Source organism: Herpailurus yagouaroundi, unplaced genomic scaffold (genome assembly GCF_014898765.1).
Source record: "Herpailurus yagouaroundi ecotype Mexico unplaced genomic scaffold, PumYag 187, whole genome shotgun sequence".
Classification (NCBI taxonomy): Eukaryota; Metazoa; Chordata; class Mammalia; order Carnivora; family Felidae; genus Herpailurus; species Herpailurus yagouaroundi.
Genome location: NW_024412418.1, coordinates 27,427,980 through 27,557,352, shown reverse-complemented (window position 1 = coordinate 27,557,352; position 129,373 = coordinate 27,427,980). Strand labels below are relative to the sequence as shown.

At 37.2% G+C, this 129,373-nt stretch overlaps 1 pseudogene; it reads right to left on the bottom strand.

Annotated features, from left to right (window-relative positions):
- Window positions 1-31,009: 31,009 nt before the first annotated feature.
- On the bottom strand, window positions 31,010-64,760 carry LOC121043746 (transcription initiation factor TFIID subunit 10-like; annotated as a pseudogene).
- Between the last annotated feature and the right edge of the window lie 64,613 nt (window positions 64,761-129,373).

The following is a 129,373-nucleotide window of genomic DNA, read 5'->3' as shown; positions in this document are numbered from 1 at the left end:
GTATATAGTATATAGTATATAGTATATAGTATATAGTATATAGTATAGTATATAGTGTGTATTCACATTTTGCTGATATAGATTATTCTAATTTTGATTAAATAATTAATTGGCTTAATATACCATGTCTCTTGCTAGAATATAAGTTAGATTAGTGACCTTTCTTTTTTAATTAACATAAACCCAGAAACCAGAATAGTTTCTTGCACAAGGCACTCAATAAATATTTGTTGAATGAAATAGCTTACTGTAGTATTGCAAATATTATTCCAAACTAGGAAAATCCAGTGTCTGAGATTTATTTAATGCAGGTTAAGGTGACACAAATTAGAAAGAATATGTGTTTATTATGTTATTTATTGGAGAACCAGTAGCTTGTTTCAAAGCTAGCAGATTATTTACATAATTCTATAGTAGTTTTTTATTGTATAACTTTATTTTCTATGAAGAATTACCACTAATGCCAAATACAAAAGGCAAAAATGTAGTCTACACTTAATGTGTATGTTTTGCTTTATCATGTTCCTCCAGCTCAAATAAATTGCTTTCAAAAAACCTATTTATAAATGTATTAACATATTAGATGGCATGAAGTTAATTGCTGAGACACAATAGGTATTCAATTTAGAAATGTAAAAAGAAGTGGGACCAGAAATAATGTGTGTTATATTTTTGAGGATTACTCACCTTGTTTAATTGTTGCAAGCAAGACACTGGAGCCAATGATTAATGATCAGCAGTCTGCCGGGCAATTTCTTGGGCAGCATTTCAATGGACAATCAGTAATGAGAATGTTGAACTAAGAATGGACATAGATGAAAACTTGGAGTTACTTTTAATGCATTATTGTCCTTCCCTTTGATGTTTACAAGTTATATTTCAACGTCAATATCTTACATATTTCTGAGTGGCAGTAGTATGATTTCCAGAAATGTGCAAAAGTTGAACTTAGTAGATAGATTTTCCTAAATTAACAGTCAAAATCTAAAAAGATCAGTTGATATAGAAGGGTTAAGATTCTGTGATATGTACCATCATGCTTAAGGAAAACAAAGTACAAATAATTTGAATTTTCAAACGGACCATTTATCACTTTCCTATTGGTTTAAGTCCTAGCCTCAAAACCTTGGAATTTATTATTATTATTATTATTTACTGAACATTACAGGAAAACAAGCTGATGACAGTGCATTAATACATAATTCAACTATGTTTATTGACTGCCTACACTTTGCCAAATAGAAGCCTGGGCATTGGGGATATTACAATGGATAAGATATGGCGTTTTCCTTGAAAGAATTCACTGTCTAATGCAGGAAGACAAATAAGTATATTAAGTCATATTTCAGTATGATAAGCCTGATAGGAACTCAAGACAGCACTGAGGAGAAAGTTAACTCTCTCTGAGACCTTCACAGCAGTCCTAATGTTAGACTAAGGATTCAAACTGAGTCATGTATGGTATGCTTAAGGCTACCAGGTATATAAAGCATAAGGCAACACTATCATAGAATAAATCACAGAAGAGACACGAATCTAGCTTCTTCATTTTAATGATTATAAAACTGAAGGCCAGAGATGGTGTAGGATTTAGCCAATGTCATGCAGGGATCTTGAAATGAAGTCTGGACTTAGAACTCATAACTGCCAGTTTATTCACATTTCTATTGTATAACAAAACTTCTCTGCAAATGAAGAAAGATGCTGTTAGTTTTGTTCACTTGTAGTAGCCACTACCTGCTTCCCTAAATTTAGATATGTACTTGTTTAATAACAAAGCCTGTATTTGTTTGTGTCACACATCTTTTATAAAATACTGATTAGTTCAAGCAAATATGGCAATCCACACCCCCCCCCCTTTTTTTTGGCCCCCCTGTGGTGTAGCAGAAAGGCTGCTGGAAGGGACCTTTGGGGAATGTTTTCTCACCAATTAAAGAGAAGCAATAAAGGAAAATGTTTTCTCTTACTGAAAGAAGTTGTTGTGTGGGCTTGTAATGCCCAGTATTTAGTCAATAGGTTATGACCCAGAGAAGAAGTGAACTGACACACTGAAGATAGGAGAGAACAAAGCCGAAAAGTACTGTGTCCTTGATGACACTAATAGGCCATTGACTTAAGCAACCCTGGAGTTGTCCTTTCTAAGGGACTTTGTTAGTGACATGATTAATATTCCCTATGGTTTAAACCAAATGAATCAAAACGCAGCGTTGCTTCAAATAGCTCATTCGGAGATACCCATCACTCCAGTCACTAGCAATTCAGAAAATGCATTAGAATAGAAACAGTTTTTTAAATTGTCAGTTGTTTGTGCTAACTTTTCTTGTTGAAGTTAGAATATATATTTTTAAATTATTTAAAAAATTTTGAGGTCATTGTTCATAAGTATGTATTTGTAACAAACAATGCAGATAGATCACTTGTACTCTTTACCCAGATTTCCCCATTGTGCAAAGCTATAGTGCACTATTGAACCAAGATATTGACATTAATACAGTTAAGATACAATTTCCACCATATGTTCTTCTGTTTATAACCACACCTGCCACCAGCCTCCTACTTTTGGTGACCACTAACATATTCTCCATTTCTATACTTTTGTTATTACAAGAATATTACAGAAAGGGATCATACAGCATGTAACCTTTTGGGATTGGCATTTTTTATGCAGCATGATTCTTTGGAGATTAATGCCAGTTGTCTGTATCAATAGTTTGTTCCTTTTTTGATGAATAACATTTCATAGTGGTTTGTACTCCAGCTTGTTTAACCACTCATTGAAGGGTATCTGAGTTGTTTCTATTTTGTGCTATTACAAATATAGTTACTATAAACACCCATATACAAGTTTTGTGTGGACATATGTTTTAATTTCCATGGGTAAATATCAGAGGTTGATTTCTGGTTATATTGAAGTCATATGTTTAACTTAAAACAAAACAAAACAAAAAACTGCCCCTTTTCCAGAGAGACTCTACTATTTTATATACCCACTAACAATGTATGAATAATCTAGATTCTCCATATCCTCACCAGCATTTGATTTTGTCATTATTTTATATTTTAGACCTTCTGATAGGAGTGTAGTGATATCTTCCTGTGGTTTTAATTTGCATTTCCCTAATGGATAATTAAGTTGAATGTCTTTTCATGTTTTCATTGGCCATCTGTATATCTTTTTTGAAGATATGCCTGTTCAAATATTTTCTTATTCATTTTTAATTAGATCGTTTGTTTTCTACTGTTGAGTTTTTAGAGTTCTTTATATATTCTAGATACTGGTTCTTTGTCAGAAATGTGGTTTCAAATATTTTCTTGCAGTTAATAGCTTGTCGTTTTAATAATTTCCTATGGGATTTAGAACCAATGTATGTAATTCGATGTTATAATTTATCACCTTTCTCCTTTTATAAGTTGTGCTTCTGGTGTCAAATCTAAAAACATTTGGCCTAACCTCAGATTCAGAAGAACTCTTATGAATTTTTTGTTCTAAAATGTCCATATTTTTACAGTTTACACTTGAGTCCATAATGTGTTTTGGTTTATTATGTAAGATGTGAGGTAGTCAAGGTCCCTTACCCACCACCTCAAGGGTATCCAGATGCTCCAGCGCCTTTTGATGAAAAAAAAAAAAAAATCAAACCCTTCCATTGAATTGCTTTTGTACTTGTGTCAAGTCACATTTTATGGATATATTTCCTATGGAAATGCAAAAACTCTGGAGCAGCTAAAACAAATTAAAAAAAAAAAGAATAAAATGGAGAAATCACTCTATAATTTCAAGACTGATTTTGCAGCCAAAGCAATTAAGAATGGAGCAGAATAGAGAACACAGGAAAACACAAGCTTTCAAATTTTTCTTCCCTTATCTTTAATTGTTAAAAGCTTAATTGTGAAGTTTCTTGACATGGATTAATCTGAGTTTATGTTATTTGAGATATGCTTTGGGTTTGCGCCTTTCTTTTTTTGTTGTTTTAAGATTTTATTTTTAAGTAATCTCTGCACCCAACATGGGGCTTGAACTTATAACCCCAGGATCAAGAGTTGTATACTCCACTGAGCCAGCCAAGTGACCCTGAGTTTATGCCTTTCACCAAATTTGAGAATTTTCACTTTTTATCCTAATACTCTTTCTGCTTAACATTCTTCAATTCCTCTGAGACTTGAAATATATAACTTTTTGATCTTTTTTTAATGTTCTGCTGATTCCTTGAGGCTCTGCTTATTTGATTTTTAAGTCTATTTCCTCTCAGTTATTCAGATTGGATAAATTGTATTGATCTGTCCTCAAGTTCACAAGTTCTCCTGTCATCTCTACTCTACTACAGAGTCCACCAGGAGAGATTTTGATTTCTTGTACTATATTTTTTCAGTTCTGCAATTTCCATGTGATTTTTTAAATGATTTTTGTTTCTTTGATGAGATTTTCTAATTTTTCCGTCTGTCTTACTGGTTCAGTTTGGTGTTATCACAGAGACATTTGTCCAAACCCAATAGAACTGAACCTCTTCTGAACCTGTTTTAATGCTAATTTGGGGATCAGGAGACATTGGATCTGGATTACCTTCTTCTTTAGGATGGGATTTGTAGATGCTATATATTGCTGTGTGATTTCTCTAGTCCTGAAGACTTCAACCAATTTGAATTACTTTTTTTTTTCTCTCTCAGAATTGCCTTGTGTCTATTTCTTGCTACATATTTCTGGTTTATAGTTATACTTTGGGGGAAAGGGGTAAGGAAAGATGAATCTGTGCTATCTTGTTTGGACTAGAAGTGTCTATTTAGTTTCATATCTGAATTTTAGCTACAACTATACCAGGGCATTGAGTGTAGCTTATGGTTGATTTAAAATGTTTATTCAACATTCTGGTCTCAAATGGTTTAATTGTAAAATATCCATGTGCTCTGAAGAAAGCTCTTTGATTAGTGAATAATGATTTTAGTCCCCGTTAGAATACTACACTATTTAATTAGCTAATCTAGTGGCCACCTATAAATTTGTGGGCCGCTTGTTAGGTTAAAAGTTAAAGGAAGAGATATGGAGGAGGGAAGATGGCGGCGTAGGAGGACGCTGGGCTCACCGCGTGTCCTGCTGATCACCTAGATTCCACCTACACCTGCCTAAATAACCCAGAAAACCGCAGAGGATTAGCAGAACGGAGTTGCCGGAGCCAAGCGCAGACGAGAGGCCCACGGAAGAGGGTAGGAAGGGCGGCGAGGCGGTGCGCGCTCCACGGACTGGCGGGAGGGAGCTGTGGCGGAGGGGCGGCTCGCTGGCCAAGCAGAGCCCCCGAGTCTGGCTTGCAAAAAGCGGAGGGGCCTGACGGATTGTGTTCCCACAGCAAGCGCGACTTAGCATCTGGGAGGTCATAAGTTAACAGCTCTGCTCAGAAATCGGGAAGGCTGGAGGACAAAGGGAAGGAGAGCTGCTGAGCCCCCTGACGACAGAGCTCAGTTTGGTGGGGAACAAAGGCGCTCGCCAGCGCCATCTCCCCCGCCCATCCCCCAGCCAAAATCCCAAAGAGAACCAGTTCCTGCCAGGGAACTTGCTCGCTCCGCGCAAACACCCAACTCTGCGCTTCTGCAGAGCCAAACCTCCGGCAGCAGATCTGACTCCCTCCTGCTGCCACAAGGCCCCTCCTGAAGTGGATCACCTAAGGAGAAGCAAGCTAAGCCTGACCCTCCTGCCCCTGTGCACCTTGCCTACCCACCCCAGCTAAGACGCCAGATCCCCAGCATCACAAGCCTGGCAGTGTGCAAGTAGCCCAGACAGGCCACCCCACCCCACAGTGAATCCTGCCCCTAGGAGAGGGGAAGAGAAGGCACACACCAGTCTGACTGTGGACACAGCGGTGGGCTGGGGGCAGACATCAGGTCTGACTGCGGCTCCGCCCACCAACTCCAGTTATACACCACAGCACAGGGGAAGTGCCCTGCAGGTCCTCACCACGCCAGAGACTATCCAAAATGACCAAGCGGAAGAATTCCCCTCAGAAGAATCTCCAGGAAATAACAACAGCTAATGAGCTGATCAAAAAGGATTTAAATAATAGAAAAGAAAGTGAATTTAGAATAATAGTCATAAAATTAATCGCTGGGCTTGAAAACAGCATAGCTGACAGCAGAGAATCTCTTGCTACAGAGATCAAGGGACTAAGGAACAGTCACGAGGAGCTGAAAAACGCTTTAAACGAAATGCATAACAAAATGGAAACCACCACAGCTCGGATTGAAGAGGCAGAGGAGAGAATAGGTGAACTAGAAGATAAAGTTATGGAAAAAGAGGAAGCTGAGAGAAAGAGAGATAAAAAAATCCAGGAGTATGAGGGGAAAATTAGAGAACTAAGTGATACACTAAAAAGAAACAATATATGCATAATTGGTATCCCAGAGGAGGAAGAGAGAGGGAAAGGTGCCGAAGGGGTACTTGAAGAAATAATGGCTGAGAACTTCCCTGAAGTGGGGAAGGAAAAAGGCATTGAAATCCAAGAGGCACAGAGAACTCCCTTCAGACGTAACTTGAATCGATCTTCTGCACGACATATCATAGTGAAACTGGCAAAATACAAGGATAAAGAGAAAATTCTGAAAGCAGCAAGGGGTAAACGTGCCCTCACATATAAAGGGAGACCTATAAGACTCGTGACTGATCTCTCTTTTGAAACTTGGCAGGCCAGAAAGAATTGGCACGAGATTTTCAGTGTGCTAGACAGAAAAAATATGCAGCCGAGAATCCTTTATCCAGCAAGTCTGTCATTTAGAATAGAAGGAGAGATAAAGGTCTTCCCAAACAAACAAAAACTGAAGGAATTTGTCACCACTAAACCAGCCCTACAAGCGATCCTAAGGGGGACCCTGTGAGACAAAGTACCAGAGACATCACTACAAGCATAAAACATACAGACATCACAATGACTCTAAACCCATATCTTTCTATAATAACACTGAATGTAAATGGATTAAATGCTCCAACCAAAAGACACAGGGTATCAGAATGGATAAAAAAACAAGACCCATCTATTTGCTGTCTACAAGAGACTCATTTTAGACCTGAGGACACCTTTAGATTGAGAGTGAGGGGATGGAGAACTATTTATCATGCTACTGGAAGCCAAAAGAAAGCTGGAGTAGCCATACTTATATCAGACAAACTAGACTTTAAATTGAAGGCTGTAACAAGAGATGAAGAAGGACATTATATAATAGTGACAGGGTCTATCCATCAGGAAGAGCTAACAATTATAAATGTCTATGCGCCGAATACCGGAGCGCCCAAATATATAAAACAATTACTCATAAACATAAGCAACCTTATTGAGAAGAATGTGGTAATTGCAGGGGACTTTAACACCCCACTTACAGAAATGGATAGATCATCTAGACGCACGGTCAATAAAGAAACAAGGGCCCTGAATGAGACATTGGATCAGATGGACTTGACAGATATATTTAGAACTCTGCATCCCAAAGCAACAGAATATACTTTCTTCTTGAGTGCACATGGAACATTCTCCAAGATAGAACATATACTGGGTCACAAAACAGCCCTTCATAAGTTTACAAGAATTGAAATCATACCATGCATACTTTCAGACCACAATGCTATGAAGCTTGAAATCAACCACAGAAAAAAGTCTGGAAAACCTCCAATAGCATGGAGGTTAAAGAACACCCTACTAACGAATGAGTGGGTCAACCAGGCAATTCGAGAAGAAATTAAAAAATATATGGAAACAAATGAAAATGAAAATACAACCATCCAAACGCTTTGGGATGCAGCGAAGGCAGTCCTGAGAGGAAAATACATTGCAATCCAGGCCTATCTCAAGAAACAAGAAAAATCCCAAATACAAAATCTAACAGCACACCTAAAGGAAATAGAAGCAGAACAGCAAAGGCAGCCTAAACCCAGCAGAAGAAGAGAAATAATAAAGATCAGAGCAGAAATAAACAATATAGAATCTAAAAAAACTGTAGAGCAGATCAACGAAACCAAGAGTTGGTTTTTTGAAAAAATAAACAAAATTGACAAACCTCTAGCCAGGCTTCTCCAAAAGAAAAGGGAGATGACCCAAATAGATAAAATCATGAATGAAAATGGAATGATTACAACCAATCCCTCAGAGATACGAACAATTATCAGGGAATACTATGAAAAATTATATGCCAACAAATTGGACAACCTGGAAGAAATGGACAAATTCCTGAACACCCACACTCTTCCAAAACTCAATCAGGAGGAAATAGAAAGCTTGAACAGACCCATAACCAGCGAAGAAATTGAATCGGTTATCAAAAATCTCCCAACAAATAAGAGTCCAGGACCAGATGGCTTCCCAGGGGAGTTCTACCAGACGTTTAAAGCAGCGATAAGACCTATTCTTCTCAACCTATTCCAAGAAATAGAAAGGGAAGGAAAACTTCCAGACTCATTCTATGAAGCCAGTATTACGTTGATTCCTAAACCAGACAGAGACCCAGTAAAAAAAGAGAACTACAGGCCAATATCCCTGATGAATATAGATGCCAAAATTCTCAATAAGATACTAGCAAATCGAATTCAACGGCATATAAAAAGAATTATTCACCATGATCAAGTGGGATTCATTCCTGGGATGCAGGGCTGGTTCAACATTCGCAAATCAATCAACGTGATACATCACATTAACAAAAAAAAAGAGAAAAACCATATGATCCTGTCAATCGATGCAGAAAAGGCCTTTGACAAAATCCATCACCCTTTCTTAATAAAAACCCTTGAGAAAGTCGGGATAGAAGGAACATACTTAAAGATCATCAAAGCCATTTATGAAAAGCCCACAGCTAACATCATCCTCAACGGGGAAAAACTGAGAGCTTTTTCCCTGAGATCAGGAACACGACAGGGATGCCCACTCTCACTGCTGTTGTTTAACATAGTGCTGGAAGTTCTAGCATCAGCAATCAGACAACAAAAAAAAATTAAAGGCATCAAAATTGGCAAAGATGAAGTCAAGCTTTCGCTTTTTGCAGATGACTTGATATTATACATGGAAAATCCGATAGACTCCACCAAAAGTCTGCTAGAACTGATACATGAATTCAGCAAAGTTGCAGGATACAAAATCAATGTACAGAAATCAGTTGCATTCTTATACACTAACAATGAAGCAACAGAAAGACAAATAAAGAGACTGATCCCATTCACAATTGCACCAAGAAGCATAAAATACCTAGGAATCAATCTAACCAAAGATGTAAAGGATCTGTATGCTGCAAACTATAGAAAGCTTATGAAGGTAATTGAAGAAGATTTAAAGAAATGGAAAGACATTCCCTGCTCATGGATTGGAAGAATAAATATTGTCAAAATGTCAATACTACCCAAAGCTATCTACACATTCAATGCAATCCCAATCAAAATTGCACCAGCAATCTTCTCGAAACTAGAACAAGCAATCCTAAAATTCATATGGAACCACAAAAGGCCCCGAATAGCCAAAGTAATTTTGAAGAAGAAGACCAAAGCAGGAGGCATCCCAATCCCAGACTTTAGCCTCTATTACAAAGCTGTCATCATCAAGACAGCATGGTATTGGCACAAAAACAGACACATAGACCAATGGAATAGAATAGAAACCCCAGAACTAGACCCACAAACGTATGGCCAACTCATCTTTGACAAAGCAGGAAAGAACATCCAATGGAAAAAAGACAGTCTCTTTAACAGATGGTGCTGGGAGAACTGGACAGCAACATGCAGAAGGTTGAAACTAGACCACTTTTTCACACCATTCACAAAAATAAACTCAAAATGGATAAAGGACCTGAATGTGAGACAGGAAACCATCAAAACCTTAGAGGAGAAAGCAGGAAAAGACCTCTCTGACCTCAGCCGTAGCAATCTCTTACTCGACACATCCCCAAAGGCAAGGGAATTAAAAGCAAAAGTGAATTACTGGGACCTTATGAAGATAAAAAGCTTCTGCACAGCAAAGGAAACAACCAACAAAACTAAAAGGCAACCAACGGAATGGGAAAAGATATTTGCAAATGACATGTCGGACAAAGGGCTAGTCTCCAAAATCTATAAAGAGCTCACCAAACTCCACACCCGAAAAGCAAATAACCCAGTGAAGAAATGGGCAGAAAACATGAATAGACACTTCTCTAAAGAAGACATCCGGATGGCCAACAGGCACATGAAAAGATGTTCAGCGTCGCTCCTTATCAGGGAAATACAAATCAAAACCACACTCAGGTATCACCTCACGCCAGTCAGAGTGGCCAAAATGAACAAATCAGGAGACTATAGATGCTGGAGAGGATGTGGAGAAATGGGAACCCTCTTGCACTGTTGGTGGGAATGCGAATTGGTGCAGCCTCTCTGGAAAGCAGTGTGGAGGTTCCTCAGAAAATTAAAAATAGACCTACCCTATGACCCAGCAATAGCACTGCTAGGAATTTATCCAAGGGACACAGGAGTACTGATTCATAGGGGCACTTGTACCCCATTGTTCATAGCAGCACTCTCAACAATAGCCAAATTATGGAAAGAGCCGAAATGTCCATCAACTGATGAATGGATAAAGAAATTGTGGTTTATATACACAATGGAATACTACGTGGCAATGAGAAAAAATGAAATATGGCCTTTTGTAGCAACGTGGATGGAACTGGAGAGTGTGATGCTAAGTGAAATAAGCCATACAGAGAAAGACAGATACCATATGTTTTCACTCTTACGTGGATCCTGAGAAACTTAACAGAAACCCATGGGGGAGGGGAAGGGAAAAAAAAAAAAGAGGTTAGAGTGGGAGAGAGCCAAAGCATAAGAGACTGTTGAGAACTGAGAACAAACTAAGGGTTGATGGGGGGTGGGAGGGAGGAGAGGGTGGTTGATGGGTATTGAGGAGGGCACCTTTTGGGATGAGCACTGGGTGTTGTATGGAAACCAATTTGACATTAAATTTCATATATAAAAAAAAAAGTTAAAGGAAGAAAGATAGGAAGGATATTTTAATCAAAACTGAAGGTGGAAAAGATGGTTGTTGACCTGCTAGGAATTAAGCCATCTTGGCTAGTGGTGAGGATACATGACATAGTGCACATAAACTGTGTAGTAGGGACTCAATATGTCGTAGTTGCTATTATTTTCATTACTGTTGTTGCAACTATGTTTAGAATCTAACCAATTCAATTTGAGTAGTGAAGTATTTAACATTAGGGTTCTAGGTGCAGCAAAAGCCCTTTACAACTTGCAAATTCCCTCATCTGCTGCCATAATAACACTAATTACTAACATTAGCATACTGCAGTTACTAGAATCTGTATGAAGAACAGTCTCTGAAGTGTAGGTTATCACCACTCACAAAGGGCTAAGTGATTGATCTCTCTGGTTCCTTGCAGGTCTAAAGTTCAAGCTTTTTTGCATCCCCCTAGTTGGATTTAAAAAAGAAGAGCAGCAATCTGAAAGGTGGAAAAGATTAAAAATGAAGTCAAGGCATCTCTAAATTTTCTTTGAGTGGAGGACAGTCAGAAAGATCCTGTATGTGGAATGTCAAGGGCTCATTCTTCTGTAATGTATGCACTACATATGCACATAGGCACTGCAACATCAGAGGCAGAGGCATTGTGACTGGAATGATATCCTCTGAAACAGTCCTTGGGGCTCTCACCACAACATGACGATCATATTTTGCTTTTAGCTTCACTTGTGCCGTATATCGCAGGACTCACATTCTCATAAAATAAGCCCGACACTCTTGTGTTTCACAGTTTGTATGGCACAGCAGATTTTATGTTAATGCCAGGCATGGCGGATGGCATTGTTTTGTCCTAATACATAAACTTTATGTAAATGTTACATAAACATTTTACCCTCTGAGGGTGTGGAGAGGTATGTGATAAATATACCTCTGCCCTGAATTGGCATGCATTAAGTTTATATGTGAAAATAAGTTTAAGAAGTATTAAATAACTATTATATGGCTATAATAGGCATTGAGGGATTTTGGAGACAGATGGACTAAGAGCTGAGACCTGACGAAACTGTTTATTACTTGCATGCATTTGGTCAAGTTGTTTGGCTTTTTGGAACCTATTTGTTTTTCTCTGTAACAGATGTGATGATTCCCAGTACTGAAAGCCATGTGGCTGAAATAAAAAAAATATAGCCCCTAACCCAGGCCTTGTACATATATACTTTCTTCTTCTCATTAATTCATAATATTTCAAAAACTGTGTATACTCACATACGCGCACACACACACACACACACACACACACACAGAGACATACACATATTTATGTATACACACAGACACACATGTGTAGATAATTTTATGGATGCGTTATGATTCAGAGACTAGGGATTCAGGGGCTGGGATAGGTTATTTAATACGTTTCCCAAGCATTCTCAGATTTCTTGAGTCCCCCAAATTTATTCAACGTTTATTTATTTTTGGGACAGAGAGAGACAGAGCATGAATGGGGAAGGGGCAGAGAGAGAGGGAGACACAGAATCGGAACAGGCTCCAGGCTCTGAGCCATCAGCCCAGAGCCCGACGCGGGGCTCGAACTCACGGACCGCGAGATCGTGACCTGGCTGAAGTCGGACGCTTAACCGACTGCGCCACCCAGGCGCCCCAGTCCCCCAAATTTAGAAAGGATAATAAATTTGATTCCAGAGAAAGTATATTTCTTGGAAATATTTAAAACTGTGGGGTTAGTGGCAGATGAAGTTGACTGTCAGCATTGTAAAAAGGTTTAATCTTTTAGGCCTCCTAGTCTTTATTGCTATGTTTGGTGCAGTCTATAAAGTGAATCGGGGATAAGCCCCGCTTCTTGAAGGAGGGGCAGAGTCTAACTAAACAGGAGTCGAAAAGCTCATGTAGGACACATTCATGCTATGGTGACACATTCATGCTAGCAAGACTACTCAGGGTTGAAAAAGCCAAGTCCAGGATACCTGTTTTTCCCAGTGGCAGAGGCAAAATTATGCCTTCCCTGTTAAGCTGATGCATTCAAATTCTGGAGCAGAAAATGACTTGATCTTATCTGTAGCAGCTTTAATTACCTTTATCCATTCTAGTCTGACTGTAATCAGCTCTCAGAGTACTTAATAGGACAGTGTAAAGTCACTAAGTTCTTGTTCTTCATGAATAATTTTTCTATTCCCAGGGAAGGCATTTCACATAGTGAGACTCATTACAGCCCAACACCTCTTTCCAATCAAGTTGTCCATTGGAATTTCCAGGGCGTAAGGTGTGCTCAAGCATCAAAGTAGGGCTATTCAACTGAGTCTCTTCTGTTGCCAGTAGAATCACATAGGGAGTTATTTGGTGCATAACGTGAATTCCCTGACGTGTTAAGTGCAAATGACGAGAAGACTCCAAGACCAGTGCTGACACTTGAAGCTAATGAGGAAATCTGCCAGAAGAAGGAGAAATACCATGTTGAGAGTCAGCTCTGTTACAGTGAACGTGACAAAGGGTTTGGCCTCAGGAACTCCAGTGTCAGGACTGCTCTGTCACTTGCTGGTTACAGACCTTAGACAATTTAATCCATCTAAGCTTTTAGTTTTTTTTTTTAATCTATCAAATAGATCTTTATGTAACAAATGTGTTCATTGTGAGCAATGAATAAAATGCTTTAAAAATGGTGAAGTGAGGTCCAAAAGCTTGTTTTATTATAAAATGTCAATATGTATCAGACTTTTTGAGATGTATTAGATGTAGATCTTAAAAAAAATTTAAAAACACAAAAGAAAGACAATAAATAACTCCATGTAATACAAAAGTTGAAAAAAAACAAGAAATATAACCAGATTTCCTTATGTGGCTCAACCGTGGAAAACATTTACATGGTTACAGTAATGGAAACATGAAATAATGATTTGATCAAAAAGCGTAAAATGGTTATACTGAAAAAAATAGAGGAAGAAAAGCTGAAGGGATTTGAAATGGCATGAACAGGGGTGTATAAGACAGCTAAATTCTCATTCAACATTCTTGCAAATCAATGTGTAATGTCTAGAATTCAAAACTCATTAATGGTAGTATACATATTGTTAAGAAGTATGAAAGTAAGTAAAAAGAAACAAAAAAAGAAAGTGACAGTTTCTAAGTGTTGGAGACTGGGGTTGAGGAGGGTGGGGTAGAAGATTGCCATAGTCCATTCCAACCTTTGTCATGCCATTTAAAAAAATTTAACTTGATTTTATTGTGGTAAGAACACTTAACATGAGATCCACCATCTTAAAAAAATTTAAGTGTGTAATACAGTATTGTTAACTATAGGTACAATACGGTACAGAAGACCTCTAGGACGTATTCATCTTGTGTAAGTGAAACTTTTTGCCTGTTAATTAGCAAGTCTCCATTTTCCCCTCCCATCAGCCCTGGAATCCACCATTCCACTCTCTAAGTGAGTTTAATTATTTTAGATACTTCATACAGGTGGAATAATGCAGTGTATGTTTTTCTGTGACTGGCACTTCACTTAGCATATTGTCCTCAAGCTTCATCCATGTGGTCACTTATTGTAGAATTTTTTTTTCTTTTTTAAGACTGAAACATTCCATTGTATGAATATGCCACATTTTCCTTGTCCATTCATCCACAAAAATACATTTAGGTTGTTTCCACATCTTAGCTATTGTGAATAGTGCTGCCATGAACCTAAGAGTGCCAATATTGTTAAGATTTTGATTTTGATTCTTTTGGGTAAACAGCAGAAGTGAGGTCGTATTGTGTTCCGCCGGGGTGTGAGAATTCTGGTAGCACGGTATCTCAAATTTCGATATCAGCTTGGATGTTTCTGGTTTTGTGCTTGCTTGGGGTGCAGGAGCCTTTCAACTGATTCCTGGATATCTTACAAAGGGATTTGTCCGCCAACTGAGGAACTGGTGTTTTTGTTGGGAGTGGGGAGAGGAGGACCCCAGGATTTCTCATTTTGCTATCTTGCTGATGTCACGCCCCATCATGTTATTTACCACGTGAACATACATTAATTATAATAGTCCCAGTATATAATCTTTACTGCAAACTACAATAAAACCTCTTAGGAAATGATGGAGGATAGTTTTACTGTGAGCAGAAACATAAATTCTCAATGGAAAGATTTACAATTGAATTTTGTTCTTCCATTTACTAATTACATGAATTTGGGAGACTATCTTTCTGAGCATAAATAACAAATAAGCATATTTGAAGTATCCAGTGTTATTTAATTTATTTATATTTAAATTATTTATATTTATTTGTTAATCTAAACAAGCTTATAGAAGATATTCTAATTTATTCTGTGGCATGATGTCTAACTTATCATGTTCATTATTCCCTCAAGCAGGGAAGCACATTTTATGGCAATTTTGAGCTTATATTTTGCTCTCTGTTTTCTTAATGCATTCCTTCAACAATCCTCTAAATCATGTGTCCTCATGTTTATACACAAGGAGGTATAGAAAATAGAGTTCTAGAATAATAGCACTCAAAGGGATATTAGAGACCATTTATTTCAAATGCCATCTAAAGTATGAAGGTATATTTCTTTGTTTCTTTTGAGACTTTGTTAATTCCTTAATAAATAATATTTAAGTGGTATCTTTTGAAATGAAACCAAAACCTGACATTCTTAAGATATACAAGTCCCCAAATATGCTTTATTTTGATAGTTTCTTTGTATTATGAATAGGATTTTTTTCTAATTCCATTTATCCATTGGATATTGATGGTCTAGAAAAAAACCCTTGGGGGCGCCTGGGTGGCTCAGTCGGTTGAGCGTCCGACTTCAGCTCAGGTCACGATCTCGCAGTTTGTGAGTTCGAGCCCCGCGTCAGGCTCTGGGCTGATGGCTCAGAGCCTGGAGCCTGCTTCAAATTCTGTGTTCCCCTCTCTCTCTACCCCTCCCCCATTCATGCTCTGTCTCTCTCTGTCTCAAAAATAAACATTAAAAAAAAGAAAAAAAAAACTCTTGATTTACACACACACACACACACACACACACACACACACACACACACATATCCCTGTTTTGCTGGCCATTTACTAAACTATTTTATTAGTTTTAATAGTGTTTACAGTTTTCAATTTTTCTCTTTTTTAGAAGTATTAACAATTTCATCTGCAAACTGAAAATTTGGATTATCTTTAATATTCGAATTTAATTTTCTCTGAATTAATTCAACATAAAAATGTCTGAAAATATTTGCAGACAAAAGTTTATTACAACATTATACAAAAGAGTAAAAATTAGAAACAGCCCAAATGATGCCCATTAATGAAAACTGGTTATAGTCTGAAATAAATGACATAATTTCATATATCTTGACTTTAAGAAGGTGTACCGGAAATAATACTCACCTTCAAAATCTTGTTGCAAACTGTGGGCATTACATGTTTAATTTTTGTCTCACCAAATTATTTTGGATTTGTCCTTTAGAGGTCTAGAGTTTACTGTAAACAGCCATTCTTAGCTGACAGCTCACATCTAGCAAAGATCTAATAGATAGACACTGCTTAAAATAGGCAAAATTTGTAATTGCAGATTATTACAATAGGCTAAAACTGTTTGAACATATTGGCTTATACAACTAAAAATTGTATGAATATGCCACACTGTCCAACTGAAAATTTAGTTGGTGTTTCTGTCATATCTTCATCTTACTGGTTGTAGGAAACATCCTTGTGATTGCTGGATTGTATGCACCACATACATCTACATTCAGGTACTAAGCCTTTAAATAGTTCTGATCTAGATCTTGTATCTCAGATTGATACTTAGTTGAACTGGAAAGAAAAACTTACTTTCCTCACTTTATGGGAGGTATTTCCCCCAACCTATTTTGATAATAGAGAGAATCATGTACTTTATTTTTTAACATTTTTTTAAAAGTTTATTTATTTTTGAGAGATAGAACAGTGTGAGTGAGGGAGGGGCAGAGAGAGAGAGGGAGAGAGAGAATCCCAAGTTGGCTCTGAGCCACCAGCACAGAGCCTGATGCGGGGCTTGAACTCACAAAACCATGAGATCATGACCTGAGCTGACACCAAAAGGTGGGTGTCTAACCGACTGAGCCACCCAAGTGCCCCTAGCACCAAACACTTTAAACCTGATATACTAGGGCATATGCTGACCCACCAGAAAGCAATTGAGAAATAGGAGACTAGGAAGCTGCAGGACAGAAGGCTCTTGCTTTAGGAGAGATGATGCTTTGTTTAGTACCTCATGGGGTTTACTGAAAGAGGTAAGAATCTCCTGGAAGTCCCCAGGGTAGAGTTGCACACACCTTCACCTTCACCTCGTGTTTATATGGTTCCACAGGACTGAGATGTTTTATTATGGAGGCAAACACGATTTATTATGGATGGTATTTTTAACTTGTTTGCCAAGGACAAATGTGGAGGTAGTAAGACACCCAGTTCAATATTCTCCAAAATGCCTGAAGCTAAACTCCTGATTAAATCTTTTGATTAGTGCCTAAGATGCATTATTTGTATTTCTTTCAGCATGCAGCAAAGTCACCAGACAAATGCTTTCAAAACACAATAGCAGAAGCATTGACCTTAAGAATTAAAAAATCAATGGGCTTTTAACTGTTCATTTGCTTAAAGGTGCAATATTTTAGTATTTTGTAATGAAATTATAATAATAATGGTAGAGATCCGCTAATGTCATTTAATTTTAGAGAAACTTGTGTCGGGTCTAATTATTGAGAATTGAATATATTTCCAGTTAAATACACACCTATACTTTAAAATAGAAGCAATTCAATCTTTCACTCTTAAGTCATGATACCATTATGTTCAGGAAAGCCAGGATACTAATAATCAGTATTGCTGCTAAATAGTTTAGCCACTAAAAATAGTTTGCAAAATAAAAGCTCCTAAAACCTATTTTATATAAATTGTTCCTCTAGAGCATGCTGAGCTGTACCTATCACAAGCCCTCTGGAACCTTCAGTTGAACAAACCATTTTAGGTTTGTGGGTCAATGAAGCAGTCGGTTCGAAGTGGGAGAAGAATTGCTCCAAAACTAAAAATTAGACAAAAGAGGCTGTCCTCCATAAAAAAGTTCTTAGAATGTGAGGAAAGAGAGCATTCACACTTACAGGGGGAAAAATGCTCATTTCTACCATGAAGCTCTTGGGGATCCTGTACTACCCAGGAGTAATGAGGAAAGGTTCACTGTGTATCTCTTGGATATTTCATGACGTAGGTAACTTAGTAACATTTTAAGACTTTTTCCTTCAATATATCCTTGTTAAGTATTTATTCTTTGCCAGAATCTGTCATGAAAATATAAATATTGGAGAACTAAGGGCAAGAACATCCAAGGAGTTTTTACAGTTCAGCGCACAAGACAGATGTGTAAACAATCATTCCAAGCACTTGTAAGGTGGGAGTGTTGTCCACACTGTAGAGAAGTATAACGTAAAGGAGAGTGATCAGTTACAATAGTAGCAGTGTGAAGAGGGTGGTGGGAAAGGTTTCACAAAAAGGAAAGAAGCAATTTGAGGCTTATTTTATTTTGGCTAAAATATAAAAATAAAAACTAACACTATTGATTCCTCAATATGTGCTAAGTAAATTAATTATCTCACTTAGTCATAATAACTGCTCTATAAGGTAGGAAAAATTGTCTCTGTTTTACTAATGAGGATCTGAGGCCCAGGGCGTATAGATGAAAGAGGACAGAGTTCATATTTGAACACAAGCATCTTGCTTCTGAAGCCATTGTTCCCAAGCACTCCCTATGCCACCTCTCATTGTAAAAGGAAGGAGAGCACATTGCAAAACCCAGACTGTGAAACAAAACTATGCTTTGGGGGAAGTAAAAATAATTCAGCACAACTGAAGCAAAGGCTGTATGTACATGAAAGAGTGAAAGGGTATAGGATTGGATCAAAGGATTAGAAGACAGACCAAATGGGACCACGTAGGCTGTGCATATGGCTTAAGAAATGAGGAATGTAGGACCAAAGGCAAAGAGATCAGATGACAGACAGAACAACCAAGGTAAGAGAATGATGGCTGCCTAGAATAAAGCAGACACAGTGATAAAGGGACAGGAGTGGATAGAAAAATGGTTAAAAAGAAGAGTGGAAAGGGGCGCCTGGGTGGCTCAGTCGATTAAGCGTGGGACTCTTGATTTCAGCTCGGGTCATGGTCTTATGGTTCCTGAGTTCGAGCCCCACCTCAGGCTATGTGCTGACAGTGCAGAGCCTGCTTGGGATTCTCTCTCTCTCTCTCTCTCTCTCTCTCTCTCTCTCTCTCTGTCTCTCTCTCTCTGCCCCTCCCCTGGTCTCTTTCTTTCTCTCTCAAAATAAAAAAATAAACTTCAAAAAATCTTTAAAAAAAAGAAGAGGGGAGGACTAGGGGGTGTATTAAAGGGAGGCTGAAGAAGACAAGAATGGATTCTAGGTTTATAACCTGAGCATTGTATATTAGATTGTATATTAGAACCACACAAGCTAGGAAACAAGGGAGAGAGTGCTTTCCCAGAGTCAATGCCCTTGTGCCTTTGAGGGTTTTGTGTGCATCTTTCAGAGATGCTTGTGCCTGGTGAATGCTTAAGAAGTCATTATCTATTCATTAGAGACCTCTTTGAGAGAAGCATACAGCTGTCTTTAGGACACAATAGAATGTGTTTCCTTTGCCAAGGTAACAAATGATTCTCCATTTTCCCCAATTTGTGTAAATATACAAAAATAATCCAATATCACGGGTTTATTCTTTAGATTCTGAGCCCGAAAGTCCAGCAACTCGCTTTGAAAACATCCAACATCCTTTTATTGTGAGACATTTAAATTGCCCTGCAGACGTGACCTCACAGATCGTTACTTCGCCACCATGAAGTGGGCCAAAGAATAATTTATCACTATTTTAAAAGGTATAAAAAGGTTAAATGACTCATTGGATTGCTCAAAATAGAAGCTCAGCTCTGAAGTCAGCTAGGTGCATGTAAGAGCAACCACCAAATGGCTGCATGACAGGGTGTAAATTGCAGTTTATTGATACTTGATATAGTTTGAGTTCTTAGAGTCTTAGTCTGCTGTGAGCAATGAGCTTAGAAGTGAAAAGGGGAATTGAAGAGGTATTTTTTCCAAGGTAGGCAGTTTATTCTTATTCTTTGTAGGCTTTTCTTCTGACCTGTGCTTTTCCATCAATAGGAATCTCAAGGTGAGATCCAATATCAAAGAAATAGGCACAACACGTTTGGCAGAAATGTTTCCTATGTAAAAACGCCTTTATGTTATGTATTATCCAATATTCTATTTGTCCCATACAATTTTATATTTTATAATTTTATATCTAGGTCATCTCATTTAGTCTCTGCTGATGAATATGTATGTCAAATGCAATCCTTTTCTCTGGATGCCAGACCCACATAAGAAACTGTTTTTGCAATTCTTGGCTGACGAATAGGTCTCTCAAGGTCAGTATATTCACAACTTGAGTTACGTATATTCTTTCTATTCCAATTTTGCTCCTCCTACAGTCTTGTACAACTAGTTAATTGAAACTCTGTTCTTCTGTTGGTCAGGCCAAATCTTGGAATCATTCTTAATTACTCAGCTTTTCTGAGGTCCCAAATTGGGTCTGTGATGAAATCCTGTAGCTACATTTATAATCAAATAGCTATTCCATTTACTCTTCCCTCATCCACTAACTTACCAGGTCGAACCATCAATGCTCTTGTCTGAAAACATTGGAACAGTCTTCCAACTTGTCATCCTGACTGTGTATTTTGCCTCCAAAATCTATTCCCACCATAATAGTCAGAATTACTCTGTGATAATCGACGCTACAGTATTCTTTCACTTAACCCCTCTGGTGCCTTTACTTCTCATTTGAAGTACAAATCAAAGTAGTTACAACACAATTTAATCTGGTCCTACCATATGAATTTCCTCCTCCTACATTCCCTATAGCCCATTCCTTTCTGTCCACACTTGACTTCTTCATACATGAGGCAAACTCCTGCCTCAGTGCCTTTGCACTCATGGTCCAATCTTCCTGAAATCACATCTTACAAACTTTTGCATGATTTCATCCATTATATCTCTTAGGTCTTCACTTTTCTTTGAAGCTTTCCCAAACTACCTGTTTTAAAATTGGAACCAATATGGGGTACCTGGGTGGCTCAGTCGGTTAGGCATCCAACTTCTGCTCAAGTCATGATCTTACTGTTCATGGGTACGAGCCCTGTGTCAGGTTCTGTGCTGGCAGCTCAGAGCCTGGAGCCTGCTTCAGATTCTGTCTCCCTCTCTCTCTGCCCTTCCACCTCTCCACGTTGGTCTCTCTCTCTCTTTCAAAAATAAATAAACATTTAAAAATTAAGAAATAAAATGAAATAAAATTGGAACTATTACTCTTATATACAATATCCTCCTTCCCTACTTTATTTTTCCCCTTAGCTCTTATTGTTATGTATAATAGGTAATATGCATTTTATTTATTTTTCTTATTTATTTTTTGCACGATAGAATTTAAGAACCATGAAGACAGGGATATTACTTGTTTTCTTAATGGTCTTGTACATGTAGTTACTCAATATATATTTATTGAATGAATGAAAAGTTATGCATTTTATACTTACTAAAATGACCTAGAATTTTGTACATTTTTTGTACATTTTTAAGAATCCTCATCATAGAAGAATGGTTGCTGTCTTTGCATGGATCCATGAAAAGTTGTATGTCTAGTTCATCTATAAGGTTGAACCATATAAAATTGCCAACTTTCAATATTGGTTTTGATTAATTTCTAAATAAAATTAATCACTTTTTTTTCTTAGTACTGATTGCTTTTCTCCTTTGATTTCTTTTTTTTAAGTTTTCAAAATGTTTATTTTTCAGAGACAGAGTGCGAGCAGGGGAGGGGCAGAGAGAGAGGGAGACAGAGGATCTGAAGTGGGCTTTGCGTTGATGGCAGAGAGTCCCAAGCAGGGTTTGAATTCATGAACTGTGAGATCACCACCTGAGCTGTAGTCCAATGCTTAACCAATTGAACAAACAAGGGGCCCTTCTCCTTTGATTTCTTGACAGCTCTTAACTATAATTCCCAAATTCTGAATTCTATAAAGCAAATGGCTATAGGCTACTTCAGTTAAAGAAAAAGAAAGGTTGTCAATTACTCAGAAATTAGCTACTCTATGATCAGCTTTATGTTTGCAAGCATATGCAGGTTTAAGGCTGATATTCCTAGTCTGGAAAAAATAAGTTCTGGGCTCCATTCTGCTATTGCAGCATCAGGAAGATATGATAATGTAATCACTATAGTATTTTACTTTTTTACTTTTTCCAAAAGAAAAATGTCATTATCATCTACTGAAGAATTTGCGACATTGGGTTAAGTTCTTATTTTTGCCTTTTATCTATGTAATTCCTTTTAAATTGGGTTTCTCCTGAGTAAACCCAACTATTTTACCTTGAACAAAACTCTGTCGCTTGTCTCCTTTCACAGAAAAATTTAAAAAAAGAAAAGAAGTTATTAACTGTTTTATCTTTTGGTGAAAAATAATCAGCAGTGAGCTTAACACTTTGAAACAAAGTATGCTAGTAAGCTAGTGAGTACACACATGTTGCCTCTATTATTTACTTCTCCTCTATTTAAATTTTGTTAATGTTTATTTATTTTTGGGAGTGAGACAGAGGGACAGAGCACAAGTTGGGAAGGGGCAGAGAGACGACAGGAAGACACAGAATCCAAAGCAAGCTCCAGGCTCTGAGCTGTGAGCACAGAGCCTGACACGTGGCTCGAACCCACGAACCGTGAGATCATGACCTGAGCTGGAGTCAGACATCTCACTGACTGAACCACCCAGGTGCCCCAATTTCTCCCCTACCTTAAAAATGGACTGTGATGCTTTTATTTCATCTATTTCTATAAATATAAAAAACAAAATCAGCAAAAACAAATAAACAAACAAACAAAAAAACACTCCTAAATGTACTGAAAGCCAAGGAAGACAAGACTTCATTAAAAGTGGCTGATGAAGTGATGAAGTATGGACAAGGAGGAAAGGATATCCTTGGCATCTGGGGGTAAGTTTGTGTCAGAGGCTGTGATAGGTAGGGATGTGGAAATGATAACTCACGTTGCAATAAAGTTGTGTTAGTTCTTTTCCATAACAAAAGTCTGGCAGGGTAAGATTTTCCTGTCCCCATTTTACAGAAAAATAACCTAAGATTCTTGTCTAAGAAAAAAATATATTGTATATGCGTAGGTAATGTATGGAGTATTCATGTACATGTAGGTGTGTGTATGTATATGATTCTTTCTGACAAAATAATTTGTTAGCTTTAAGGTATTTTTGTTAGCTTCAAGGTCTTTGAGACAGTAAGCAAGAGAGCTGAAATTGGAATATTTTCATCTGATAAATAGAATTATGCTTCATCTCACCTTCTGAGTCATTCTTAACGGCTTAGGAGTATGAACTCTCGTTAATCGCAGAATATGTGTTATTAAGGATTTGCCTTTCCTGCATCCAAAAGTTATAGTGTGGCCAAGGTACTAAAACAGACATCAATTTTCCTCCTAGTAGAAATAAAATAGTTCTAAGAAGCTCTTTTTATCTCTAGGTTAAACCATAATACTTTTATGACAACACAGAAACTCCTGGAAAACTTTTGACTTAGAAAAATTTGTCTCCTTAATATTTTGTCCTTGAGGTGATATATTTATTAGGATCTGGGAGAAGCCTTGGTAAGGAAAACAACAAGAAACAGCACTGCCCATTTTATTTAAAAGTATATTCAATACACTGGGGAACCAACAGCACTGCTTTAATATCCTTCAGAAGGAATACATGATGGAAATGGAAAGAAGCGTTTGGACACTTCATTATAGAACTCCCTGTGGTTGGAGGCCACTTGAGAGTTTTGGCTGCTTCCCCGGCAGGAAAGAAATGCTTATGATTAATAACCTCGATCTTCAGTGCCTACCAGAGCTGGTGCACAAATATCCTAGGTCCCTCACATTTTGTGTGGTGCGTTTTACACTGATTTCCAAAGTTTCTCATGAGAGATTAGTCTCCATTCACTGGCAATAGTAGCTGGCTTGAAAAGTTTGTCTTTATTGGCTGCCTTTTCTCTTAGCTTCATTTCTCTACCACTGGTGTTTCTTTCACATCTTTACACAAGCTACTTGCGCTTGAGTTCTTGCCTTGGGGTATTCCTCTGGGGAACTCAAACTGAGACACACATTTTAAAAACTGGGTGCTGCCTGCTCTACTTTTCAATGACCCAAATATCTAAATGATTACTCCCGACAGCCTCTGAGCACCCATTTCCAGGTTTCTGCATCTTAGATGCTTCCATTTTGTCACTCTCCTCTACGTATACTTTAAGAAGTTAAATTCTGCTGACATCCCATTCTAGATATTTGGTGTCTGGGTCCCTTTAAAGTCTGTCAGAGCAAAATTTGCACTGGATAGTGAAGCAGGCAGAAGCCTTTATACAAAACTAGTGTAAAAAGGAGAAAGAGTGAACTCAACTCTGGGAGCGCTCTTAAGTGTGGGGGTGAGCAAGTGGAAAAGTCCTGGATGACATTAGTGAGAGCACACTTAGTCCTGTGCTGGCAGTTGTTTTTCCCCATGATTAGGCCATGTGTGATTGCTCCTTGATGTTTATTTAGGTTAGGTTCCCACCTTCCACGAAGACTGGGAGGTAGGGGCACTATTTCTTTCAACGTTCACATTTCAAAAAGGTGGTTCCCAAGTCGTTGAGAAAGACATTTCCTTGATTATAAAACTGGCAAGAGTCTGGGAGAAGACTTACATACACATTTCAAATAATGTGTACATAATATACAATTGCAAACTTTCTAAAGTAAATGCTCTAAGAAAAGAGGTCAAAGGCCGATTGTCAGGAAGAAAGCTGTCCAAAGTTTAGTCAGGCTGAGGGGAATATTAAAGCCATCTTGGTCAATTCCTATTAATAAACATCCAAAGACATGCTTTTCTAGTCCTCTCTCATGCAGTGGTAAGAGTTGTCCAGAGGTGTCCTTCATTAGTTGTGTGATTCTGGTAACTGTACTTCACATTTCTAAGCCTCATAATCAAAAAGCTGGTAGTAATCATATACTTTCTTCAGTATTAGAACGTATTAGTTGGCTAGGGTGGCCCTAACAAAATACCACAAACTAGAAGGCTTAGACAACAGGAATTTATTTGCTGTTCCATAAGGTTCTTTGGTCAAAGTACGAAGTGTTAGCCTGGTTGGTTTCAGGTAAGACACTCTTTCTAGCTTATAGACGACCATCTTCTTACTGTGTCCTCACATGGCCTTCCTCTATATGTAGGTAGCATCCCTGGTATCTCTTGCTTTTCTTTTAAGGACATTGGTCCTATTGGATTAAAGCTCATTTGACCTTAACTACTTCCTGACGACCCCACCTTCACATACGGTCACACTGGGGGTTAAGACTTTCACTTATGAATTTTGGAGGGACACAATTCAGCCCGTAACACATAGTTTCGGGATCATAGTAAGAAACCTACAAATGGTAATTATTATTAATAAGCACACGACAACTGGAAGATTTGAATGAAAGGTAACTTTAGTAGCGTGTCAAGGAAATTTGAAAGCACAGAAGATGAGCTCTTTGGAGGCAGACAGCTCTATTCTAAAGTGCAGATGTAACTAATTCACTTACCAGCCATGATTAAGAAAACATATTTCCAAAAATTCTTTCACCAGTACCTCTTTGATTTGATAAGTTTTACATTGATTTGGTAGGCTGATATTTTCTTACGCTACATAATTATTCAGGATAAATAAGCTTATAAAGAAATGTCCTTCTGGCAAATTTATATATTAGAGTTAGACTAAAAAAATTACCTTTAGGAACTAGCCTGAAACCCAGAAGAACCTCAATAGATCCACCTAGCCCTTTTGCTACCAATCATATTGATTGTGGGAGTAAATACATACAGAATACATAATTGGCTTTAAGTGACATATTTGCTAGTAAACCTATAACCACAAAGTCGATTTAACTAAAAAAATATTTGACAGAACAAACCTTTAGAACAGGGGCAGTGGGTGGGAAGTATTTCAGGAAAAGCAATGCTAAAATTAGAAATTTTCTCACGGAGGATTTTTTGGGGAAATCCCATTTATTCCCTATTAATCTCATATTTTAGGAACTTCCAACTTGTACCATTGGAATAATTTACATGATTGTCAAAACGTCGAAAAGGCAAGACGCATAGCCTTACAGTCACTACTCATTCTTGTACCTGGAGGAACTCCAGATATCTAAGAATACTCTCAGAAAAGCAAAGTACATGTAACATTCCCAGAGTCACTGATGGGTTGAATGGAAAATGCTAAAGTTGAATATCTACCCACCCTTTTCCCATTTATGTTGTTCTAGTGAATTTAATAACCCTTGCCTGAACTTGTTGTCCTGAGTTCGAGCCATTGAGCAGGTTTTGGTGATAACATAACATCATAGATGTGATTGGCTTTTGAATCTTTGTCAAATTGATAGTGTGAAGCAGATATTGCAGAATAATATGATGTGATAGAGAATAAAGGAGTCTTGTATGTCGTACAAGGCAGGAGGATTCCTCAAGCTCCTTTACTATAATATCCCTGCAAATGTTTCAGGGTTATTACCTCAGGGCTTTAAGTGTGTATATAGAGATGGGGTGGGGAATGTACTTGACTTGTCCATTGCTTCCCAGATTCCAACTCTGACAAATCTTCTTCTTCCTTACAATAAAAGTAGAATAAAAAGAACATGGGAGAATAAGGAATGGGAAGCAAGACCAAAAAGGAGAAATGCAGCAGAATGAAGAGCACCAAAAATCTGAGCTGCCTCACTTCTTATGTCCTCTGGTATTGTTTATGCCATTAGCTAAATTAATTAAGCACTTAGATTAAAAGTCTTCTTGACCGCTGATTAATCAGCAAGATTTTCAGAGTGCTAAATTACTCTCTGAGGAAACATCAAATTTGATTAATACTTCTTGTCACATTCACACACACACACACACACATACACACACACCCCTGTATACACATGCACACACATAACACTAATTACTAAAGTATTATTTTGGTATCTTAAGGATAAGTCTCACTTCCAGAAGCATTTTTATCATTCTTTTGTTTAAAGTTCACATCTTTGTGAAATAGCTATTATCATTTGCTCACTTTCCGGAGGATGAAAATGAGACTTAGTATGTTTGTTACTTGACCATAGTCTCCAAAAGAGTGAAAGATGAATTTAATAATGTAACCCACTTCTGTCTGATTCCAGAGCCATTACAGGGAGACAATAGATTTTAGTTATCAAGAGGTAAACTCTCAAGTCATGGAATATCTTGAGTGCTGAATGCAACTAATTACAATCTATGGAAACCTCTGCATGTTAATTTCCTTCTTTCACCTCTCACTTCCCCTTCTGTGATATGGAAATAATGTATTGTGTACCTCATGTAAATGTTGTGACAATTAAATGAATTAGTGTATGTACTCAGAACACTGCCTAGAATATAGCACATGTCCAGCAAACGTTAGTCCTGAAGACAAAACCATGATGATGATGATGATTAATGATGATAATGAGGACCCATTGTCTCTAGTGATGAAACAGCTCTCTCTGCAGTAAGTGAAGCTTCTACCCCTCACACTTTTTTGACAATGATACATATGTGTTGAGAAGGCTTGCCTCTGACGAAATAAGCCTATCTATTCTATATGTATTTCCTGCATTGCTGTTACTGGTTTGATCAATGCTGACCATTGCTGTGGAGAAATGTGTTACGATGTCTCTTCCAGAAACTGAAAATGCAGGTTATTTTTCCTATCTATACTTCAAACCCTAGGAAACTTCTTCGTGTCATGTCTCCTAATGACGTTGAGGGAGATAGCATCCAACCGGAGCAGGATGAAGGCTTCCACAGCCCATCAATGTGGTTTAAAGAGGAAAGACCTTCTTTTTCCATTTGAAGTTTCTGCGTTGATTCTCATTGTTCATTCTACTTTTCTGATCACCCTCAATCTCAAAGGGAATTTAGGGGATTCCTGACACCATCTTCTGGTTGAAAAGATTTACAAGACCTTTAAAGTAATTAAAGAAACTGGCATCAAAGACAAAAGTAGCCAAAAATTGGAATTATTCAGAAAATTTCTTGAAGTACTTTTATGTTTGTGTCAGTGCAGTACCAAGAAAAATATGTTTTAAACAGAAACACTCTTTTTGTGGACTTTCATATTTGGGAAATTGGCTTTGTTTTTAGAGGCCCTTTTTACATTGTGCTTGATTTAATATCAGGCCTGAGGCAGAGTTTTGTCATCCCAAATAATGATGACATTAAACATCTTAAAATTAGTAAATGACAGAAAAAATGCAATTCAATAGAATGTTCCGAATTTTTACCAAGACCTTTATTAATGATTTGCTAGCAAATGTTTTAAGGGAAGTTGGTCAAGAGAGCTCTTAAATTATTCCAGTTATTCTTTGTGGATTTTATGGGATACGTCTGAGAAGATTTTTATTTATTTATGTATTTATTTACTTTATTATTTTTTGTTTGTTTTTAGTGACAACATGAAATCAAGAACATATGATTGTATCTGGTCATCAACTTTCATCATCAGACTGAATGCCAAATGAATTCTAGCTGTTTCCTAAATTAAAACTTGTAGTCAAAAGACAGAGTTATGCTACATTAGAGAAAATTAAAAAAAATAATTGGTCTCAGTATCTGAAGGCAAGGCCATGGTTTGTGGAAGGAAATGGATCTCTAGAGAACCCTTAGGACAGTAGAGTAAGGAGTTTGGATCATTAACCATTTGTAGTTAATAGAATATGGTTACAGTCACTGTATTTCAGTGCTGTCTGCAGTGACCAAGTCATGTTGGAATTAACAGGATATAGATTATGTGGTGGCTAATATTGATGTTGCTTGGAGAGGAGGATTGGGCTGCATTTATATGATCACAATATAGTTAGTTTAGTTCTCTGCACTATTCTGTGTCTTGCCAACTAAATTCACGTGTGTGAGTCCAAACTGCATAGGAGACTTGTGTATGTGAGAAAGAAGTGTGTACACATACTAAGATACTAAAAATCGGTGATGGGGTGTCCTAGAAAGTGCTCAGTCTTTAGTCAGAGATCTGGTGTCTCATCACTGCCATTAGTTAAGTGTGAGATCTGTGCTGAGTAAAGCATTCTTCAAGCTTTACTTCCCTGATTGATAAAATGCAAGCAATAAATTCTAATTACATAGCTGCTATGAGAATTAGACGTGATGCAATTCATCAGAGTGCTTTGTAAGAGGTAAAAATTCTACATAAGTTTGACACTTGAACGCAGGTTTGAACAGCCAGGTCCACTTATACACCGATTTTTTTCAACAAATACAGTATAGTACTATAAATATATTTTTATCTTCCTTTAATTTTCTTTTTTTAAAGTTTATTTATTTATTTTTGAAAGAGGAAGAGTAAGGGAGGAGAGGCAGAGTGAAAGAGGAAGAGAGAGGATCCCAAGTAGGCTCCCCACTGTCAGTGCAGAGTCCAGTGTGGGACTCGAACTCAAAAACTGTGAGAGCATGACCTGAGCTAAAATCAAGTCTTAACTGACTGAGCCACCTAGGTGCCCCATCTTCCTTATGATTTTCTTAATAACATTTTATTTTCTCTAACTTATTTTATTGTAAGAATACAGTATATAATACATATATAAAATATATGTTAATCAACTGTTTATGTTATCAGTAAGGCTTCTGGTCAATAGTAGGCTATTAGCAGTTAAGTTTTGGGGGAGTCAAAAGTTATATGTGGATTTTTGACTGCATAGGGGTGTTGGTGCTCCTAAGCCCTGTGTTGTTCAAGGGTCACTGCACAGTTGTAACTTATTATAATTATTTTTATTCATATTACTTTTATTCTATATGTGCTCTAAATCTCAGCTAGAATCAATAAATAACCGGTAATAGTCATAGGTATAAAAGTATATATTATATCACTGATCTCATACTAATTTTTCCTTCAGGAGGAAAAAAAGAACTCCTCCCCCCCCCCAAAAAAAAGTAAAACACAAATAATCGAGGGAAGAAAATTAAAAATTAGTTTGAAGATTGGGGACCAGTTTTATGTAGCAGAAGATATTGAAAAATAGCAAGAAATAACATCACCCTATTTGTAAAAACTTGGTTTTTTTCATTATTCAGATGTGTGTGTGATCACCATGCCCACTGAAGAGAAATAATGTTTTATAGACTTTTATGAATTAAAGGGAATATTCTAGATACTGAACTGGGCTAAGGGTTTGAAGAACTAAATTCTTGGCTTATTTTCTGGGTTAATTTGTTTTTTTTTTATTTATTTTATTTTTTTTATTTTTGGGACAGAGAGAGACAGAGCATGAACGCGCGAGGGGCAGAGAGAGAGGGAGACACAGAATCAGAAACAGGCTCCAGGCTCTGAGCCATCAGCCCAGAGCCCGACGCGGGGCTCGAACTCACAGACCGCGAGATCATGACCTGGCTGAAGTCGGACGCCTAACCGACTGCGCCACCCAGGCGCCCCATTTTCTGGGTTAATTTGAATAATAATCTCACAGTGCCCAAATCTCTAATAACACAAATGAGAAAATCAGCCGTGCTAAGTGATCTCAAAAAGTTGTTCAGACTTCAAAATTCCAGACCAGACACCAAGTCGCTGCTTCTAAACTAATGCAGGCTTCGTATCAATGATACATTTATTATTCCATTTTATTAGTAAGATGGCATCATACATTTCTATAGCTCAAAGTGTACTTTGATCTCCATACTTTTGATTCATGAAAAACTCCCTGAGTTGTCTTCAATTTCTTTCATCAATGTTTTATAATTTTCAGATTACAGCTCTTTCACCTCCTTGGTTAAATTTATTCTAGGTATTTTATTCTTTTTGGTGCAATTTTAAACAGGATTGTGTTTTTATTTTTTCCGTGTCACAATAAATTTTTTATGGAAACAGGCTGGTGTGGGGACAAGGGGACAAACAAGTGCCTTTAGGTCCAGTGGCTCAGGTGAACTAGTGAGGCCTCTTCACATCGATGCCATACTCCGCTGACTGCAGGGGTCAAGTCTTCCATGGTTAGCGTGCTGCTTGCGGTCCTTGCTGTTGCTTCCAGAGCTGCTGGAAGCTGTGCCCTTCATTTTTCAGTGCTGTAGGGCATCACTGGCAATATCTGAGATGGATTTCTGGGCAGCTGCAGCTAGGGAGATGAGCCGAATTATGCCTGGGTCCAAGGTCTCAGAGCCAGCGCCGTGCAGGTAGTAACTAGGCACCGCATCTGGGATCATAGGCGTGTAATCCTCTAGTTGCATCAAGAAATCGACCACAGGCTTCTGGACATCACTGCCTTCACCTCTCCAATGGTCCTGCTCCACAGCACGTAAACCCCAGTAGACCCAGCCCCCTCGACCTCGGTGCCTGGCAGACAGTGGAGGCGCCCAGCACCACCCCAGTCACGTGCCCCCTGCCACAGCTCCAGCCCCAGATCCGCCCCACCCCACCCCGCCCCGCCCCGCCCCGCCCCACCCCACCCCGCCGCCGTCCCTGTGGAGCTGGCCTTGTTTTCCCCAGTGGTGCTCATGGGGCAAGACTAGGGGTACTGCTGAGGCTCAGGCGGCAGAGCTCAGCACAGACTTGTGATGATTGTCTTAATTTCTCTTTCTGCTACTTTCTTGTTGAGAGTTTGTTTTTGTTGTTGTTTTAAATCATGAACGGATCTGACATTTTGTCAAATGCTTTTTCTATATCTATTGAGATAGTTACATGGTTTTTATCTTTTTTTTGTTGTTAATGTGATGTATCACATTGATTTATTCGCAACTATTGGACCACATCTTGCTGGAATAAATTTTACTTACCTGTTAGAATGGCTAGTATCAAAATGACAAGAAATAATAAATGTTGGCAAGGTTGTGGAGAAAGGGGAACACACTCATGGTTGGTGGGAATGTAAATTGGTGCAGCCACTACAGAAAACAGTATGGATCTTTCTCAAAAATTGGAAATAAAACTACCATATCATCCAGCAATTCTACTTCTGGGTATTTATCCAAAGAAAAATAAAATACTAACTTGAAAAGATATATGGAACCCCATGTTTATTGCAACATTACTTATAATAGCCAATGTATGAAGTAACCTAAGTGGCCACTGATGGATGAATGGTATACATAAACAATGGAATATTATTCAGCCATATAAAAGGATGAAATCTTGCCATTTACTACAACATGGATGGACCTCAAAGGAATTATGCTAAGTGAAGTCAGACAAAAAAAGACAAATACCATATAGTCTCTCTTATATGTGGAATCTAAAGATAAATTAATTAAACAAAAAAAGCAAGGTCAGAGTCATACAGAACAGGTTGATAGTTGCCAGCGTTAGAGCATAGGAGAAATGGGTGATCTGTTTTTGTTCGTTTGTATTTCGGAAATAAATTAAAAACCAAGCCAAACAATGTTAGTTGGCATAGTGTAGGTATAACATCGGAATGAGAATCAGAAACTTGCTGAATTTTGGAATAAGGTCAAATAAAGGATCTTGCATACACTTAATAAATTACCAAGCTAAGGTTCAAATTCAGGTCTGTCTATAAAAGTCAAAACCTTTGTCATTATTCTAATCTCTTTTTCATCAAGAAGAAAATGTTGAAGCAAAGGGTCATGAGGATCAAAGTTAAGGCACTCTGTTTAATCTAAGCAAGTAGCCAAGGATAATAATCAAGAGTAATCTACCATTTAGATTAAAGACAGTAAATCTAGAAAATGGATCCATAGTCCAGGAAACATGCAGCCAATGTTTTCGGGACAGATATTTGGGTACAAGAAATTATAAATGCAGATTATAGAACTTGATTCTGAAGACAGCTTCTATCCCATCCAAAGGAAGATATTTCAGTGAGCATTTTTTTACTGAATAAATTTAAGATTGCCAATAGATGGTATATTGATACATAGATACATAGATATATAAATATAGAAATAGGATATATGTAGCTTAAAAGATTAGAATTTAGATAGTGGGTGGTAAAAGTGAAGAACAGAAATGAAGACATAACCTAAGAAAATGAAGCTCCTACTTAATGAAAATTTAATGGGTTCTGGAGACAGATGGACTGGGTTCACATCCAGTCTGTATTATTACCTATGGAATCATAGGCAAGTTTTATAACCTCTGGAGCCTCTCTGTACTTTTCTATAAAACAGAGACCATGAAATTTACCATGTGTGGTTGTTGTGAATATTAGAAAGAATATATCCAAAATGCCTAGCTGTGCCTCCATAAAGTAGTTACCCAATGGATGGCAATAGAACTTGTCTTTATTATTAATACTGTCAGCTTCACATAAAGTTGCATGTCCTTGCCTAGCGGGGCGGGGGGCGCAGAATGATAGATTCTGATGGCTAAATAACACATTCCTATGCACCAGAGAACTGAAAAGATAAGGGAGAAGAAAATGGATGTATCAGAATAGGCAGGTTCCATTTCAAAGCACTCAAGGAATCAGCAGTTAAACACTTAAAAAAAAAAAAAAAAAGGTCTTATCCATTTGTGTTGAAAAAAGAGACTAAGTTGGAAAGTGACATTTGTAACATTAAAGGACCTGCTCAGTTCAACTTTGCTATTTTTACTATTTAGAGTCTGGAACACAGAGAAAAAAGGGTCTTTGAAATTTAGTTCCATGTTTCCAATTAGTAAATGGCTTCTTAATTATTATGATTCTAATTTAGGAAGACGAAAATAATGGTTCATAGATATTTTTATCCTTTCTAATAATAAAGAATAACTGGTAAGTTTGTAGTTAAAATAAACCATAGATGGATAAATGAAAAGCTGAGAATGTAAATAATCTAAAGAAAATTACATTGTTTGCTAAAAAGATCATTTTGGCATAAAAATCTGAGTCTAAGCCATATCTGATGGTAAGTATTTTGAAAGAGAAATAAAAAAGACAAAGCATAAGAATTATGTGATGTGTCAGCCAATGGCTGCCTGATAACTTTAAAAAATGGAGTCAAAGATGAGATTTCTCTACTAATAAAGAGAAAAACAGGAGTTTTGCAGGTTAAAAAAATAAGGTAAACAACTTGTGTATCTATTTTTTCTAAGTGCACTTATAAAAGACAATAAAATAGGTAGACAGAATATAATAACAATGTTGATGTTATGCTCTCAATTTAGTAGAAAATAGCCTATATATAGCCTCCCTAATATCATGACACATGTGACTTATGTATACGTGGCAGTCTTCCCTTAATGTTATGGCTATGTGTGTATAGACACCATTTCAGAATTCAACTCAGAAATCTCATTATGCTCTATTTAATTGGGTGTGTTTTTAAGTAAGCTGAAATCCATAATACGAGACATAATACATTTTACCTTGTAACAGATTTATCCCATCTTGAATAATAATTGCCTATTCCACAAGAGTAACCATTTGAGCACCTTAATATGGATGACTGGTAAAGAATAAAGAACACCAGGAAGTCAAATATCCTCAAATGAGAATGAATATATATAACATAAATGGTATAGAGTTGTGACAGCCTGTGAAGGATTAAAGATTTTGCTTAAACAGATGTGACCTGGAATTTATTGTAATTACTGTGGGTCTATGGTTAATTCCATAGAAAGCAAATAGGAAATAAGAGTAAAAGATTTTATTTTCTCAATTAGGCAAGGATCAAGCTGAGGGAGATCAATGAAATCGTGATCAGTAACACCTAGCTTATCATTACTGAAAAAATAAAAGTCACTTGGAAAAAGACTAGGAGAGCAGAAGGTAGGCAAAGAATCTTGCTGGAAACTTATGGACAAATTGCTTGAGCCAGATATGTCATGAGTCATAGGCTCACTATTTCACTGTTTGTAGACACATCAAAACATAGAATGCCTTAGCCTACGGTTACACTAAACCTAATTTGAATAGTGGAGAATCTCCAGAGTTGAAACTTTTTGTTTTTTTTTCAACGTTTATTTATTTTTGGGACAGAGAGAGACAGAGCATGAACGGGGGAGGGGCAGAGAGAGAGGGAGACACAGAATCGGAAACAGGCTCCAGGCTCTGAGCCATCAGCCCAGAGCCTGACGCAGGGCTCGAACTCACAGACCGCGAGATCGTGACCTGGCTGAAGTGGGACGCTTAACCGACTGCGCCACCCAGGCGCCCCTAGAGTTGAAACTTTTTAAATTATTTAATTGCATATACTTTTTTACTAGGATTATTATTACTGAATAAATATGCTTTTGAAAAATGTGTTTAATTTTTCTTTCTGAATAACTATGCTTAAAGGGAAGCTATTTCTGTAAACCACAATGCATACTGCCCCCAATCCACCACCTGATAATTAACCTGAATTTACTCATCCTAATTTGCAGAAATGTGGAAAAAAGTAACTTCCTTTTTATAAATCTGTAGGTTATGATAAAATTAATGATAACACAATCAACTAGTCATTCATTAACTCTAATTTTAATTTAATGAAGCAAATCTAATCTGAGTCTTTTTTTGCATCTTACCCTTTATCAATAATAATCTGAAACTATGGAATGCCATTAGAGAATGCATTAGTAAGTTGAGATCTGTGCCCTCTCTTCCAAATACTCAACAAGATCCACAAAGTCTATGTTTTGCTTTTGATCTTAAAAAAATGAAATTCAAACTAAAGTTTCAATTTAATGAGGTTAATAGATTCAGAAAAAGCAAAAGTACAAAGAAATAGAACATAGGATAAATTAGTTCAGACACTGAGATTAATGATTTTCTTTCATAGCTAAATTATAAAAACTATTTATGAAATTATAAATAAAGATGCTTTTCTTTTGGTTATACAGGAAAATAAAATATATTAATCTAATTTTGATATTTAAGTAAAGTTAAAATTTAGAGTTTTCCAACTATAGTATTTTGATCTTTTATTAAACTTAGATTTAAAATTCAAAGAAACGCATTCTCATTTTATAGCATTATCCTCCACTTTGTACTTAAATATCTATCATTAATAGGTTATATTGGGTAAATATAATGCACTAATGAATAAATCAAGCTGTGTGGGATCCAATTAAGTTGTTTTAGAAAATAAGCTGTTATGTGTTTGAATTCTGGTTTTTGACACTTAATGTCGTTTTGACTTTGAAAAGTTACTTTAAAAGTCCCTGATCCTTATTTTTTCATATCTAAAATGAAGTTATTAGAAGTAAGTTTATTGTGAATACTAGATATGCTCTATTTGCAATATTTACCATTGAATATGGCTCATGGTGGGAACCAGTCTTTAAAGTGTTGGGGCACCTGGGTGGCTCAGTTGGTTGAGAGCCTGACTCTTGGTTTAAGCTCAGGTCATGATCTCACAGTTTCCTGAGTTTGAGCCCCCGCGTTAGGCTCTGCACTGACAGTGCTGCGCCTACTTGGCATCCTTTCTCTCTCCCTCTCTCTGTCCCTCCCCCACTCGCTCTGTCTCTCTCAAAATAAGTAAACAAAAAATTAAAAAATAAAAATAAAATGAATATTACTCCTCTTTCTCCCTCCCCTTTTGCTTCTTCTGATTCCCCCTTCATCTTCTTTTTTGTATCATTATTATCACCAATTGTTTTAGCATGAATTTCATTTAAACAAATGAAAACACCATCATTACCATGTTTGAACTGCATCATTTTACATCTGGGTAGACTAAAGGGCTAAATGTGATGAATGAGCTGTACTGATTCCAGATCAGAGCCTCTAGTGACCTTATTACTTTAGGGTAGAGTATAGAAAATGCTTTCAGAAAGAAAGATGATCAAATTGATATAGCCAAAATAATCTTTTGTTCAACTTGTCAATCAATTTCATAGCCGCAAATGATATATAATAATGAAGACTCTATTCACCATGGATTCTTTATGGTCTCTAGTTCAAGCTCTTGCTATTATTGAAAGTTTTATTCCTTACATTCATTTTTAAAATTTGACTTCATATTTGGATATTATACAGTGATGTTCACAAATGAGAATAAAGTACATGAAGACTTAGGGTCTTTGGGGAAAACATTATCAACTTAAGTATATGGTCCATGGTGATAGAGGTCAATCTGAACAGATAAGTCATTTGTTCCATCCAATGTTAATTTGGGCTGTATGCCTGAAGACAGGTGTTGCCTAATGGAAATCATCAATTCTGATTTAATTCTGGATCTCATTCTAAATTATATTGTGAGCTTTCAGGTGGCATTTAACTTCTAGGACTAATGAACTTCCTCTGTGAAATCTTTAAGATACTTTTTTTAATTCTAAGATAGCTACAAGGATTTTAACCTGGGAAATAATGATTTTTGGAGAACTAATAACTGTGAAATGAAGAATTACAGTCTTTGCTTTTCAGGTTATAAAGGGGTCACTTCTGAAGCTGGGCCAATGAATTAGCAAGTATCTATATCACTACTCTATTTGATGTCTATGACTATATCCCCTCCCTCCCCCCACATTATGCATCTGTGTGTTCAATTTGAGTTTTGTTACACAAATGCAACTTTAGTTATCAGAACATAAAACAATGTGGTAGACTAAGCCAATAATGAAAGGCCAAATTTTCTGCAGCATTGTCCCATTTTTTGATTACCTTGATTGCAGCGTTTTCAGCCGAAAAGTGGCAAGATCTAAGTTATATTGTGAACTGATCACTATTTTTATTGTGTCAATGCAGAGAAACTAGTTAGGAGGCTACTATAATAATATAGGCAAGACATGGTTGTAACTTGGACTTATATGATACTTTTGGAAATAATTATCAGTGGTAAGATTGTGGATAATTTTGAAGAGAGAGCAAACCAAATATTTTCGGAGTATGAGAGGAAGAAAGTCACCAAGGATGATTCTTCAAAGTTTTGTTTCTGTTTTCTGAGCAACTTCATAATAAGGAAAACTGTGGAGGGGAGTAGTAGTTAATGGTGAGTGGGGGCAGAAATACTATTAGTCATGTCTTGCACGTTGGATTCTCCAGATGCATACAGGTACAAAAAGCTTATTAGAGATGAACAGGTATATATATATATATATATTTTTTTTTTTTTTACATTTTTTAGTGTTTATTTATTTTTGAGAAACAGAGAGAAAGAGCATGAGTGGGGGAGGGGCAGAGAAAGAGGGAGACACAGAATCTGAAGCAGTCTCCAAGCTCTAAGCTGTCAGCACAGAGCCCAACACAGGGCTTAAACCCACGAACCATGTGATCATGACCTGAGCCGAACTCAAACGCTCAACCAACTGAGCCACCCTGGTGCCCCAGAGATGAAATTGTGTAAACGGAAGGTGGACCAATAAGGCTGATGAGAGAAAAAAGTTTAATTGCAATGCAGGGCTGTCAACACCATGACTAATTTGATGGAGTCCTCTGCAATGAGCATTGCCTATCAGTGTGTATTACAGAAGCTGAAATGGCTGGGCTTATCTATCCTGACCCTCTGTCACTGGATGTGGCTTCCCCCAAACAAGGTAGCTGTCTGCAGGTGAGGCAGACTTTAAAGATCTGGACATTGGAGGCTGTCTGCTGAGCTCACAAACTGCAGCTGGGCAGCAAACCTGGCTAGGAAAGATCTGGCATTTTTTATTGACTTTTCCATATTCATTAAGAGAGCTGCTGCTCAAGGATGCAAATGGACCTTTCTTTCTGAGGAGAACCATACAAAATAGACATTAATTGGACAAATTACAGCTGGTCTCAGGGCTCAAAATGATGCTTACTGTCTCCCTCTTTCACTATCGATTTCTAATTTCCCAACACTCTGAGCTACTATCTCTGTGGCCTTAGTATCTTGCATGGCGAAGTTACCTAGACCCTGCTTTCAAAGGAGTCTGAGCCCGGATCCTCTGCTCTTCTCAGAAAATGGCTGTTGTTATATATTTATAGTTATAATTGGTCAAAAGTGTAGTAAGAAGCATCCAAATGGAACAACCAAGTTTAACATGTATTTTTTTTCTGCGTCTCGTGTAACAGCAGTGCTACATTCTCATAATTGTCGGGGTCCATTACCATTGCCTAGGGAGTAATTCCTCTTCTTGTGTAGAGGTCCTGGAAACAAAAGGCACCGTATATGCTCAGGAATCATCTGATTTTATTTTATTTTATTTTATTTTATTTTATTTTATTAATTAATTTATTTATTTTAAGTTTATTTATTTTGAGAGAGAGAGAGAGAGAGAACACAAGCTGAGGAGGGGCAGAGAGAGAGGAGAGAGAGGAGAGAGAGAATCTCAAGCATGGTCTGCATTGTCAATATAGTCAGAGGCAGGACTTGAACTCAGAAACCATGACATCTTGACCTGAGCTGATATCAAGAGTTGGATGCTTAACTAACTGAGCCACCTGGATGCCCCTGAATTTTGTAATTATAGTTACATAAGATACTTTTATGTATCCTATGTGAAAGTAATTTCCTTCTAAAGATCAGGATTTCTGATCCTACAGGGTCCAGAGTTGTGGAGACAGAAAGCATCAAATCCCTCTTAGGTCATCAGAAATGATAATGAGACCATTCAGCTTCCTCACTTGGTTTCCAAATGAGAGTGTATTTTTTCTACTGGGTAACATTTTTTTTTTTGTATTGAATATATAGTCAGAGTCCTGAAGGATAGTATCTTATCCTTCAGAGTATCACCCTAAAGGGGAAAATCAGCTGTGGTTTCAGCAGGCTGTCCCAACAATCTATCAGGTGATGAATGAAATATGAAAAATGGATCTCCCAATCATAATCCCACAACCACACCTTCTTTGCTGAAAGTGAATGCTCTAGTCTCCTGCGATGTGATGTGGGATCCCATTCCAGTGCATCAAGTAGTGGGTAAGCCTTCAGAAATTGGAGGTCAAAGTCCAGGGGATAGAAAAAACAAATCCATTACCCAGAATAAGTGTGTGTGTGTGTGTGTGTGTGTGTGTGTGTGTGTGTGTGTGTGGTGTTTTTTGTTTTTTTTTGGTTTTTGTAATTCTGTTCTTTCCAAGGAAGGGCTCTAGAGAAATCAACTTTCCACTTGGTCTAGTCAAGAAATGATATCACATGGAGGCACCTGGGTGGCTCAGTCGGCTAAGTGTCTGACTTCGGCTCAGGTCATAATCTCACGGCTCATGGGTTCGAGCCCCACCTCGGGCTCTGTGCTGACAGCTCAGAACCTGGAGCCTGCTTCAGATTCAGTGTCTCCCTCTCTCTCTGCCCCTCCTCCGCTCACACTCTATCTCTCTCTCAAAGTTAAAAATATTTAAAAAAAAAGAAAAGGAAAAAGAAAAAAGATATGATATCATATGAAGACTTCACAAGGCTCTCTGTTGCTGGCACTTCAGACATTAGACAATAATGATGATTAGATTAGTCTTGGGAAGTAGAGTCCCTGATATTGGGCTTATGTGTAGCCTCCATTCCTATAACTAGGTCTTTTTAGTTCATATGTGCGCATCAAGGCAGAATGATGTTGGCTAAAGACGATAACTGACATCAACTGGCTGAGATAATTTGTCTACTTAGTTGTTCAGTGTTTTTTGTACTTGGATGCTCTCTAGTGGATATTAACATGTTACAGACAGATGTCCAAATGTAGACACTGATTAATTAAAGATTTATGCCGGAAAACATAGGATGGCTAATAAAAATAATTGAATCCTTATGTTATAATGTACAATTATTGGAAGAACACTGAACTAAGAGTCACAAACACAAGGTCTCATCTTGAATATGACATTAGTAGGACCTAGACCTTGACCAATTGTAACTGCATTTGTGAAAATAGGAATATTACTTGCTCTGAATGCCTCAATGTGTTATTGTGGTAAATAGTAAATTCTGGTGAAATTTAAGTACTGTTTAATATGGAATAAGAATAGTTATAAGCAAAAGTCCAGCCAATGAGGTTTTTAGAACTCTTATTCATAAGAATATAGAGAGTGATTCTTCCTTGTGGAAACTTGATTTCATTCCATCTCTCCTATAAGTCTACCTTTGTCTAACTGTTTCCTTAGAGTAATAGTCTCTAATAGTTGTGACCGCATAAATGCCTTTCAAGTTATAGCACAGGGTGGTTTTACTAAATTGTTTTACCTCAACACTTAGTGGTTTTACCTCAGTACTTAGAGGTCACTTGTTTTGTGTGTTTCTTTATCACCTATTCTCTGATACTAAAGTGAAGGGCACACATTTTAGTTTTTGTGGTTGTTGTTATATCAGTATTTCACTTCTAGCTATAGTGTAAATTCTCTGAATTAGATAGTGTAAATTATCAAGCTACCTCCTCCAGACCTGCAAAAATGTGGCTAAACAGTATGAAATTTTATTTCTTCTTTATGTAACCACCCAGAAGTGACTGGTTGAGGGCCAAGGGAGAAGTTCTGCCATATTTTTCATCCAATGACACCTAAACTTCCTCTGGTCATCACCATTTTCTAGTCACTATAAAGGAACAGAAAGTACAGAACAATGGTTTGGGCTTTAAAGAGTGATTGGTAACCCACTGAATCTACTAAAAGTGTAATTTTGACTTATCACATCTGATCTCGGTAATTGGAACTAAGAGCCCCTTAGAGAGAGCTGGCCAGTTATCATCAGCCAAGGTGGAAAAAGTATGCCTGTCACAAAGTAATCTTGAGCCTAGGTCAAGATGAATCTAATATAATAAATTATAAACAGGTTGGTAATGAAATAGGAAGCAGCAGCATGAGCTGATAGCTGAGTCATATAATTAGAAATTCTTGAAATAAAAATCTATTAATTCTTATTATTGAGGTCTTGAGAACCTGCAAAATTTCTACAACCAGCTAACAGACTTAAACCATGCCTTAAATTCTGTTCTTCCATTTTTATGAAAATACATTAAAATTTATCTAACATCTGCTTACTCCTTTTCTTCCCTCTACTGGGATCAAGAAAGTTCTTATGCCATATCATGTGCTGAACCTTTGCAAAAAACTCAAGTCAATTAATTTTTGAAGCAAAAATGACATTTAATTCAAGATAAAAACTATCATATCCATTATGTTGGCCAAACTAACTTTCAAGGAGAGCTTAAAACTATGGAGATTCTGTCAGTGCAGTGACCCAAATTACTTTTTGCCACTCATTGCCTCATCAGTGCAATTTAATTGATTCAACAAGGTCATAACTGGGCATATAGGCAAAGCTATAGAATTTCTTCCCAATATACAAGTTGATGTCAACTTCCAACCAACATGTTTTTATTACCAGAATTGTTATGCTATGATTATTTTTCAATATGTCATAAATTACTTACAGCTATGCTCATATTGACAAAGTTCTTATCTACTGACACCAATTATTTCCCCTTTAATCTTGTCAGATGGCTGCTGTTCAGTATAAGGTGTCCTTAATTAACAACTAACTGTAATTAAAAGTATAATGAAAATATATTACATTGTCAAGACTCTGTTCATCTTGATGTTATACAAGGACAATAGGACTGTTTCTATGAGAATGTAATGCTCAAATATTTAGCCCTCAAAATTTTCTCAGTGCATTTCAAGGATTAGCATTTTGAAATAATTGTTTTAAAATTGCAATAAGTACTAACTCCACTAAAAATAATATATATGACAACAGCTGTTTATGAAATCGTTCTCAGAAGTAGCTGTTTATTTTTTGTGTGGAAGAAAAATGGAAAAATTAAGAAATAATTTATTCTTAGTAAGAATCAAAGCTTGAAGCCATCTCTTATTTATTTAGGCCAATTATCCAATTATATTCTTGATATTAGGTCAAATTAAGCCATAACAATTAATAGTAGTGCAATTCATCAAAAACACATTAATATTTTTACTTAGACTACATCTTTGAGTATATTCATTCTGTCTTGGCAGTGTATTGAGGTTTTCTATTGACACAGGATTTGAAGTATTTGCTTCTTTGTTATTTGCTTTGAAGAAAGAAATGAAATGTAAAAATCTAAACAAGAAACGTTTTCAAACAGTATTGAGAGAAAATAGGATCAGAACTTTTTCTTTTGATTTTTTAAAAATTGGCCTTCCTTGGGGCGCCTGGGTGGCTCAGTCGGTTAAGCATCTGACTTCGGCTCAGGTCATGATCTCACAGTCTGTGGGTTCAAGCCCCCGGTCAGTCTTTGTGCTGAAAGCTGAGAGCCTGGAGCCTGCTTTGGATTCTGTGTCTCCCCCTTTCTCTCTGCCCCTCCCCTGCTCGCTCTGTCTCTGTTTCTCTCTCTCTCAAAAATAAATAAACATTAAAAAAAAACACCACCACTTAAAATTGGCCTTCCTCTATATTATGTAATTTCTCATCTAATATCCTCTTACATTTTAGCATTTTACTATATACTTACTAAGTACCTGAGGGCTTATGATATATTTTGCACACAAATATGCACTAATTTTTTGTGAATAAACGATATGGCGATCTGACACATGTTTCAGAGACACTCTGTGAAGTAACAAAGGAAGACGCATAATTACTTGATCAGAAATAAAATTAAGGGTCTCTGACTAATGATGAAATCACAACCATTAAGACAATTAAATATTACAAAGTCAGTGTAATTTTATTTTTTCTCTACAGTGTCAATACCCTACATCCAGTGACTACCAGAAACATAATTATTTGGCTGAACTATTTGCGTTTATTACTCATCTCAACAGAGGAAAGAAAAAAAAAGACCAGGGTTATATTGTGATTTATTATAAAACAGATATATTTGGTCTTCATATCCCATTCCTGCACAGAGTTCCTAAAACCTTTGGAATTTCTTAAGTGAAAAGAATGATAGAGGTGTCTTGATATTTGTAACAAACCCCTTTCAACCACATCTGAGTTTAATGTTAATGAGGTGACTTTTGGATCTATCTAAGGATGGGGTTGGTTTGCCATGGGAACCAACCTATGTTTGGAAGGTTGGTAGTTTCAGTTCCATCCTTCTGACCTCCTGGGAGAGAAGATGGGTTAGAGGTTGAATGGATCAACAACAGCCAATGATTTAATCAGTCATGGCTATGTAATGAAGCCTTCATAAAACCCCAGAAAGATGGGGTTTGGAAAGCTTGCAGGTTGATAAACACACGGAGATTTGAGGATACTAGTGTATTAGGAGAGGTCGTGGAATCTCTGCCCTTTTCACATACCTTACCGTATGCATCTTTCATCTGGCTGTTTCGAAGTAACTCACTTATACGATCAACCTGTAATCTGGTAAGTAAAATGTTTCCCTGCATTCTGTGAGATGCTCTAGCAAATTAACCAAATGTAAGGTGGGAGTCATTGGATAGTCCAATCTACAGTTAGTTGTTCAGAAGCACAGGTGACAACGTGGACACACAAATTGGCTTCTGAAGCGTGGGGTTGGGGGGTGCAGTCTTGTAGGGCTGAGCCTTTAGCCTGTGAAATCTAATGCTATGTGCCAGGTAGGTTGTGTCAGAGAGTGAAATTGCAGGACATCCAGCTGCTGTTGGAGAACTGCTTGCTGGTATGAGGAAAGAACCAACACGTTGTAATTGGAATCAGAAACATTAGACAGCCTGATGGGAATGAGAAGAAGGACTTAGTACCTCTGATTTTCTTTCTCAAACTTTCTTTCTTTTTTGCACAGTACATCAATTTGAATCCCAAATTTTTTGCAAGAATTACTGAAAAATGACAGGATAGTTTTTTACTCCTGGAGTTGCTAAATTTTGAGAATGTGTTTCAGGAATGCTTAGCAGGTATTTAACTTTTCTATGGAGAGATAGCCTACCTGTTACAGAAGCTGACAAAGAGGAAAGACAAAGAAACCCTGCATGAATCCAGAAGGTATCTCTTGACCTCCTGCATCTAAATATCCTTGAATGTTTTCAAGCTTGAGGTCCATATAATGAAAGCCAGGAAATTCCCTTTACTCCTAAAGTTGGGTTGACTTGGGGTAATTTGCTGCAACTGAAAGATCCCTGTCAAGTTAAAGAGGCTGAAACCAGTGATTAAAGAGGCAAGAGAATGGCAGGGTTTTCCTTTAATAATGCAAATCAAACCTGCACTAAGGGCTCCTTTAGGGGAAGATTTATTTTCTATTCAGATCCTGTAGCACAAAATATAGTACCTCCCAGATATTTTATCCACTGCTGTTCTATTATGTTTTTCTTCAAAGTACTTCTATTCTGATGTCTTGCCATCTGATCCCCACCTCTCATTTAGGTGAGGTAGACCCTACCTCTAATAGATGCCCTGCAGTTTTCCTTTATATCGATAATTTCTTTTTTTCTGTCATATTTTTCATAGATGTATTTATTGCTCAAAAACTTCCGGAAGCAGTTAAATGGCTTGAGTTGGTTGCTGAGAAGTCAATCCTGTCCTCTCAATTTATTCAGGAGCATTTCTAAAGGCACTGCTCATTTTCAAGTGTTCATAAATTCCAGGCTGCTCATAGGCCATATTGCATAATTTTGACTAAGCCTATTTATCACCTGATGTGAATGTTCACTTGCTCCCAAACAGATCTTTAGATTGCATGGTTACAAAGAAAAACTAGAGCTAGTCATTAGTTACAGAGGTAAAAACAGATTTTATTCAGGACTATTGCGATAGGGGAAAAGAGACCTCATATAGAATTGGGTTCAATCCAAATATAACATGGGCAAGTCAGAATTTATGGCTAAGAAGCAGGGTAGGGTCAGTGGATGGAAAACTACTAAGAGGAAACATTAAGGTTAAGGAGGACATTGGCTAAAGCAATATAACAGGATTCTTACTGAGGACAAGACGGGGTAATCAGGTGTCACCTGGGGGATTGGGGAGGATGACTACCCCAATCAGATATTGAGGGTGATCAGATATTGAGTGTGGGAGGTTCTGGTTAAACTGAATTAGTAGGTTTTTTGCTGAAGCTGGATTTTACAAGGAAGTGCACAGATGTGCCTAAGAGAAGGATCCTAAAATCTGGATGAGAAACAAATCTTTGTCAAAAGAGTTCAATGTTCTTGGAACTCTAGACTGCAGAGAGGGGAAATCAGAAATCTTAGAAATGCAAATCAGCTCCTTGAAATGGCATACTCTGTGCATCCCGCCATCTTCTCCCCTGCCCAGTCTATAAAATGCCTGATATTGTTTCTTAACTTTGTAGGTATTTGATCAACGTGGTTAATTTTATACATCCAAGCAGCACCTACATGATTTGGAGATTTGATATTCCATGCTTATTTTCTATAAACAGATAAATAGTCTCCTCTTGGACAACATTAGTAATTGTCCTAACGTTCATACAGAATTTTCCAGTTTTCAAGGCATGTTACCATACATTGTTTCATTATTTTTTTTCTTCACGTAAACCTCACCTATACACAGCCACAGGGGTGCAGTGAGGGTAATGACTTGTGTGAAGCCTTGGGAAAGTGAGTAGTAGAAAGAAGCAATGCCTGGAAACTGGTATGTCAGGTCAAGTGCTCTTTGCACTTTGCTCTGCTGCTTCTGGATTTTTCAATAGGATGCTGTTTGCTTTTGCATTAAAATAAATGCTTCATCACTTATTTAGGAGTAATACTTAAAAAGATTTTGGCTTTCAAACTTGCGGGGTAAGAGATTCTTTTTAAAAAATTCTTTTAAGTTGTATTTTAGAGAGTGAAGTAGTGTGTCTGAGCAGGGCAAGAGGGGTAGACGGAAAGATAGAGAGATCGAGAGCGAAAACGAGAGCGAGAGAGAGCGAGAGAGAGAGAGAGAGAGAGAATCCTAAACAGGCTCCACTCCCAGTAGCGGAGCCCAACTTGGGGCTTGAGTCCACGACCCTTGGATCATGACCTGAGCCAAACAGGCTCCCCAAAAGATTTTATAATGAATCCTTCTGCACACATTTCTCTTCTTTTCAAATGTAAATCAATTTTAGGGAATCCAAATTTCCAGCTTCTTTGATCATTTCTTTATTTTATGCTAATTATCATATAATGCTAAAAAGGCAATTCATCTCCGAAAAGTACAGATATTTATTATGTTTGAATCAAAACATAGAGACTGCGTTCAATGGGATTTTCAGCCACTCACCTGTCTATCTTGGCTGACACACTGAAGATTGTTTTTCCCCTTTGGAAATAACAGCTTATGTATCAGTTCCTCTGCAATCTTTGCTTTATGATTCTTAATTCTTTTCATAATATTTTTGTTTTTGTTGTTCAAGAAGAAAGTTGACTCGGTGCTGATAAAGATGGTATAAAATAGAAACAGTGTTTCTATTTTAACTCAGTGTTTAAGTAGAAACATAGCTTACAGGAAATTTTCTATTGCCGCAATCCCTCCTGTCCTTCTGTGAGCCTCTTCCTTGCATAAAATGTTGCACACATACAGATTTGAGCTGCAGGTGAGGGGACAAATGATCAATCTCAGTAATCCTGAAGGATAGTAGAATATGCTACCCTAAACAGGCCACTTTGGCTTATTATTTTGAGCCATAGGCATTTGAAAAACAGCAAATTCAGGGAAAAGTTTTCTGGACTTCCCATGGCTGCCTAAATAAAGGTCCCACAAAAGGAACTCAGTTGTTATAGAGCCTCTCCACTACAGTTTCATCACTAGGGAAGATTGAGTCTTATCACAGGAAAGGAAACTAGAAGTGTCGACACCCCATCCAGACACTTTGTCACAGACTATTATACTTTCCATCTATTCTTCTAAGGGTCTATTTATCTTTTCTAAAAATCATTTGCTCTCCCCAGGAAGCCTACATTTCCTTCCTCTTTTCCTATTAAGATGATATTTAATCCAGAATTGTAAGCCACTTTGGAGAGTTGCTCATTTTTTACGGTCTCCCATGTGCATAGGAATTCAGAAAAGTATATGGAAAATTCTTTTTTTTCTCCTCTACAATAGAGATCAGCTCTCTGAAAGTACGTACCTTGAGGATTCTACCCACCCCTACCAACTTCAATTACTTTAATGCCTTTTCTAAAGAGCCTTTATTATAGGAAAATGTTATAACACTTAAAACCTGTCAGAATGGCTAAAATCAACAACGCAAGAAACACCAGGTGTTGGTGAGGATGTGGAGAAAAAGGAACCCTTATGCACTGTTTGGGAATGCAAACGGGTGCAGCTACTGTGGAAAACATTATGGAGGTTTCTCAGAAAGTTAAAAATAGACTACCTTACCATTCAGCAATTGCAGTACTGGGTATTTAACCCAAAGAACACAAAAACACTAATTCATAGAGATACATGCCTTCCTATGTTTACTTCAGCCTTATTTACAATAGCTAAGATATGGAAGCAACCCAAGTGTCCATCACTTGATGAATGGATAAAGAAGATACATATATCACATCTTCACACATATATGTGTGTGTGTGTATACATATACATACAATGGAATATTATTCAGCCATAATAAATGAATGAAATATTGCCATTTGAAGAGACGTGGATGGAGCTAGAGCATATAATGTTAAGTGAAATAAGCCAGACAGAGAAAGACAAATACCATACGATTTCACTCATATGTGGAAACAAAACAATTGCTCATGGGGGAAAAGTGAGAGACAGAGATAGTCATAGCAAGAAATAGATTCTTAACTATAAAGAACAGTCTGATGGTTACCAGAGAGGAGGTGGGTGAGGGGATGGGTTAAATAGGTGATGCGGATTAAGGAGTGAACTTGTGATGAGCACCGGGTGATGTATGGAATTGTTGAATCATTATTTTGTACACCGGAAACTAATATAACACTCTATGTTAACTAACTGGAATTAAAATAAAAGCTTAAAGTAAAAATAAATAAATAAATAAATAAATAAATAAATAAATAAAATACCTCAGAGAGCTCCAAAAAGATTAAAAAATCAGAATATAAAACTGGATGTAAGTTATGATCGTAACTTTCCAAATACATATATGGCAGAAAACTATAATAATTATAGCTCTCTGTTAATGATAATAATTTTATGTCAGTGTTATGAATATTAGATTTTTTTTTGTTTTCTTTTTCTTTTTTTTATGATTCTGTCAAATTAGTTATTCATTAATTAATGATTCTGAGGTATTAAGTCTGGGTGACCCACAGCTTAACATGGTAGAGCCCTTAATATAGACAGTTCATTTTTCAGACCGTGATTTTTTCTTTTGGCAAGTAAATAGCTTTGATCGAGTCACTTAGTTGTATATGTACTATAGCTACTATATATTAACATACTTAAACTATACTTAATTTATATATTAGTGTATCTATTATTTATTAAGGTCTCAACAAATTAGATTACATTAATGACTAAGAGATGTCCCCACCCTTTAAAGTGTTTGAAGTTTAGTGAGAAAGATAGAGAAGAAAGCAGACGATTGAAATATAGGACATTAAATGATACAAAAGGCCGAATCTGAAATGTGATAGGAACAGAAAAAAAAGGGGGGGGGCAGTGTTTTCAACTTACAAATGTCAGAGAATGATTTGGGTAGAAAATTACTAAGAAGTCAAGGTGCATATCAGTTATTTGAGATTGGAGAGTGAGGGGTGCTTCAGGCATAGAGAACAGAATAGGTTGGTGAGATCCTGGCATGTTTAGGTGACTAGAAGTGAGTAAGCATTATCTGGAGCTAGGATTTCAGGGTGATATGCCAGAAGACGAAAACAGGCAACAAAGATGCTTAGACTTCATTTTGATAGCAGTGGTAGACTCTGTTTGAGATGTACATCACCAATTAGAGTTTGAAATGTCAATGTCGGGGCGCCTGGGTGGCGCAGTCCGTTAGGCGTCCGACTTCAGCCAGGTCACGATCTCGCGGTCTGTGAGTTCGAGCCCCGCGTCGGGCTCTGGGCTGATGGCTCAGAGCCTGGAGCCTGTTTCTGATTCTGTGTCTCCCTCTCTCTCTGCCCCTCGCCCGTTCATGCTCTGTCTCTCTCTGTCCCAAAAATAAATAAACGTTGAAAAAAAAAATTAAAAAAAAAAAAGAAATGTCAATGTCCTGCAAAGTTTGAACATATTTAAGGAATATTATGTTCAAGCTGAAGTTCTCCTATTTCAGGGCAGAGGCCAAACAGAATGTTAATACCTATTTCAGTGTGACGATGGAATAAAATCTTAAATCATCACAAGTTCCCATGTTACACCTTCATAGCTTAAAAAATGAGGATGAACTTTAGATCTGGGCACTGTTTTGTTCAGTTGTACTACTTTGTTCAAATATCAGCATCTCCCATGAATTGGGTACAGGGGACAAAGTTATTTAATCTTCCAGAGCCTCAGTTTCCTTGTTTTCTAGATGGGAATTAATTCCAACCAGAGGGGAGTTAACAGATTACAGGTGACATCTTATACAAAGTTAAACTAAAAGGGTGCCTAAGAAGAAGACATTCAAAAAGTACTCTTCCTATTCTTACCTCCGAGATTTCTAAGAACACACATGAAAATGACTCCAACAGGTCAAAAGCAAAACATTCTTTTAGATGTAGCCAACTCCACTTGGCAGTTGCTGGGTACTATTTTCTAAACAAGGAGTCTGTCCTCTAGCTCTTAAAAATATGCAAATGATCCCTTTGAAATTCCCTACACTGCATATGAACTCAGCAATGCAACACCTTACTTGGCACACATTTTCTCATGATATGTCTTGTAAAGTGCAATATTTTAACTTCTACTTCACCAGTTGTTACACTATTACTTTCTATAATATCCTATTAAGTGTCCCTTCTAAAGAGATTATAATCACCAGGCCCTGAATGTTCAACCCTGCTGAGCAATTCATCACCCTACTCCACTTTTCTTCCCACGTCAACATCCACAATAGTCTCTGTGCCTCTATTATTTAGAAAACTATGAAACCCTGTATCAGTACACAAACAGCTGTTTCTCAGGACATTTTTCAGCTTATTCAAGCACTTGCCATAACTGAAATCATGCATAATTACAATTCTAACTGCCTACATATACGTACAAAGACCAATCTTTGCTTTACTTTCTGACAAAGGCCTCAGTTGGTACAACACAGGTCAATAACTTAATTATACCATCGTGACATTGAAACAGAGAGGCCAAACATTTTTCAAGTTTATTGCCATTGGTCTTACAATGAAGGAAGGGATATTCATATGAATTACAAAGCATGTTTTTATGTCTCTTTTTTTTGTATTTGCATTCAACTTCACATACTTCAAATACAATAAGATTGTGTGGAAGTGACTTAAAATGTTTTCCGGTTTATTTTCATCCTAGAATCTCAGTATATAAAAATGGGAAAAGTGGGTTAAGACCAAAGTCACAGCACCTTCTTATCTTGAGTACAAATTTTTGAAAGAGTCTTTATTTTTCTTGTAATAAGCTTCAGGAATTTCACCAAATTCTCAATTTAGAAAACATTCAAAATATTTTTGCAGTAGTTATTTTTTACAGGAGTACCTCTGTAATCATGATAACCACTTTTTTCTTCATTTTGTTTTTTATAACGACTATTTTTAAGACTTCTTGGAGGAGGCAGTTCCATGTGTTGTTAGTGAGAGTGAAATCTGGTCTAATATTTTTCTTGAACTCTTTAACATTGTTATTAAAATTTATATAAATACATATATGCCCTCTCTTTATAATTTCTTATACTTTATCCTAATAAAAGTATCAAAGATGTAAATAAAACTTCAGTCAAAATGCTACTCAATGCAACATTCTTATAATAATAAAAAGAAGCAAATTAGTCTTACATCATACAAAAAAAAAAAAACACCTCAAAATGAATTAAGGATCTAAATATAAGACTTGAAACCACACAAATCCTAGAAGGAAGCACAGGCAACTAATTTCTCTGACACTGGTTGTGGCAACATTCTTCTAGACATGTCTCCTGAGGCAAGGGAAATAAAAAAAAAGCAAATAAATCATTGGAACTTTATCAAATTAAAAAGCTTCTGCAAAGCAAAGGTAACAACCAACAAAACTAACAGGCAACATACTGAATGGGAGAAGATATTTGTAAATGACATATCTGATAAAGAGTTAGTTAGTGTCCAAGATATATAAAGAACTGATACAACTCAAGACCCCAGAAACAAATAATCCAATTGAAAAATGGACAGAAGACACGAGCAGATTTTTCTCCAAAGAAGACATACAGGTGGCCAACAGACACATGAAGAGATGCTCAACATCACTCATCACCAGGGAAATGCAAATCAAAAACACAATGAGATATCCCTTCACACTTGTCAGAATGGCTAAAATCAACAACACAAAAAACAAGTATTGGCAAGGATGTGGAGAAAAAGAAACCCTTGTGTACTGTTGGTGGGAATCCAAACTTATGCAGCCATTGTGGAAGACAGTGTGGAGGTTCCTTAAAAAATTAAAAATAGAACTACCCTATGATCTAGTACTTCCACTACTGGATATTTACCCAATGAATACAAGAACACTAATTCTGAGGGATATATGCACCCCTACATTTATTGCAGCATCATTTACAATAGCCTAACTATGGAGCAGCCCAAGTGTCCATTGATACATGAATGGATAAAGATTTCTCTGATCCATTTTAAGAGTTGTTCACACTCGATTCCTTTTCTCCCACCTCTCTGGAACTCACTTCCATTTAGATTTCATCCCTATAGTTTTTCTGAACTAACCCTTGTCAAAGTCAGCAATGACCTCCAAATCACTAACAGCAGTGGTCATTTCTTCATTCTAATCTAATTTTGACTTGTCGACATTTTTTAATATATTTGATTGTCTCCTCCTTGAAATACCACATTCACTTGAGTTTCAGAAATTAATACCTTGCCTCTAATTAAAGGAGAGTTTTATGGGTCAGTCATTGGAGCTTTTTTCTCTTCTCTCTACCTTCATACTCTAAACTGGGACTATCTAGCAAAAATGTCAAACCAGCCACAGTTCAGTGTCCTGATCTCTTGGTTTGTGAGTTTGAGCCCCACATCAGGCTCGCTGCTGTCAGTGCAGAGCTCACTTTGAATCATCTGTTGGCGCCCCCGCCCCGGGCCGGGGTGACAGGTTTTCTCAAAAAAAATGTTTTTTTAATAAAATTGTATAAAAAGTAAAAATAGGCAATTTTAATTTTAAAATATATTTTATTTAAGACAACATATTAAAACATGATTGAAAGTACAATCAATATAAAATCATTAGTGAGGTATTTTAGATTATTATTTCACACAATATCTTCAAAATCTATGGTATTTTATGCCTACCGTACATCTCAATTCAGATGACTCATGTTTCTAATGTTCAAAAGTCCTTTGTGGCTAAGTCTACCATATTGGTCCATGTGGGTGTAGATAATCTCATTTATGGCTTTAAATACCATCCCTCTGGGCTGAGTGCTGTCAAATTAACATAAATGGAACCACTTCCCTGAAATCTTCTTCCCTTAAAAGCTTATTTGATATCTCTACTTGGTGTCAAATAGTTACATCAATATGTGTGTGTGTGTGTGTGTGTGCATGTACTATATATATATTTATATGTATGAATATATATACATACATATATAAGCATTTAATATAATGATTTAATGATTACCTACTATAAAAGTGTGTGTGTGTGTGTGTGTGTGTGTGTGTGTGTGTGTGTGTGTATACAGACAGTTAACCTTGTTAGAACTGGAACTACTTCTATAATGTGCATAGAGTCTGATCATTTATGTCCATTACTACGCTCTATTATTTCCCTGCCACTAGGTCCAAGTAGGAGTCGCTATTTTTCATGGTGCTTGCACTGTTCCTTTTCTACAGTGAAGTTTTTTTTCTCTTTCTCCAGAATTCTATAAAAAAGTAGAAAATAAAAGACAAATTCATACGGTGGTGTAATTTAATGTTTGCACCTAATTGAACTTACCATTTTCGTTTTCTGCCTGGTCTCTGTAGGCATTTGTGCTTATAACACTAGATGTAGACCGTAAGACATGACACACAGAAGGAGGCTTAACATATCTTAACCAGCATCTGTCCTATTTATCACATTAAAGATGTGGGTGATGTTTGTTGGCATTGCTATGTCTGTAAATCATTAAATAAAATAATGACAACCTTTCCTTTTGAACTCCATAGTTGAATTCTTTTTACAATTGAATCTAATAGTATAAGCAACATTTAGGAGAATTTAGACAAACATACTTGAACTATGTTACCCACCACAGTAGTTTCAAACTTAATGCTATGTTTTTGATTCCTAAAAGAGCACTTGTGACATACAATGTGGAGTAATTACGTGTAGTTGAATATTTTATTTCTATGAATGAAAAGAGTATTTGCAATGTGTTATTTGTGCTGAGGTACTTATCTGTAATAAACTGAAACCCTTGCTCTCACCTTGCTATTTTGTTATATAATACATAAAAACTAAATTAATAACCATGAAGACAACAAAAGATGAGTTTTAAAATAATCAAAGGGGTTCATATTCATGTGTGTTTTTTTTTATTATTTATTTAAAGAGAGAGCGCATACATGGGGGAGGAGCAGAAAGAAGGAGAGAGAGAAAGAACTCAAGTAGGATCTGCACTGTCAGTGCCGAGCCTGATGCAGGGCTCGAACCCACGAAACATAAGATCATGACCTGAGCCCAAATCAAGAGTCAGATGCTTAACTGACTGAGACACCTAGATGTCCCTCATGTTTGTTTTTTTAAATGTCATAATTACAGACAAATTTCTATTTATATTAAACATAGATGTAGATATGGGTGCAAAACTAATCAAATAAACCATGGAATCGTCAATGCATTTGTAGACAAATCAAGTTTTCTTTTTGAAAGTACTGATTTAAATTAGATGAGACCCAGTATCCTCCGGTTAAATATATCAGAGCAAAGGGATTTCCATCTGCATTGCCATCACTGAAATAATCAAAAGGAAACCAAGTAAATAAATTTCAAAAACAGGCAAAATGTGAAAACACCACTCATTAAAAACAAACAAACAAACAAACAAAAAAAAACATTTGAAGTAGTCATAACACCTAACCACTAATTGGAAAGAATAGCTGTTGTAAACTGTGAAACTTGAAACAAGTCAAGGGGTGATGATAAAGTAGATGAGGCAGATTCTCAGACTTGACTAGAGGTACCTTTCCCTCTGGATTATAATGTGAAGGTTTGTTCTTCTGGGATTCAATAGAGAAGCAGAAGAGCTCAGGTGTGAGTGTGGGAAACCTCTCATTTAGTAAGTTCTGTTTTATCCTCTGATAGCTTATTAAATATTCTGTTAAGTGTTCGGTACCAAAGGAGGGTTTATATCTCAGCCCACGGAGAGAAAGTCTTGTAATTTTCATCGTAAATCCATTTTTCAGCGTCAAGGATAAGAGTAAATGCTTCCATTAGAAAGTTATTTTCTTAATCACTTCTCCTGTTTCTCCTTAGTATTATGGTTAATTAAAGTAATTTGTTGGGTTACGGTTACAAAAAAGATAAGAAAGTATGAAGATAATTATGTGCCACCTGAGTTTAACTATTATGCCAGTGAAGATTGCTGCAGTCCTTATGTTAAACTTTTAAAATGAAATCTTGTGTAATAATTACATAGTCCTTGTTAAAGTTACATTATATTGGAATAAAATATAATAAGCATAATGTTTGGGTTTTTTTCAACCAAGAGTCAAGGACTTGTATTATCAAAATAATTATGAAAAAAGCATTTAATCCGACAAGTAAATATATTTGTAGTGTTGTCTACATATGCTATGCTATCACACAGGAGAAGGAAGGGGACATCTTCCAGAAGGAATGCTCGTTAAACCTTACGATGTCCGTATTTCACCTGAAGGGATGAGTAAGACATGATGACTATTTGGTATCGTTGAATAAGTAGTTCAGAGAAGAAATCAGCAATATGCATTCATTAGTTATTTCAGCAAACATTTAATAAGCATCTACCATCAGTCCAGCCCTGGCCTGCATCCTAATGGCAGAGAACAGACAAAGACTTATTCTAGAGGGATAAAAGATGGTAAGTATGGAAACAAAAACAGATACATCAATTTTAGGTTCTCTGAAGATAAAGGAAGGAAGAAATGAGAAAATGAGGGCTGGCTGCTATTTTCTGAAGGGGTAAGGAAGCCTCTCTGAGAGTCACAATCAAGCAGATACCTCAATGGAACAGGCTGCTTATCATTGACATACTTGATGATTCAGTTTGAATGCTGAGATTGTGTGAAATTTGTCCAGGTTATCAGTATATGAGTTTAGATATTTTGTATTCTCCATAAAAAGAGTACTTTGTACCACCATCAACACAACTGTAAAGATATGTATTGGCATTGTTTCTGGTAATATAAAAGCAATAGGAAGGGCTCTTAGGGGTACAATAACGCCATTATTAATTGCCTTCATACACTCATGAGAAATTTCGTTAATGAGTATTAATGGTTAAAGAGATGCCATCCTCTTAAAATCCATGTAACAGAATCACATGTGAAACATGAACTAATTCTCTTAACTTTATTGTAACTCAATTTTCTTATTTGTGTAAAGACTTTTTACTGTCAAATTTCTTCTTTGAATAGTGTATGGGCTTGAACTGACAGATTGCTGGGCTCTTGAGCTCCTTTGAAATGCAGATTGTTTTGAGGTTCTTGGGCACACAGGGCTCTGTAATTATGCCACAACAACAGGGAACCTCTAGCTCAAGAAAGACCTTGAACAGCTGCGGTGACCGTGTACAAACGTTTTCTCAGTTTCCAAAACAAACAGAAACACACACTGTTCAATGGCCTTTATTAGCAGACTATTCTCTAATTTCGTCTCATAACAATCTGCCAGTGTTTTCTTTAAAATTGCTTTCTAAAAGAAAAAATATATATTACTTAGCCATTTTAATTCAAGTGAGGCTAATGCTTGGCACTCCATCAAGACTGCTATTTGAGTCCACTTTTTCCCCTGCGAGACTATTAACTACTCATTATAAAGACCATGATAAAAACAAATATATAAATACTAAACCTTAATATGTACAAGTAGATTACATGTACATATACCATATGTACATGTAGAGTCACTTTGAATTTATCCTTTTTCATATCAACTCTGAAGGAATCAGAATTTGTACATAAAATCTCATTGGTCTGGTCCACTGAATCTTACGTAAAGAAATGGCTCATTAATTCTAGGAGACAGTCCTACAGAATGATTAGAGCCAGGGGCCCTGGAACCTGGGTTCAGACCCTGACTCTGCCACTCATGAGGTGTTTGGCTGTGGACTGGTTACTTTGCATTTCTGAACTTCTGATTCCTTATCTATAAACTGTGAATGTTAAGAGCACCAGCTTCATAGTGATGCTGAAGTGATAAATACATCTGGCTTTAAGAGCTTCCCCTGGATCCTGGTAAGAGCTCAGTGCACGTGCCTTCCTCCTGTTTGTGCTCTTTGAAGTCGGGGTGACTATACTGAGCACAAGTACAGAGTGTATCCACACCCCTCAAAGTAAAAGTGATCCTTTGCTATTTGATTAGAGAAGAAATCATCAAATAGTTCTAGCAATTAGGAACATGTATGAGTGACAGAGACAGAAAGCCTGACTACATTGAAGCCATATACTGCTTTCTCAGCTAACCAGGCCTCGGGAGATGTGCTGTTACTTGTCTAGGTTCATTTGCACTGTGGTGTTATCAGAGAACCTGGCTTGTAGCCTAATGATTGCAACATAGCTGCTACAGATGGATACACCAAGAAAGTCCTCAAGGCAGAAGGGGTATGGGAGTGAAGGCAATCTCTTCTGTTCTTGCTCTTTTATCAGGAAATCAACAGATTTCCCACAATTTACCATCTGAATTTTGTTGATGACTTACTGTTATTCTCTGTGTCATATGGCAATTCTCCGCGGTAAGGGCTACTGAAATAGCAAGCTGGGACCTTGCAATCTCCAACAAATTTTAGGTTATATTAATAGGAATGGAGGTGAGAAATACAGGTTGGGTAATATTTTAGTGTGTGCCATAATAGCCATCCAGGGAAAAATCAGAATTAAGTTAGACTTCCATATACTTATTTTATGGTTTGGTATTTATTGTTTTAATATTGAATTGCCTACTGGAGAGTGATACTATAAACTTTTCATTGCTTAATTCCTCTGAAGTTTTAATATAGCAGTAGTACAAGATTTTATTTTGTAGCTGAAATGTTTTCATGTGCTTTTGTTTGTTCGTTTATTTTCCTGAAAACCATCAGCAGTTGGGCAAGGTGTCCCTAGAGTTCACTCAGTTCATTCATCGCGCTTCAGCTATACTGGCTTTCTATTTCTCAAATAGGCCAAGTTCGGCCCTACTTCATGGTTTTCCCACTTGTTCTTCCTTCAGGTTTGGAAAGCGCTCTTCCAGCCCAAACCTACACCTATCACCACCATCTGCCCACCTCTGATTCCTAACCTAGGTTTGGTTCAAATGTCTCTTTCTCAGAGGCTCCTTCTCTGATCTGACGCCCCTTCTAATCAGCCTCTATCTCACTAATCCTATCTTATTTTATTCATTCTCTTGTTTTAATTTTCTTTCTTTAAAACTGTCTTATTTTTTATGCACTTACTTAATTTTCTGACTCTTCCAAATTTACAGTAAGTTCCTCCAACTGAGGGACATTTGTCTGATTCATCACTACAGTCCTCAACCTAAAACTGTACTTAGCACACAGTAGCAATTTAATAGATACTTGTAAGATAAATGAAAGAATTCTTAACACAGGGTTGTTCATTAAAGCAAGAGGAGTGATTTAAATATTAAACACTGAAATGTTTGATTACAGCAAGAGAAAAATGGGTCAATCTCTCCATTCCAACAATTGGAATGTACTTGAGAATACGTCTTCTTACACCTAACAGAACCTGCATGGACATGGTAACAGCTCTCACTTAAATTATACCATGGCTAAAAAACCTCCTTTTATTGACACAGACTTCCATTACCCCTGGTCAAATCTTGCTGGCTTTGGCATCATTGCCTTTGTCTATGTCTGTCCTGAGGCATCAAATATTTATTTAAACATGCAATTCTATCCAATTAAAAGATGGGCAAAATATCTGAACAGAAGTCTCACTAGAGAAGATAAACAGATGGCAAATAAGCATATGAAAAGATGCTTAATGTCATATGTCATTAGGAAATTGCAAATTCAACCAACAGTGAGATACCACTACATGCCTGTTAGAATGGCAAAATTCCAAAACACTGGCAACACCAAATGCTGGTGAGGATGTGAGGCAACAAGAGCTGTTGTACGTTACTGACAGAAACGCAAAATGGCACATTTTGTAACCCAGTTTTGCAGAATTTCTGGCAAAACGTAGTATCATTTTGCCATGTGACCTAGCAATCATGTTCCATGATATTTAACCATATGAGTTGAAAACTTATTACTCAAAAACATGAATATCAGCCTGCAGAGCAGCTTCATTCATAATTGCCAAAACTGGGAAGCAATCAAGATGCTCGTCAGTAAGTTAATGGACGAACAAACTTGGCACATCGATGCAATGGAATATTATTCAGCAATAAAAAACTGAGCCATCAAGCTCCCACAAGACATGAGAAAACTTAAGTGCATATTGTTAAGTGAAAGAGGCCAATCTGATGATGCTACATGGTGTATGATTCCAACTATTTGACATTCTAGAAAAGGCAAAACTACGGAGACACTAAAAAGATATGTAGATGCCCAGAATTTGAAGGGAAGAGAATAGACGACCTATACGATGTTAAACATAAAGAATGAACCTTAATTTAAACTATGGATCTTAATGAATAATAATGCATTAGTACTCACCAATATTAACAGATGTACTACAATAATGCAAGATGTTAATAATAGAGGAAACCAGAGGAAGGGTGTTGGGGAACATGGGAATACTTTGCCTATTCTGTATTTTTCTATAAACCTAAAATTACTCAAAATAACCCAACTAACATCTATTTTTAAATAATGCTCACAGAGTAATATTTAAATACAGAGCACCTGTCTCTAGTGTCTTTGTATTAACAACTTGTAACATGAAAACTGGAAACAGTGATTGATTGGCTTGGCCATACCTATCCACAGAAGAATTGATTTATTATCTTTCTCCCTTAGATTAGTTGAATAACCAAAGGCCAAAAATGTTACCAAACCCCATTTAATTCTGGACCGAGATTCAATGTTTTTCAAAGTTCTGTTTTGAATGGCTTTTATAAGTGTTAACTAAACAAAATGTCAGACTTCTCAAAGATCAGCATGTCTTGGGAAATTTTAATAAAAAATAATTGTAATAATAATTGACTGTATTTTGACTAACAAGTAGATATTTCATTTTCTTCCTCAAAAAAAAGGACAATTTTGGCTTTGAGGAAAAAATAAAATTCTCCGGTACAGTAAAAATGTGCACAGATTGAAATATGTCATTCCGTTATCCATGAAATAGAGAATAAATGTCTTGCTTACTTACTAGAAAAACAAATTTCAACCCTAGAAGAACACTAAAATTAAGATACTTTAATACCTCTTAATGCTTCTGGATTATATGGAACAATGTAGTGTAGCTCATGTTCACATAAACATGGAGAATATTTCCTGTGGGCTTTTGATTTTTGGACACAATCCAGGATGAATCAAGGCTTGAAAGTTCAAGTACATTAAAAATGAAAAAAATATTAATTGATGTAATAGTCATCAGAGTTACCGGAAAGTTGTCATCTTCTATTAATCTTAATAATCACAATACTATGTAGCTTTATCACTGTTAACCAGTAGAGTAGTTTCACAATGGTTTTTCTTTCTTTTATTTATCTTTCCTAACAAATATCTATTGTGCAATAAAGGTTAGAGATCATGAAACTGCCGTGTCATTTACAAAGCCTGAGTGATTCATTGATTGCTGGTCTCTTGACTCACCCTTATAACTATCTAAAAGGTTATCTTCTCCTTGATGAAAGTCTTCCAGCAGGCAAGGCGATAGAATGTATCGATGAAATGTCTAAAGGCAAAAAAAAAAAAAAAAATGCAATTGCAATCACTGTGAAATTCTAATTGGGAATCTGTTTTAAGACTTCATAGTTGAGAGACAGTTCCATTTGTTTTCTCCCGCTTGTAAGCCAGTGTCTTAAAGCCAGCTGATGCTGGGGGAAGCTGCAATAACTTATCCTAAATTTCTTTCCTAGCAATCTGATGGCACAATCTAAAAACTAGAGGTTCTTTTCTGATAGTCTCAACCTTAACTGAAACCCGACTCTTGCCAGGACCACATGCGTTTCCAGCTTTCTTTTTTAGAGGATAATGAAAAGTGCTGCATACGTGAGGTCTGCTACTGAGCCTTTAATAAAATTTATCTCATGCAACAAGATAATAACCCTCTGAAGTAGGCATTACTGCCCTGTTGTATAGTTGAAGAACCAGAGACTCAAGAACTTACATATCCTATTCAATGTTTCAAAACTACAATATGGCAACAATTGATTTCTAAGTCCCTGATTCTACACTATACATCCCTGTTCCCCCTCCTGGTGTACTGCATAGACTCCTCTGACACGCATCTGTGGTTATCACTGTCAGCTCTCTTATGTGCAAAGCTCTACCTCTGAGTTATCACCATGCAGTCACGGTGGGTCTCCAATGCTTGTAACTATCTCCATGATTGTAGTCAGCTTCCATTCCTAGCCACCTCAACTGTGGCTGCAAATGTCACTTTCCCTTTAATTCCTCAAACCCTCCACCAAACAAGTATCTATCATCAGGCACATGCCTGCTCTCTCTCTCTCTCTCTCTCTCTCACACACACACTCACACACACACATACACACACACACACACACACACGACTTTGCATCCTACTTTACAGAGTAAAATTCAGGTTTTCTGGCAAAAGATTTCTCAGCATGCTGTCCCTCCCTTAACCCTTTTTTGAACCTGTATTCATCATCAAACCTGTCCTTTCTGACCTAGCAAAACAGACATCCTCAATCTTCCTGTCCAAAGCTAATCTATACCTGGGCTCCTGAGTCCACCGCTCAGGAACTGGCTCAACATTTTCTTCTCTTTCATGATTTCATATACATATATCTTTTGGAGTTTCTACTAAATCTATGTATATGTAAATTTTAGGAATGATTTTTGCCTCCAAGTAACAGAAAACACTTCTACATATGGCTTAAGAAAATAGGGGTGACTTTTTTCACATAGTAGGAAATCTAGAACTAGAAAGTTACTGTCATTGGTTTAAAAGCTTAGCAATATCAGGACAATGTATTCTTTTTTTTTAATTTTTTTTTTAACATTTATTTATTTTTGAGACAGAGAGAGACAGAGCATGAACGGGGGGAGGGCCAGAGACAGAGGGAGACACAGAATCTGAAGCAGGCTCCAGGCTCTGAGCTGTCAGCCCAGAGCCCAATGCGGGGCTCGAACTCATGGACCGTGAGATCGTGACCTGAGCGAAGTCGGACGCTCAACCGACTGAGCCACCCAGGGGCCCCAGGACAACGTATTCTTAATTCTCTCCTCTGTATCCTGTCATGTAAATATGCTGCCATTGTTTCGTACATTACACCCTTTTAGAAAGATCTCCAAAAGGTTTCCACTCTGATCTTATTGGCTGGAATTCATCAGCCAAACTGGTTGCACAAAGCTACCCCAAATGCTTTAGAGAACGGGAAGGGCAGGCATGCAATTTTTAAGGCTAAAGAGTGAAGGCAGGAGAGAAAGAAAGGAATTGGGAAAAGGTACTGTTTTAGTGAACCAACGCTGTCAAAGCACGTGTGCGTACTTTAGTGTCTTGTATCTTCGAAACAGGAGAGTTATGCAAAAGAAAACTGTGATAGATCCAGATTCTTGATTAGTGTCCCTGTGTTCAGCTTGTGTCTTGTTCCTCCTCTGTCGTACCTGGACTGCTTCAGGTCTGACCCTCTGCAGGAATTTGTTGGCAGTTCCCTCATTTCTGGATCCATCTCCTTGAACACTTGGAGCTGTGACCACTTCTGCCCAGACACAGGAGTCACCTCTTCTGTTCATTCGCTTCTGTCTGAAAACACACGACGGAGCAACCTTGTGTGCTCAGTCCTTTTGACTTTGCTTTGACGTTATTAGTTTTTTCCGTATTTTATTTCTGTGTTGCCGTTTTGGGACTGTAACTGGAGAGACATTGAAAACTGTGTCAAATCTGCCTTCTTTAACTGTGAGCTTTATCTTATTATGTTGAGTGATTATTTGTATGTCTGTATTGGCTCCTAGGTTCTGAATTATGGAGGCAGGGTCATTTATTTACTTTGTTTTAGTTCTTAGTGTGCTGCACAGTTCTTAAGTACTCGATTATTGATGAATGTGAATATAAATTAATTAATTAATCACTAAATGCTCAGAAGGATTTGAAATCCAAATACCAGACTTGGAGTACAGGATTGCCCCTTTACACCTGCCTGAAGCAGCAAAGTTTTATTTCACATCTCAGATCTTCAGTTTCTCAATATTTAAATTAAAAATGATACTAAATGCACCATGTACTTCATTCATATTCTATCTTAAAATAAAACCAAATAACAGAGAAAGATGCTTGTTGAATTACAAAATGTAAGCAGGTATTGTTTGACACATTTTTCTTTTGAAAGTCTTTATGTCGAATCTGACAAAATGATTAATTAATCTAAAATTATTAATTGAAATTCATCAACAATTTAGTGAATATTTACTATGTACCAATCACTATTCTTGGCACAAGAAATATGGTGACCACTAGATCAGTTCCTGTTCACATGAAGCATACTTCCTGGTGGGTGAAACAAGGTAGGTGTATTCATTTTCCATTTGCTGCTGTAACAACTTACCACGGGCTTACTGTTTAAAACAACAAGACTTAAGGGGCGCCTGGGTGGCGCAGTCGGTTAAGCGTCCGACTTCAGCCAGGTCACGATCTCGCGGTCAGGGAGTTCGAGCCCCACGTCGGGCTCTGGGCTGATGGCTCAGAGCCTGGAGCCTGTTTCCGATTCTGTGTCTCCCTCTCTCTCTGCCCCTCCCCCGTTCATGCTCTGTCTCTCTCTGTCCCAAAAATAAATAAACGTTGAAAAAAAAAAACAAAAAAAAAACAACAAGACTTAATTATCTTACATGGCCAAAGCCTGACAGGTTTCACAGATTAAAGTCGGGATGTAGGCTGGGCTGTTCTCTTTTCTGGAGTCTATAGAAGAGAATTGGTTTTTCCTTTCTGCTAACCACTCCCTGCTTTTTAAAAACACATTGATAGTAAGAATCCTGGGAATTCTTTCCCATGCACCATTAGGATGCATTGGAAACTGATGAAAAATACAATACACTAGCATTGCCAAGAGTTTTTTTCAAAACCATTTATATTCTCTCTCTCTCTTTAATTTTTTTAAACGTTTATTTATTTTTAAGACAGAGAGAGACAGAGCATGAACGGGGGAGGGTCAGAGAGAGAGGGAGACACAGAATCTGAAACAGGCTCCAGGCTCTGAGCCATCAGCACAGAGCCCGACACGGGGCTTGAACTCACGAACCGCGAGATCATGACCTGAGCCGAAGTCGGACGCTTAACCGACTGAGCCACCCAGGCGCCCCTCTCTCTTTAACTTCTAACTGAAATCTCCTTATTTTAAAAGAATTACATACAAAATCAGTTTACTAAAATTCCTTCAGGGCTAAGTCAAGTAAGGTACATTTATTTCTACTACCAACCCAAGAAGGTGATTATTATTTCTATTTCCTCTTAACATATGAGAAAACTCATAAGTGTTCAAAAAACTGTAACTTACCCAAGAGATGCTACCAGCTGGAGGTTGGCCAGGATCTGGACGAAGGGCTGAGCAGCCGTTGGTACCAGCCTTGTGGTACACATTAGGCAGGCACACCCACCTGCCTGAAGTCTGTGGGCCTTTTCCATGGCATTGAAAAAGAGGTCACATGTTTAGGAAGAGTAGAAGAAATACCAATTTATAAACCACACCAGGTACAAGTTACATTTCTAAAAAAAACTTTCTCTTGGATAATTTGATGAAGACTAAGACCAGGGGTGCCTGGGTGGTTTAGTCGGTGAAGTGTCTGACTCTTCACTTTGGCTCAGGTCATGATCTCCCAGTTTCATGAGTTCAAGTCCCGTGTTGGGCTCTGCGCTGGCAGTGTGGAGCCTGCTTAGGATTCTCTCTCTCTCCCGCTCTCTCTGCCCCTTCCCCACTTGCACTGTCTCCGTCTCTGTCTCTCTCAAATAAATAAATAAATAAATAAACACTTAAAAAAAAGTGTGGCACAATGTGAAAGATCAGATAAGGGGAAGAGCTGGGAAGGCAGATACCACACCACTCTATTGTGCGATACATCTGTGCAAACAATGGGAATTGTAAAATGTTTTCAGAAAGTAAAGCCTTAAAAAATGTCACAGGCCCAAAAAAGAACAAAAGAAAGAGAATACTGGAGCATAAAGCATTCAAGCCCAAGAATCGTTTTGACAAATGGCCTGGAGAATCCCAAACCTCAGTGGCTTTTGATTTGATTGCTGGATACAGAGCAGAATCTGTGTTGCAAAGATTCATATGGGATAAACTTTAGAAATGGTTTAAAAAAATTCTCAAATCTCAGTGGAGAAAACCGAGTCAGAGAATAATGGGGCTGCTCGGTGAACCACAAACGCCCATGGGCTATGAGGCTCAGTGGGAAAGGAAAGATTTATTCCTCACTTGAAATGCAATGTGAGGCCATTGCAAGGATACAGATTTTGGAATCAGACAGACTCCGCTCAAATCCAGACAGTTGTTCTGTGTAATGGTTCTCTCTCTGAGTATCACTGTTTATGTGCCTGAAACAGGAATTAAGATCAAATGCATTTAATGGTCACACATGGTCTTGTATACTAAATCTCAACACATGAAGCCTACTTATTCGTTCATTTGTGGATCATTCCCCGAGTGCCGGAGAACTTTGATAAGGAATGATCAGTCTTGGGGATAAACAAACAAGTAAAAAGGCAATGTATTACAGTACACAGTGATACACGCTTTAGGATGAGACTATGGCATGCTGGGAACACACAGGAGTATCACCCTGAATGCCTGGGGCGTAAATAAAGGCACCTAGGAAGGGCAATATCTCCTTAGATGCCAGCGATGCATAATGGCAGTTCGCGTGAGGAGACTGGAACATATTATGAGACTAGAGAAAGAATTAGGGTGCTGCAACAGCCCAGGAGGGTCTATCTCCAGCAATGGGAACCGGAAAATAAGAAATGTAGAGATCTGAAAGAAACGACCCGGTTAGGAAGCTCATCCCTTTTCTTTCCCTCCTCTGTAAAGTTCAAGCCAGGTTAGGAGCAACCCATATCTCGTTTTCTCTTTCATCCTTTTTTCTACTTACACAGTTAGGAAAAGGCAAATATCAAATATTTATCAAGACACCGACCAATCAGAACAGTAGTTGTCTTGGCAATGGGGCAGGATTCTAGGGGAAAGGAGTAAGAGGAAGCAGTGGAGAGGTTTAACTCAAATGAAAACATAATATTTAATAGCTGGCATGTCCATGTCATTGTACCATCTGAATTTGAGCCCTGGATCAGGTTAAACAACTGAGAAATAAGGTTGTCATCACTGACATTGATTTTTTATGTTGCATTTACTTTGTAGTAGGTTAACATCCTCCTCTATATAACCCGTGCACGTGCACGTGCACACACACCTCAGAACACTTTATATCCCAGCTCTGAACAACTGGGTCAGATGTTGAAACAAAGCACGTTATTTAATTTCACGGAATTAACTGATCTAAAGGTCGGTGATTCTGGCACCGTTTAAGACTGTGCCATCAGTCTCAAATGACCCACAATTCAGAGATGATATGATTAGTATAAGACTTTTCTAGTTTCAAAGCACTTTCACATTATCAAATGTAATCCTCACAATAGCACAGTGAGGTAGATAGAGTGGGAACTCGGTCATTTACAAATGCTCTGAAAGTCAATTTCCACCAGCTGAAAGATGGCCAGGAGCCAAAGAAGCAGGTGGTATCATGATGTGTACGTAGAAAATGAGAAAATTGAGACCTATCAAGATAAAACTGATAACCTTAAAATAATATGCCCTACTCTTGAAATGAAAAGATACAAATAAAGAAAGGTACACAAACAGAATTTTATTATTAAAGACATTTCACAAGCTGAATGAAAAAGGACTGAGAATGTTAGAATTCAAATGACAGGACTAACTTCTTTTTCTAAAAGCTTTTATTTGTGGGCTGTTTGGAGTTGCAAAGGATTACAATTGGGTTTTAGGCTCGCTAATTGATGTGTGTCTAGTTAAATCCTAAAACAGAATTTACATAGTATTTTGAGTGGACAGGAGGCAATGGCATGTTTTCCAAATAAGAACAAAATAGTGGAAAGTCTGTTGCTTTCTTAACCAACATTGGTTTAAAAATATAGTCCCAGTTTTTGTGAGAGTTAGTGCTGATGTCCACACAATTGTGATTTTTTTATATAGTGTGGTCCACAGAATTCCAGGGTAAAGGCAACATTTCCTGAGGGATCAGGGCAGGTTTCCTTGGAGGAGTTGGTACCTTGAAGAATGGGCTAAATTATTCCAGGCGCCTTTCAGTTTCAACAACCATTTTGCCACAATACACCTCAACGTTTCTTTGGGATTTATTCACTCTTGCCTTCTGTCTAGACCACATTGCAACCTTGTCATTTTCAGCCAGAAGAATGAAGACATTTGTGAACAAATCAAGAGGAAAATTGTACCAACGAAGGGAGAATCAGTGAAATGAGAATACAGATATTCCTTTTGGTATCTGTTTAGGTTATCTAGTACACACTGAATAGAGTGGACTCTGGGAGGTGCTATATAGAGGAGGCATAAGCCCAAATTAAATCTAGACCTTGAGGAAACATAATATATGGCACAAATACATTATCTTATATGATATTTTGTATTATATAGTGTATATCGTATTGCACTACGTTATCCTACGTATGATACAGTATATAATGATGCATGGGAGAAGATGTGATGAAATGACTTAGGAAGCATCTGAATATATTGTATGGGATTTCTGAACAGATAGCAATTCATTTAAGCTTAAGGGGCAGAGGTGGGGTAAGTGACAACAAAGACACATGGAGATGGGGACACAAGGCAAAGGACTGCAGATACAGTGCATAGCAAAAGAAACAGGAAATGCAGGGCAGAGATAGGCAATCATGTGGCACGAATGTTAGGAGGCAAGCTTGAGGGCGGTGAGGTGGGACTGTGAAGCATTGGGGTCTGGATCAAGGAAGCCCTTGAACATCCTTATCTGGAAAGAAATTGGGAGTCAGACAATCTTTTGGAGGATTAGCCCCACAGTGCTCTGAAGGATGGTGCTTGGAAGTCTCCCTGGGAGAGCAGCAGCACTGCCCCCCAAAGACTTACTGAGTGTGAGACACCATGAAAACTCTGAATGGGACAAGCCTCATAAATAGGATTCTGCTTTTTATTATCACTTTTCATTAGTTTTCTGAAACAAGAAAACCAGATTCTACAGACAAGTCCGTGTCAAATCTGTATCAACTCTGGGAGAAAAAAATCAGTATCAAATCTGACGGTGGGGGCGGGGGAGAACAATAAAAAAAGGCCCATTGAGTCTGTAAGGCATTGAACAATGGGTTGTGTTTGACTTGGGTGGATTACTGATGTGTGTTTTTAAAAGATTTTATTCTGAAAGGGACAAAGCGTTCTCCTGAAAGACTGGCCTCCTTTCTTTCTAATTTTAGTCCCCCTTTTCTACTCTGCTATTATACTGCTCTAACTTTTAAAAGGAATATTTTACTAACTCTGCTCACACCAGGTAATTCTTTCATTGCCAGGACAGTTAGAAGGTCATTGCTATGTGCTCTTTTTCAATCAAAGAGTGACACCCAGACAAAAGTCCTCCCCCAGCACACTCCCGTTGCTTGGCTGCACTGCCCCGGCTGAGGTGCAAATGTGTCTCCTGTAACAGTTTAGCATTCCCCAGAACCTGTCAGGGGCACTGAGCAAGAGCGGGAGAAAGGCTTGCTGATATATTCATGGTCATTTATAACGTCGACAGCCATGCCGAGCAATGAGAGCTGAGGGAGTTCTAAAACTAAAGAAATGTAAAAACGCTTGCCCTTAATCAGTGTGTCTCATGCTTTTGCATGCATTGTTTTAAGCAAACGATTTCATCTGAAAGCGTTCTATTCCTGACAGTCCTCCTCTGGGAGAATGTTGAAAACTCTAAGTCTCACATCAAGTGTGAAATGTTGCACAATTTCTAATTACCGAGCTCCGTGGAAAGAGTAGATCCGATCGAACGTGACACCGGGGGACTTATGGCATGGCGTATTAGGAACACCTGTTGTCGGGCAAAGTGACATCCAAGATGCTGGCACAATCTCCCAATTAAGGTGGTTAAAGCTAGCTTAGGGTAAAGCCAATAAAATTCACAGTAAAACATGCTGTCAGCTGAAAGATAACTGCACAGAATGGGCCTTGGGGGGGGGGGCGCTGGCTGTTTTTGTTTGTTTTGCTTTTTGAATTTCCTGCCAGCACAGTTACCACACAGTTTATTTTCCCAATGGCTCCTTGTTAATCTACAGAGGGTGCAACAAGTATATTAAACTACAGCCATCCTTTGCTGACCTGGACGTGAATGAATACGGGCAGACGTTTGTTTCTCATGAAAGGACACTACGTCCCGAACAGCAGGTTTTCAAATCTCCTTAGTGAATATCTTGGAAATAAAAGTTTTAAATGCGGTTGCTGCCATTACTTTTTATTGCACAGGGTTCCTGCCTTCCCCTGAGCTCAGTCTGCTTTGTGGGTGTTACTGCGTTTGTCTTCACAGTATGGTGTGCAGTTGTAGGCTATTATTCTGGTTTTACAGATGTCAAAACAGACATGCCGGCAGGCTGTGACTTCCCCAACATCACGAAACAGAACTGAAGCTGCCATTCGTTCCTGGACCTACTCGATTACCCATACATTTAAAGGAGAAAGAGGAGGGTGCGAGGCAGTTAGAGAAGAGTCAGAAAAAGAAGATGGGTATAGTTTTTATTACCAACCATAATCTCTATTTTTACGGGCTCATTTAACCTTATTTGTCAGATCTGTGTATGGGAAGACTTAGGGCTTTGGGCTTCTGAATCTTGTACCTCATCACAAAGCACATTAAAAGGCAGAGCCAGCATTTGAACCAAGCTGACTCTTGAGACTTTTCACTGCATTTTGAAGGTAAGTTTGTCATTACTCCCCATGGTTTGGTTTTCTTTATCCGTCAGAGGGGCTGCACAGAAACAACAGCTGTTGCTTAGATAAATGGGCTTTATTTCTTTATAGAAGTTAGGGATAAATCCTAGAAAGGCAACAGAGGCCAGGTAGAGGAAAAACAGAGGTTCGGGTATGGGCGAATGTGCGCATAAAGTGCACCTCTGCTCCTCACTAGGTGATAAAATCTTTTTATCAGGTACTTAATTTTTATCCCTCTCTGTTTTTCCATCTGAAAAGAGATACAAGCCTACCTATTTTGAGGAACTGCCATAATAATAAAAGATAATGTGATTTTCTAGTACATTTACATGTCCAATAAATAGAAGCCATCATTATTTCATGTAGTTCAGATGCGTTCATCAATCAAAGAGGGGATGCCACAATTGAATCTTACATCTCCAGTCCATGTGAAATAGGGTAATAGAGATGCTAACACGTTGTTAGGAAAATATGTATCATGTGATCGATTTTAGAAAGCATTCCTATTGTAAAGTATTTCCTATTCCTAAGTCTGTCTCCGTTTGCAATCTTACATTAATAAGTCCTATGTTTTGAATTAAAATGATACATGTAAGATTTAATTACGGAATTAAATATATTTTAAATGGTAATTTAGTCTGAGAACCAAAGCCAGTGAAAATTTTTGTAAACATGAAGCAATCAGTCGCTACTAAATTCTATTTATCATGAGGTAAATGTGACAATGGAGCCATTAGAAATTAAAGTTCCATTAAAAAGTTCAATAACAATTAACTATCTCTTTCTCAATTGAAAACAAGCAATTAAACACTAATATTCAGTAAAGAAATGTAGATATTTTTATACTTAGCAGCTTTATTTGTAGGAAGATCATCACTTCTACTACAGCTAAAAAAGGCGAGGCAGAGGGTTCAAAGACGTGACTTCCAAGAATCTTACATTTTGCTAGCTTTTTACTCCTTACTTATTTGAAAGTGGTAAGGTGATTCTGCTATAAAAATTCTCCATAAAAATTTAATATTTTATAATGGAATACTGAATGTTAAGTACACTGAATTGGAGGGTAAGATTTTTTAGTTGTAAATCAAAGGCAAAAATAGAACAGTTTTGTTTGCACATAAACCAAATATCCTGCAGATTGAAACATGGCCAATGTACCAAAATGTTAGAAGGTATTCAGCGTCATTTCACCCTCAATAGTTCAGCTGTGAACATTACTGCTGTCATTTAATACCCCAAATTTGTTTTAGAATTAAAAATGTTCAATTTGGGATTGGATGAACTGAACAGGCCTTTTTACAATAGCCATCATAAGCCAATTTGAAATTTCTTGAGACAATTGGTACAGCTCAGACCAAGGAAATAAGAGAAATTCTCTATCATCTAAAACTTCTTAGTGGCCCGATGTCTTTAAAAGTGAGCTACAGTGGTCTACTGAGGCTCACTTCAGGAAAATCAGAAGACCTTTAAAATAAGGCAACCCAAGCAAGAGTTGAGAAATTAGACTTCTGAGTGCTTTTAAGTTCATTCTAAGCACTCATTAATTTATGGAATGCTTACTAGAGTCTGCCTCAGTGTAAACAGAGGCATTTGAAGTCCAAATCAGGATTTTGAACAGGAAGCTCATAACTTAGAGATCACAGAATCATTGATCCATGGGAACTTTGGAGATGATCTAGTCCAATCCTCTTCAATTGAGAGAGGAGAACATTAAAGGTGTTAAAAACTTCAAAAAGTTTTTGCATACATCAACTTACGCATTCTCAGAGCACCTTTTTCTATGTAGAGTCATAGATAATGGTCATGTCATTTTACAAAAAAGGGAAACAACTCACAGAAACTATCTCCTAGTTGGTCATTGGAAGAAATAAGCAACCCTGGGGAATTAAGGATACTAGGACCTTGAAGGCACCCACAGAAACTTCAGGAGTATCTGTAGAGATGAATGGTAACTGAGAATTACCAAAAGTCTATAGGACCATTTCCAAAGGAGATTCAGTTGGGATGTCCATTGGCCATAGCACTGTGAGCCCTACGGCTTTGGCAGGGGCCATTTAGCTACTAAAGTTGAGGAGCAGAATGAAATAAATGGGCAAGTGGCCAAGTTAATCACAAGTTAATCAGTGTCCAGGTGAATTTTAAGCACCAAGAGAGCTGAGCAGCCATATTCCCCACCAGTCAGAGGAAGAACCCAAATGATGGACTGCTTGCTACTGTGGATCCAGCAGAAGCCCAGGGAGGCTGAAAATGCCGTTATTATAAGAGGCTTGTAGCAAGACAAAGACAGATGTGAGGTCAGGCTCTGCCTCTTTCTTCTGGCTTTGGATTTGGAGAAAATCACTTATTTCTCAGAGTCTGAGATTCTTCATAGTTTTGTCTCCAGAGAATTTGCTTTTTAAATAATATAATTCATGTTCAAAAGCTTTATTGCAGAGTGCTTAGAACGTAAGAGCTTGAAATAATAAAAAACCTATTATTTTCGTTATTATTATTGTTTAAAATATACCCCTTAAGGGGCGCCTGGGTGACTCAGTTGGTTAAGAGTCCAACTCTTGATCTCAGTTCAGGTCATGATCTCATGGTTTGTGAGTTCAAGCCCCATGTTGGGCTCTGGAGCCTGCTTCGGATTCTCTCTCCCTCTTTCTGCCCCTGCCTCACTCGTGCTGTCTCTGTCTCTCTCAAAATAAATAAATAAACTTTAAAAAATAAAAAAAAAAAATAAGATATAAAATATACCCCTCGAGTCAAGAAGTTTTTTTTGTTTTGTTTTGTTTTGTTTTGTTTCCCCAATCACCAGGCCTATAAGCAACATGATGACATCTGAACATGGAATAGGTGGATGGCAAAGGGGTGGGCAAAGGGGTGGCAAAGGGGAATATATTCCTTACAACTTAGGTGACTAATCCAAATTATTGGAGACAGAATGGAAAGCAAGTTTCCTTCCTTCTAAGTCATTTATTCCCCTTTAATAAGCCATTAGAGTTTCACAAATTCTTTTTGCATTAAAAACAAAAAAAAGTCCCTTTGTTATTCTCAAAGCTGTATTTAAATTAACCCACAAATATCTATTAGAACATTCATATCTGTTATTTTGAATTTTATGGAAACTCTACCACTGCTTTTGGTAAAGTTGCTAATTCAGTTAAACAATGGGAGGCTCTTATGTCACTATTTTAATGCTCTGCCTTGTTGAGGTTTGTAAATATTCATGCAGAAGAGCCACTCAGCATACTCAGTATTGTTGTCTTGACAGATAAATGCCTAGTCTTCAATTACAGGAGATTTTCCCCCCCTGAAGCAAGCATTACATTTGACTAAAGCATGAAAGAAAAATCAAGTTTGTAAACAGATTTACCAAAGGACATTTAAAAAAATTTTTAAAGCAAAAACTATACTTTTTTTGCCAAATAACACAGTATTTTTGGTTTTCCAACATATATGTCCTGATACTCCTGATCTTGATACAGCTTTTCCCTGCTCATGGCTCCTTTATCACATCTTACCAGAAAACTTATTAAGTCATTAATAAATTAGTTTTGACTGTTCTAGAATTTCAAATAAATGGAATCATACAATATGTACTTGTTTGTTTCAACTTCTTTCATTTAGCATATCTTGTGATATATACACACTACTACATGAATAAGTAGTTTTTCCCTTATTTCTGAGTAGCATCCCTTACACAGAATGATCGATTCGTTTATCCGTGAACCTTTCATGGGCATTTAGTTTGTTTTAGAGTTTTTGGTTATTACAAATGCAGCTTCTCTGAATATTCAGACACATGATTATTTTAAACACATTTTAGTTTTTATTAAGTAGGTATCTAAGAGTAGACGTATATGGTTGTAGGTTTGTTTGTTTTATAAGAAACGCTCAGACCAGTAGAATATTAATGGGTACCTAAAACTCATTTACTATAACTATGGTTGTCCAGGTAGCTATGGGCCTAAGTGGGAGAAAAGTGAATAAATAACTTAACCATATTACATGGTAGAAGCCAGAGCAAACACTTTCACCAAGAAACCTGGTTTAAGTGTTCCTGCTATTAAACAACACACGATCCTGCCTCTAAAATAGACTCTGTACGTGCTCCCATGGTCATTGCAGCATTATTCACAATAGCCAAGACATGGAAACAACCTAACTGTCCATCAATGGATGAATAGATCATGAAAATGTAGTGTGTGCATGTACATTTATATATATGTGTGTATATATGTGTGTGTATATGTGTGTGTGTATATATACATATGTATACATATGTATATATACACATATGTATATATGTGTGTATATACACACACACATATATATACACACAGACACACACACACACACACACACACATATATATGTACACTGAAATCCTCACATGTGTGACAACATGGATGAAATTTGTGGGTATTATTGTTAAGTGAAATAAATCAAAGACAAATTACTGTATGATCTCATTTATACATGGAATCTAAACAAATCAAACTCAGAAACAGAGAATAGATTGGTGGTTGCCTCCAGGGGCTCAGGCGTGGGAGAAATGAGGAGCTGTAGGTCAAAGTATACATACTTTCAATTACAAGAGGAATAGGTTCTGGGTGTTTAATATACAACATATTGTATACTTGAAATTTGTTAAGAGAGTTAATGTTCTCACCACACACACACACACACACACACACACACACACACAAATGGTGACTACGTGAGGTGATGATATGTTAACTATCTTTATTGTGGTAATCATTTCACAATATGCAGATGTCGAATGATTATGTTATACACCTTAAAGTTACGTGGTGTTGTTTGTTAATTATATCTCAATAAAGCTGGACAAAAATTTAAAAATTAAAAAGAAGTACACTCTTTATAACAGTGTGAGAACAAAGCCTGTAGTAGAGTGAAGAATGAGGGGACAGATTAAAACCGCATTTGTTCATTAGCTAAGAAATCACATTTTCAGCTGATTTTTCATTTAAACTGTAGAACATCTTAGTACTAGGCCTGTGCTGCTATGTACAGTCTAGGCACAGTTAGCAAATTCTTAAGGATGCCAACTCAAAGTTTGACTTTATTACGTTGGACACAAAGGAAAGCCAGTAAGCAAGAGAGGAGGATGGCCAAGATTTAGCTTCATAAGATTCTATGAAAGCATAGTTTGCACTGTCCTTCACACCATTACTTTCCCTTTCCCAACTCGGTCAGACCTGGAGACTGTCTACATAAGGTCAGCCTGCACAGATATTCTCTCCTCCCAATATAATTCTGTTGAGTGAATCCAGCTCAGGTTTGTACATCCCTTTACTCATTTGGAATTGAGAATGATTTGCCTAATTTGACCATTGTATAAGTAAACACACTCATAAGATATAAGGAAAGTATTAGAACTTTTTTACATCTTTTTTTGAAAGTTTATTTACTCTGAGAGAGAGAGAGAGAGACAGAGAGAGAGCTGGGGAAGAACAGAGATAGAATTCCAAGCAGGCTCCACACTGCCAGCATGGAGTCCAATGTGGGGTTCGAACTTATGAACTGTGCAATCATAACCTGAGCCAAGATCATGACCTGAGCCGAAATCTCGAGTTGGATGCTTAACCACCAAGCCACCCAGATGCCTATGATCGTTTTTATATCTTTAACATGGGAGTGGTCATGCTGTTGTACTTATTTGTCAAAACTCAGCTAACAAGCACTTTTCAATAAAAATGTAGAAAAAAATAATGTAATTTGGCATGAAAGTCAATTAGAGAAGCTTATTAAATTCTCTAGATTTGCCAGTAATCTGAATGATTACTGTATTGAATACATGTATTGAATAATTCATCAGCTGTTTATTACATTTAACCCTCCCCCAATTACTGGAAATTTTTTCTTTTCCTTTTTTATTTTGTAAAAGGATTAAATTTTTTCACCTGGGAGATGCCAGAAGTTTAATTGCAGTTTTATTAACATGAAGCTTTTGTTACTAGAAAGGGTTTTAGCTAACACTATGTTCTGTGCTCAAATTAAGGGACCTCACTACAGCATTAGGGTATTTATCATAAACCCTCAGTCTATTTATTTATAGCACAAGCAATGGCTAATTCTTTCCAGTATTGTAAGCCACAGATAGATGGGTATCTTGCTTCTAATTGTCTGATCTACTAATTTGAAACAAATAAAAAAGAGTTAAGTAATACTGTTTTTAAGCTGAACCAGAATAATAAAATCTAAGGTAATTTCATTCCATGTAAGTGGACTGCTCTTCCAGAAATGTAAAAAAGAAAAAAAAAGATTAGTAAGATAAGTACATAAACATATATAGAATATACTAAAACATAATTAAATATCAGGTGAATGCATGATAACTTAAATTGTACTAAATAGAAATCATGTTATATTAACTAGGCTATCCTGTGCATCTGTTAATATTATACAATTTGACAATTTAAATAATCTGTCATGAATTATTTTAAAATGCAAATTATTAATTTATACATATTTTATATTAGTATAATGAATTCCTATGATAAGCATGGGATGATTCTAGCATAAAGGCTCTTGCAGTCTATTTTATAGGCAAAGCTGAATTTCATATATGAATAAAGCAAGAACTTACAACTGGCACTTAGAATCTGTCTATAAGGGGTGCCTGGGTGGTTCATCAGTTGAGCTTCTGACTTTGGCTCGGGTCATGATCTCATGATCTGTGAGTTCGAGCCCTGTGTCAGGCTGTGTGCTGACAGCTCAGAGCTTGGAGCCTGCTTCAGATTCTGTGTCTCCCTCTCTCTCACCCTCCCCCATTCATGCTCTCTCTCTGTCTCAAAAGTAAATAAACATTAAGAATTAAAAAAAAATCTGTCTTTAAGAATATAATACTCTTACCTGGACCAAAATACAAATTTTGTCAGTGTTTGTGGTATAAGTTAATAAGCAGAATACATTATTCATTTTTAACATGTGTTTGAGATTAATTTAAAAAAAAACAGGTTTTAGATTGGTGACATTCATTAACATACTTGCTTTATTTCTTTTGAAAGATAAAAGCACCTCAATAGATTTTCTAAACTGCCAGCTTCCTAAAAAACACAACTGATTCTTAATGTATATGAGTTTATAGGTCAAAGAAAATAAAAGATAAATTAGAATAAATGTAAGCATCTAAAATTACCTTGCTCCTTGCAATTCTGCACAGAAAGGCTTACATCTCTATAAAAATGGGACAATGGAGATCAAAATAAATTAATTCATCTACAGTGGTCTTGAACTTGAATCAAGCACACAAAGGTAATTGTCTCCTACACCTACAGAACACATTTCTCACATCCTTAAAATTCCAACATGATGTTTTCAGTAGGGTTATGCGTGCCATATTATAAATGTTTTATAAGTTTGCAATTATAAGAAATAAAAAAAGACATTCTTCAGGTACATTATGTTCCCACCATGTTTTTATAAGATTTTCCTAATGGAACATTTAGTGTTTATTAAGTCCTACTACGAGCTATTCAAGTGTTTCATTTGTCTGAATCTCAGGAAATCCAGATGATGTGCCATAATATAGCAACTAAGAGCCCTAGATTAGACTTTGACAAACTTGGCCCTAAGTTCTAGGTCAGTCTTTTGGCAATTGAGGACTCAGATTTCTGTCAGAACCCCGACAGTCTCATGGAATCGCCACCCTAATCTGAAATGCCTACTTCCAAACCTCTGGGTAAGAAAAATAAAATCTGTTTTAAGCCACTGTTTTCCAGATTTGTTATCTGTGGCTAAATATGGTTATTAACTAATATGCTCATTGTGTCACTGTTGGTAGATTCTAATTCCATTCTGAACCTCCTTTTTATTTGTTCATAAAATAAGTATAGTAAATATTGAAAGAATAATCGTTCTGAGTGTGCTGGAAGAAGTAAATGAGAACACACATCCAAAGTGATTAACCCAATTGTTGGCAGTGAATTTGCACTCGACAGATTGCAAATATTAAATTTATGTACTGTTTAAGAGGCAAGGCTTCCTTTTCTTGCCCCATCCATTTTCAGTGTTACATTTGAGAGAAACTATCAGCAGTCAAATACTTGAAGATGGAAACAATCTTGTGTCTTCACATCTCTTTGTATTTTTTAACTCTAACAATACAACAAATCAGGAATCATAGAAATCAATCCAAAATTGCTGTGAATCTATGCCCTTGAGAACTCTCCAGAGCAACACTGCTTACTCAAAATATAGAGAGGAACTGATGCTGTAAGGCTGGATGTAGTTAAACTTTAATGAAAGCAAAATGTGAGAAAATAAAGTACAATCAGATATTCCATACCTTATAAATGAATAAAGTTAGATGGTTTTATTTTTACAAGACTCTAAAAAGGCAGAAGTAATGTTAATTTAGACAGCTGAATTGTTTCAGATAAACAATGACTTGAGAGTAATTACCATAGCAAATGTGCTAATGATTTTGAAAAGATTATTCTAAGTAAAATCCATCTAACTGAGGAAATAAAAACACAAAGCATTAAATCTCAGATCCTTTTTAAAGTGAAACATTACTTATTTACTGCTTTTAGGAGATTTTTCCTCAACAGAGCAATTAATTTTTCCTAATTTAATATATAATGAAGTTTCTTATGCATAATTATATTCCTTTCATTTACATTTCTAAGAAACCATTGAACTTCATAATAAAAAGTTCATTACAATGCTAATATTTAACACTTCAAAAAAATCCCCCTGTGCAAGTAACTAAGTTAGTTGCTTGATTAATTCTATTTACCATATTCCTTTTCTGTTTCAACCATGCCATTTTTTTCCCCAGATTCATTCAAGAGCTTAATTCTCTATGATTTATTGGAAAAGCAACCATTTTTCTTGGTTTATTTGGTTGACTTGTTTTCATGTGTGAACTCTGCATTTTTTATTTTCCTGCTGTCAATTACTTCCAAAAAGCAATTTTTAAAGTTGTCCATCAGGCATAAACTGTGCAAAGGTATATTTTCCCCACCAAACCCTTCTGAAAATCTTCCACGTATCACCCATTACTTAAAGTCTAAAATATGTTCCTAAAATCTTTGTAATATAAGATGAAGGTATCAGATTATAGAATAAAGTTGTTCTAAATAAGAGCTGACTTGTTAGAGTTCTAAAATATCTAAAATAAAAGATTAGAGGATACTTTATATATTTTTGTATGTGGAAGTAGAATAATGGGATGGGAAAACTGATCCTCTTTTTAGGTTACATGGGGGTTCATATATTTTATTTGTTCCTTTATTTAAAATATCCAGTGAATGTTAAATGCATACATAGCACTGTGATAAAATGAAGGAGGAGCCTATGCAGTATTTGAAAGCAAGGTCTCTACCCAATTCCTTGTTGTCTCCCCCAGCCTCCAAAATGAGAAGGAAAGAGAAAGGAAACACACCAGATAGTAGAAAAGAAATGGAAGTAAAGGGAAAAAAGGATGGAAAGAAGAGAGAGAGTGTCTTGAGTTGATTAGAAGCATGGCCTATGGTAGAAAATAAGTTTATCTTCAAGGCCGGCTCTTGTACTTTTGACAAGTGTGTATTCCTGGGCCTCATTTTCCTCATCTGAATAATGGGAATAATATCATCCACTTCATAGAGTCCTGGGAGAATTAAATGAGATCATGTCTACAAAGTATGTGGCAATACCTAATATTTGCCATATCTGGCAGACCCTATCAGACAAGTCATCAATTTGAAGTAGATTCTTTCTCATATCTTTGTGGACAGCTTGAATAAAGGAATCAAGATCAAGCTAATTTTATCTCAGTAAGTGATGAATTAAGTGAGCTCATAATTTGAAGTCCAAAAGAATTCACTGATATTACAGAACCAAATAATGAATGGCAATAGAGCAAGTAAAAATTCAAATATAGAATAAGGAAGAACTGGCTCCATGAATTAAAAAAAAAAAAACTGATAAATTAGGCCATGGAAGGCAAAGCTAAGTATAATTAGAAAGGAATACTAGATTTGAATATTTAATGATTCAGGTGTCAGTCTTTTTATTCTGTAATGAACAGTTCCTCCTTAGAATCCTGCGTCTTGCCTCAGCCACCTGGATTTAAAAAGGGTAAGTTAAAACTGGAAAAGGTGGAAGAATGAATAATAGAGATGGAATTAAATCCTTGTGAGTAAATGACAGAGTATTTTAAGCTCTATGACTTTACAAAATGCTATAATGTGATATGATTAACAATTCTATCTTTGTTTCTCAGCAGTGAAGTGAGTTATCAAAGCAAAAATCTTATAAGACAAAATTAAACAAGCAAGATGACTTTAGTCAAGGTAACTCTTGTAGGGAAGAGTCTAGCACTTTGAACTCTGTTGAAACAAAGGGAGGGGGCTCTAAGCGCTGGGGTGAGCTTGTGGAAAAGTACTGGAAGACATTAGGGGACGTTGATCTATGGAATATGTGTAGCACATCCAGTTATTTCTCAGTTTGCAAATGTTTGTTCCTATGATTATGCCATCAGTGTTTGCTAATTAGTGCCTGAGGAAGTTGGGCTCTGACCCTCCCACAGATAGGGACACTACCTTCTTGATATTTACATTTCAAAGAGATGGCCCCCATTCCAATATGAGTCCTGCTACCAACATTTCCCATGGAAAAGAAAAAAAAAAAAAAGAGATGGCTCCCAGGTTCCTGAGAAAGACATTCTTGGGTTACAAAACTGGCAAGAAGCTCTTCAAGAGATTGACATCTTAGATGGGCAATAAATAAATTAATTAATATAATATAATAATAATGTACAATTACAAGTTTTCTAAAGTAAATGCTCTTAGGAAAAAGGGAGGTTAGGGCCAATGTCAGGAGGAAGTCTGTCTAAAGTTTAGTCAAGCTGAGGGAAATGTGAAGCCAATCTTGGTCAGAGTATTTGTTTTCCAAGGCCATTATAAAGCAGCAAAATAAGGATAAAAAAAGAAAAGAAAAAAAAAGAGAAGAAAAGAAAATGGAAAACAAAACAAAACCAAACCAAAAGATTTCAAATAAAAAGAAGAGATTTTAGTTAGAATTAAGAATCACGAAATAGGTCATCACTTCCAGTGTATTGCAAGTATAATAAAATATTGAAAAGTATAGTTTGGAGGAATTTATTTATGTTGTACCTATCCATGATGAGCATCTTCGTGAAGAAAAACTTTTTTTTTTCCCTAGATAGCTAACATTTATTGCTCCTCAATGATGGGAAGGTAGACCAATGGGTCTCTCATTTTCTGACTAATAGTTTCTTAAAAACACCAACCACCTTTAATTTAATAATCCTAAGAGAACGAACTAGTTGTGTGGTCAGTGCACTCATGAAACAGAGTAACTCTAAGACTAGAGTAGAAATTCAATTCTTAGTGTGGTAAAATGCAGCTTCCAGATAATAAGAATAGTTGATATTCCTTGAACATCCATGCTTGTCCCATAATGTGGTAGGATCATATGAAAATTTTGTTAAAATTTACTTCATTAAAATTTAATCTCACAGGTTAAATTTACAGATTTCTCCTGTTATCATTGTCATTTTGCATGTTTTGTAATACAGTTTTACAAAAGGACACACATTGGTAAATTTGATGGGGAATTCAGTCAGTCAGAGAAGGGCAAATACTATATGATTTCACTCATATATGTAGTTTAAGAAACAAAACAAATGGGCAAAGGGAAAAAGAGAGAGAGAGACAAACCAAGAAACGGACTCTTAACTGTAGAACTGATGATTATAAGATAGGAGGTGGGGGGGGGCGGGGGGATGGGGTGGGGAGGGATGGGGATTAAGGAAGGCACTTTTTTTTTTAATTTTTTTCAACGTTTTTATTTATTTATGGGACAGACAGAGACAGAGCATGAACGGGGGAGGGGCAGAGAGAGAGGGAGACACAGAATCGGAAACAGGCTCCAGGCTCCGAGCCAGCAGCCCAGAGCCTGACGCGGGGCTCGAACTCACGGACGGTGAGATCGTGACCTGGCTGAAGTCGGACACTTAACCGACTGCGCCACCCAGGCGCCCCAAGGAAGGCACTTTTGATGAGCACTCGTGATGCAAATGTTGAGTTACTAAATTACACCTGCAACTAATATTACAGTGTATGTTAATTAACCTGAATTTAAATAAAAACTTAAAAAAATAAAATAAAAAAAGGATAATTTATCCTAATTAAGAAGAAAAAGAAAAAGATTTAGAACCAGAGTTCTTCTTCCCAATTGTATTATTATATGTTTGCCTCAGAACATAAAAAAATAAAACAAAATAAAATAAAATAAAATAAAATAAAATAAAATAAAATAGAAAGAAAGAAAAAAGTAAAGCCTCTCTTTTGGAAATGGCAAATATTAGCCTGTAGGATTAAATTTAAATTTAATTTAACAGAAAATTCTGTTTTCTACAAAAAATAAAAGACTCAATTATTTCTGACTTGTACTTTAGTGCAATGTATATAATATAATAAAATGAGGCAAGCCATTGGGTAAGGTTTGAAGTAAAAACATGATGCAGTTTGTATTTTAAAATGTACTGGGGCGCCTGGGTGGCACAGTCGGTTAAGTGTCCGACTTCAGCCAGGTCACGATCTCGCGCTCCGTGAGTTCGAGCCCCGCGTCAGGCTCTGGGCTGATGGCTCAGAGCCTGGAGCCTGCTTCCCATTCTGTGTCTCCCTCTCTCTCTGCCCCTCCCCCGTTCATGCTCTGTCTCTCTCTGTCCCAAAAATAAATAAACATTGAAAAAAAATTAAAAAAAAATAAAATGTACTTATAAAGAGAAAATAAGGCTTTATAAATTACAATACGAAAACCACTGAAATAATTCAGCTTGCTACATGGTATCCTTTAGTAATAAAGAAAATTCATAAAAGGTGAGAGAGAAATCATGATGAACTGATGCCTCTAGATGGTTCGTTTGTTTCATTCCCCTGACAATTTTATATTGCTAGTGAAAATAATGTCCATTACACAACAGTGCAAATTCATATACATTGTCCTATTTACTACTTATGCTAATAAAAGACCATGTTGCAATAACCCACTCCAGATAGTTTAGGAAGAGTAGTATCACAACTCAATGTTCAGTCTTTTCCCCCTCCAAAAAGTGAAATGACTTACCCCAGGGGCATCCTCAGTTGAAATAGTCCTCATGTAAATGGCTTCTTAGAAATATTACAGAAGCAGTTATAGCACATCATTCTGTAAAGAAAGTCTGGGAGTAAATAGTATCCTACCAGTAACACTCTGGGGATTTCTATACATAATTGATGTTTATGGTCTTCAAAATCTGATGAAATCAATAGAATTTCCAGAGAGTCAGCAATTGCTCCTTCTCCAGAAAGTGGAATTTTTAAAAAATACAGTTGACACACAATGTTACATTTGTTTCAGGTGTACAACATAGTGACTCAAAAAGTTTATACATTATGCTATATTTATCACAAGTGTAGCTACCATCTGTCACCATACAACACTATGGTAAAACCACTGACTGTATTTCCTATGCTGTACCTTTTATTCCTACGATTTATTCCGTTTCTGCAACCTTGTATCTTCCACTTTCCTTCACCCATTTGAACTTCCAAATCTCATAGGCAAATAGTGAAAGGTGTGATAAAGGCAATTTTACAATTTTTCTAAGCCATTCCATGTGCATGTTGCTTTGTTTATGCCACTCATAAAATCTTTTATTGATTGATTGATTGATTGATTGATTGAATATAAGGGATAGCCTGTACTGGAATCAAGTGCTCCTCGTTTTCTCTCACCTACAACTAGACCTCAGATTTTTTTTAACAGAATCGTCCTGGCAGGCAGGAGTAATCATTTACAGATGATATTTGAGTTGACATTTGTTTACTATATTAACATAATATTTCGGCAGGAGGGAACAGAAGAACACATTTTTATGTTATGGGCACTTTTTTTCACAAGAGGTTATAGAAGGAAACGGAGGAATACAGCAGATTAGAATTCAAGTTGGCTATACGCACAAAAGAACAAGGACAATAATGCTCAGCAGGACATTTCAAATATACTTTAATCATGATGTTCCATAGCCTCGGGGGGTACCAGTGAAGAGATTACTGTGTATGATAAACCAAAGGTCCTCAGAGCTGAAAAAGTTCTGAAGGTTACCTCCTCCAACTCTGTATCTGGTATATTTGTCTCTGTATCACCTTTAAAAGTGGATTTCAAGATTGTGCCTCAATATCTTTACAACTGAGAGAAGTTGTTTCCTAAAGGTAACTCGCCTTTATTTTAAAGCAGCTTCAATTATGACATTATTATTATTATTATTTTTTACTGCATAATCCTTAGGCATGGGCTTTCCAGACATTTGAACACAGGTGATTTTTTTCCTTATTTATTTTATAGTTAGCTCAACTGAATGTCTCCTCTTTTCATGTGATTTAACATCTGACATGGTTTCCTTATCTGCAAATGGAGAGGTTTGTGCTACATCCATATAGTTATTAGTTTTTGTTTACTTTTTAAGTAATGGAACTCTTTATATAAAACAAAAATCCCATGTGATATCCTTTTAAATAAAATTCAGACCAGAAGTGTTAACTTATGATTAGAGAGGGTGAAAAGCCAAGAACTCAATTACTTGACTTCCCCTTCGGCCTTCTTGGAAACCCTAGCTGGAAGTCCAGGGCTCTCTGGCAGGAACACTGAAAAATATTGCATGCAACTATTAAATTTATGTGTAGCTTAAAATATTAGTATAATTGCTCAAGGTGAATTGTCTCTTTCCCCCTAGATGGCCTTCATAGGTGGTTCTGCGTCTGTTCGGCATTCTGGTCACTTTTTTGGACACACCCCAATGTGTCTCACTGCAGGATCGATCTTCAAATGCCTCATTTTAAAAACTCAACATTGAAATTGAATTTAATATATGTAAAACTGACTGTTTTGCTGGCTTTTAATAGAAAATAAATCAATTATAAGTGGTTTACCCCAACATAATTCAGATAAACACTGAAGATTTGATTATGTGAGCCATCATGGATGAAATATAACATTCCCTTCCTAGTCACAAGACTCCTCTCAAATAATATCTTAAAAATTCTAAGAAAAAACAATATTGCTGAAGCAGCTCACATGCCTGTATGATCTTCACATGTCATTAGATACTAAAATACCATCCATACCTAACCTTACATTTCAATAAGCAAAGTATATATAGGTGTGGGTGGTCACATTGATTTGTTTTCCCAATCTAATGCCTTATCCATCTAGAAATGGTCAAAAGAAAAATGAGTCACTTGGATGCAAGGCTCTGCTACTCTGCTCTCTTTGATTACACAGGACAGAGTCGTACCTTCTGGAGCAGCAATTTGAATTTTAATGTGCTTTAGGAATATGTAACTATGAAAATTATGTAACACTTAGAATACTGAAGAAAAATATTGTTATTTTAGAGGTAAAATGAAACATTTTCATGCTCTTTTCTAAGAAATTTAAATCTCAACCAAGAGTATAATATTTGATTTAAAAATATTTTGTATTGGCACAGTATTAATGTTGTGTTTTCAAGAACATTATATTTAGTCAACAATTTCTATCGTGTCCAGCATTTCTTTTAGTTTGTTTTCCATTGGTATTCTGGGGAAGGAATGGGGAATTTGAATAAGAGTATATCTATAACCATCATTTTTAATTGAAAGAAGATATTTTCTATTTTTCTGCTCTGAGTTACTTTGAAGATGTTTTCTATCAAAGTGTCAAATGAATCAACTATTATATTACTATTTAAAGTATCCTATTTTCACTGGAATTAGTAACATTGTATATAAAAATAACAATGAATCACTAAAGAATTGTGCCATTCATTCTGTGGCTCTTAATTTTCCAACCATTTAACTTTGTTAAATGAATGCATTAGACCAGGTGTAAGTGACTTGTAAGTCTCCCTAAGATTAAAAAAAAAAAAAAAAAAAAAAAAGTAAATGACTGCAATGGCTTTTGAAAGATAATATGGCACATGTAAGCAGAGATAATAATTCTGATATTTTTCAAAAACAGATTGATGTCAAACAAAAGCCAGAGAGATCTATTTAGCAGTCAAAAAGAGCAGAATCAAAGTCCTAAAGACCTCTGTATCACCTAAGGTATATACAGTTTAATTAACAAGCTATTCAAATTAGTTGTTTCGTACCATTTTTATTTAGAATTAATCAAAGTTGCATTCATGTCTGAGTTACATGTTCAAACATTCATAATATACTAAAATAATTCAGCAAGTATTTATCAGGGTCCTATATATAAATAGTGTTAATAGTACTGCTTTGGATACAATGATGATGGGACAGATAACCCGTCCCCAAATTGGGGAAAGACCTACATTAAATAAATTAATACACAGGAAAATCCCACCTAATAACAATACTATAAAGAAGCTAAAATGGAGTCATGTGGAAAAGAGACTGAGAAGGCCTCTCTTGGAGGTAACCTTTTTTTTTTTTTGTATTTTCAAGTTTTTATTTAAATTCCAGCTAGTTAACATACAGTGTAATATTAGTTTCAGGTATAGAATTTAGTGATTCATCACTTACATACAACACCCAGGACTCATCACAAACAGTACCTTCCTTAATACCCATCACCCACTTAACCCATCCCCTTGACCACTTCCCCTCAAGCAACCCTCAGTATGTTCTCTATAGTTAAAAGTCTATTTTCTGGTTTCCCTCTCTCCTCTCTTTTTTCGCCCCTTATGTTCCTTTGTTTTGTTTCTTAAATTCCACATATGAGTGAAATCATATAGTATTTATCTTTCTCTGACTTATTTCACTTGTAATACACTCTAGCTCCATCCACTTCATTGCAGATGGCAAGATTTCATTCTTTGTGAAGGCTTAGTAATATTCAATTGTGTGTGTGTGTGTGTGTGTGTGTGTGTGTGTGTGTACCACATCCTCTTTATCTATTCATCAGTCAGTAGACATTTGAGCTGTTTCCATGTTCGGCTATCGTTGATAGGGCTGCTATATATATGTCAGGGTGCATGTGTCCCTTCAAATTAGTATTTTTATATCCTTTGGTAAGGTAAATACCTGGTAGTGAAATTGCTGGATGGTAGGGTAGTTCTATTTTCAACTCTTTGATGAGCTTCTATGCTGTTTTCCAGAATGGCTGTAGCAGTATGTATTCCCACTAACAGTATAAGAGGTTTCCCCTTTCTCTGCATCCTTACTAACATCAGCAAAGTGCAAAAGAATGAAAATGGACCTCTTTCTTACACCAGACACAAAAATAAATTCAAAATGAATGAAAGACCTAAATGTGAGACAGGAAACCATCAAAATCCTAGAGGAGAACACAGGCAGTAACCTCTTTGACATCGGTTGTAGCAACTTCTTACTAGATACATCTCCTGAGGCAAAGGAAACAAATTAAAAATGAACTATTAAGACTTCATCAAGTTAGAAAGCTTCTGCACAGTGAAGGAAATGATCAACAAAACTAAAAGGCAACCTTCAGAATGGAGAGGATATTTGCAAATGACATATCTGATAAAGGGTTAGTATCCAAAATCTATAAAGAACTCATCAAACTCAACACCCCCAAAACCAAATAACTTAGTCAAAAAGTGGGCAGAAGACAGGACTAGACACTTTTCCAAAGAATACACATAGCTAACAGATACATGAAAAGATGCTCAACATCACTGATCATCAGGGAAATACAAATCAAAACTACAATCTCACACCTGTCAGACTGGCTAAAATTAACAAAAGAGGAAACAACAGATATTGGAGGTAACTTTTGAGCTGAGAACACATGAGAAGGAGACTGTTATAGGATGTTCTGTTGGGGGAGCATTTTATGTGTAAGTTTTATCAAGTATAGGTGTACTGGTTGGAAATATATGTGCCTGTTGAAGTGACAGGAAAAAAAAAAAGGCTAGTACAGCCCAATTTGAAACCAAATAATGTAGAGCCATTTAACTGAGAAAGGGGGAAAAAAAAGATTTCTAACAAGTGGAAGCTGGCTTGACATTCATAGCTAGTCAGTGACGTTTTCCTATTGAACAAAATGTCACATAATATCAGCATCAAATAAGACAACTCTGGATTCAGGATGAATCAAGAAATATAAGGCCACTCTGTAATAAAGTCTGAATGCAGACAAAAAACATGAACATTGTCTAAAAGTGATCAAACCTTCTATCCAGACTAATGTGAGTGACTTCTGCCTTTTTCCCAATCCCAGGTCCAGTCTCATTCCATTCTTCCTACAGTTTACATAAGAATTGTTAAGGTACTTAATGGAATGCCTTGATGGCTCAGTCGGTTAAGCATCGGACTTTGGCTCAGGTCATGATCTTGTGGTCCCATGGTTTCAAGCCCCGTGTTGGGGTCTGGGCTGACAGCTTGGACCCTGGATCTTGCTTTGGATTCTGTGTCTCCCTCACTCTCTGCCTCTGTCTCCCTCATTTGTGCTCTGTCCCTCTCTCTTCTCTCTCAAAAATAAGTAAGAATTTAAAAGAAAAGTATTCTTAAGATTCTTAATAATTCTTGACAGCATTCAACCTAAATCAACACCCCACCTTCTTGAACCCTTCTCAAAAGTGACTAACACATGCTCAAAATCTTTGTAAGTCATTTCTAATACCCTCCTACAGAGATGACTTGTGGTTCTCCAATTAAATATCATCTCTGTCATCAAAATGAGTCAATAAACAAAACTTTGTTCAAGCAAGTAGATGCTGAGAGATCTTTCATTGAAAGGAATTGACAAGACCATTATAAGGAGGAGCATGGCATAGTGTTTCTTCTGATTACAAGGAGAAATTTGCAGCACCAAATACTTATATCAGAAAAGTAGGAAAGATTTCAAAACAGTGACATCCACAACTACTTTAATAGTTGAAAAAGAACAGCAAATTAAATCCAGAATAAGAAAAAAATACATATAAATGCAAAAAGGCATTTGACAAAATTTAATTTCTATTTGTGATTTAAAAAACAACTCTTCGCTAACTACAAAATAGGTGTCTATAAAAACCCTACAGCTACCATCACACTAATTGTAGAAACTGAATATCTCATCTGTGAGATCAGGAATAAGTCAGATATGTCCAATTCAATTCAAATATGCCAAATTTAATTCAACATTATTGAATAGAAACCTTTTTGCAGCTATTAAGATGAACATATGATTTAAAAATGTTAATCTATGAAAATATGAAATACATTAATTGATTTTTACATGTTAAATCAAATTTAGATTTGTAAGAGACCAAACTGGAGGTCTTAGCTGGTACTGTAAAGCATGGAAATAATAATAGTATCTAGGAAAGGAGGAAATAAATCTGTCTTTATTTGCAAACAGCACATTGCCTAAGTTGAAAAGCTATCTACAAAAAGCTAATATGTGTGTTATCATGGTTTCAGGTCATATATCAGTTTTTATGTCTATACACTAACAACAAAGTATGCAAAATTGAACTTTCAAAAATAAATAGCATTTAATAGCATCAGAAAATATGAAATAGTTTAAGATAAATATGACAAAAATGTGCTAGGTCTGCAAGTGCAAATGTACAAAGCATTGTTTGAAAAACGAAACAGAGGGGCGCCTGGGTGGCTCAGTTGGTTGGGCATCAGACTTCGGCTCAGGTCATGATCTCACAGTTCATGGGTTCCAGCTCCATGTTGGGCTCTGTGCTGACAGCTCAGAGCCTGGAGCCTGCTTCGGATTCTGTGCCTCCCTCTGTCTCTGCCCCTCCCCCCCTCAAAAAAAAAATGAAAATTAAAAAAAATTTTAAATTAAAAAAAAAGAAAAATGAAAAAGAACTAAATAAATCAAGAGATTCACTATGTTCATTGACTGAAATACTCATATTGCTTACATGTCAGTTCTCTCCAATTAATCAATAGACCCAAAAAAATCCCCATCAAATCTGCACCTGATTTTTCGGTAGAAATTGGTAAATTGATTCTAAAATACATATGAAAATGCAGAGAATCCAGAATAGCCAAAATAACCTTGAAAAGAAGCAAGGATATGGAAGGATTTATACTACTTAAGTAAAGCCTTATCATAAAGCTACAGTAATTGAGACAGAGTGGCATTTGCATAAAGATGACAAAAAGATCAATAGAACCAGATGAGTTTAGCATAACCACAGGCATATGATAAGTTCATTTTCTTTTTTTTTTTTTTAATTTTTTTTCGACGTTTATTTATTTTTGGGACAGAGAGAGACAGAGCATGAACAGGAGAGGGGCAGAGAGAGAGGGAGACACAGAATCGGAAACAGGCTCCAGGCTCTGAGCCATCAGCCCAGAGCCCGACGCGGGGCTCAAACTCACGGACCGCGAGATCGTGACCTGGCTGAAGTCGGACGCTTAACCGACTGCGCCACCCAGGCGCCCGGATAAGTTCATTTTCAACAGAAGTGCAATGCTATTCCAGTGAATAAAAGATAATTTTCCAACAGAACAATTGGGTACCTGCATTCAAAAAATTGAAACTCTACATATTGTACAACATATAATATTAACTCAAAATGGATCATAAGTTAAAAATAAACTATAAAAATCAGAATAAAACATCGGTGAAAATCTTAACTTTTGGTTAGGCAACTATTCCTGAGATGCAGCACCAAAAGCACCACCCAGAAAGGAAACTTTTTCAAAGTCAAAAATACCTGTTCTTCCAAAGGTAAACTGAGTAAATTCACTAAGTAAATTGAAAGACAAGCCATAGACTGAGAGAAAGTATTTGAATAGTATATATCTTTTGTTCTTAATGTTTTATATATTTTTGAGAGAGATAGACAGAGCATGATGGAGGCAGAGAGAGAGGGAGACACAGAATCCAAAGCAGGCTCCAGGCTCTGAAACTGTCAGCACAGAGCCCAATGTGGCGCTTGAACTCATGAACCATGAGAGACTGGCCTGTGCAGAAGTTGGACGCTTAAACGATTGAGCCACCCAGGTGCCCCTTGAATAGTATGTATCTGAGTAGAACTTATATAAAGAATATATAAAGAATGACAAAAACTTAAGAATAAGAAAACAGAAAGAAAATAAGCAAAATAGTTTTATCTACACTTTACCCATTATTGCTAGATTGGCAAATGGATGACAAAATAGCTCATAAACGGTTTCAATACACAAAGACTTGTACAAGAATATTCAAAGCAACTTAATTTATAACAGCCACAAACTGGAAACAACACAAATGCCCATCAATGGGTAAATAGATAATTAAATTATTATATATCTCTAATAGAATACCACTTAGCATTAAAAAAAATGGCTAATTGCTAGAACACGCAATAACTTGGTTGAATATCAAAATAAGTTGGCGGAGAGATCCCACACAAAAAAAGGACATAGTGTGCATATAAATTATTATAAAATGTAAACTAATGTATTTGACAGAAAGCAGATTAGTAATTTCCTGGGGAGGGGAGGACAATCTTAAGTTCCACATGTTAAGCCCCCTGAGTAATTCTAGAATCTGCTCCAGAAGAAAAAAAAATCCGGATGAATGAACAATTGCCGCATCATAGACACTTGAAAATTTTAGATTTATTCAAGGCTTCTCGACTCTAGTCTCTGTTCGGAAATCTGGGAAATGGCAAAAGGGGGCATGTCAGCTTTCTTTTCTTTCAAGCTCCAGTGCTCCTCTTACTGCTGGGGAATTTGTGGTAGTGGTGATTTCTCAGCATGGCCATGAATATTCTCAACAAACAGTCCCATTACTCCTTCCTCCCTGGGACCCCTGTCTCAAGGCCACTGTTAGATACTGCCTTCACATTCTGCCTAAATAACCTGAGCCTCTTCCTCCTCATGTTTGGTCTTAGGACCTTGGATTTCCTGGAGGTAAGTCATTCAAGCAACAAACACTGCGTACAATTTCCAGCAGTGGGATTTTCTCTAACACTCATACACGGGCATTCTTCCCAGGAATGGCCTGATAGTTGTTTTTCATGGGCTATGACTGGATCCACATAACCTCCACTCATAACTCTTGAGAAATTGTGAGAGGTAAGACAAACTATCCAAGACAAAGCTATATTGAGAAGTTTATGTAATACAAAGCAGTTTGAGTTCTTTGTGTATAATCTCCTATCCACATAGTTTCCAATACTTTGCTTTTAAGAGCATATTTGAAGACATTAAAACATTTCCAAAGCAACAGCAAACAAGTCAGACATAATTGCATTTCAATCATCTCCTAATGGTAATGATGTCTCACAGCATCAATGAAAACATACTGTGTGCGCACTATTTATTTGATTGACTTTCAGCTTCTGTTTGACTAGTGTTGTCAACTCTAAATTCCTCAATCCTTCCTATACTCATTTTAAAGTTCTTAATGTTTAAGTAAACATGCTCTTTTTTCGATGCAGATATGACTCATTGCCATAGGTCTTCCTTTTATTTAACAGAAGAATATACCCATTCTCTTACCTACTCAGCACAACTATCTTTCTTTCTTGTCAATAAGAAGGAAGGAAAGAGAGAAGGAGAAAGAAAGAAAGAAAGAAAGAAAGAAAGAAAGAAAGAAAGAGAAAGAAAAAAAAACAAGAAAATTTTTAAAAAGGAAAAAAGAGGGGCGCCTGGGTGGCGCAGTCGGTTAAGCGTCCGACTTCAGCCAGGTCACGATCTCGCGGTCCGTGAGTTTGAGCCCCGCGTCGGGCTCTGGGCTGATGGCTCAGAGCCTGGAGCCTGTTTCCGATTCTGTGTCTCCCTCTCTCTCTGCCCCTCCCCCGTTCATGCTGTGTCTCTGTCTGTCCCAAAAATAAAATAAAAAACGTTGAAAAAAAATTAAAAAAAAAAAAAGGAAAAAAGATAAAGAGAGAAAGGAAGAGAGGAAGGAAGGCTTTGAAAAGAAAACGAAAAGAAAAGAAAAGAGAAGAGGCCTAAGAATATGCCATATATGTGAGAACAGATACAAATGATGTTTTGCAAGGAATTTAATTTTAAAATGCTGAAAGCAAAATAAGGAAGGAAGGTAAAAAAGGAAGAAAAGAAGGAAGAAAGAAAGGAAGGGAGGAGGGAGGGAGGAAGGGAGGGAGAAGGAGGAGGAAGAAAGGAAGTTGTGTCTAATTGGGGTGTCTCTCCATCGGATGGGGAGCCCCAAATGTGGGGTGACAGTAGGGTGGATGCCAGTGACTGGAGGAGAAAGAATTCACTTGGGGCAGAACAAAGGAGATGGAAGTTTACTGGATACACCTCAGGCGCTGAGGGCCTGACAGCAGAGGAAGCCTGTCTGCAATGAGGCAGTGGGTGGGGTCGTTTTTAAAGCGGGAAGAGAAGTCCCGGGCTCTGCACTGACAGCAGGGACCCAGTCTGGCCTTCTCTTTCTCCTCCTTCTCTCTGTCCCTCCCCTGCTCATGCTCTCCCTCTCTTTCTCTCTCCCCCCAAAATAAATAAACATTTAAGGGGGGGAAGATAAGGAGGTAAGGTGATGTGTGGAATCTTCCCTTTTCTGGCAACTGTCCCTGGTTGTTAGCAGCCTATAGAGCCTATGGGTATCTTGGGGTGTGTCGCCTGATGGGTCTGCCTGTGTTCAGCCAGGTGGTCTCTGTGGCCCTTTCTACATTTCATTGCTCAAGCTTGTTTGCCTGAAAGTGGCCTCTACGGAAGGGGGGAAGGAAAGAAGGAAGGAAGGAAGGAAGGAAGGAAGGAAGGAAGGAAGGAAGGAAGGTTGGATGGAGGGAAGGAGGGAGGAGAGGAAGGAAGGAGGAGGGAAGGTAAGGAAGGAAAAGGAAGGGGGGAAGGAAGGAAGGGAGGGAGGGAGGAAGGAAAGAGGAAAAGAGGGAGAGAAGAATGAGAAAAGGCAATGAGAAAGTCCACTTTGCAATACTGCTGACTGTAGGTCACTGCACCAGCATTCAGAGAATGTCATCTGTTAATTGCATTGCGTAGTGTTTTAATTAGCCCAGTTCTTAGATCTCCCAAATGAAAATGCGGGGTATTCCTTCACTGATGAATGTGTCCAAGAAGTTAAGACAGGTCATTTGGGGGTTCCAGAGCTTTTATTAGTTGCTTCCACATTTCAATGGCTAATCTGCTCTCTCTGACTTCCTGCACCCTATCAGACACTTGTCAGAGGGCAGGGCGCACTGAGAATGAGACCCCTGTAGTGCAAGAACATCACTTGATGACAATTTCTTCTTTACCTCTTCATTCTCTTTCATTATTTTTGGTCTCTGTGCTCCCTGAAATTTACCTGTCCACTACTGCTAGGGTCGGAGGGAAACACATCTCTGGAAAGGAAAGCCATTGGTCCCTGAGTTGGGAGCTGCCAAGTCACTTTCTCCAAATGAGGCTTGCTTCTCCCCTAGTGTTTTAGATTCTGAATAGTAGAGACACATTTTTTAAAAAAGTATAATTTATTGTCAGCTTGGCTTACATGCAACACCCAGTGACAAGTGCTCTCGTCCATGCTCATCACCCATTTTTAACTTAGGCCAGGACCAAGCAGTTGCGGTGCCCAGGCCCCCACTGGTGACAGAGAGCAGTTGGCTCGGGTCACTCACGCTCCTGGACCCACCTGGTGCTGCGGCCCAGCGCCTGCAGAAAAGACATCATGTAGTGCGCGGGGCTGAGCGGCACAGGGCGCCTGCCAGGGTTCTACTTCCCTCGCGTCCTGTCGCTCCCCGCTGCCCGGCTCTGTCACTGGCGGCTGCAAGCCCGAACCCGCGGTGGGCAGAGATGGACGGAGGAACAGGCCCCGCTGAAATCGGGGAGTGAGACCCGAAATGGTGTCCCCTGAGAGGCGAGTCCTGCCCTGGACTGTCTGCCACCGCTGCTCCCGAGTCCGGGGGGCTCGTGGTCACTCGCACTGGGGGCGGCGCGGGGAGAGGGAAGAGACCCAAGGAAGGCCCCACGCTAGGGTGTACCAGCTGCGCACCCGTCCTGGGCCACCATTGATTCCAGCTTCTGTCCAGAATGGGAAGGAACAGGGGGAGGGGCTGGAGGCCAGAGAAATCGAATCTGACAATAACTAGATGGGTGTACTAGGCAGGAAATGAGTCCAGATTCACAGGGAGAGACTGTGGGGCATTTAGAGTCATGGGTAGGTGTCCCTCACCAGATTAAACAGTTTGGGGTTGTAGAGTGGGCGTTTACACATATTTTTCTAATTAGAAATGCATAGCACTCCCCCTAAATCAGGTGCGTGGGTAGCGGAGTGAGCAATGTCCAGAAATGTACCCTGGTCCCAAATGCAGCTGCAAGGTTTTTTCTTTCTCTTTCTCTTTCTTCTTTCTTTCTCTCTTTCTTTCTTTCTTTCTTTCTTTCTTTCTTTCTCTCTCTTCCTCTCTTTCTCTCTTTCTCTTTCTCTTTCTTTTCTTTCTTTCTTTCTTTCTTTCTTTCTTTCTTTCTTTCTTCCTTTCTTTTTCTCTCTTCCTCTCTTTCTCTCTTTCTCTTTCTTGCTTTTCTTTCTTTCTTTCTTTCTTTCCAAACATAAAATTTTTTATGTTTTATTTTTGAGAGAGACAGAGACAGAGTGTGAGCAGGGGGAGGGGCAGAGAGAGAGGGAGACACAGAATCTAAAGCAGGCTCCAGGCTCTGAGCTGTCAGCCCAGAGCTCTGTGTGGGGCTGGAATCCCAGAAAGAGTTAGATCATGACCTCAGCAGAGGTAGGACCTCAACCCAGTGAGACACACACAGGCGCCCCTCAACCGCAAATTTCTTAACAGGAAAATGTGGATTATAAAAAGGTTCCGGGCAATAAGGAGCCGCTGCTTCTACCTTTTGCAGATTTCTGATCTTCCTCTGGCTTTAACTTCTCTCCCCCACTGGCAGCTGACAGTGGCCTGGAACTGGTGCCCAGAGTGTCCACTCACCTGCAGGGGCTCATTTCCTCAGGTGAAGCCCCTGAGGGAGACATAAACTGAAGAGAAATTAAGCGAAATGCTAACAGTAATTAACAAGGTTTGGTGGTGTTGGAAGGAGGTTTTTGTTACTACATTTTAAAAAAATATTCCAAAATTTCCATAAAAAATGGAAAATCCAGTGGACTCTAACTCAAGGGCAGTCCTTTCCCTCAGGTGAAACCCACAAAGGAAGAATAACTGAAGAAGTAATCAAAATAATAACAGTCATTAATGGAGAGTGACGGGATTGGAAAGGAGAGGATTTTATTATTCGATTTTCTATTATTTCCAAATATTCTATAGGTGCATGCCATATGCAATAAACTTTACTTTGAAAAATAAATTAGAGAAATAAAATTATGAAACTCTTCTACAAAAATCTTTTGTAGAAAAAAACCCTGGAAAATCAAAACCTATTTCACACGCTGAGATAAACAATTGTGGACCTTTGCAATAAAATAAGTAACTCGGGACCCTGCAAAATAACCTGGCTAAATTGTTGTTTACACAGCATTACCTATTCACTATTTCACCGCATTCCCTCAATCTTGAAACAGACATGGGAATTAATCACATGCTTGTTGTCAAGTTAAGAAAACGAACGTCATTAATGTAGCTTATTAATTTTTCTCTGAAAATTGAGTTATTGGGTTTTCCTGCGCCTAAACAAGCCTTTGTCTTGAGAAAAACACAGGTAACCTAGCGCTTGGATCAAAGTTGGGGTTTAGATTGGGGTAAAGATTGCTTTCAACAGAAGGGCACACATGGGGGATACACATTGGAATGCTTGTACGAAGGATTCACCCCAGGTTTTTCATCTTGGGAGTATACTAGTGACATAAGATTTGTAAACACAATAGCTCCCTTTAACTCACCCTTCTTCTATGAATATATGTAAAACTCCTTCCTGCCTTTGCCAAGCCTTATTATGAAGAGAAAGCACATACACTAACCTATTATTTCCTTATTTTAATGGAATTGAAGTAATAAGCATTCATGCAGAAATAATATATTTAAACCTCCATATCGCTAAAATAACTGAGAAGGAACATATGCAAACTGGATACACTCCATTGGCTAATAATAAAAGTGACACAAATATAAGTAGGCAAAATCAACTCGTATTTGAACTGTATATCATCTGGTAAGCGAAAATGACAACACCTTTTGCTAATACAGGACTCTGATGTCAAGGTTACAAAAGACAATTTTATTCTGCCCTTGCTAGACTTTGCTAACAATAGCTTTTCCATTCAGTTTGAAAATTAATCATCTGAGATGCATTTTCCACAATGACATGTGACTATTTTCCATTAAGAACACGTGTAAAGTAAGAAATACTGTTCTCCTATGAAGCTATCATTATGTTTGCATGATGAGTTTACATTTATTATCTCATATGCTCATCACAGAGGTCAAGTGAATCCAGGATTTTAATCTTTTCTCTCTTTTTTTGAGGAGCAGGTGGTCACAGAGAGGTCAGGTAATTTGCTCACAGTCACTCAGTTAAAAAAGAAAAAAAGAGAGTGTTTATTTCAACTCTGTTTCACTTCACAACCTGTTGTGATAAAGATTCCTCTGCAACCACAGAAAGGGAAAACTTTTGCCTCAACTCTACTCAATTTTCATTACTTTCTTCTAGACATATTAGCATAAAACAGCAATCCTCAGCATCTTTATCAATTTAGGAAAGAAGATCAAAATAAACTTTGTTTAGACATATTCCCACATTGTCTTTGTAACTTACATCCAAAAATAATCCCTAAATTTAATTGACCCACTGTTCATTTTCTGTAGGGGAAAAAAAAAAAGCTACCTATCTAAGAGAGAAGAGACGTGTGTCAACAAACTTTATCTTCGGAAATGAACCCATATAAGATTTTGGAAACACTTTTGGGGGTTAAGAATTATATCTTCAGTTGTTATCATTCAGTCACACATCAGAAGTCTTTTCTTCTGGTGGGGATTACAGAACCATAGGCCTTCATTGTTCAGGATACTCTCTTCAGTCACAGGGAAACTACAAATTCAGAAATTGATCTTATGCCTTCAGAGGGTTGATGTATGAATTTTAAAGGTCTAGCAGTGCAGACAGCAAGAACACTTAGTATAGAACAATCCATAGTGAATTGTAACTGTTACTGTTGCTAACTGATGAAGATACTGCATATCTAAGTGTTATCTTACATATGAATAAATCATTTCACTGCAATCTCTCAGAGTCCAGCTTGATTTTCTTTCTGAATTTCTTTTTGTCTGTTGTGATTGTTGTTGTTGTTTAATCTTGTTTTTAATCATATACCTGTTGTATAGACAAAAAAATCAAGCCTCGTGAATGTGGTTTATTTTCCTTTGAAAACTGAGCCATTGGGTTTTTCTACATCTAAGCAAACCTTACTCTTGAGAAAAATACAATCCTTGGGGTTCAGTCCCCAAGTGCCTGAGGCAACTGCCATATTCTTAGTCAAGTTGAGCTTATTATCTTTTTCGTGATTTCGACTTCTACCAACATTAGATAATTCCCAAATATGTATAAATCTGAGAGTCATCCGTTATTCCTACTTCTTCCTCCCCTCTCCTATCAACACGACCTGCAGACCTTATCTCCTATATGTTTATTTCATCCACCCTACCACCCCCATCTTCATTCTCAAACCAGAGCCCTGGTTTAAGTATTCATGACCACTTGTCTCTAAATGGAACTACTTCCTCCCAGGTGGTGAATATACATCCCCTGGAGTGATTTGTACAGATTGCAAATCTCATGGGCTTAAAGATTCTTGGTAATGGCTGCTACTTTTCTTTAGAATACATGCCTCTTCTTTTGCTGTTCTCTTCCATGTTGCATTTGAACATATTCATTCCTCCACTGAAAGTGTATATTCTAAATAAAACCAAAGTGATTGTAAAAATGAAGAAATATAACGTGTGTGGCTTTCATTCTGTCCTTCTATCTGACATATGGAACTTTTACCAGCCAGACATGTTATACCTCATACTATTGCTTTTTAGGATTTATTCTTTTTTAAAAAAATTAAAAAAATTAATTTAATTTAATTTAATTTAATTTAATTTATTATAAAGTGTGTGTGTGTGTGTGTGTGTGTGTATGAAAGAGAAAGAAGACGCGCCATATAGGAAGATAGAATCTTAAGCAGGCTCTATGCCCAGTGCAGAGCCGGACAAGGATCTCGATCCCATGACCCTGAGATTATAACCTGAGCCCAAAACAAGAGTTGGATGCTCAGCCAACTGAGCTACCTGGGCACCCCCAGGATATATTCTAACAGATTCCAATATATATTTTCTATCTGCCCTGCTAGGGGTAAGCAGAGGTTGATATGGGAGTATTCAGAGCTTTCAAATAGTCTTGAAGCCAAAGAAGGTTTTTCAGAAGACGCAACACTTGATTATATTCTTTAGCAAGACAATTGGATTTCCATATATTTTATTGATTACATAATGTTTTCCACATATATGGTATTTAATCTTCACCAAAATGTTATAGACTAGGAACATTTATCTTAATCTTACTGATGAAAAGAACTAGGCTCAGTGATGTTATATAAGTTGCCCAAAGTCATGCAGCCAGGAGGTAGTTGGAAAGAACTTGGAATCACATCAACTTTAAAAAGAAAAAAAAGTGAGAAAATTGCAAGTCAGTAATTAGCTTAAGGTCAAGAGTGGCTGGGGAAGATTGGACTTGATCTTCTGACTTCTTGTTTTTTTCTAGTTCTACTTCCCCACTCCCCTATTTGTCATTTCCTCCAACAACAAATACCACCTTACATTTACTCTGTACACTTGATTTAAGATACAGACTGATCCATGAAAACATTTGGAGATCAAAACTAATCTTCTGAAATTTTCGAATAGATTAATGTTTACCAAGCACTGTAAATGCCAAGTGTTGGAGTTCTAATACCTGCTATAAATAAGCAGGTATTGATTGTGTGGTCAAGGCACTCTCTAACCTACTTGAGCTTTTCCATTCTAAATTTTTGCAATGAAAATGTTGAAACATCATTTTTATCACTTTCCTAGTAGTTAAACTGCCTATTTTTCACATTTATTTTAGTGTACTATTCTTGTGTTATTTTTTTTTAATTTAAATCCAGTTGATCATGGAAAAATTCACTGTGTTGGACTAGTACTATAGAGAATATTGATACATACTATTACCCTTTTTTTTTTTTTTTTCATTGCTGGGGACATTAATACTCTCTCTTTGGGCATTTCTGTTATTGTCCCATAATCTCCTGAAATACAACCATGCCTATGGTTATTGATTGTGAATTTTACTCCATAGGGTCAGATAAAAAAAATGTCAGACAATCACAATCACAATGGCAGGGGAGTATGTCTCATCAGACTGGATCATTCATGCTTGCCTCACATGCTACTGACTTCAAAGCTGAAATCTTAAGACCAAACCAACAGTCACCCACCAAATACTCATTAAACCATTACACCTACACATGTGCTCACAAACTTTTGTATACATACATATACATATAAGACATTAAGTATTACATGGGAATGTATATATGTATATATACCACCGACATAATAGATATAGGTATATAATCAAAATATGGAAATATATACAAGGCTCATGGGTAGATGCATGCTACACATTTGACCAATTAGTGATTCCATCTCTTGACAAAAAGAGTAGTGTGAGTACTGGCAGGAATCATGCATGCAAATCCATAGCACAGAAGATCCCATCAGATATGCCATTTGAAGAATTCTCAGATGACATTTGAAGCCCCACTTCACTCCATTTCTGTGGCTCCCATGGAATGTGAAAGTAATGCTATCTTCCAGTCATCTCACTTTCCCTGTGCTAGTAGCGACTAGGTGGGATTTTGCACCAGGTCAGACCTTAACTTCATTCACTTTAAACAGATCCCCATGTTTAGTTTCCATAGTCTATGCTGGCTTGAAGCTTAGCAGCTATTCCTTGAATCTACTGTTTAATTTTTTTTTTTTTTGATAGAGAGAGAGAGTGCATGAGTGGGGAAAAGGAGTAGAGGGAGAGAGAGAGAGAGAGAGAGTGAGAGAGAGAGAGAATCTTAAGCAGGCTTGATGCTCAGTGCAGAGACTGCATGTGGTTCAGTCCCACCACCCTGAGATCATGACCTGAGCCGAAATCAGAGTAGCTTAATGGACTGACTGAGCCACCCAGGCACCTATGGATGTGGTGTTTAGAGTATAAATGTTGAGATTTCTAGAAACTGAATGAAGCTCCTTTTTTTTTTTTTTAATTAGGCTGTGTATGACTTTTGGTTATTGTTAGATACATTTTTAAATGAAAATATTAAAACATTCTGATATCTCTATAGATGTACAGGTTGAAAAATGTTGTGCATATAATTAGGTGTATGCAGATGAAAAGATGAAAGGGTTGTGTTGACAGCCATATTTAATGCTTTAAACCCTTTTGAAGTTGTATGCTAAGAATCACAGTGTAATCTATCATTAGAATTCTTTATCAGTTGATGACTCAATACATATCTCTTCTAATTTTGCTATAAGGACATCATGTCTTCTTGGCCAAAGCCCTAAAATGGCTTCCCATGTTCTTACAGTGTTTGAAACAACTGTATAAGATCAGGATTTTCATGGTCTCCTTGACTTTACCTCCTACAAATACCCCTCACCCACTAAGCTTTAGTCATAATAAATTCGATGAGGTTGGTTCCTTAGATATACTAGGCACTGCTGCCACTTTAATTGCTTTTATATTGCCTGTTTCTTCTCTCCAAAGTGCCAATGTACAAATATCACCTTTTCAATAAGCACCCTTTTAAAAGAAATGTTTATTTTTGAGAGAGAGAGAGAGGAGAGAAAGAGTGTGAGCAGGGTAGGAGCCGAGAAAGAGAGGGAGAGAAAGAATCCCAAGCAGGCTGGAGGCCATAAGTGCAGAGCCCTGCTCAGGGCTTGAACTCATGAACTGCAAGATTGTGACCTGAGCCAAAACCAAGAGTCAGCTGCTTAACTGACCGAGCCACCCAGGCGCCCCTCAGTAAGTGCCCTTTCAGTGACTAATGATTGTCCTCTTTATTGTTGCAACCCAGTCTGCCAACTACACGATCCACCTTCTTATTCTGCTCTTTGTTTAAAAATCTTAATTATTCTTGGGGTGCCTGGGTGGCTCAGTCATTTAAGTGTCCGACTCTTGATTTCGGCTCAGGTAATGATCTTGAAATTTGGGGATCTAGCCCCACATTGATCCCCTGCTTGGGGTTTTCTCTCTCCCTCATTCTTTGCTCCTCTCACTCCTCCCCTGCATCAAAATAAGTAAATAAACAGTTAAAAAAATCTTTATTATTCTACTGAGTACTTACCAAACCCTACGTTTATTGCAGCATTATTGACAATAGCCAAATTATAGAAGCAGTCCAAGTGTTCGTTGATAGATGCATGGGTAAAAACATTGTGGCGTATATACAAATGAGTATTACTCAGCCATAAAAAAGAATGAAATCTTGCCATTTGCAATGACAATGAATGGAGCTGGAAAGTATAATGTTAAGAAATAAGCCAGAGAAAGACAGATAGCATATGATTTCATTCATATGTGGAATTTAAGAAGCAAAACAAATGAATAATCGAAAAAGAAACAAACCAAAAAATAGACTATTAACTATGGAGAACAAACTGATGGCTACCAGAGAAGGGGTTGGGAGATGAGTGAAATAGGTGAAGGGGATTAAGAGTACACTTATCATGATGAGCACAGAATGATGTATGGGATTTTTGAATCACTATATTGTACGCCTGAAACTACTATAGCACTGTATATTAATTATATTGAAATTAAAACATTAAAAATATTTATTATTTACTTACTATTTTATTATTTGTTTGTGTTTATTTCCATACTAGAATATAAGCTCCACGAAAGCAGGTAACTCATTGAAGTTTAGGCAGACGGCAGGAGAGACCAGGATTGCAAATTAGGCATCCCATTTCTGGGATCGGTACTCTTAACACTGTGTCCCAAGCCAAATGCGACCCTGTCACCTCCCCACATGCCTATTCCCTTCCGAATACAACCACTTATTTTTGTCCTACCTCTTCCGACTGCTTGATTACCAACTATCGTTGATTTCTTTCTGTCTCTTCCTCTACTAAAGGTAAGAGGTCCTTGCATGCCTCTTAGCTCCTAATACCGTGTCTGTCAGTGGACATTGGAATGCAGTGTAACTCTTAAAATTTTTATTATTTTTTTTTAATGATCTAACTCACCAATAGTGAAAATGTTATCATCCATAGAAGTAGACCATCAGTATTGGTCAGAACATGGGAGTAGGTATTACAAAGTGATACTTTTCATTTCTTTTAAAAAGAGCTGTGGATTTTGCAACACTTTGCATGACTTTCGGGAGTCACCTTTCTTTCCTGCCAATCCAGTCCATTTAGGAAAACAAATTAATCTAGCACAGCCGATGGGAATTTGTGTGTTAAGAAGATTGAACTTTTATCACAAGAAATAAAAAATAAAGTTCGTATTATTTATTTTTCTCTCCCTCTGCTTAGCTAAGATTGGAGACAAGAAAGGACTGAGTGAGTGGCTACAGAACTGTATCTATCTGGGGGAAATTCATCTAATAAGGTACGGTAACAATTCTGGTTGTGTATTGGAGTTCAAACTTTGATTGACTTCTTGGAAATGTTCTAGCTTCATTTCTGGGAAGAGTATATTTTATAAATGCTACTTCCTGGGGCTAAATTGTACTGGGGGGATTAAAGTAACTCGAGTTTTGATCACTTTCCAATGACATATGTGTGTGTGCGTGCGCGCACACACACCCCCCCACACACTTTTCTCAAAATATAAAGACTGAGCTGAAAACTGGAAGGAAGACTTTATTCCAATTGCTGCTCTGCAAGGAACTCCCGTCTAATACACACCTGCCTGGCAAATTGTGTTCAGGTTTTTTAAAGGTACAGGAACAAAGGTGCCAATTTGCCAAGCACTTCCTAGTCGTAGAAGAAACAGAAACTTGACAGAAACTTGTGAATAATACATCCGTAGGGTTCGTCAATTTGTTTGTGTTCCGACATGAAGCTGGTGTGGTTTAGAGAAAGTGAATTTGTCTCTTACTAGTATGATCACAGAGTGGCATTTTTGATTTGTTGATCTGTGAGATTGTTTTGTTCTAAAGAACACTATAGTCTAGCTTGAGTGCCAGCTCAGCTTCAGTAGAAAGCAGTAAGAGGAGGCCTTCTTTCTTGCTTTCTTGCTTTCTTGCGTTCTTCCTTTCTCAGCCTCACAATCCGGATGAGGTTTCAGCAGTTATGTACTCACAATATATAGGTATGGATATAGGCATAGCTCATCTGTTTTTAATGATGTAAGAAAACCAGCTTTTCTTATCTTTTGTCTCTGTTTGTTTAAAAATACCCTTAATCATTTATTTATAACATTGGCACTTATAGAATACTTTATTTAGCCAACTGATTTCAAATAAAACATTAACATATCTTAATTATATTAGATCAAAACTTCTTGCTGAAAACTGACCAGGAGCAAGGGTTATTTGCTAATACTTTATTAGAGAGTGTAACTTCAAGAATACAGAAATGAGGGGAGAGGAAATTGAGGCAGGAAATGAAGGAGAGAAAATTTGAGGAACCCTGGCTATCACTTGGATCAAACATTAATGATGACTCAATCTCATGAGAGTGTCTTCAGATAAATCAAACTGCACACTAATCAGTAATGCAATGACTGTTCAGTAAATGTTCAGTTACTGTTCCCCATAATGGTTCTTGAAGAGTTTATCACTATTTGGATGATTTTTACTTTTCCAATTTAACAACTCCTTCACACACAACCTAGTAAACACATATTGTAAGAATTAAGATTTTGACGTTATGGTTTCAGTCTATAAAACACACTCACAAATGTACTAGATATAGCAATTTCTAGTCTATGAATATCAATAGGAAATAAATTTGAATTGCTTACCACATTTGAATAAGATAAAAATATTTTATTTCACATGCATATGCTGATTGAGCAAGATGAAGAGGTTGGCTCTTCTAGATCTGTGCATTCTTTTATATGTGTGCACTGTTTCCACACATTTTGAAATACCCTGCATTTAGTCTTTTGTTTGCTCTGTTCCTTTATAGCTTTAATTCTTAAGTGCACTTTGAGTGCAGACTGAGAGCTCCAATAAGGGTGAAATTTGGTGAAGTTAACAATGCAGAGCAAAAAATGTGTTATCCAAAGAATGACTTCCTCATACCCATGTTCCACTACAGTCACCCACTATCAAATCTTATTTTCCTCCTTGGCAAATCGAACTAACTTGCACTGTATGTAAATTCTATTCATTTCCCATGTGTTGCTAGTAGTAATATCAACTTTATTACTTATTTTTCAGTTGCTATATTTTTATCTTAAGAAATATGATACGGGTGCCTGGGTGGCTCCGTCGATTAAGCATCTGACTTCAGCTTAGGTCATGATTTCATGGTGAGTTCGAGCCCCGAGTTGGGCTCTGTGCTGACAGCTTGGAGCCTGGGGCCTCCTTCGGATTCTATGTCTCCTCTTTCTCTGCCCCTCCTCTGTTTGTTCTCTCTCTCTCTCTAAACTAAATAAACATTTAAAATAATAATAACAATAATAATAAAAGAAATATGATAGTTACTTAGATTGAACTGGAATGCATCATAATTTCATCAAATACAATTAATGGAAAATTGCTTAAAATATATTTTACTTGTTGCTGTTATTTTCAGGATCTAATTATGATTTTAAACAAAGGATATACATATTGCATTTCAGGACAGTCTATTCAAGTGAATAAAAGAATGCATTTACTGGATTTTGTTTTCCATCAGTAAATGTTCACTCTCATGGGCATTGGCTGCCCTGCTTTTCCAGGTTGTTGATCCACAGACCTGGATCCACAGATTCTCAGTTGTCAGCAGCTGGGAGGAAATGAGCAAAATCTAAGGTGAGAGGTATGAGCTGTGGTCAGCTGGCAAACTGGCTTTCCAAATAAAAGAACAAAAGAAGGAAGGAAACAGAGAGAAAGAGAGAGAGGCTGCAGTGACAGCAGGGGTGGTGAAGACCAAGGAGGGCCATTCAGATTTCTCCCTGAGGGATTTCTGAAGGCATCGAAACAGGATCAGTGACTTGTAGTTGGATTATTTGGGTTAGTTGGATCATTTGGATAAAATGATGCACTAAGACAAACAGTTGTGTCGTGTTAATATGGAGACCTGTAGGAATGTTATGAACCTTCTGCTTGCAGATACCATAAGACAACCAAGCCTCTAGCACAGCCTTGGGTCATGAATGGTCCTTGATTTCTGTCAAATATTCATCTTTCTTACTTCTTTTTGTTTCATTATTTTCTACTGTTTTTTTTTTTTGTTGTTGTTGTTGTTTTCTATTTCATTGGTTCCCAATCTAGTCTTTATTACTTCCTTCTTTCTGCTATAGGCTTAATTTGCTCTTCTTTTTCTAGATGCTTAAGGTGGAAACTTAAATTAATGATTTTCTACCCTTAGAACTTCTTTTCTACCCTTAGAACTTAAAGCTATACATCTTTCACTAAGTATTATATTAACTGAATTCCATAAATGTTGATATGTGGTCCTTTAATTTTCATTCAATTCAGAATATTTTCTAATTTCCTTTTTATTTTTTCTTTAATGAATGTGTTATTTATTGTTTATTTTATTATTTTTTTAATGTTTATTTTTGAAAGAGAGAGAGAGAGAGAGAGAGAGAGCACGAGCAGGGGAAGGGCAGAGAGAGGAAGACACAGAATCTGAAACAGGCTCCAGGCTCTGAGCTGTCAGCACAGAGACCAACACAGGACTTGAGCTCATGAACCCATGAGATCATGACCTGAGCTAAAGTCAAACATTCAACTGAGTGAGCCACCCAGGTGCCCCAACAAATGTGTTATTTAGATGTGTGTTCTTTAATTTCCACTTACTTGAATATTTCTCAAAATTCTATTTATAATTTCAAATTTGTTTCCATTGTGGTTGGAGAACATGTGTTGAATGATTTCAATACTTTTAAATTTATGGAAATGTATTTTACTGCCTGGCATATGGTATCTCCTGGAGAATGTTCCGTGTGGGCTTGAAAAGAATATGTATTCTGCTCTCATTGGCTGGACTATTTTGTAGATACCAGTTAGCTCAAGTGAGTTGGGAGTTCATTCAAGTGTTCTATATCCTAGCTGAATTTCTCCCTATTATTCCCATCAATTATTGATGGTAGGAATTTGAAGTCCTCAACAATCAATGTTACTGTTTCTTATCAACAGTCCTTCCTTCCTTCCTTCCTTTCTTCCTTCCTTCCTTCCTTCCTTCCTTCCTTCCTTCCTTCCTTCCTTCCATTTATTTATGTATTTTGAGACAGAGTGTGTGAGCCAGGCAGGGACAGGGACAGAGGGAGAGAAAGAATTCTAGGCACACTCCACACTGTCAGTGCAGAGCCTGATGCAGGGCTCAATCTCAAACTGTGAGATCATAACCTGAGCTGAAATCTAGAGTCGATGCTTAACCAACTGAGCTACCCATTCGCCCCAATAGTTCTTTTTCATTTGGCTCAGTTTTTGTCTCATTTTGGAGGACAGCAGTATTGGTAGCACATATACATTTACCATTGTTATATTTTTTCCTCCTGAGTTGACACTTTTATCATTATGAAAATTTCCTCTTTGTTTCTTTTGCTATTTCTTGTTGTAGAATCTTTTTTTTTCCTGATATTAGTGTAGTTTCTGAGTTTGTTTTTATTTTTGTTTTAGCAATTACCCCAGTGTTGGAATAACTTGGTGTAAACCAATGACTGGTCAGAGGTTGAGCTCAAAACCCCTTGACCCAGTAAAGATTCTACCGTAACAATGCAGCCATATGTGGGTTGGGTGTACATTCAAAGTTCAGGTAGGTTCTGAGTCTGCCATAGTTTTTGCTTTCTCTCAGGCCCCCTTGAGTCTCTCTTATGTGTGTCTCCAACCATGTAACAGCAGGGGTTTGGTACAGAGTGTGGACTCTCTCAGGACTCCCATACATGAATCTGTAGTCTCCCAGTTAGTCAGGATATAAACATACTAAACATGCCCCCTTTCCCACCTGATTGTCACTCGTATCCAATATCCACCCCCCCCCTTTTAAATTTCTAAGTATAGGTAAAATTCAGAAAAGTTGAAGGGAAATATGTTTTATATAGTTGAAGTAACCAAATTAGTGAATGCATAAAAGAAGTATAGCCTGTGACATGTGAGGCCTAGATAGTGGATTCATGGCAAGAACACTTATCTGAAGAATCTTTTATAAAATTAAATAATTCCAAAAAAAGAGAGGATAACTTTCTTTTTTTTTAAACTACTTTTCAATGTTTTTGTTTTTTTTTTTAATTTTTGAAAGAGAGAGAGAAAGAGCACGAGCAAGGGAGGGGCAGAGACAGAAGGAGACACAGAATCTGAAGCAGGCTCCAGGCTCTGAGCTGTCGGCACAGAGATCCATGTGGGGCTTGAACTCACAAACCATGAGATCATGACCTGAGCCAAAGTCGGATGCTTAACTTACTGAGCCACCCAGGCGCCCCAGGACAAATTTCTTTCCTGCCGTGATTCACCACGTCTGGACAAAAAATTGCAGTGCTAACTATCACTTTTCTTCTAGAATCTCTTCTCTTGTGTAATAAATCATTTATTGTTTTCAACCAACGTTCTTTTTTATTCTCCCTGCAGAGAATTCTTCAGATGAGACAGAGATTTACTCAGTAGCAGTTTGTCATGACATGTGGCCTTGAACATTTTACCTTAAATACATTCCTATTTCTTCCTTATAGGCCTTAAAAATATAAGTGATCATAATGAAATCCTGCTGCTGCTAAAAGTCTTATGTGTCTCCATGGTCCTATTGAAATAACGTATTTCTAGAATCTTCTCTTTCATAGCAGGTAGGCTTTTTTTTTAAAGAGTTTTTAGTTTTTGTGCTTTTTCTTTTTAGTATTGTTTGTGAAGAATAGGTTTTCCTAGTTTTACATATATATGATGAAAATAAAGGTATTAATAATATATCATGTGAATAGCACTGTGAATGCTATTCATTCACTAATGAATGAAGAGCTCAGCTACACTCGAAAGTCCTCCAGCATCCTTCATTTTAGGAGAAAGCTTTCTCAGAACCTGGCAGAAGTAGCATCTGCAGGCTTTAGCTATGATCGTACTTATTTCTAGACATTTTTATTCCTTACCAAATAGGTTCAATCACATTAACCATCTACTTCTATAGCATTAATAATTTACATAATGACTTAGAATCTATTATTAATCGTAGGTAGCACCAGCATAATAGTATCAAGTTATAGGAACCTTGAATGCATTTTTTTAGTTTACGGTTTCCCATTGCTGACTGAGTTATTGTTAGCTCTTTAAAAGGTCCCTTGTGACAAAATGAGACGGGAACAATTTCCATCTACTATAATAAGCCCTCGCATCTAGAAAGGGCTTTTAACTTCACGAAATATTATTACTTGCGCTGCTTCATTTCATCTAAAAAGCAGTCTTGTCAGGAAGAGAGAGCAATTGCCTGATTGCTATCTGAGATAGATCTCAGAAATCGAGGCAGAGGCTTTTCGTGACTTTCCAAGGTCACACTGATTGCATCAGAACTGGGTTGATACCCCAAAATGCATAAGGGAAAAGGGGGACTAAACTGCTGTTTGTTGATTAGAATGACTCAGGCCCTACACTACACACTAGAGGCAACATTTATCTCACTCCAGAGAAAACTCCAGTGAGTAGGATGTCTTTCAAAGCAATTTCACAAACAAAAATTTGAAGCTCTGAGGGACACAGCAGTTTACCCAAATTATATTCCTAAAATCAGAGCTAGACCTAAAACCTAAAATTTCTGGACACCTGGGCTAAGTCAGTTGAGCCTCTGACTTCGCCTCAGGTCATGATCTCCCAGTTCGGTTCGTGAGTTCAAGCCCCACACTGGTGCGGCTGTCAGCCTGTCAGTGCAAAGCAGGCTTCAGATCCTCTGTCCTCCTCTCTCTGCCCCTCTCCCGCTTGTGTTTCCCCCCACATAAATAAATATTTTAAAAAACCCTAAAATTTCTGACTGGCAGTTCAACACATGGTTATACCCACCCTACGCCTATGTGAGAGCCAATATTAACATTTCTTAATGTGTGTTAAGTACTTACTATACAGCAGGCATTGTATGACGAACTTTTAAGTTGGCAATATTTCTAATTAGAGATGCCATAGGAAAATAGAGGATGCCACATTTGCGTTAAGACTTCCCTGCTATATGTGCCCAATCCATTTACTTGCGATGTGCTAAAGATGGGGCGAATTAATCAATTTGTGTGCTAAGTCCCTTGGGTCCTTCCCTTAAATCGGAGCTACAAGCAGCACTTGTAATTGGTCATGGCAAACAATTTCAGGCAGGTAAATATCCCTATCAAGGCTAAGTTTAGCTACTCAGTATTTCGACACCTACCTCTTAAAATCAAGCCAGCTATGGGAATTTTCTTGGCATTAATGTCACTTTTGTATACCCTTTAACTGGAAAGGCATTTGTTAATGTTCTCTGGCATCACTGCATGAATTCACTAACTACAGATTAAGTCTGTCCAAATCCCAAAGGAATGGCATTGTTTACTTTTTATATCTTACTGGATTCACACACTACTGGAGAAATGATTTTGGCATCAAAATAAAATAAAAGCCATGTTACATTAAATGTTAATCAACTTATTAAATTTCTGCAAACATAATATCATGCCCTAGAATTAGTGTTATGAAAGGTAAGTATTCATATGTCAAGTTAAATCACATTTGATGCAACTCTCATTTTTTATTGGCTGGTCTTTCCATAGAGGATAATCTTCAAAATGGCATTTTGAAGAAAAATCATATACATAAATGTAAAATCCTAAGTCTCGCTTCTGTAAAGCAGCTTGTTTAGACATTTGGGGGGAAGAACATTAGCTTTTCATTCCCTTGGGCTGAGTGCTTCAACTTCAACATGGAATATTTTCAAAACACAATCTAGTTTTAATAATTTGTTATAATATTAATGAGGCAGAGGTTGATGCATCAAAGATGGACCTGCTATAGCACAAGTCTATCATCTGTGCTGAAAAAAAGGGTCTTAAATCAGTTGCTCAGATGGGTTCTTAAAACAGCATTTCAAAATGTATCTTCCTATTGGCCATTTTTAAAGTGGACTGCATTTTTTTTTAATTTGAAGTTAATTTTGTATTAAAAAGTGCAAAAATAAAAATTGTTAAAATTGAATAAAAATTCAAATAAAAATGTTTAACACATCTTCTTCTTTTCTCTTTTAAATAGCAAATGCAATCAAACGTACCAGAGATAAGCTTCCTCAAAGAATAAGATGCACTGAAGTTTTTATAACTATCAAAAAGTGCTTACTGGCTTTCCCATACTGATTCCCTTAAAAAAAAAAAAAACATAGTATTTATTGGAGGAGTGGTTTTATGACTGGAATTTATCAATTGATGGCTTTGTGTTGTTAAAATCATTATCACAAATCATCATCATCAGAACTGATCTCTCTCATCACCTTCCTCGCCTCTATTACGATACGGTATTTGGGTATCTACATGAAAATGTACCTTCCAGATCAGAGTCTGAGCTTCTTGAGACAACGGGGATTTTCTTAGTACTTTTGAATCTCTATAGTTTCACCTGTGCCCAATTAGAATTCAATAACATAAAAGTGAATTGATTTTTTTCATGTGCCAAGGAAATTAATTTCTGATTAGATTATCTTGAAAGCCATTTGCCTTATTTTCTACATATTAGAGAAAGTTTTTTTCTATTAGTTATATTTGTTTATCAGATAAAATAAATCTACAATGACTATTTGATTTGATGCCTCTACTGTATACCAGGACACATATCTATATCTATATCTATCTATATTTCTATCTATATCTGTCTAGATGTAATCAAACCTAATAACAACCTTATGAGATCCATCCTACTATCTTCCTTTGGTATGTTGAGTAAATTTTCCAGTTTCTCATAGCTAGAAGGGGAGAGTGTGCTAGGCTTCAAGTCTTTTATTTGTGATTCAAAGATGGCACACTCGAGCAGCATGCCTAAGAGAAGAAATCTAAAAAATGTAGTTATGCTAACTTCATCTTAGCTTGCTGTTTTACAGATTGGCAAATTTGTAGATTAAAATTTTACATTTGTAACTTAAGAATTTTACATTTATAAGTCAAAATGTACGGCACTTTTAATTCTGATGAGGCACGTATTCGCATCCCAGATTGTGAGTCACAGAGCACTGACCAGGTTAGTGCAAATGTTTGTGCACGTACCATTTAGGCAATAGTTAAAAAATCCTTCCACACTCTCTAGAATGTCTGAAAGCTCGTTTCTTTCTAGAACTTCCTGCTTTCACTAAGTTTATTCCCAAAGACATATAATGAAAGCTGCTGTAATACCGAAGTTGGTAGTCTAATTGTGAACAATGAAAGTGAGCATGCTTTTAATCATGTTTTGCTCAGTGGAAAATATAACTTACTGATCCAGGAAAGTTCCTCTTTGTTATGAGATAACATGATGCATATGCCATAAAATTTTCTCTTAAACAGATCGTGAGAGCACATCATTCGTAAAAGCAGTTGCCAAAAACTAGTTATTGGCTAAAGTTAAGTTATATATTTACTCGAAAGTAATGTGCACTTAAAATTGTTTAAGACTGAGATTGTAGAAGTCAATATCTTCCCTGATCCTTCATTTGGTATAAACTATGAGCTAATTTTTTTTTAAATTTTTTTTTAACATTTATTTATTTTTGAGACAGAGAGAGAGACAGAGCATGAATGGGGGAGGGTCAGAGAGAGGGAGACACAGAATCTGAAACAGGCTCCAGGCTCTGAGCGGTCAGCACAGAGCCCGACGCGGGGCTCGAACTCACGGACCGCGAGATCATGACCTGAGCTGAAGCTGGATGCTTAACCGACTGAGCCACCCAGGCGCCCCTAAAAATTTATTTACATAGTAAAAATTGCCCAGATTGCTAATTACAATAGTGATTGGTTTATCTTTCTATCCTCTCAGACTTTTTTTTTTTTTTTTTTTTTACTCTGGGATCTTTTTTCTCTTCTCATTCTTCTTTTCCTTCTCTTCCTCCTCCTCCTCCTCCTTCTTCTTCTTCTCTCTCTTTTTTTTTTTTTTTCTTTTTAAACAAAGTTTCACTCCCAGCTTGGAGTCAAATGTGGGGCCTTAACTCACGACCCTAAGATCAAAGCCTGAGCTGTGATCAAGAGTTGGACACTTAACCTACCGTGCCACCCAGAAGCCCCTCTTCTTCTCTTCTTTTTAGGTTTGTTTTTGTTTTGTTTTATTTAGATTCTAGAAATGAAAAATGGATAAATTTTTAAAAGTCAGCTAACAGAGCTAAGACAAGTAATAAGACACTGAAGAAGCATAGGATCCAAAACAAATGAACCAATATAGAAGAATATTCTACATTTTTTTCTAAAGCAACTGTCCATATAATCTTATACCTCTTTGTCTAGAATTATCTGTTTGATCAAATAAAAAAGTGCAATTCTTACCAGCAATATATATTTTCTTGAAATTAAAATGCAAGCGGCACCAAGGAAGAATTTTTTCCTTTTAAAACATATTGTAGACATAATGGTCTATGTTATTGTCATTGTGTTCTATTTTATAGCTTTAGCTTCCAAGTGTTCAGATTTTAAAATTTGCCATTAAAAATGAGATTGTTTTGTACAGGACTGCTTTGTACCAAATCTGAAGGTGCACCATTTTTCATATGATTTTACAACATTGTATGTGTCTGGATACTTTTTAAAACATGCTTTTTTAAAAGCAGTTTTTGCAGTTGCTGAAGCACATTGGATTTGTTGTCTCCTTTAAAGATCACAACGACTTTGAAAGGAAGGTGATATTCCCATTTTAAAGAGGATGAAACAGAAGTTGAGAAATGAGTTACTATGCCCTGAGGAAGAAGTTGAGGATGTTGTTACTAAGAACCTGCCCTGAAACCGAACCTTGGGTTTTCTGGTTCTAAATCTGGTACTGGCATACGTTTTTCATTCTCAATAGAAATACGGAGGAGTATCAAAGTTGTCCACCCATCTCCCACTAAGCAGAGAAAGATAGTAAAATTCAGTTGTGTTCATAGCCTTCACTTTCATTAATTCCTTTATTTCTTCCAACAAACGTTTTTAGTAGCATGAACTCATGATGGTGAAGAGTTGGTGGCCTCTCCATCCTCTTCTATTGCATAGGGAATGGAAGAGAGGGTGGGGCTGGCCCAGGCCCTCCTACCAGCACTGGAGCCTGGTGGGCCTAAACAACCAGCAAATATTGCCTAGATATCTATCAATCACTACATAGTATCCCATGGCCATAAAGGACGGGTCTATCTGCGGGCACCTGAATGGATGGAAACTGGAATTTCTGTTCCAAAGTTGGAGAAGAGAAGTTTGCTCTCTGCACATTTGGCAGCAAATGGGTATAGTGTTAAAGAGAAATCAATAACAAGGTACACGTTATTGAAGTGAAGGCAGTCACCGTGGAACCAAAGGAAGAGCGAGCCCTAGAATCAGAAGACACTAATAAGGTAGAACAGTGAGAAAGAAAGAACCTGGGCCTTTAATGACATAGTTGGATCAAAATGACAATGAAGCTCACCCTACCTCTGTAATTGCAGTTACATGAGCCAGCAAATCCCTGTTATTGTTTCAGACAATTTGCATTTGGTTTTCAGGTTACTTATAACTGAAAACATTCTAACTGATATGCTGTACGTATTATACAATTATATCATCAGTTTGAAAGAATGTTAATAGTTGTTTACCAAGGCAAGTTAAAGCACCTTTCATTTATAATCACAGAGTTTTCACGGAATAATGATGGGATGTTGTGTAGTTAACTTTAACTGTGTACCTCGTTATTGATTTTTCTTTAACACTGTGCACTTCAAGCCTAGATAACTAGCCCCTTTTCTTAAATTATTTTGTGACAGTCTCAAATGGCCCCTCTGCTGTGATTAAAGAATAGATATATGCAAGAACTGACCTTCTTGCTAATCACTCTCGCTGACCTCACTGACGACACTCTTGTCTCAGGATAGTTGCCAGTCTGCAAACTACTGGTCAAAGCTCAAGTTGGTTGTTTGGAATTACAACAAAAAGTTTGATGGAGGCTGATCAAATGCAGCCTTGCTCCCATTTGGGAGAAAACCCATGAATGGGCTTTGTCGCGCTGGACAACATGATCAAGTAAAGGAGAGAGTTGAAGCCATAACCTACCTTACAAGCAGGTTAAAGAGAGCTCAGGTAGGCAAAGAAGGACTAATGTGCTGCCAGCCAGATGGAACTGAAACTCCGCATAGGTCGTCCATATCTCTGGATATCAGATTCCACGGGAGGAGTTGGATTGTGAAAAGTGTAGTGCAAACAGACTTCCAAGAACCATGTCCATAGGGAAGATGCCAAATTTAAACCGTGATGCACATGCAAATTGAGTTAAGGAACTGGAGACCAAATTTAGATCAGGAAGATAAACTGAATAAGTAAGGTAAAGAAAGTGGTATGGAAAGACCCCTGGGTGGCACAGTCAATTAAGCCTCTGACTCTGGCTCAGGTCATGATCTACCTGTTTGTGAGTTCGAGCCCCACATCCGTCTCCATGCTGACAGCTCAGAGCCTGGAGCCTGCTTTGGATTCTCTATCCCCCTCTCTCTCTGCTGCTCCCTCGCTCATGCTCTCTCTCTCTCTCTCTCTCTCTCTCTCTCAAAAATACATAAGCATTAAAAATATTTTTTAGGAGCCCCTGGATGGCTCAGTCAGTTAAGTTTCTGATTTCAGCTCAGGTCATGATCTCACAGCTCCTGAGTTCAAGCCTTGCATTGGGTTCTGTGCTGACAACTCAGAGCCTGGAACCTGCTTCAGAGTCTGTGTCTCATTCTCTCCCTGCTCCTCCCCCATTCATGCTGTGTCTCTCTGTCCTTCAAAAATAAACACATTGAAAATTTTAAAAATATATGTTTTTTAAAAAAGGAAGTGGTATGGAAAACATGTACATAGATCAGATGATTTTACTAGCCAAACTCTGTGGAATGGAATCATTTTACAAGATCTCCACTCTAACCCCTGTCATCATGTTTCTGCTGGCTTGCCTCATTACATAGGCATTCTGTACCCAAGCCATGCATCCAACCCCTCCACCTCCTCTGCCTAAAGGCTGCAGTCTGAAGCAGCCAATCCACATCACATGTTTTGCTTAAGGCAGTGGATGAGTTTGGATCTTGTTGCAATGGTAGATTACTGCATAAGAGAGAAAGGCTTCTTGCCTCCTACTGCAGATATTCTGAGACATCCTTAGAGTTGTATGTTTGCCTTCCTAAGAATCAGTGACTAAAGCTTTGCTTCATTTTGAAAAGCAAATGTCCTTGGGAAATGTAAATTTCAAACAGTTACACTCATTCACACTGAGCAGAGTGCTCAGAGAGAAATTTCCCACGGAGGGCGGAAAAGGAACATATGGGACACACTGCTTATACCTTAGTGATACCACAAGAGAAACACATATTCTATTTTTATGGACATAGGAAGTTCAAGAAGAGTACAGGTCATATCATGAACAATGGTTTATAATGAATTGGATGAATAATTACATCCATAACTTTTCTAGTGACAGATAATATCACACTTACCTAAAGAATGTGTATTTGAAACATGTTTGAAAGTAACTAACTGAAAATCAAATGAAACCCATATATGATTTCAGTTAATAATAATCTGTTTCTAGAGAGTTAACATATTATCAGATACCACAGGAATTTGTATAAGACTTCTCTTTTATGCAGAAGCAGCCTAACAGTCATATATAACATGTAAAATTTGGACACAACCTAAAAATGTTTGCATATTTGTTGACATAGAAAAGTAATTTAATTAAAAATATATTGTTAAGAAGATTTTGTAATCAGTCTAAACTAATGAAATTCAAATGTAATGTCTATTCTTGTAGTAAATAAGCCCAAATGTCCTCTATTGCTTGTTCAAATTTTTATCATTTTTAAAGATAATCAACTGGATTTTTCTTTTGTATTCATGGATTTTACTTTTTTATAGGATAATAGAGATGTTTTTAGGTTGTTATCTATAAGTACATCTCTGCATAAATAGATTATACAAAAATACAAGTAAAATGTTAAAGTTACATTAGATATAGCCATGACTGTATTTTAAATTTTGCATTTTTTTTAATCTGTAAAAGGAAATTGATTTGACTATTTTAACTTACCAGATGTGGATATATCATCTTGGTATGATTTGAAGAGTTATTATCATACTTAAATTCCTCAATGATTTGTTACTATATTAGTTTTCTCAGACTGCCATAATAAAATACCCTAGACTAGGGAACTGAAATAACATAAATTAATTTTCTCAATTCTGGATGTTGGAAAGTTCAAGATCAATTTTCTGAAAGATTTCAGTTTCTGGTGAGAGTGCTTTTTGGCCTGCATATAAACGTGCCTCACATGGCAGAAAGAAACTCTGATCTTTTTTCCTCTTCTTATAAAGACACCAATTGTCTCAGATTTGGACCCTATTCTTATGATTTTATTTAACCTTAATTACTCCCTGAAAGGCCCTATCTCTAAATATGCTTGCATTGGGGTTTAGGACTTCAAAACATGAATTTGGGGGGAACATAATTCAGTCCTTAGCAGAGACCTTTCAACATCTGTGTAGCTTATGCTTCTTCCGCTTAATATCTGCTTTGATTTGAATATAAATTTTTAAATATTTGAATAAATCAATGAGGCATAAGCATGTACATCTATTCTGCATCTGATTTGGGAATTTCAAACCTCTTCTGTTTTTAAAGAAAAAGTACCTAAATATGTAAATGATAAATTTATACATACTTACATGTATATATAGATTTTTGTCTATTACGGGTGGCATTTCTTTATTAAAAAACTTGAACCCCATACTATACTTTGTGATTTTTGGAAGGAATAACAAAAAGGTAGCAAAATACTTATGTGCAGGTACCGGTTACCTTTTAATATGACTGGGATTTAGGAATATGAGTTCATACCATTCTAAACGTTTTTTCCCTGGTATATAAATAAACATATGTTAAATAACATTTCTTTCCTGGTATCCTTATAAAATACATCCTGTTACTACTTTTGATGCTGAACTTGCAAATTCTTAAGTAGACTACTTTGTCTCTTCTCTCTTGGAAGCCACTGCTAGGTCCCTAGAAATAGTTCTTATTTTCTCAGTCACTTTTAATTGTTCTTTTCTCTATTATACTGTGTCTTTCCTTATAAACAGTGACGAACTGACTGCCAAAGTACAGTTGTTGTTTTCTTTTTACTTAGAAGTCCTCTTGTCTAATGTGACAATGATATTTCACATACATAAACTAGAAATCAATATTCGATTTTTCATCAAAATTATTTTTAAGTCATAAGATAGAGTTGTTGTTACCCCACTTGATGGCATTTAATTTTCCCAGACTGGCTCCGCATTACTCCCTATTCACAGACTGTAATATGCAATTTACTTGTTTCACTAGCTCGATGGGAAGTTTTATGGTTGTTATCAGGACATAAAATATTAGACTTCTAAAACAAATTAAAGAATGTTACTACCATAATTATGTATGATTTTTATTTTATTGCTTAAAATATATCTATAAAAATAACATTTTCCCCATCTTACCCTGTAATTTTTAATCCAATAAAATGTATTAATCCTTCCAGAGGCATTGTAAAAAAGACCAAGATCTCTGGCCGTTGGGTGGCCATATAACTAATTGTGTAAGAGTCCACATCTCTGACGGTTTCAGTCCCAGAATCAGAGTCGATGCTAATCTCTATCTCAAATTCTTTCTAATAATAACCACAATTGTGCAATACAGAGGTGCTATCACTGAGGTTCCTTTCCTCATCTGAGTTTATGGGCCTCTATTAATGAGAAAATAAGTAAAGGGAAGAGTAATTCTGTGTCAGAAGCAGCAAAGTAATTTAAAAGGCAGTGTGACTTTCAAAGGAATGATGCTGTTTGGCAACTTAATCAACTCTTTGTTTATAGGACTAATGGGACATACATTTACTCTTTTACAAAATATGAGCCAGTGAGGGTTGTGGAGAGTCTGATGACTTTTCTGGGCTCTGACCATACATATAGGCCCAAATTGGTGTTTCTAATTAGATAACAAATGTTTTTTTTTTTTTTTTTTAATTTTAATGTTTATTTATTTTTGAGAGAGAGAGGCAGCACGAGCAGGGGAGGAACAGAGAGAGAGGGAGACACCGAATCTGAAGCAGCCTCCAGGCTCCAAGATGTCAGCAAAGAGCCCGACGCGGGGCTTGAACTCACGAACCATGAGATCATGACCTGAACTGAAGTTGGACGCTTAACTGACTGAGCCACCCAGGCATCCCTACATAATAAGTATTAAGAAATACTTCAAACGAATATCTTTTGTTGCCTTGGACATTATAGAATCACATTACCAAAAGGACCATGAAGGGTATTTAATATTTTAAGCTCTTATTTTCAATAAGTATCCCCAAAATACTAGATAATATTATCTGTGCTAATAGAGTAAATCAGTCCCACAATAAATACCCAGATATATTAATTCCAGAACATATCCAAAGCAATTCTTCAGTGTGTTTTAAAATTTTTCATTGATAAAATAAATTCCTTGTTGTATAACTATTTCCAATAAATTCTTGATGGCTCCTTAGTACATAGTATGACATCTAAACCTAGACTTTGCCCAGTCCATTCCATACAGCCCTCAGCCTCCTCCTATATACAAGTGCATGCCCTGAAATTCAGTTATTACTTATTCAACAAAATAGACCATACATTTTTTTTGAGGGTGACTTGGTGTGACCCTTCAAATTCTGATAATTTATCATATGGATTTTTCTTTTCAATCTTTTCTTCTACTCCCACAGGACATGCTGTGAACTTCTAGAATGAGAAACAAAATCCATTCCTATCCTCATTGTTTTGAAAAAGAGTGTTTTTTTTTTTTTGCTCTCCCTTGTACCCTTTAGATGGGGTTTTCCTTTTTCATTTATGAAATTCAAGCACTAACTTAAATGTCAATTACTTATGGTTTCTTCATTTATCTCAACCATCTGAATCATTATTCCTTCTGTTGGGCTTCTTTAGTAACTTGTTCGTTCAATATTATAATACAGAAAAAAATAGAGATAATAGATGACATTATCAGAGTATTGTCCATGTTCCAGGTACAGTTTTAAGCAACTTTAAACTCTCAGCGGTTTCATGAAGTGGGTGGTAGTCAGACAGCAAGATGGCAGCCAAGTGCCCAGTTGTAATCCACTGGAAGGATAGGCCTGTTTGTTGAGGGACAACTATATGCATGAGTCATCTTTCAAGTTGATCTTCTGGGTCCAGCTGAGCCTTTTGATGTCACGGCCCTGTTCAACCTCTTGACAGCAACTTCATGAGAGACCCTGAACCAGAATCAGCCAGCAAATCTACTTGAGGATTCCTAAAGGGTTTTCTTTTTCTTAAACTTTTACAATACTCTTCTAACTCAACTCTTTGCCCTCAGTCTGTCTTCTCTCATTTTCACCTGCAAGTCCTAAGTCCTTTCTAAGAAGAAAGCTTGACTCCATTATACTCTCATTAAAAACTCCTCCCTGGTCTCTCATCAATCTTTTATTTAGTCCCTCTGTATGTCTCTCCCACAAGCATCCACTGCAGTTCTTTCCACCACATTCTCCATGCAATAGATAAAACAGGCCTTCAAACTTGTCTGTGCCCTACAGGTCTAGGGCCTGTAAATATGTTACGTTACCAGACAAATGAGACTTTAGAGATATAAGGACCTTAAAATATGGAGAGCATTGTTGATTATCTAGATAGATGAAATCTAATCACACGAGCCCTTAAAAACACAGAACTTTCTTTGGCTGGCGGCAGAGATACAAAAAAAAAAAAAAAAAAAAAAGAAAAATCAAACAGATTCAAAGTGTGGGACAGACTTGATCTATTACTGCTAGGAGGTGAGGTGGGGAGGGAAAAGGAGGGCAAGTGGAAAGCATGAGAAAGAATGTGAGCATCCTCTGGCAGCAAAGTCTGGTCTTCTGGCTGACAGTCAACAAGGAGACAGGGATCTTAGTCCTATGATAGGCAGAAATTCAATTTGATCAACAACCTGGCTGAGCTCCATGCAGATTTCTCCCCACAATCTCCATGAAGGAAGGTAGCTGACGCCTTGATTTCAGAATTCTAACCTGTAGTTCCAAGCAATGGGCCCTGTTGAACCATGCTACATCCAGATTTTGACCTACAGAACTGTGAGACTATAAATTGGTGTTGTTTTGAGTCACAAATTTGTTACAGCAGCAACAGGAAACTAATACATTGTATGCATCAGAAACCTCATTGAGACTTCTAAACTATATCTTCCTATTTCCAGCTTCCTTGCTTTTCTCAGTTCTCTTTCCTCTTCCTGTAAATTTCCCCTGTCTTTTATTTATATGAGAGATTCCTCTTTTTATTTTTTTCCGGATAGATATTCTATAATTTCCCTAATAACAAGATTAGGTGGGTTTTACATTTCCTATTGCCCCAACATGCTTGTGACATCTCTATTACTGTAGAGCAGTGGAGTGGCTAATATTGGAGTGCTAAAGTTAAATGGAATAGAAGATATTCCCCAGGTCTACCACCTACTAGTTGTGTAGCCAAGTGTTAATTATCACAATGGTGCTTCCCCAGTTACACTGAAATTATCTATTACTGAAATCATGTCTAGACTGTAAGCTTCTGATGCAGAGACCATGATTTATTCTTATGTGTATTTCCAGGTTTAGACATAGTGCCTGGTACACAGTAGCCACTTACTTTCTCTTTACCAGACCAAATTTGTATGTCAACCTGTTGTATCACTCATAAAGATATTTATCAGTGATATCGTAAGGCTCATTATGAACTCATCTAAGTTTATATTAGGTATCTACATGTCTCTACATATAAGGAAGCCAAGGCATAAAGGGGTTTAGTGTCCAAATTAATAGATGAGAGAGCTGTTTTCACACTGAAAGTTCTTACTCCAAAGTCTACTTTATACCCACTCTATCACAGCACATTCTCAGCATGGAAATTCTCCCTTGGCTGACAGATTTCCTCATTATCTATAAACATCAGACCTAGATCTGAGACTTGTCATCATTTACATCATGGGATATAAGTTATGTTCTAAATAGTTCCTTATGCATAATTTGATTGGAGATATAAGAGGCCCAGTGAATGGCCCTTCCTTGATGCTTGAGCAAACCTTACACCCTGAAAACTGTAGTGGACAACTTGAATGGATTAATTACTGTACTGTCTTAAGTCTTCCTTTATAAAATGACTGTCCAGGGAATAAGAAGATTATTCACGAAGAAAAAGAGCTCAGTGAGTTTAAACTGTCCTATCAAGTATCCAGGGAGCTGTTCACAAGTGAACCAGAATGAAGAGAAGTAATTAAAGCAGCTACTGATAAGTATCCAGTCATTTTATTTTATGGAATTTGAATATGTTAGATGAGCAGCGAGGATAGAATTTTTGCCTCTGCCTTGAGTCACATCAGGCAAGTTACAATTGGAATATTCAATTCCAAATGTTTTTGTGGTGAACAGCGCATATTTTTTTGCCACCATAAAGACTTTTCCTTCTTGCCTGCTGGGTGTCTGGAGCTTGTCTGTCCTTCAGAAACCAGTACAGGTCTTTTCTCTCGCCTACAACTCTCCCAGACTATAATGTGATATATTAATTTGAATAAATAAAAGCACAAAAACATATTTTTTTATTTAAAAAATGACAAATTCTGTTTCGACCTAATATACTTGCTCTGATGTCATCATTTATTATCTTTACTGTTTTGCAATTGAGGTGCTCTGAAAGTGCTCTGGAAAGCTATTTAATAACCATACAAAAGATCCGAATTATAATACATACAGAAAGTTACCTATACATGTGCATGTTTGTACCTTTGTATACACATGCATCTATATGTGCAGTCTACACAATCCAGAAAAAACTATATTAAAAAAAAATAATAAGAATGTTAACGTTCATTGAATACTTATTGAGTGTCCCCTTAAGGAGTTTAAGCACATCCTTTAATTTCAGTTGTAATTAGTGCCCCAATTTTAGAGACAAAATAGATTAAGAAAGTTTAAATCCACTAAATGTAATCCATACATGTTATGAGGAAATAGAGCTAATTTTCACACCCAATCCATCTGTCTACAAAAGCCTCCCATGGATGATCTTCTAAGCTCTTTTCCATTTTCTTCTTAAAATTTTTTTTTAATGTTTTATTATTTCTTTTTGAGAGAGACAGAGAGAGAGATAGAACAAGTGGGGGAAAGACAGAAAAAGACACAAAATCCGTAGCAAGCGCCAGCCTCTGAGCTGTCAGCACAGACCCCAACATGGGTCTCAAACTCACGAACCTTGAGATCATGACCCCAGCCAAAGTTGGACGCTTAAACGACTGAGCCACCCAGGCACCCCTTCCCTTTTCCCTTGTTAATGAACATGGCAACTTGGAAGATGAAAAACCTTCATGAGGGAATAAACCTGGATCTCTAAAATATGCACAATTTCAACTCTGTGCATTAAAAAATAAAATTCTCTTGTATTAAGCTATGATGATTCAGAGGTTTATCTGTTCCAGAGCTAGTTTTATGGTAAATAAAACAAGGGCTTTTGTATTGTGCCCTAATTGCATTAAATTTGTCACCTGATCCAGCATGCAGCATTTTGGAAATGAACCCCTATTTTAACATGCTCTGCTTCTTTAAATTGTCTTCTCTAGAGGTGGAAAACCTGCTCAATCTACCCAAAGCATATTATTTAATAGCAATTCCTCAGAGTACTTACTGGGTTAAGAAAGATTCTGGGGCTGCATCTTCACTACAGACAGACTGTTTCTGGCTTAAGGTACTTATTACCTAAATTGAGTGCATAGGACACACACAGAAATCAATTCCCTTGGCTTCCTGGAGCGACTGACAGGGTAGGGTCTTTGGTATTGGTTCTGTTGGATCCCACAGACCTTTGGTACCGCTCATGCTGGTAGCCATCAAGGCTGGCCCCTGACATGAGTCCGGTGGTATAAATGATACCCGGCGTGTGGGCTCCAAGGCTATAAATAGTGGCAGAGAAGATGTTAAAACCAAATAGGAAATTTTATTTCCTCTGTGACATGTAAGAAGCTTGGACATCATCGCTCCCATCCTCACAATGAGAAAAAAAGCAGAACTGCAAAACAGGTTTTCTATATCCATCAAAAGAAGTTAAATAACTTTCCAAGCCTTATCTAGTAGTGAATGGAGGACCTGTAATGTATAATCTGTAGTTTCTGATCCAGGGTTTTTCCTTAAAAGGCAATGTTGTGCATACAGGCTAAGACAAAACACAAGGTGCGATGTGATCCCTGTGTTATTGGCATAGATAAGATGTCTGCAAAGGAGAAAAGAAAGCAGTTCCTTTTTTTTTCTCTAACGTTTATTTATTTTTGAGACAGAGAGAGACAGAGCATGAACAGGGGAGGAGCAGAGAGAGAGGGAGACACAGAATCTGAAACGGGCTCCAGGCACTGAGCTGTCAGCACAGAGCCCGACGTGGGGCTCGAACTCACGGACCGTGAGATCATGACCTGAACCGAAGTCGGATGCTTAACCGACCAAGCCACCCAGGCGCCCCAGGAAAGCAGTTACTTTTAACAGTTAACATTTTTCAGTATGATCCACCATACTAAATGTATGTTAGAGCTTTAGAGACTCGTTTTTCATGCTGCACTTCCTTTCTCTTCCAGGGAAATTTTGATTATATCTTTAAAAATATTTTTAATGTTTATTTTTCAGAGAGAGAATGAAAGAGAGAGAGAGAGAGTGAGCATAAGCAGGGAAGGGGCAGAGAGAGAGGGAGACACAGAATCTGAAGCAGGCTCCAGGCTCTGAGCTGTCAGCACAGAGCCCAGCGCGGGGCTCGAACTCATGAGCCATGAGATCATGACCTGAGCCAAGGTCGGACACTTAAATGACTGATCCACCCAGGCTCCCCAAATCTTGATTACATCTTGCTGCACATGTCACAAAGTTACTGCTATGTGATGTTGTGGAATTTAAAAATGATGCCTTTGTAACTTTCCTTTAATTCTGAGGAATTAAGAGCAGACAAATGTAATCAGTTATGGAAGATGTTAATCAAATGATTTATTTTGGTATTTATTTTATTAACTAATTTATGTACATTTACATTAAAACATTTTTTTAAATGTTTATTTATTTTTGAAAGTGAAAAAGAGACAGAGTGCGAGTGGGGGAGGGATGGAGAGAGAGGGAGACACAGAATCTGAAGCAGGCTCCAGTCTCCAAGCCGTCAGCACAGAGCCCGATGTGGGACTTGAACCCATAAACCATGAGATCATGACCTGAGCCAAAGTCGGACACTTATCCCACTGAGCCACCCAGGGGCCTCAATGATGTACATTTTTAATGCACTGGTTTCAACTTTTTTAACTTTGCATTTTCCATTTACGAAAATTTCTCAGAACTCTGCTATCCATTCTCCAATTTGTATTATTTGAACAATGGCTATCACTCTGTTTCCCAGGTGACCAGTTGTATCATTTTAACAATGGAATCCTACTTGTGTCTCCTAGATATAATGGTAATCTAATATTAAATATCTTCACTCAAAACTAATGCTACCCTACTTTCCCTTACTGTTCCTTTGAGAATCTCTGATGTCACTACCCCATGTTCGTCCTTTCATCAGCTGTGTGCTCCTCTCCTGCCCTACTAGCTTCTCAGCCTCCCTTCAGCTCTGCACTTGCTCCCTAGGGGCTGAGTCTTTTTTAGAATCCAGCAATATTTCACTATTTTGCTGATATAAAAAGAGCATATGCCACCACAATTTTATTTGTCTTCTGATAGACTGCCTTCAAAACTATTATTTGTGTTTTTTTTTAATATTTATTTTTGAGAGAGAGAGAGAGAGAGAGCACAAGCAGGGGAGGGCAGAGAGAAAGGGGGACACAGAATCCTAAGCAGGCTCCAGGCTCTGAACTGTCAGTACATAGCCTGACATGGGGCTCAAACCCAGAACTGAGAGATCATGACCTGAACCGAAGTCGGTGCTTACACAACTGATCCACCCAGGCACCCTAAAGATTTATTTTAAAGTAAACTATTATGATCATCAAAGAAAACAACTTTGTGTATGCAAGTTTATAAATTAGTTAGCCATATATACTCTAAACTAAAGTGCTTTCTTTTATCATTGAAGATAGAAGTATAGCAAATTGAATGATAATAATTAGGAAGTGAGGAGTTTTTACTAGTACATTTATTACCTTTGATTTAAAAAAAAAAAAATTTGAGCGAGAGAGCTGGAAAACAAGCAGGGGAGGGGAAAAGAGAGAGGGAGACACAAAATCCAAAGAAGTCTCCAGGCTCTGAGCTGTCAGCACAGAGCGTGATGTGGGGCTTGAACCCACTAACTGTGGGATCATGACCTGAGCTGAAGTGGGATGCTTAACTGACTGAGCCACCCAGGCACCACCAAAACTTATTTGATTTAGAGGGTAGAGAAAAAAAAAATACAAGCAGAACAAGAGAGCACAGGAATTCAAACACCATTCCCTCTATTATTCTTTCTCTAAACGAAATAGCAATAGTCTTGTTTACATCTGGTCATCCTAAAGAGACACAAATGGGGCCGCCTAGGTGGCTCAGTCAGTTGAGTACTCCAACACTAGATTTCAGCTCAAGTCATGATCTCACAGTTTGTGAGTCCAAGCCCCACGTCGGGCTCCACACTGACAGTGGAGAGCGTGTTTAGGATTCTCTTTCCCTCTTTCTCTGCCCCTCCCCCACTCACTTTCTTTCTTGGCGTCACTCAAAATAAATAACTAACTTTAAGAAAAGATAAATAGACACAAATGAACCTCAATATCCACTTGTTTTCAAGAGGCAGCACAGAAAAAAAAAATAGCAAAGGAAACTCAACCTCCTCATTTCCCTTGCTGGACAAACCTCAGGTTTGCATTCACCATCTTATGCAAATAAGCCCAGGAAATGCTGGTTCATGGGAGCCAAGGGGAATAACCTTTGTAAAACATGCCAAGAGTGTCCTCTTAACCAGTTTCATGGCTACATAGAGATCAAGAACAGAGAAGAAACTATATGCTCGTGCTAGAAGAAACTATATAGTATATATACTATATAGGGTGACAAAGGGTAACTTGTGAAAGGCTGGTGGCATGGTGGGAACTTCTGCCATGTGTGAAAGAGTGAATGAGTCGGTTGGAGGAAAGGCTTCAGCAGAGGTCAGGGCAGAGTGAGAACCCATCTATGGGGGAAATGTCTCTTGAGGAAGGGGTGGAGGGAATGCTGTCAGAGGAAAAAACAAAAACAAAACACAAAGCACAAACAACCTTGCCAGGAAAATGCAGCTACAAGAATTATCGTGGCCATGGCTGATAGAACAGTAATCATAGAACTTGGGTGTCAGAACCTGAGAAAACAGAGAATAAACACACAAATTCCCAGCTATTCATCACACGGCACCTTACAGATTTGCACCTGGTAGGACATTAACTACATGTACTAATAGGTATTTACTTACTGGTTTGTTTATTTAGCATAGATGTGCCGAGCACAGCTCTAAAGACAACTAGGTTGTACTGACACTGATGCAGTCAAGAATCAGAATATTTCCATGACTATAATTCTTTCTCACGTTGATCTTTTAAGCTGTTCTGACTTCCTTCCTGCCTCCACTTCCTACTTAGCCCATGGTCACCGCTAATCCATTCCTCATTTCTGTAATGCATCATTTTAACAAATGTTGTATGGATGGAACCATACAGTATGTAACTTTTGGGATTGGCTTTTTGTTTTGTTTTCACTCAGCATAATTCTGTGTAGATTTATTCAGACCGTCACTTGTGTCCATAGTTCGTCCCTTTTTATTTCGGAGGAGTATTGCATGCCCCACATTTTGTTCCCTATTTAGTCATTGAAAGACATTCAGGTCGTTTACAGTTTTAGGCTGTTGTTAATACAGCAACTATGTGTACATTCATTTAATAGGTTTTTGTGTTAACATGAGTTTTTATTTCTCTGTGATAAATGCCCAGCAGTGCAATTATTGGGTTGGATGGTAGGTGCGTGTTGAGTTTTTAAAGAAAGTGTCAGACTGTTTCTAGAGTGACTGTACAATTTTACGTTCTCACTAGCAATCCAGTTACTACTCGCCCTCATCAGGATTAAATGTCACTATTTTTATTTTCAGTATTCTGATACATGTGTAGAGATATCGCATTTTGTGCTTTTCATTTGCATTTACCTAATGTCTAGTGATTTTGAGCATCTTTTTCATGTGCTTATTTGCAACTGTTGATATATCACATCATTACTTTTGTCCATTTTCTTTTATTTCTTAAATCTATTTAGATTTGAGTTTTTAAATATTCTAGTTTCATTGTTTCAGATGTATGGGTTGAAAATATTTTCCCCAGTCTAGAGTTGTCTTTTCATCTTCTTAACAATACTATTCATAATTAGCATTTTTTAATGTGATGAATTTCAATTTATGAATTTTTCCTTTTATGTAGGATGCTTTTGGTGCCAAGTCTAAGAAATTTCTTCTCAACCCTGAAGCTGTTTTCTTAGGTTTTTACTTCCGACGAGTGATAAAAAAATGTGTTAATTATTGTATAAGGTTTAAGGCTTAGGTTAAGGTGTTTTCTTTATTTTTCTTTAGTTTGTTTGCCTGTGAATGGCCAAATGCTCTAGAACCCTTCCATTTACTAGAAAGACTGTCTTTCTTCTATTGCATCCTTTTGAATCTCTGGAATAGATCTCACTTGGTTATCATGTATAATCTCTTTATATGTCACTGAATTCTATTTGCTAATATTTTTAAGTAGTTTTGTGTCTATAGCCATGGGTGACATTGGTGTGTAATTTCTTTCTTTGTACTATTTTCATCTGGTTTTGTTATTGGGGTAATACCAGCTTCATAAAGTGCACTAGTGATTATTGCCATCTCTTCTAATTTCTGGAAGAGATGGTGTAGAATGTATGCTAATTTTTCTTTAAATGTTTGGAAGAATTCTCCAATGGAACCATCTGTGTTTAGAGATTTGTCTTTGGGGAGAGATTTTACTTACAAATTCAGTTTCCTTATTAGTTACAGGACTATTAAATGGTCTGTTTCATACTGTGTGAGGGTGGTGCCTTGTATTTCTCAAGGAATGGTTCATTTTATCTAAGTTATTAAATGTAGCATGTAGAACTGTTTGTTGTAAACATTATTCTTTGATGTCTGCAGGCTCAACA